General features: G+C 45.9%; 4 protein-coding genes across 6 annotated transcripts; 1 reads left to right on the forward strand and 3 right to left on the reverse strand.

Annotated features, from left to right (window-relative positions):
* Nucleotides 1-956: 956 nt before the first annotated feature.
* CASQ2 (calsequestrin 2) lies at nt 957-35866 on the forward strand. Its single transcript, XM_068181973.1, has 11 exons — nt 957-1999; nt 16068-16152; nt 17568-17668; nt 19818-19929; nt 21305-21378; nt 21871-22001; nt 26594-26639; nt 29360-29414; nt 30056-30156; nt 30536-30610; nt 34299-35866. Exons 1-11 carry the CDS (start codon nt 1766-1768, stop codon nt 34506-34508), a joined length of 1224 nt encoding a protein of 407 aa, XP_068038074.1. The 5' UTR covers nt 957-1765; the 3' UTR covers nt 34509-35866.
* An 8415-nt stretch (nt 35867-44281) lies between these two features.
* Nucleotides 44282-89998, reverse strand: VANGL1 (VANGL planar cell polarity protein 1). Its single transcript, XM_068181975.1, has 8 exons — nt 89862-89998; nt 81747-82038; nt 79896-80022; nt 76096-76703; nt 56866-56999; nt 53448-53580; nt 51240-51474; nt 44282-50013 (listed from the first exon to the last, which is right to left on the reverse strand). The coding sequence occupies exons 2-8, from the start codon at nt 81827-81829 to the stop codon at nt 49753-49755; spliced, it is 1581 nt and encodes a 526-aa protein (XP_068038076.1). The 5' UTR covers nt 81830-82038; nt 89862-89998; the 3' UTR covers nt 44282-49752.
* Nucleotides 89999-93533: 3535 nt separating this feature from the next.
* On the reverse strand, nt 93534-105845 carry LOC137468566 (chromodomain-helicase-DNA-binding protein 1-like). Its single transcript, XM_068180387.1, is given in 13 exon segments — nt 93534-97108; nt 97814-97922; nt 98157-98271; nt 98528-98557; nt 98559-98599; nt 99330-99428; nt 100450-100658; nt 101271-101434; nt 101803-101948; nt 103265-103430; nt 104528-104681; nt 105108-105303; nt 105830-105845. Coding segments are annotated over 13 exon segments (1524 nt in total). The 3' UTR covers nt 93534-97029.
* An 834-nt stretch (nt 105846-106679) lies between these two features.
* On the reverse strand, nt 106680-110603 carry LOC137469343 (NEDD4-binding protein 2-like 2). 3 transcript variants are annotated; one of them, XM_068181976.1, is made up of 3 exons: nt 110448-110599; nt 109313-109397; nt 106680-108128 (listed from the first exon to the last, which is right to left on the reverse strand). In XM_068181976.1, the coding sequence occupies exons 2-3, from the start codon at nt 109313-109315 to the stop codon at nt 106695-106697; spliced, it is 1437 nt and encodes a 478-aa protein (XP_068038077.1). In that variant the 5' UTR covers nt 109316-109397; nt 110448-110599; the 3' UTR covers nt 106680-106694. The 3 variants fall into 3 exon arrangements, with proteins under 3 accessions (XP_068038077.1, XP_068038079.1, XP_068038078.1); XM_068181978.1 differs by lacking the exon at nt 109313-109397 and having other exon boundaries at nt 110448-110603; XM_068181977.1 differs by lacking the exon at nt 110448-110599 and having other exon boundaries at nt 109309-109332.
* Nucleotides 110604-118231: the final 7628 nt, after the last annotated feature.

The following is a 118231-nucleotide window of genomic DNA, read 5'->3' on the forward strand; positions in this document are numbered from 1 at the left end:
CCCAGGAAAGTGTTCTAGTCACCATCCCTCTGCGTATTTAAAATACATGTAGATGTGATGCTTAGGGATATGGTTTAGTGGTGGACTTGGCAGTGTTTGATTAATGGCTGGACTCAATGGTCTTCAGAGTCCTTTACAACCTAAATGATTCTATGATTCTGTAATTGCTAAGGAATGCTTACCTTTTGCTCTCATTGTTGAAATAATCCCAGACATACAATTAAATGGAAACAACTGCATTAAGAAGGGATGTTGTCTCTTCCCTGGTGTGGATGGAGCAAAGCTGTGATGGAGCAGCATGCAAGGAAAACACCTGATAAGGCCACTTGTCTGCACATCACTTTGGCAGGGGGAAGGGAGCCATGCCCCCTGTCAAGCTCTTCTCTGCCAGCCCTTCAGCAGGCCTTTTCCAGTGGATCCATGCCAGCCCCAGGGCTGGCTTGTGGCCAGCTGGCCTGTCTCCACCTGCCTGTTGCTGCCAGTCATGGGTCAGAGGTGACACCGTGGTCAGAGGAGGGGAAGAGCTGAGGGGCTGTGCCTCTGAACTGCTCTCCCCCAGCAGTGCTGTGCAGGTGATACAGCAAAGCAGCAGCTGGTGCTCGGCTCCCACAGAAGAAGGAACTGGCCACCATCCCTGGGACATGAAGGAGGAATATGCAGGACAGCTTGCTGGGAAATGCAAGAGGGTTGTGTGAAAAACCCGCTCCAGTCCAACAGACAGGTCCAGAAAGGGTGGCTGGCAGTGATGGTGCCATCTGACCATCCTCTTAAGGAGAGCCCTGCCTCCTGCCCCAAGACACTGGTTTGGGCACATGCCTCCCACCATCAGCCCCCTTAGCACGATAAGGTTTAACCACTCTCCAGCAATGTATGCAGCATGGGAACGGCTGTGAAAATGGGAGGCTGCAACATAAGCTGCCCTCTCCTTTTGGATTACAGGTCCAAGGGCCAGCAATTCTCCTGCTGTCCCACAAGCAGAGAATGTGATTCAGAAAGCACCTTAAATGTCAGCTAGCAGCTCCAAATGGTGCTCCAGGCAGGAGAAAGAAGTCCCAGGAGTGTCCACCTCCTTTGCTGCTGAGGAAACAGGACATTTCCTCTAGTGGTGCAGATGAGGCTCTGAAACTGTTTAACCTGAGATCTGTTATCAAAAGCTTAATCACTGTGATGCCCAAAGGGATATAAAGAGAGATAACCTTATTATAAGTTGCAGTAAATACCTTCTATTTTTGTCAATTCCTAGTAGGACAGCCTGTGCCTTGGTTCCCTGTGCAAGTGAAGTCTGCCCCTTCTCAGACCTTGCCTGCATATTCCCAGGACTGACATCTCCCACTCCCTCCCTCTTGCCCACTCCCTCTCTTCTCTCAGATGATGCAGAGTGCCAGCAAGTCCCTCAATGGTGTCATATCTGTCCTTTTTATTCATTGCAGGGTTTATTTTTAGCCTGAAACAACTGCTTCCTAAAAATGGAGTTCCTAATGACACGGGAGCTGGACACAGCTATGTAAGGTATCCAGGGCTTGGCCTGACAGTTTCTCCCGTCTGTCTCTCTCTTTGTTGTGAGTACAGGACAGCAAAAAGTTTGCTGCTCCCCACCAGTCTTGTAGTGTTTAGACTCAACACTAGGAAAGTAACGAGAGAATCTTAGAGAAACTAAGAGAAACTTAGTTCAAACTTCACCTGGAGTCTTTGATCTCCCTGTCTTCTCAAATTAAGAAAGAGGGGGACATTTACCCACCCTTTGCTGCACTCCAAGGGTGCCCCTATGAAGGCAATTTGCTGGATCCTGGCAGGTTTTTACCTGCTTTTCAGCTGCAAGGCAGAAGAGGGACTGAACTTCCCTACTTACGATGGAAAAGACCGAGTGATCGACCTCAACGAGAAGAATTACAAGCAGGCACTGAAGAAGTATGACATGCTCTGCCTGCTCTTCCATGAGCCTGTGAGCTCTGACAAGGTCTCCCAGAAGCAGTTCCAGATGACAGAGATGGTCCTGGAGGTAAGTGCCGCTGCATGTCCCAGGCGGGGTCAGTACCACAGCACTGCTCAGAGTCATGGAGAGGAGCCACAGGACAGGAGAGTCAAATGGTCTCATTCAGGGGAGGATGGGCATCCAAAAGATTGTTTAGTTGGATTTCAGTTAGCCCCTGCCTGAATTCTGCAAAGCCCAGGAAAAAGCCTCTTTTGTGCTCTTCTCAGTTTGCTGGGAAATAGCTTTTCTGGATTGTCTGTCAGAAGCTCAGGCAATAGCAAGTAACCTTGCGAACCTCAGAAACATGAACTCAGCTCAGCTTTCCCAAATCTCAGCACCTGAATCCATAGCTGGAAATTTTTTGATCCTTTCTCATTCTGTGCAAGCCAGTATCCCACTTGTATTCTGGATTGAGTCCTATTTTTTATCCCACTAGGAGCAGTCAGCCAAGAAACCTTATCAAGCTGTGCAGCAAATGGGTGTCCTAGCTCCCCATCTCAAAAGCTCCCTGCTGGTGCAGCATTAAATCCCTTTTTGTTTTTCTGACACTTGGTTGCCTGTTTGGAATCAGTCTATAGCTGCTTGTTAATGCAATCATTCTCTTCTGTGATGGAAAAAGAATGTTGTTAATTCTTTTGTGAACGAATGATTCATTAATCCTCAGTAAAATAAATCATGGTAAAAGTGACAGTGTAGATTTGTAGCATTCTTTCTTGTATTTTAGCTGTAATCTAGGGAATCATACAGCTGAAAGCCTCGATTGTTAGGTGCATGTTTCTTACCAGGAGCTTGCAAATATTCCCTCTTAACTAAAAGACATATTTGAAAAGAAAGTGAATTCAGAATTGCAGAAGAAACACTTCAGCTTTATTTATCAGATCCAGAGGGAAAATGCATTGCACTCCTGAGAGTGTAGGAAATGTGAATAAGAAAATATGCTTGTTGAGGATAGAACCCAAAAAAGTTCAGTGTCAAGTTCAAGGTCTGCTGACCTCCTCAGCAAGCCTGATGACTACCAGGAAGAAAGATCCAAAAACTAACCAGATTTTACTCACCTGTCAGGCAATGGTTACTTTCTGCAGGTGAGTGATCAAATAACATTTGGCAAAGAAAAAAGCAATGCTTGAACTCCAGCTGAAATTAGTAGTGTTGGTAGTATAATGAAGAAAGGAAGAAAGATCCAAAAACTAACCAGATTTTACTCACCTGTCAGGCAATGGTTACTTTCTGCAGGTGAGTGATCAAATAACATTTGGCAAAGAAAAAAGCAATGCTTGAACTCCAGCTGAAATTAGTAGTGTTGGTAGTATAATGACGTTGTCGTTTAATAGGATAGCTATTTTGTGCTTGATAGGTGTCAAACAGTTACTAGGTACATATTTATAGAAACCTGACAGAAGTATGTCCCATCCCTGGAAATGTTCAAGGCCACATTGAATGGAATACTGGGCAACCTGGCATAGTGGAAAGTATCCCTGTCCATGGCAATGGCTTTGAACTAGATTATCTTTAAGATCCCTTCCAACAAGGCCATTCCATGTTTCCATGATTCTATGGTCTGATGTCCACCATCAGTTTGAGTCCTCATGACACCATTACCCATGCTATCAAGGGTGTGACAGCAATACAATCTGGCCTTAAGCTTTTATTTTTCAGGGTTGGATTCAGCCATGAGTACATTAGCTTAGGATTCTGGTGATTTATTTGGTTTCCAATTGCTCTCTGCTATGGACTTCTTATGTGACCTTGAGAAAGAGACTGAGGGTTAGACCTGCAGCAGACTTTACATAATTGTAGTGCTCCAGTCCCCTAGTGCTCAGGTTCCGGCTAACGGTGCCACACATCAACTGGCACTTGTGGCTTTGACCTCAAAATTTCCAAAGCACTTGCAGTGCTGATTCAGTGCATGTATCACAGTTTCAGAACAGTCCCTCCCCTGGACTGGGAACTGCAGCAGTAGCAATCTGACAGCCCAAGCACAAGAGAAATCTGCAGACTGAGCACTTCTTTGCTTCTGTCACCCAGAGGGAATCAGAAGGGGAGAGGGTCTCAGAATGCAACAGAAAAGATATGTTCTGCAGAGGACATAGGCCAGCATGGTGCTACATTCCCAATTTCTGTACTAATTCAGCCATGGGAGGACTCTGAAAGGAGTGGGCAAACCAGGTTGTAATCTGCTCCTTCTTGTGAGAGCATTCAACTCCCTCAGCTCAAGCCATAATATGTTGTACCATTGGGGGTCACTCTTAATTTTCCCTGTCAGAGCTCATTCAGCTGCTGGACTTCACTGCATGTTCACCAGCACAGGGAGAAGGAAAGAAATGTCTGCAGTGGCTCCTTGACTGAGATGTGGAGCTATTTGCCTGTGAGATGAACTGCCTGGGATCATTATTCCTGGAAGCAGTCAGCTGCTGAATCCAGCTCTCTTGTAATTTGAGCAAGTCTTAGAGTAGTGAGCTGCTCTGTAGGCACAGGAGCAGTGACAGGGCTCTCCTTCCAGCCAAACCTGAGAAAAGTTCACTCAGGAAGGTTTTACATATCTAATTTCAGTAGAGGGATCAGAACTTTGAGTGCTGAAGGTCCTTTACACCTGAAATGAAGTATCTAAGAGGTAAATACTCCAGCCCTCACTATTCCCTGCCAGGTGTCTTGGGAGGTTCCCAGAACAGGGTGCTGCCTGTGATAAGATGCTCCTTTCTAGAGCACCTCATGTTTTTCCATCTGACTTTACTGACAGTTTTCCTGCTGTTTCACATTGAGACATGCTGCTTTCACAGCCTGGCAATACAGTGTGTCTTTAGCCCCCTTTCATATAATGTCATCAGTCTCCATCCTTAGGAATAAAAGTGAGACTCCATCCAACACACAGGCAGGTGTGGAGCAAAGCAAAGGTCTGAGCTGGTGGTTAAGGGTTGTTACATCAGATTGTATCAGGGACATGCATGGGTGGGCACATGGGCTTAAAGAATTTAAGTCCAATAGTCCACCCTTTCTGCTTCTCTCACATGTGCCTTATAAGAAATGTACAATTCCAAAGATCAAAGACATGAAGAATTACCTTAGACACCAAAGAAAAGAGCAAGAGAGATCCACCATGGCTTCCTTGAAATATGTAGCTCATCAGGAACAAGCTGACACGGTCCTCTCCCAGGAGTGAAGAACACATAAGGCTCTCTCTTAACTGGGTCCTTAATGAAATTCCATGGAGGCTGAGCTCATATGGCAACATTTCCTTCTTTCAGGGCACTTCAGCCTTTTCCCTTCCAAGTCTTTGCTCTTCACAAAACTTGCAATAGCTTCATTATGTTTGAGATCACTGACCCCGGAAAATTTGGTTTAGAAGGGCCAATAGGTAGAAAGCTTATTAGGGAAGGCAGCTGATAGACAGGGGAGAGAGAAGAGAATCACAAGGCTCTCATTTACTTAGGAAATCAAACTGACAACATGATAGCACATAAGAAAGTTAAGCATTCATTTAAGGACTTTACTAAACCATAACTATGTACAGCAGACCAAGAAGTGATATGATAAGAAAAATGTCCTTCCCAAGAAAGAAGAGAAGCATGTAGGACTGACTGGCACTGTCGAAAGCTGAGGATGTACACCCACTGTCACCAGAAAAGGGATGATGTCATCAAGCTGATATTGCACTTGGCACAGCACAGGGGGAATTCAGCTCCATGTATCCAGGTGTACTGGATCAACAAACCCCACGCAGCACAGGGTCACTTTCCAGTTTAGAAGGGGAATGAAGGTGATGAGCATTATGAAGCAGTCCTAACAGCTCTTACCACCTACACTGCTGGGTGCCACCTGGTGACAACAGGCTCCGGGGACAACTGAACCCCTCTGGGAGCAAAAGCAGCTTCTTTGGACCATCATTAGTTCATGACAACAGCTCCACTCCAGGGGTGGCAGTGCCAGCCCCTCAGGTCCAGATTGGAAAGATGGGGTCTGTTAGGTTGGTCTGTCAGGAAAAATAGCCAAAGGACTGATTTGAGATGCCTACTGCTTTCCGGCTAGGATGGAAAAGAACTGGGGAAGGATTGTTCTAAGACAACCCTGGGCAGAGAGATCATGAGCACAGGCTGTTTCACAGCTCAGGTTCCTTTCCTTTGTGTACCTTTCTCCTATGAGTCCACTCTGCACCACTAGCTACTGGAAAGCACCTGCACCTTGAGTAGGGAAAAGCCTCCGTACAGGGCAATGGGGAGTTTGATCCAAGTAGTCCCAGAGATAACAGTAGCCATTCCTACCCTGTGGTGATGTTTGCAAGAACTCTGCACGCTCCATGAGGTGAGCACAGTGAAGAAGACAAAACAGCCAAGCAATCACAATGATTGTTTAACACACAAGTAAAAGAAAAAGCTACTTGTCCTAAATGGTCTTGACTTTAATGAAGAAGGGTTAAGAGAGGAAAAGATCAAAGCAGTGAAGCTGAGAAATACCTGTTGTGCTTTTCTTCTCATCTCTATCTCTTCTACCATATTTCACCCTGTCTCCTACCATCACTTCTAAGACCTTCTCACTTCTCATTTCTGAATGTCCTAAATAGGGAGTTTTGCCTTCCAGTGGGCCAGCCCCTGTTTCTAGGAATCATGTAGCAAGAATAAATGAGCATTAGTTTTAGGAGCTTTCCTTTTGCACTTGAGAAGCTCTCTCCAGCAGCTGAGGGGTTCTCACTATCATAGCAGGCTGCCTGTGATGCACTCTGGTATCCTCTTTCTGCTGAAACTCCCTCAGTCCCAGCTCCCCTGCCATTCTTCCCTTGCCATCTGTGTGCATGTGTAATATCCTTAAAAAAGAGAGGCTCATTAAGCCCAGATATTTTAGTCCCTTCAATGCAACAGATGCCCCTGGACTGAAGGTTCGTGGAGAACTGCCCTAGCACAAACCAGTCTGATAAGAGGAAAGATAAGAGGGATGTGGTACTCACCTCTCCAGATGAGGTCTAGGATCAGTCCAGCCTCTAGCAATAAATGGCAGAACAAAGTGAAACTCCTAAACATATTTGGCCAATTCTGTAACACATGGAAAGACAGCCAGTATCTTTCCCTTTCACACCAACAGGGTGTGAAAGGGAAAGAGGGATTTCAAGTCCAGTAAGAGGCAAGGATTAAACTGTGTGTAAATTCTACCTTCTAATTAATTTATTTCCAAGTACTGAAACTACTGCAGCTTCCAAGTCAGGATGGAAAAAGTAGTACAGGATCAGCTGGTTTGGGGGTAGTTTCACTCATATGGTCTTGAACTCTCTTGAGAGCAGATAGTCCCATAGGAGTTCAGAGCCATATAATACATACCAAAAAGTCTCTCTCTGCATTTGATATAACACAGAATAAAGTTTTACCAGTTTAGGTCTGTATACTTTATCCCAAAAATCCATAACGAGGAGATGAGATTCTACTTTATCCTCATCTCTAAGCATATAAACATAAAATCTTAAAAAGATATAAAATATCAGTAAAAATAGAAATATAAGCCCAAGCCCTTTCTTTAAGCACCCTTTTCTGTTCGTTTCTCAATCTCAGATTTCAGACATTTTCTTTGAAAATGGCCATGTTTTATGGGACAGTGTTTCAACATAATTTAATGTCGAGGTATGAGTATAAATATGGATATGCAAGACATGTTCAATGAGTGTCACAGAAATTCTCAGTTCTCTGGATCCCTACAGAACAAGCCCTCAAGGTGAGAGATGAGGAACATCTGGCTGGATAGGTATGTGCAGAAGTTTACAGTGCAAGAGCCTCTAATAAAAGAGGTGTTTTGACATCTATGTCTACAAAAGAAGTGCTTCCACTACAGCTAAGTTAATGTAAAAATAAGGAAGGGAGGAAGGAAAAGAAAAGGGAAAAGTGTGCATTGATTACTTCCCCTTTGAGGCCATGTAAGTAGGTCTCAACTCATCAACAGCCAGCAGAGTACTGATTTTTAGCAGTAGCACCCAGGGGGATTTGACTCACTGACATGCCAGTCACAAAAACAGGTTACAGAAAGCTCCCTGTTTCACAGATGAGCACATTGACATCTAGATACAACTGTGTGCCTTGATCTTTCTGTGTAAGTGTGGCCAAAATAATTTCCAAGGCTGAATTACCTATTATTGAAATGCTTCTTTCTTTGAAGTCCTTCTGTCAGTTCCAAGTAGTGACTTAGGACTGACTGCATGAGTAGCATCTCTCCTAAGACTGCACTTTCACAGCCATAACTGTGCTTTGAAAGGTACATTTCTCATCTGCTAAATTATGACTGGGGAGGGGATTGTACCAACCTGAGTTCTTCTGACACTGACACGAGCAGAAATCAGCTGTAATCCCAGGATCTAAAGAATGCAAATGTCTTCTGGAGACATGGCAGACCCTTGTGAGCTTGGGTTGCTTTGCTGGCAGAGTATAAGGCCAAGTCTGCTCAGGTTTTGTGGCCTTTCTTGGCCTTGAAGTGTAGAGCTCTTATCACAGTCCAGCTGTTGCAGACAACTTCTGTAGATGTGATAGAATCATGGAATATTTAGATTGGAAAACACCTCTAAGATCATCAAGTCCAACCCTTAACCCAGCACAGCCCACCACTAAACCATATCTCTGAGTGCCACATCTACATGACTTCTAAATACTTCCAGGCATGGTGACTCCACCACTTTCCAGAGCAGCCGTCCCAGGGCTTGACCACCCTTTCAATGAAGGAATTTTCCCTAATATCCAATCTAAACTTCCCCTGGTGCAATTTGAGGCCATTTCTATGCAAGACCTTGAGCTGCATGGAGACTCAAATTTCAGAGCCACTCCTCCCTTCAGAAATGCAATTGAAGAAAAATGTGGCAAAGTCCATCCTCCTTGGTCTTGCCATCCTGCCATGCTAATCAGGTTCCCCTAAAAGTGCTAGCAAGAATTCCCAGTGTCTTTGTGCTGGTCTGGTTCTCAGGAGGCAGGGTCTCACTTTTGTATCATGAAATGCCTTTCATACAAATGCAAACTGGTTTGGATTTGAATGGATTTTAGAGATTAGTCCCAACTCTCCTGCCATAGGCAGGGACACATTCCACTAAATGAGGTGTGACTTCCTCTTCAGGGTGGATCATCACACCATGTTGCTCAGAGGCCCCTCCAGCCTGGCCTTGAACACTTCCAGGGATGGGGCATCCATGTTCCATTGTCTCACCAGGCTCACAATGGAGAATTTTTTCTTGGCCTTATCCTGAGTGAGGGGCCCAAGAAGGGCTAGCTTGAGCTCACACTCACCTACTCAGAGGGCATGTGTGGTGTTAGTAGTTAGCATTTCAAGTTCCCTGCCCTGGACCCTGACATTTTGCAGGAGCTGACCACAGGCTGGGGCAGCTGTTGCTCAGTGAGGCAGACTGGGTAGGGGTGGCCATGCCATGCTCGCCCACCCTGACCTTACTCCAGAGCCTGGTCTGCCAGTGCCCTTCATCTAAAACCAAACTAATCAAAGCCCATGACTCCTGAACTTAATTTGTAGGAAGAATGGAAAGGGGATATGATAATTCTTTTTAAACACCTGGGAGGGAGAAGAGCTATTTCAGCGCAAGCCTAAGGACAAATGGGCTATGAATAAAACAAGTCTGGAACTACAAAGCCCCTAATCACCAGAGGAGGAAGGGAAGAAAAGTCCAATGAGTTTTAAATGGACACTGACTGTTGTGTGACAGAGACTGAATGACATGATTCTGAGTCTGATGACCAAAGATATCCTTTTGCAGCCTCTGTCCCTAAATAACAGGCAATCAGGCATGAAATCCATGGCCTAGGAAAGAACTGCAAGAACTTAGCAAGGTCCAAGTTCTCCTTTCCTTTTTTTTTTCCCTTTGCACATTGGGATTTACCTACATACATGAGGAAAAAAAAAAACCAAAAAAAAAAAAACACTTGCCCAAGGAAATGGAGCGAGCAGCAACCAAGAACTCAATTCCCAGGCAGTCGCTCCTCCCCTCCCCGGCACCCCGGAGGGTCAGCGCTCCCTCCCGAGCGGTGCTGATGGTGCTCATTCCTGTGTGCTCTTTGACACAGCTCCGATGAAGGCCATCTGCTGTACATGATATGTTCTTTTTCTGGGAACCCTGTCCGGCCCTGGCAGGAGACACTGCCATCAGCTAGCAGACCTCTGACACCTCGAACCCAGTGCAAGGAGGGGGGTGTATATTTAAAGCTTTCTTCAGTTCTTATTTCTCTCTGCTCACTCTTTGGGGAAAAGGTCTTTCTTGTCTCAAGGACCACTCTGATCCCCCAGGGCTCTGCCTCGCTGATCCTTCCTGTGTATGCGGGATGGGAGCTCCCAGCTCTTGCCCGCAGCATCCTGGACTCTCTGGGATTTCAGAGGTGCTGGCTTACACTCACTTGGGTCAGAAACTGGAGAAATCTGACTTGTTCCTGAGAGCCAGAGGTATAGGAATGACATGGGCATGTGTAGGTGAACGGGCTTAATACCAAGCATGCCTCCCTCCTCCAGCACCCACTAAAAGCACCCAGCTTTCTGCCCTGCATGGGCTTCACAGCAACATCCAGCCTTCAATTTCAAATCAGCTTTTCTGAGGCCAGAAGGAGAACCAGGGAGCAACAGCCTCACTTGTGACAAGGACAGCCCCCAAACTACACTGTCAGTCTCTGTTTTGGGAAGGGCAGCTTAGCGGGGTGGCCCCTGCCCAGTCCCAGATGCCCGGGGCAGCACACACACACACACAGACAGACACACAGACACACGTCCTCGTTCGCCCTTGACATGCAGGTTGCACAGCTGAGTTGCCAAAACATCTGCGATGTCGTGCCAGCAGGGAGCGGCTGGGAGCAGTGGCAGGTGGCCCCTGTGCCCATGGGTGCTCGGTGGCACGGGCACCAGCCTCGGTTAGCTCGCGGCTGGGGAGGCTGTGCTTTGGCTTGCAGCTGGCTAAAATTAGGGATGCCAGGAGCAGATAAAAATACAGCCCTAGCTATGTGAAACCTTTAGAGAGGCAGCCAGAGAGCACGCTGCCGTATGTCTGACCCCACTGAGCGGCTGCACAACAATTAAAGCTCCAGGGCAGCATTTTTGAAGCATTACCTGTGAAAGCCAGCTCTGAGGGAGTGACCTTTACGTGTTCCATATCTGGGGACTTGCCTTTTAGTCCAAGGAGTAGTGATCCCTAGGAGGGGAGGTTCAGCTTCTCCAAGCAGCTCAGGTGGTGGAAAAGTGTAGTAAGGTGGGACCAACATACTCTCCTTCAGTCCCCGCTGCCAGCAAAGTGACTTTTCTACTGGCAGCTGCTCTGGCCCTTCTCTTTGATCACCACAGTGCTTCAGGACAGCCTGAACTATGGAAAAGCCTAAGATATTACTAGTGTGGTATGTAAGGGGGTGCTAGTGGGGACATCACAGCATTAGGAAGGAGAAATAATGGCCTCTGTTTTCAAAGAAACTGCCCAATTTCTCAAAAAGAGTAGCCAACTATAGCGTGTAGGTGGGAGTCCTGCATAAGGATTCAAAACTTCTGGGGGAATACACTAAAAACTTGCCATTTCCTCCTGCTGTTTCTGAAAATAAAAACCTAACATTTTGGGATATAAAATCATCATCATTTCATCAACCAGGTTCTGACCATCAGCATCAACTGCAGCATTAAAGAGAGTAGGAGAGAAGCAGCAGAGGGGTGTAGATTCCTTGAAGGACATTTTCTCATCGTTTCCTGTTGCTCTTCTCCCTGCATTGCTGGAGTTTTGTTCTTTCTCCGCTGCTAAATAGCAAAACAGAAAGCTCCCCATGGTTAAGAGAAGTGTACTCATGATGGCTTTCAGAGACACCCAAATGCCCCCAGCCCGTCCTCCCAAGCATGAGCAGCTGAGGAAGATGAGCCTTACTGTCTGTGGGAGCTCTGGGCAGGTGCTAGAGAAGTGGGAAGAAAATCCAGAATGCCATAATGTCACTTCACAATGAAAACTGACCATGCTGAAGCAGCCACCCCTCCCACTCCCATTTTAACCCTCTCTGAGGGATTTTTGTCTGCCATTTAGCAGCCAAACTGACAAGTGCAAGGTTTAGCAGAATCAGTGCTGCCTGCAGCTGGAATAGGAGCATGGTCAGGCAGACAGTGACATTTCTGCTGCTGTATAACCTAGAATTTCAGAATGACCCTGTGGGACTGCTTAAATCTCCCAAAACTTCCCAGCATCACAGCTAGGCTCAGGTACAGTGGGAGTAAAGGTGAGATGTTGGGCAGGGAGCTGTGCCTTTCCATATCCATTATTCTGAGTGCCTGTGACTGCTGACACCATCCAGGATGAGAGGATTCTTGCATACTTGGTAGTACTCAAGCTTCACTTTGGGCTGGACCTCCCACACATCCCAGAGGGCCATTCACCCCCTCACACTCACCCAAACTCAAGTGTGGTTATTACCTGAGGGATATGGGAGAAAGGAGTAGTGCTGCCAAACTCACATCTCTGCTGCATAGGACACAGCTTGGGATTCTATGGGTAGAAAGTATGCAGTGCAAAGACTTCATGAACATGAGGATAAGGCTGCAAAATGTGCATGGGACATGAACTTACAGCCTACTGGGCTCTTTGCTCATGCTCTCAGCCAACTCTGCCAGCCCAAAGCTCCTGCTCTACCTCAGGGACTGCAGGATCTGTTATGTCCAGTTCTTCCAGGGCAGTTTCTACCCTCCATGTCTCCGTGCAGCTGTTGAAGCTAAATTACGTGCTGTAGAGATAGAGGTTGACACAAAGGCAAGGGCTCTGGCTGGCCAAGACTTCGAGCAATATGAATTTAAAAGCAGGAGGAGGAGGAGGGGCTGTGCTCTTAGATTACAGATGCCTCTGTCCCAAGGTCCTGAGCCAAGAGGATTGTCAAGATTAGAAACATTATCTGCATTCAAATCCCACTAGCATTATGGAATCAGAAAATACTGTAAGGGGATATATAAATGCTTGATACTGTAATGAGTAGGGGGAAATCAGCCAAACTGCTGTGCCTCTGGCATGCTCCATATTTTGCTGCCTTTTGGGGTTCAAATATAGGTGTGGGAATGTGTTGTCACCTATGCACGGGTTAGACTCACCTGCTGCAGTGAAAAGCAAAGAAAGCAAGGCTAGGAGCAATGCCCAGCCCCTGCATAGCTTGCACTTGCAAAAGCCACCATAAACACCCTGCAAAGTCTCCCGCCTCCAGGCTCTGCCACAGTGGGAAGGGCTCCCGAAAGTCTCATGTTGCACAAAGACCTCCCTGCTGTGAGACCCTGCTCTGGAGAGAAGCTCAGGCTGTACTGTTCTCCTCATTGTCTCCCTGGCATGAAGGTCCCTGCAGAGGAGGCAGGCTGCCCACTGAGCTCCCAGCTCTGCCCCCTCAGCCACACTCACACACCATACACAAGCACTCTCCTATATGCCCAAACTGTTGCACATCTCTGGGCATGAGCCTTGTCAGAGGAACACTTCCAAACACTCACACCCACCATACATACACCTCCAGGAGACAGTCTTGCTAGACACAGTCACACAAGCCCTGCCACACAAACAGGAACACCTCCAGCATTACTGAGACCATTTTTGACTACTGAGCATTCCCACAGTCTCACACAAAGAGGCTTTCATCACATCACCCACATTTTCTTGACATTCTTACTCTTTTCCAGCAAGCCTCCATGCTCACAGCTACAGAACTGCACCCACACCCCTCTGAAGAGCTACCTTGTGTGTGCTGCATGCTGACATACACGACTCCTGCTCAATGCCTCCTCTCTTGCACACATCCCTGCTCACATCCAACCACTTGTCTGTAGCAGGTGTTGCAGCTTTTCTGCATATTTCTGATCTTCAAACACTCACAAGAAACCCTAACCATCTCCTGTGTGCAGGAGTCAAGAACTATTGGGCTTAAACTGCCCTGACTGTGTCTGGCACATGGCTGACATAACTGTGACTAAATCAAGTATGGACTGGACTGGACATGACTGAACAAGTCTTCTTCCCTTGCCCATTCTGTGTTTTCCTCTGTTCACAGAGCAGCCAGAGCCTCAAGTGGTGATTCTTGGGAACCTCTTGCTGGTGTGCACAACCACCAACAAGCAGGGACGTGCTGACAATGTCCCAGAAAGCTGATGATCCTACAGGCTCCATCCTTTTGTCCAGTCAGGGCAGATCCCCATAGCGGGAAACAGAAAATCTCTTCTCGTAGCACCACTCACTTGCAGATGTCTAGAGAGCTCACGAGAGGCGTCCATCTCTCGTTGCAAATACGGGGCTCCAGCTGCTCTTGGGTGCTCTAAGGTGGCCTGGGCCACCCCACACCAGTGCTTTATCAGCCTAATCAATGGATGTGCAAACACAAACTAGTGCTCTGCCCCTTTCAGGCAGTGTCCACTGTAAGCACTAGCCCTGAATCTTCATTTCAAAGCACTGGCAAAGAGCAGGGAAAGAGCACTGACACCCTGTGTAACACAGGCACCCCTTTTGCCTCCCATGGTGGCATTTGCCCCTAAAGACAACAGGGCAGGTGGCTTCAGGGGGATCAAGGTTGCAGCAATGCTGTGGTGGTCGGTGGAGTCTTTTTCCTCCTGGAGGGCTTCGGGACAGCCCTGAAGATGTGTAATTGGTGGGAGAAAACAACTACATTCTCCATCTCTCCCGTTTGCTCAAGCAAGGTCCCTGAGCCCTGATCACCAGGGTGCCTGCCACCATCCCCCAGAATTTCAGGGACAGGCTGACAGCACAGGGAGCTGGCTGGCCCCATGACACCCCGTTGTACAGACGAGGTGGCAGCCCCCACCACTTTTGCTCCCCAATGCCTCTAATCACTGCTCACTCTCACAGAGGCCTGGCACAGGCAGAAGCTATTTATAGCAGGGGAGCCAAGGGACGACGTGGCCACGGTGGCAGCGCCGCTGGGTGACATTCAAACTGGCTTTGAGTCTGGGGAAGGGAGCCAAAATGAGCCGGGGCAGGGGGGGAGCTTCCTCATAAATCAACCCACCATCTCTCTGGCCATGGCTTTCTTTTGCCCCCCTCCAGCCTCCTGTTGCCAAGCACTGACAGCTGTGCCCTAATAGGGACATTCCTGCCCCAGAGGCTCCTGACCCCTCATCTCCATCATCCCCCGCCATCCGGCAGGGCTGGGAGGAGGAACAGCAAGAAGACCATCAGCATCAGAAGCATTTGTGCAGCAGGAAGGGAGAGGGAGGAGGAGAAGGCTCTCACAGCTGCTTGCTGCTTCTCAGAGCATCATTACTACCTTCTAGGGTCTCTAGTATGCTTGTGCTGGGGCTGTCAGTCATCCAGTGCATAACTGGATCCATTTACCAGGGTCAGTGCATCTCTGGGAGCCAATTTGGAATTCACAGGGTCTCACCCGGGGTCGCTCTCACCACCAGCCCCTTGCAGAGTGTCTCTCCTTTCCTCACATATCTATTTTCACAAAACAGGCAGGAACTTGATATCTTCAAGAGGCCCCTTCATCAAAGATAGTGGGAACAGGGTGCAGCGGTTTTGCAAAGCTGTGAGAAGGTGAACATGAGAATGGCTGGGCTTAGATGCATTTCTTTAGTAAAAACAGGGGACCAGGATCTGGGGGCTTACTGAAGGAGGCATGACTTCAAGCACTTCATAGGAAAAGGAGCCTGCTTTGGCCACCCCACCACATGCATGAAGAAAACATGATGCTGCAGAGTCCTGCACACACTGCTGCCTGGCACCATGCACTTCCAGAGTTAAAATGTCCATGGTGCCCACATCACACACCCTGCAGGAGGCCACCAAGGCACCACAGAGGAAAGGCCACCTGTGTTGGTGGCACAGGACTTCCTTCCAGCCACCACCCTGCTTTGGTGTTCCCAGTTCATTCAGGAGACCTCTCCTGAGGCCACTGTCAAACAGCACACAGTAGTGCCAGCAAACTCCCTGCTGCAACACAATGGGAAGAAACCCAACCCTTGTGACCTCTGGGTTATCTCAGCAGAGAGGCAGCATGTGACACATCCCACCCACTGGTGCTGTTCAACAGCAGAATATGGGTCACTTGTGTCTGTCATGTCGTGCTAGCAGGGCATGATGCCCTTTAGCTACCCTGTGGTGTTAACACTACTATGTTGGGCTCTCTGCTTCCTCCCACAGCTGGCAGCTCAGGTCCTGGAGCCCAGGAGCATTGGCTTTGGGATGGTGGACTCCAAGAAGGATGCCAAGCTTGCCAAAAAGTTAGGTGAGTCCCAGGTCTGACATCTCTGGAATAGTTTGGAGAGACTCTGGGAGTGATGTGCCTATGGGAGTCCCATAGAGGACAGCCAAATCCTTGTTACCAGGATGGGGAGGATGATGGTGGCACTTGCACACTGACCACCTGCCCATCCCAAGAGGGGCAGGATCAGGGGCGGGGGTGAGGATGAGAGAGACAAGCCAAGACCCTTCCAGACAAACCAAACCACACCAAACCAAGTGAAAGTCAATTCATGCTGTAATGATGACAGGGTGTAAGTTCACAGCTTTCTGTGCAGAAATAGTAAATAGGTGCCATGCAGTAATTTCCTGCTCTTCCTACACAGAGACAGGACCGACACAGCAATGCAGAATCAGAACATAGGGGGAAAACACTTAGCCCCCCAAACGTCATCAGCTCCATGACCCAGTGACCCCTGTCAACAGCTGGGGCAGCCGCAGCCTTGCAGTGGTTTGGCAGTCAGGTGCCAATCACTCTGGCTTGTTCCCCAGACTGAAAGAGGAAATCTGCTCTAAAGGTGGAAGGGTGATGCATTGCCCACCCCTGGACACAGCTGCCTTCCCGGGGAAGCTCCCTTCATATTTTAGCCCACAAAGCAATACAGAAATACTGTGTCACATTAATACAACAGTACACAAATATACCACTAAACCTAAGGTTGAAGCATACTGGACTGTAATTTTCTTTCCTAAATTGGAGGCTGTGAGTGCTAATGGGAGCTAAACTAAAGACAAGAGCTTCTGCCTCTCCAAGAAGGAACAAACTACCAACCTCCTTGGCCAGTGGTACCCTGCCATCCTGCATTGCAGGAGACCAATGCTGTTGATTTTGGAGCCTCCAACAAGGTTCTGTGGCACTCAGTCCTCAGTCCAGTGACAGAGCATTGAAATCTGTCACCCTGCGGACTGTGGTATCCCTGTCATTGGTTTCTAACCCTTTTGCCAAGGCCAGCTAAACCTCAGACAGTTTGAAGCTCACTTTCAGGTCACTGGCTGCGCTCACATAGTTCAGCCTTCTCTGGACAGTGAGCATAACCCGAATCAAAATCCAATTTCCATATAGTGACAGGTTGTTAAAATCTGAGCTGCCAGTTAGAGCCCAGTATTTACTGCAAGATAGACAGCCAAGCTAAAACAAGTTTCTGGTGCAGAATTTTTCCAGCTGAGACCAAACTGTGACCTGAATGAAAAGTTTAACATTTGGGAAGAAATTAGCACCAGTTCTGGCTGAAGTCTGGGCCCTGTGTCATTACTCAGGTTGTTTCTAACTAGACCAACACAGCAAACTGGCAATTGCATTTTTCCAGGAGGAATTGCTGGGATAACAAGCAAGACACTCTGCACTAAACATGTTTTTAACAACATGTTAACCACTTACTGTTTCCTCTCTTCTTCTTTCAGGCTTGCTTGAAGAGGGAAGTCTCTATGTCTTTAAGGACGAGCGGTTGGTTGAATTTGATGGGGAACTGTCTGCAGATGTCTTGGTGGAATTCCTCTTGGATGTAAGAACAGATAAGCTCAGGGCTAGATAAAACCTCTCAGAGAAGACCCTGCAAATACTTAGTTTGCTAAAAAAACAAGTGTACCTTTGAAATTTCATCCCTGTTTGCTATTCACTGGTAGAGATGGCATTTGGCATCTTCCCCAATACCTGTCTGACCATGAGTTCCCAGGAAAGGTGGTACCCTTATATACCACTAAATACTTTATATCTTACAGACAACCTCCCCTCTTTCCTATATAGAGTATTTGAATGGAAATCAGCTACAATCCTTATAACTGACTGCTGTTCACCCACCTCAGTTAGCAATCTTGTGTGAAAACACTTCGTCATTTGCATAATCTTTCATGCTTTTTCTTTCTTTTTTTTTTTTTTTAGAAAAGAGCTATTTTCAAAAAAACGAATATCCAAGAAGTAGGGTTCTCATAGAGCAACTAAAAAGAGCTCAGTGCATTGAAAAAGGCTTATGTTGCAAAATATTTGCCCATCTCTAGACACAAGCAACATAGCAACTCTTCAGTGAACTTGCCAAATTGCACTGCCACGAGTGAGAGATCAGGTTCCTAGAACTAAACAGTCCAGGGTCATTTTGTGCATGGGCACAATGATGTACTCACCTTTGTGCCTAAATGCAAAGGTGAGGCTGAATCCCACATGTACGTGTTGCACTTCTCTTTATTTACGTTTTATTCCTAGGAGAGGCAACAAAACCCATGGTCTTTGCTTTTTAAATGAAGACATTTTGGAGTGGCTTGACTTTCCTTTTAAGTGAGGCTTTCTTTGTAAGTGGCCATGCAATAATGCAGATAAGGGAGGTAAGGTGATCAGCAGAGCTGGCAGGGTTTGTTTCCCAGGGTGACAGGTTGCCTACATGGTCACCTGTGGTTCAGGACTGCTGGTGAGGAGAGGCATGGCCGGGGAATTAAAACAGATCCCTAGGACTTCAGCTCTCCCATGACAATGTCTGTGGCTGTGTGCACCGGGTATTGTGACCAAAACACATGCAAGTGGCTTCAGGGACTTATGGGCCTTACCTATAAGGGCCACAGGCAGGCCAGAGCTTTGCCATGACCCTGCAGCAGTGGGATCCCAGGTTCCCATGGCTCAGGCCACTATGGCAGCAGGAAATTGTACATGCTGCTGCGGGCACAGCAAAGGCACAGCCTCACACCGGAGCATCACTCTCAGGGATGCTGTAAGGCACTAAATGAGATTTTGCCTGCTATGCCATGCAGTGTGTCACTGAAAAATCATGTACTGTGAAAAAAGAAAGAGAGCAAGGATTTCCGATTTTGTGTTTTCCACTCAGAAAAGAAAATACCTGGCAAAGCAAGAAAATAAAACCCGACATATCTGTGGTGCCTTGGCAGCCTCATCTGAAAAGTAAAAGAAACCCTGAGGTTCTCTACTCCTCTGTAGGCAGTGGCTTGCCTGTTTTTTTTTCTTCTAGTGAAAACACACTTGATTTATACCACTATTGCTGGGCAAAATAATCAGACTGAACCTTTTCACCAGCAGTGACTAGTTCAGAAAAAAGAAACAAAGTTTGGATCAATGACCGTCTAAAGTGCCAGACAGGTCTTGCAACTTCCTCATTAACATTGTGATGTGTGCAGGACCAAAGAATAGGTTTAAACTACTTTGCACAGGAGGAGGACCACCCAGGAAAATTCACATCCGGACTTTCTACTGCTCCAAACCACTGTTTGGCTACTCTCTATGCTGGTCTTTGCAATGACCTCTTCCAGCAAATGACACTTGAAAAAAAAATATAGATTTAGATACACAGGTATCATTCACAGATGTTCACAATGATCATACCAGCTCCTTTCAACTTGGCCTCCTTAAAGCCAGCTGCAACTGCTACTCCTTATCCCTCATCAAAGTAGGTCCCTCAGCATTCATTTGGGTTACCCAGTCCTCTATCAGCCTCCCTCTCGATGCTTCCACCTCTGCAGTGAACATCTCCCTTGAAGGTGACCCGCTTCTCTCAGCTCCTCACATTAAGGCAGAGAGCACTAAGCAGGGTTTCCAACAGCAGAGAAATTGGGTGACCTCTTTCTCCCTGCTTAGGCTGCTTGTGACACACCCTACCAGGCATAGGTTGGTGCTGCAAATCACTGCGTTACCACATGCATTTGTCATGGCAGTTGCTAGAAGACCCCGTGGAGGTCATAAACAGCAAGCTGGAGCTTCAGGCCTTCGACCAGATCGACGACGAAATCAAACTCATCGGCTACTTCAAGGGAGAAGACTCAGAACGTAAGATAAACGTGTTCCTCATGGGCCTTGGAGCCTGCCTGGGAGCTCTAGGGGATGGGCACTGGTTGTTCTGTATGAACATTAAGGGTTGTGTGGTATATGGCAGCCTGTGACAGTGAAAACTGCTGGAGGATGAGTGCATTTGCAGGCAAATTTCTGCTGGTCTAATGCATGAGCCCAGTCCTACACCAACACCTTCTGCAAGGTATCTGCTGACAAGAGAAAAGGACCATAATCCAGCGGCTCCTGCAGTAAAGTGAGTTTACCTCACCCAAAAATCAGCTGAGGTTACAGTTGCACTGAGAGAGCAACTAAAAACAGCAAAATACCCCTTCTTGTGAGCAATGAGTCCAAAGGATCAAAGAAGGAAGGAGGGAAGGGAAAAGAAAGGGGGACACACATTAAATACTATACCGTGGCAAACGCACAGCAGCAGTAAGCAGGGCCCTTGGGGGCAGCCTGGCAGAGGCACTGACCTGTTCCTCCTTGCTGAGCCCCAAGACTGGGTAGAGGCTGATCCCATGCCCTGCGGGATGTGCAGCTCAGGGCCATTCTGGGCAAACCCAACTTTCACAAGCCTAGAAAAATCCTCACGTGAGAATCTCCCTGTCAAGCCCTGCAGTCTCATCTGCCAGCCCCAAGTGCTCTCCCTGCTATCTGGGCAGTTCTGGCAGTGTGCACCTCATGCGAGCATGTCCTGCCTTTAGCAGAAGGACAGGTATTCCTAGGTAAACAAGCCACATATCGCCACGTCTGCAGTGCAACAGCCCACCCACCTCTCCCTTCATCTTTCTCAAACTGGGCTGCAGGGCAGCTTGGGCGGGGCTGTGACCCTAACACTGTTCAGTAATAAGTACTTGGAAGAAAGGTGGGAAATGCCTGTTGTAAAATCCCCTGCCAGGCTGAGAGCATCTTTCCTGAACCCTGAGGCTCAGGAGGACCTGGTAGCAGTTACAGTAAAAACGTACCTGGTTCCTGCCCCATCCTCCTGCAGCAGGAGAAGCCTGCCTGATCACACTTGGTGACTGTTTAGGGAGTGGCAGCAATCCCTACTGCTGGAGCAACTCCATGTATTTCCCAGGCTGAACTGCCCCTGGACCTGCTTCACAGAGCTGCTGATTTCAGCCCCAGTTAAGTGTGACATGCTGGGTTCTGCAGCTTTCCTGAACACTGTGGGACTGCACAGCACATTTGGTTGCTGCACATGAAATCATCCTTCTTTGTAAACCCCAGAAGAGTGAAAGAAACATTGGGCAATCATCTGATGGAGTTTGCAGTAATTCGTATTTGTTCTTCCCCCAATACCTTCTGGGCTGATCAGAGTGTGGCCAGCTGTCTTTGAAATATCTTCTTCATTCCCCTTTTCTCCTTCCAGATTTCAAGGCATTTGAAGAAGCTGCTGAACATTTCCAGCCCTACGTCAAGTTCTTTGCCACCTTTGACAAAGGGGTAAGCCTCCACACATCTTCATGGTAGCTCACATATGCCACCACCTGTTTGCTGAGAGCTCAGGATGTTTCCAGATCTATTGTCTGGTTTCAGCTTCTCATTTTCAGCATTCCTGGATTTTGTGGTGTTGGTGTCTGCATTGATATTTTGGCCCTGTTCCAAGACAAAAGGCAATTTCTGCAGCATGAAGCAGCATGGAGGCAATTTCTGCAGGACCTGGAGGCAGGTCCTGATGTGGGTTTGGAACCCAGCCCCTCTAGGTCAGCAGGCCCTGGGCTGTGGCTTTGCTCTGCCCCACTGCTTGACACCAGTAGTGTAGGGGGCATCGGTGGGTTTTTAAACAAGGAGAGATCCATTCTATTTTGTGGGCCACCCCTAGGAGCGCATGCTCTGGGAGAAGCACCTTGATCTCAGCTCTGCCAGCAGCAAAGACTCTGGGTAGGCAAAGAGGCACATCAAGATCTCTCACCTGTGACTTCTGCACTGCAACAGGTTGCCAAGAAGCTAGGCCTAAAGATGAATGAGGTGGACTTCTATGAACCCTTTATGGATGAGCCTGTTCATATCCCTGATAAGCCTTACTCAGAAGAGGAGCTGGTTGATTTTGTGAGAGAGCACAGAAGGTATGTAGCATACAGGATGCTCCTGGTCATCAATTTCCCACAATTGTGACCTTGCCTCTCTAGGGCATTGCTCTCAAAAAACATTAGGATGATGACCACTTTTGATGATTTTCTGACCCAGGCTTGAAATTGTGAAATTGCTGGTTTTTTCCTACTCCCAGAGGTGCAAGTATCTGTGCAGCAGCCATAGTTCACCACCAGGGAGCTGGGATAACACAGCTTCCCTCCTCCTGCTCTTCCTCCTCCTCACTCTAAAAGCAGTAAGGCTGGAAGGCAGTGGAGAGTGAAATCCTTGCCCTAATTGCCCATGCTTTTAATTTAGGTCTGTACAGAAGATGACCCTCTCCAAGGCCTCTCAAGCCAAATCTAAATCCTGTCCAATCTCCTTCTTCCTGAAAGCAGATTTACTAACGGGTGTATTCCTCTCCTGATGTCAGATATATCTGGAGGCAGTCTCTGAGCTCAGACCAAGCTCAGAGGAGCCACAATGGACTAAGAGGCTCCTGCTGACTGTAGGCACAGAGAAGAAGCCACAGCTGTTATGGCCCATGTGGGAATGATGCTGAGCACCTACAGTGCTTGATCAACTCAGCAGGAGCTGTGGATGCTCGTGCTTTTTGCAATCAAGTTTATTGCACAGTTGCTTAGGGACTCAGCTACAAAAAGAGTCTGGAAGTCACTGGAGAGGCTGATCTTGTGTAAAAACACAGGGTTAAGTATAGGGGCACAACTATCCAGAGGTGTTGTATTTTTATACCCTTAGAAACACCTCTCAGGAGAGTGACACAGGCTACCTGCTGCTCCTACAACTGCACTTCTCAGCAGACAATCAAGGGGCCAGATGAGTTGGAGAAAAGCAGGGCCATCTATATAGAGGGGGAATGTCAAATCAGGCTCAGCTGGAGGTCTACATTGATACAAACAGGAGATCATCTCCAGAATCTGAGACTCACCAGAAACAGTTCTCTGCTTTTTCTGAAATATGAAGGGCTCCTCTATCTTCCATGTACCCACAATTCACTTTGCTGACTTTCTAGGCTTCTTGGCCTTAGTCCTTGCCATTTTCTTTTCCCCAAGCTCTTTCTGTCAAGCAGCAGCAGCATCAGAAGGCTGATTAAACAAAGCCATCTAATTTCTATCTTAATAAGGCAAACTCTTCACCAGCACAAACTTGCAGTGGATTTTCCCCAAGTCTTAGATATTTCAGGATGTTTTGTGGTGCTTGGTAGAAGCAAGGGGGTGGGCATGTATTTTGCAAGTGCCAAAGCTCAGAAAATAATTAAAAGGAGTCCATAAAACAATCTGTCTGAAATCCCAAACCTGCCAAGGTGCTGCCATGGCAGGGGAAGAAGCCTGGAGTGACAGCAATATGTTCCCAGTAGTTCATGCTGAGCTTCTCAGAGCAGAAGTGCTTCATCCTGCCTTGCCACCAGTAAAGGACCTAAAGCCACAGGCTGGAATTAGTCAGACATGGAGATGATCTGTAGATTAAAATGGAGCAACCTCAGCAGGTGCCATGTGCTGGTTCCCCATAGAGAGCTCAGCTGGGCAACTGCAGGCTGTGGTGGGAAAGTTCATCCTCTCCACAGAAGAAAGTCAGGAAGCTGGTGCTCAGCACCGTGGGGTGACCTGTCCAAGGCTGCAGATATGGGTGTCCATCTGAGCATGGTGGTCACTGCCACTCCAAGGTCTCAGCCAAGATTTCACTCTCAGTTGCACAAATACAAATTACATGGTGCAGTCCTTGGGGCTGATACCTCTTTCACATGCAAAAATGCTGGGGTTGGACCCCCACTTCTCTGAAGCTGTGGTGCAGCCATATGGGGGCTGAATTCTGTTCTCTCTTACTCACCCAAACCCCAGTTGCTTCACTCCTCCAGCGCAGGGCAGTATCCAGAGTCAACACAACAATCAGTACACGTGGGTGTGGCCAGATCCTTCCCACTGAGTTTCCTTTCTCCAAGAGCTTCCCCCAGAGAACAGCTAGGGAAAGTGTCTTAAAAGCCAAGTACAAGTATGCCTAAATACATAATATGCATTCACCTGATTTAATCTCTAGTTTTGGATCATCAACAATGAAAGGACTTGCTGGTTCAAAAACTCTATCCCTGATCTTGTGTTTAGTGGCTATTTCTTCAATTTCTATAGCTGTTTTTACCATATTTCTGTTTTAATGCTGAATGTACCAAATTGTAATGAGTTCAGCAGCTCAAATATGCATTGTATCAAGAGACCATTCTTATTTGTTTTGTTTATACCTGCTACCTAATAATTTCTCTGGGCACCTACTAACTCTTTCTTAAATGGAACAATGATTAATACTTAAGGTAGGGAGAGAATCACAGAATATTCTGAGTTGGAAGGGACCCACAAGGATCATCGAGTCCAACTCTTTAAGTGAATGGCCTGTGCAGGGATCAAATCTGCATCCTTGACATTATTAGAGCCTTGGCCGTGTTCTAAGCTATTCACATTTTCATTACCATTCCCATTTTTTAGAATACCTGCCAAAACCCTCTTCAGTCATCTCTGTCACAAGATAAAGAATTCTTATCTATTTAATCTTCATCAAAGAGAGGTCCTTCCATACCTTCACTCACCACTCCCACACTTCCAGGTGCCTTTTTCAGTTGTTCATATCATTTCTGGGATGACCAGAACTGCACATAACTTCACTGTGGAGGCTCACAGTGTAGCTGTCCACTGCCATAATGGTGTGGCAGTTTTACTCCAAAAAAAAAAAAGTTTTACTCCTTGGCCATTTCCCAACTGTTTGCAACCTTCTTTTGGCCTTTTTCCTTTGGAGCTGATTCTTTCTCAATTTGTGACACCTGGGCCCCTTTCCTGAGAGGCAAAAATTAATTACAACTAATTTAGAACCAATTGCTGCACCTGTACAATCAGGCTTGGTTTTCTGCAAGTGTGTTACTTGCTATATGTCTGTCTATCATGCAGACATTCAAGTCTCAGGAGATCTTCTGTATCAACTCATAGTCAGGCCTTTGTTGGTTGCCGAAGAATTGGATATGATAGGCAAATGCTGCCATATTCCTATTTCCCATCTTTTTCAGAATATGTGAGGATATGTTATGCATATGATCATGCCAAAGAATATGCTATGAATCTTAATTGGTAAATTCCCTCTGTCATGAAAACTGACCATTCATTTCCACCTTTCAATGTTATTAATCCACAGGAGATTCTCCTCCTCTGATCTAACTGGAACTCACTTCTATGGTTCCTCAGGTCCTTCAGGACCCTCTAAAAAATGTTCCCTTGTTTCCATTGCTCTCATTGGAGAGCAATGTTCATTGTTTCCATTGCCTCATTGTGAGGCAAACTGAAGTGACAGGTTACACATCTCACTTATTCCACCTGTTTCTGCCAACATGCTACCACTCCTACCAATCTGTTCTAAAACCTCACAGACTGACACTTCTCTTTGCAGCAGGTCCTGGGGCAGGTCAGCCAGGGAGACCTGCTCTGCTGAGGGATCCTCTCCAAACAGCTGATACCACAGCAAGCAGATGTGCAAAGGATGATTTCTGTTTGTCTTCTATGGCTTTGTGTTCCTTGGGTGCCTCTCTAACACCACAGTCAACTCTCAGCCTGCCAGGCTTCCTGCTACAGATGTGTCTGAAAATTAATCTTTTTTTCCTTTATGAACTACTTCTCAAAAAAAATTGCTTTGACCAGAATAGGGTTTAGATTTTCTTGTCAGTGGTTGTTAGGATCCAAATTTTCTTCCCAGAGTTAATTCTGTCTTCTTTGCTTCAGCAGAGGTGCAAAAGATTTCTGTTCTGAAATTATGCTGGGGTGAAACCAGGAGAAAGAGGGGACAGAGCCCATTAGGAATGTCCCAGAGACTCCAAAAAAAAAAAAAAAAAAAAAAAAGTGAATGTGGTTTCATGATCTCAGCACAGACAGAATTGTCATCGTAGGCCTCCAGCTGGGTAATAATTAGCATTGACTCCATGATTCCAGAAGGCTGATCAATTGCTTTATTCTACTATACTATACTAATTAAGAAACTCATCATCCTTCCAGACAGTCCGATACAGACAGACCAGACCGGTCCTTGAAATCCAAACTCCATCGCCAGTGGCCAATTAGGAAATCACCCTTTAATAAACAAATCTCCATAATACATTCCACATGTGCACAATAACAGGTGCATCAAGTGAGGATAAGAATTGTTTCTCATTCTTTTCTCTGATCTTCTCACAGCCTTCCCCAGGACAACGCCTGGGAAAGTTGTGCCTGCTCCTCTCTGTGGAGAGAGCTGTGGCAGCACAGAACAGTCTGCCTTGTGTGGGACTAATGCATCAGCACATCCCAGCACAGAGAGGTGTCTCATCTTCCCAAGCAGAAATAGTGGCTGCAGTGACTTCAGTGGGGCCATGGGCAGGGTTTTATCACCAAAAATAAAAGCATAAATTGACCTACAGTGCCCCCATTTTTGCATTCAAAATGTGGTGGCTGGCTCTAGCTACCAGCCAAATGTGCCATGGTGATCTTTCCCATGATGCTGACAGTGTCATATCTGACAGTGCTGGATATGTCCTCAAAGAACATTTCTGTCTTCCTTTCAGGGCCACCTTGAGGAAGCTGCGCCCAGAGGACATGTTTGAGACGTGGGTGAGCACATGTGGTGGGAACCATCGTGTCCCCTGCCAGCTTCCAACAAGAAACTGATGCTCTGCCTGGGCAAAACATAACCTTTCCTTCCTTGCAAAGCTACTCTCTCTCTTCTGGGGAAAAGGGAAAGCCTTGTCTGCGCTGCCTAGTGCCTCAGTTCAAACAGGGTGCTCAAAGGCTTGCGCAGCAGCGATGGAGAGCTGGGCTGGCTCCTGCTTGCTTCACAGAAGGAAGAGGGAAGGCTAAGCAGTGTGCCTGGCAGGTGTGGGGCCTGTGTAGTGATCCTGATCAAGGATGCTCCATCTCAGCTAGGTGCTGAGGACACCAGAGCTGCTGGTGGGGTGATTTCTGTGGCCTGCTCACTGGGTGAGCTATGGAGATTGTGCAGATGTCTCATGGAAACTCACAATCATAGGCTGGTTTGGGTTCAAAGGGACCTTAAAGATCATCTGGTTTCAATCCCCTGCTGTGGCAGGGACACCTTCCACTAGACCAGGTTGCTCAAAGCCCCATCCAACCTGACCCTGCACACTTCCAGGGACTGAAGCATTCAACACTTCTCTGGACAACCTGTTCTCGTGCCTCACTACCCTCATAGTAAGGAATTGCTTCCTAACACCCAGTCTAAGTCTACCCTCTTTCAGTTTAAATCCATTCTCCCCCATCTTGTCACTCACTACATGTCCTGGTAAAAGTCCCAGAGCAGTTGAACAATTCAAAATGGAAGTGAAGGCAGGCAGTACAGTTAATTATACAGATTTCAAAGCAGATCGTGCATTGACTGCACTTCTCACAGTGCAAACAAGATGCAAATCAGCAACTGTGAAGAATTAACCAGGATTTTGTCCCCTATCACGCACAGAGGACTCTCGGGGTCTGCACGGGTGGGGAAGAGAAAGGTGAAAATGACAGAAAAATTGTGTATAACAAATGATCCCTTCACTGTGAGTGAATATGGTGTTGAAAGCTAGTCAGGGGCTCTCAAGTGCCAGAGGAATGCTGAAAAACAAAGCTGAACAGGTGCTTTACAGACACTAAGGAAGATGCAGTCATTCTTCCAAAGACTTGACACATTTATAACAGCATTTAGATGTCCCCTTCTTGGCTGTGTAACATGAAACGCCACGGGACTCCAAAGTGGCAAAAACCTTGGGAGTCTTTAATACAGCAAGGCAAGAGGTAATAAAACTGAACCAGGAGTTATGAGTCACTTAGGCACAATAGCTTTTCATTTTGTTTTGAAATACAGATTCTGTATAGAAGACAGCTTCCAAGATCCACCAAAGCCCCTCCAAGGTTTTTAAAGGCGCTTCAGTGAGACCCAAATTACACGTGCAGTGGTTCACTTTCATACGGAGCATATTCTAAAATAGCCTCATGAAAAGTGTGAATTCCCAACGGTGGGATGCTTGCTCAACCAGCAGCCTGGGAATACAGAGCTTGCCTCTGCTACAAGCAGTGGGCTCATAACTACAGAAGACAGGGGGCTGGATTCTGATCTCACTGCCAGTTCACAACATCCTCACTGCCTTCACGGGAGTTAGTCCAGTTTTGTTTGCTGCCTTGTAGGCCAGAATAGAGCTGCATTATATCAGTAGATACATGTAATTATATATGGCATATAGATATATACTTTTTATTTTGCTGTCTGACAATGCTGCTGGTGAATATGAAGAAAAAGCAACAGTGTAAATTTTGCCAGCTGTAAGTGGTCTGAATCCCAATAAATCTGCCTGGAATGTCCCAGTGAAAACATATTCCCTGAAGATGTCCACAAAGGCTGAGCATCCGCTATTGTTTTTAAAGATAATGTTTTCCACTTAATCTTTCAGGGTTTTTTTCCCTTTCACTATTTGATAGTGGCTTTGTCACCTCTGGTCTCAGAAGGGAAAAGAAATTAGCATTTAGATGGGAATTTTTTCTTGCATTAAAACCAATTGAAATAGAAACTGGGACCGACAGCGGGTGAGGAAGGCAAAACCGATCCATGGGATAATTCAGAAATGACATTCATAGCAGGCAGATGATGAACTGGCCAGCAGATCCATTGGCCTTTGCCAATACCATTACTCACGTGTTTCAGGGAGAAAAGTAATCCATGAGGCTGTAATTTCTGTCCTCCCCTCATTGGAGCCCTGAAATGAGCCCCCCACTCAATTTTCCTCACTGCTCACAGAGACTGTCACATAAAGCAGAGACCCTTCACCTTCAAATAGGGGCCCAAATGAGCCACCTTGCCTCTCATATTGTGAGAAAACCTCCTTTGCTGGCCCCGAAGGAGCATGTTTTGGAGCTGAGCATGGTGGCAGATATTTGTTTCCTTGCAAACCATCCCCTGGGAGCTGAAAATTAATGAGGGTAAGTGGCATCAGGCATGAAGGGGGAGCCTCTATTCTCATCCTAGAGAGTCCTTGACCTTTTCTGCAGAGAAGCTTTTGCCTCACATCATCAGCAGCTCCCTTTCCATTGCCATAATGGTGTCCACCTAATTTTTATCTGAAGAGTTTCAGCAACACTACCTAAACTACCCTCTTCAGCACTAAATCCCTTCATGAGTCAACCTCACATCAGCTTCCATTTCTGGTTTCTCAGTGGGGCTCTAGGCAAGCCTCCCTTTGTAATTGTCCTTTTTGAAGGCATATCACTGCTCCTATCTCCAGCAACCACCCAGACTCTGTCCTCCCTTCCTGGCCCATCAGTAATAGTTGTGTTGTTTCCAGGAGGATGACATGGAGGGTATTCACATTGTAGCCTTTGCTGAAGAAGATGACCCAGGTAGGAGCCCATTTTCTTCCTTGTGTGATTCTCCATCCTTCAACAAAGTGTATTTTCATATGCTTTGGTTGTGTTGTAAAAACCTACTGGTGTTTATGCTAGCAGGTGTGCAAGCCAGGACTCAAATTTTGGATAGAAATGGATGATTGCCTGGGGAAAAAAAACATCATTCCCTCCGCCCCAGTACCAGAATTCGCTCCCTAACTCTGCATCCATCTTGCTGTGCAGCTCTGGGAGAGTGCTGAGGGCTGGGTGTGGGATAGGCATGTGGGAAACACAAAGCCACCAACTCCTGAAAAGCCGTGGCATCGGCGCTTCTCAGAGCCATCAGCAAATCGGAAAGCTTTGGCCTCTTGGGGGCTCAGTTTCTCCTCACCACAAGAAAATAGTGACATTGTTCCACTCCACGGAAGGATTATGGGGCTTAATTCATGTGTAACTAATTTAAATACCCAAGGAGGATGCTTGAAATTAAAAGCCTTATTATCAAAAGAAAGCGCTGGGAGACAGCATTTTAATGAGAACTATAAACAACTCCTGTGTGCATAGGGGAGCCAGGGAAGCTGGAAACCCCAGAAGCAAAAAAAAAAAAGTGCCTGTGCATTTGCAGGAGAGTTGCAGTGGTTCATATATCATTTCAGATGGTTTTGAGTTCCTGGAAATCCTGAAGCAGGTTGCCAGGGACAACACCGATAATCCCGACCTGAGCATTGTCTGGATTGACCCTGACGACTTTCCTTTGGTGAGTGGCAGAGGCTCTTTGCCTTTCTTGGTTTAACTCATGGACGGGATGGGCATGAGGGGGTGTGTGGGGGTGTGCATGTGCACACGTGAGTGCAGGAATTGCCCCAGGGAATCTGGGATAGGGAAGGATGGGAAACTGGACCACAGGCCATCCCCTGAAAGCTGCTTGTTTGGGTCTGCCTCCCAAGAAGGCGTTGTCTTGGGAACACCTCTGGATTTGGCACTTTCCTTTGCCATGTGTGGCAGCCCAAGCTTGTCTCTCCTCTCTCTCTTGCACACACGGATGCACATTCCTCACTCCCCAGCCCAGCTCACTGAACTAATGCAATGGGGCCTTGCAAACACCCCTGACTGAGCCTTGTGTCTCACTCCTGCAGCTCATCACTTACTGGGAGAAGACCTTCAAGATCGACCTGTTCAGACCACAGATCGGGGTGGTGAACGTCACGGACGTGAGTAGCACGTGCCCAGAAAATCCAGTGATCCCAAAATTAGGGTGCTGGAAAGGTTGGGTCCTGAGGGACACTGGAATCAGTGGGATTTCCACTGCTAAGTGCAGGTAGAACAGGGAAAAAAATATGAAGACCTCACCCTTCCCACATGCCACAGGGTTTGTAACACCGCTGATGTCAGGCTTCAGGGCTTTAGTCAGGGTGTGTTTCTGCTGCCAAATCACACACAAACCACATCTGCTAGGGACAGTATCAGCCTCTGTGGCCTGGGATTCAGGGCTTTGCCCAGTTTTGGTTTCAAGGTCTTGCATTTCCACCCCAATTCACAGCACGCACCTTTGTCCATTCCCTGCTCTGACAGCTTGGGTGGCTTTGTGGAGAAAAAGTGTGTGTAGGGGGAAAAGAAAGCCATGCTTAGGGGAGGAGAAGAGGAGTAAAAGGAGGTTGTTATTTTCTACAGAAGCAAAAGGGCACAGCTTGAGTGTAGGAGGGAAAGATTTTCCCCAGCAGATGACAGGGAGAAACTGCACAGCTTGAAAAAAGCTAAATAAATACACAGCTTTAACAGAAGTACAGCATAAACTGGTAATCAAGGGATCCTCCTGCCATAAGGAGAGTACACTGGGGCTCATCCAGGCCCTCCTCCCCTTCAGCCACTGCTGTGCAGGTACTGCTGGTGGGATTTGGGTGGGAAGAGGAGACCTGCCTGCCCCACACCTGGTGGCAGTGAAGGTTTCCTCACCATCCCACAAGCAGCAGCTGCAGAGGGAGACCTGCAGGGGCAGGTGCTACTTTGGCACAGCTGAGGGAGCAACAGCACCCACATCACCCACAGCTGTGCTATTGGATACAGCAGCTAGTGTTTTCACTGTGATTGCCTTCAAGCCAGAAAGCCATGGGACTGATCTCGAGTTGCCCATACACTGTGAGCTTTTAAGGCAGGTGGGAGAGGGACCCATCTGACCCTCACCATTAGAGATCTCAGGAGAGCTGCTGAGTGCAATGAAACAGCCCTGACACAGAGAGAAACCATTCTTTCCTCTTTCTGACAATAACGGTCCAGATGATCAGAGAGCCCGTAATGCAGCATGCTCCTGCCTAAACTATTACCTTACTTTATTTTTAATGTTTAAGTGCTGGCTGTTTGTTTTAGTCTCTTTAAAATGAACCTGTGTGAGTATGTGTCTCTGGAAGCAGAAATCTCTCCACCACAGAAGTGTTTGTAAATTGGTGCTTGACTTCATGTTTGAAATTTGAGTCCTAAGTGAACTTGATATTTCATCAGAAGAGAGCAGAGAGGGACTTAAATTTGGGACAAATGTGTGAGGCAGGGTGCTGGTTTGGCTCAACAGTGACCTTGCTTCCAGCCTCCACATCCTCTCTCCTGTATTGCCTCAGAAGAAGAGGGTTAGCAAGGGTGTACTGGATGGTTGTGCCTCCCGTTACAACAGATGCTGCAAGGCTGTAACACGGGAGACGTGGCGGGGAAGGCAAAGCAATGGTGTCGTGAGGAAAGCAGAGCCCCTGCATCTTGTTCATCACACTGAGGCAGTTGAGAGGCTGACTTGGGAGTCAGGGAGTAGTTTCAGCCCTGGCTGCATGTGAGCTTTTTGCCTGTAATAGAGCAGTACTCCACCAGACCATGGGGCAGACACCTAGAGAGTGAAGACCCAGTGAGTTAATGCTTCTTAGCAGAATTGTTAAGGGAGAGACAAAAGGAAAAAGGGCCAAAATAGCACCTGTCACTTAAGACCATGAGAGAAATGAATGGACAAGCCAGAAAGAGAGCCCAAGTCTTCCAGTCTTATGCCCCTAATACTAGCCTTGAATTCAGTATCTCCTTTCATTATATTTACTGTGACTGGTCATGTTTAAGTCACATCAAAGCTACATTAAACAGCAATCAATAGAAGTTCATGGAAATAGGATTATCAGTGGCATGAGACTAATATAGAAAGCAGAATTAGGTAAGAACATATATGCCTTATTATTCAGCAGTCACCAAGAAACCTGTAAAAACTCATGCATTATCTGGCCTTGATATTGTAAATGTTTCAGGTTGTTGATTACAGTATTTGCAGGTTTTATCTCATTCCTCTTAAGTCCTTTTTTTATTTCTCAAGAGAGATTTAAGAAAGTTCTAGGTTGGCAGGTGATATCTAAAACAAACATTGAGCTCATTTTGTTATTTCAGTGTTACACAGGTACAAAGTGGGACTTACACAACAGAGTGAAAATAAACACTGCTGTTGGCTTCAGTGAACATAACCCTTGTGACCCCATCACTTCTGTAAAAACTTGCCAATGCAAACACCAGAGCTCCCAGCAGCCCCAACTGGCTCATCACATTGTGGTGACTGTGGCTCAGGACTAGGGCCATGATGCCCTGCAAAATATCACTGCTTTATTTGCACAGCACCTTCTTGAGGTGAAATGGAGCCACTCCTCTTCCCATTATTTAAAAGTGTCACTTTTTTCCACACATATACAGTCCTGAGGTTAGGGACATTAACATTTGAGGGAAGCAAGGACTGCATGCCTCTCCAGGGTTCTTTTTTATTGCAGTTTTGGTGATTTAGGAGGAAAATATTGTATGGGAGACACAACTTTCCTTGAGCAGAAATTGGTCTGGCTTTTTAGCAAGCCATAAATCAAAGAGAATTAAATACCACAGACAGGGAAAGAAGTTGGATGCATTTGCAAAATCTGGTAGTTGTCTTCTGATGTGTGAAGTTGCTTCTGCAACATCAAATGCTGAATGAGATAGCCTCACAGCACGTCTGCAAAACAGGAGGCTGATTCTGTTTTATGGAGGGGAGGCAGTGAACAGAAAGGGGCTTATCCAGGCATTTATCCAAGGAAACTATAGCAAAGCAGAGAGCAAAACTTTCATTTCCAGACCTCAGAGACCAAATAATCTTGCTGTCCCTGGGTAACAGTCACAAATTTGTTGTTGTATTCTTACTGAATTCTCCCATCCCTTTTGGATTATGGAAATAATGCAGACAGCTGGAGGGAAAGAGCAGGGGTACCTGCAGTCCAGGGCATTGGTGTTTCTCACGACTCTTCAGCTGAGATCCGTGGTGTGCATGGGAGAATGGCTGAGATGATCTAAGGGAAGGGTATTCCAAGAGCAGGAACCATTATCACACATGGAGAGTCCAGAGCAAGGTCCTGAGGCAAAGGTGATTGTAAAAGAGGCTGGGGAGAAAGAGTGCTGACAGGGGGTTGTGAAGGCTCCAAGGAAGAGGTCCCAGAAGGATTCTGGACGGAAGGAGGGAACCACTGTGATGTCCTGCAAACTGGGGTGATGCAGCAGGTGCTGGCAGAGGTCTCTTTGATATCTCTTTACGTAGACTTGGAGTTTACAGAGCCGTCCATATAGGGTGGGGAATGCATCAGGTGGGCTCCTGCTCACAGGTTTAGGCAGCAGGCACACATCTCATCAGGGCACACAGCACCACACACTCCCATAAACCTGGTCAGACACAGCAGCACTCCATGGGGAAGTGGGGATCCCAATGCATGGGCAGAGAGATGCTCTGGCTGAGCCTGCCCACAGGCTGTAGAAAGAGGGAGCCAGTGCCCTGCATCCCAGCCTGCTCCAGCCCTCACCCCGCCAATAGCTGTGTCCTGCCTTTTCCCCGTGTCCCTGAGGGCAGCTAACCCCTCATCACTGTCCCCACAGGCTGACAGCGTCTGGATGGACATCAGAGACGATGACGACCTGCCCACAGCCGAGGAGCTGGAGGACTGGATAGAGGATGTGCTTTCTGGGAAGATAAATACCGAAGATGATGACGACGATGAAGATGATGATGACGATGATGACGATGACGATGATGATGATGACGATGATGACGACGACGACGACGATGATGACGATGATGACGACTAACTGTGACTTTGTGCAGTATGACTTGTGGGGCCCGAGAGCCCAGGCCCTGTGGCAGGTCCCTCCATTGGAAGACCTATGTTTGAGCGTCAGCAAGAACCGCTGCTCCTCTTTTTCCCCCGGCCCTGCTCCCCCTGCCCTTGCCCTTGCCGGGACCCCCTCGCCTGATTCCCAGCGGTGCTGAGCCACCGGGACTGCCCCTGCGGAGGGCAGCACCTGCAGGCACCCAGCACCGCTGCAAATCATGCCTCTTTAGTAAGGACAGTAGGAATCTGCAGGGAATCTGCCCCGAGTGTCCCAGGGCAGGAGAAAAGTGCCTGCCTGCTTGCTGCCAGAGGGACACAGGGAGCCAGTTTGTATTTTCTGTGTTCATCAGCCCAGCACTTAACATCCAAAGACCAAATCTCACTTCAAGACATAGGGAAAACCCTAACTGTAAAGTTTAGCCCTTTTATTAAACACAATGCCCTTTGCAGCTACTCTGCCAAGACCACTCAATCCTGCAAGTTGTGCTGCGGGAGTCCGTAGCTACTCCCTAATATGCCAAGAGCCAGAAAAATGCTTTGGGAGGGGAGGGAGGTTTTAGGGATGCTATTAAAGTTTTCAGTGATTCCACGTAACGACAGGATATTCTTGTCTGGCAGTGCAATGCAAAACCAAACACCGGGTCCCCTGTCTGAACCTTTTTCTTCTTGAAAGCTCAGGCCACAGCTGGAGTCAGTGCAGGGGCCTGATATGAGACACAAAGCTCATGAGTTCCTGAACTGCTGGACAGGCTGGTCCAGCTCAGAGCCCAGTGTGAGTCCAAACCACTGAAGATCATGGCACTGAGCCAAACCAATGGAAACATCCACAGGGGCCACCCTGAAGCGCTCCTATTCCCCATGACCTTCCAGCTTTTGCTGACTCTTCACCCAAACCCCTTGTAGCATCTTTTCCATGATCGAGATGTCAGGAGGGAACAGATCCATCCAAACATATTAGATAGTGGATGAGTTGCATTGGGGTGTGAGCAGCGGAGGAATTCAAGCTGTTTGGCTTTTGAGTATTTAGTTGCACAGTTACTCCCTGCCTAGAGACTCAGATATCCCATGTGAGAAGCCTCTTTTGACTGCAGGCTGAGAAGGAGTTCAGGGTACCAGTCAAGGGGGTCACTCACAAAGTCAAGGGTCTGTCCCACGGTCCTGGTGAGTGCAGCACCATCCATGTGCAGGTCACTGTGGCAGCATTAGGTCTCCCTGCTTTCTCATGCTGGCAGATTTCAATTGTCTTAGCTTCTTATGTTTGGCAATAGTGCAATGAATGGAGAGAGTTCAGAGATGGTGTTATCTTTATAAATACATTTATAAAGATGTTCTCCAGTTGTTCAGAGTTGCTAGCATAGGTAGTGTACACATCTCCTCTCTTGCTACAAACAAAAAACATTGTTCTGACCATCCTTATACTGGCATAGGACAAAGGTACGTGATGTGAGGGGAAATAACAGTGTGAGGGACAGAATCAGAGTTACACAAATGTGAATCAGCCTGATGAGAAACAAGGTTTACACACTATATATTTCCTTTATCAGACAAACCGCAAAGCAAGATTTTATAGATTTTTTTTTCCTGCCTGTTGATCAGTTTCTTTTACTCCCTCTCTCTACATTAGCTGAAATAGAAATTTGAAACTACTGGTATAAAAAAGCTGAAGTATTGATATGTTCCCATGTGTGCCATATCCCCTTGCTGGAAAATACCAGTATGAACAACACATAGCTGGATTTCTCTCTGTCTCTATGCACTTGAATGAATACTGTGCTAACATAGTAGATGACTGTAGGCCAAGTTAGCTCCTGGCTGAGCATCAAACCCTCAACATGTGCTTTTCACATACAGATTGTTAGAAGAAGAGACAAGGCAAGAAAGCCCCCAGGTCAACCATTTGCTCTTCCATGCTTCCTTATGGTTGCCTAGAAGATGAACCAAGTTTGTTTAGGGAGAACAATCAACTGCTTGCACTGGGATGATAAAAACTTTCAAAAGTCTTGAAATTCAGTATGCTCTCAGTATGGAGGTCTCCTCCTCTCTTCCACTCACACCCTACTCTCTGCAGGTTGACAGAGTGCCCAGCACTCTCCTTCTGCTTTTTCCTCAAGGTTTGCTGGAGGATCCCAGCTCAGGGAGGGAGCGAGCAGGACTCAAAGTATCATTCACCCACACTGGTAAGGAGCAAGAAGAGGCAGAAGTAGCCCTCTGGTAGTCTCCTGGTCTGTGATTAAAGGACAATTACTGAGAAAATAACTAGCTTATCTTTACCTTTGGGCTATTCCCAGGAACAAAACATGCACATACCCTGCATAAGGTAACAGCCTGCACTGGCCATGTGCCTCCTCATCAGTCACTCCAAACACAAAGAATAATGAAAAGTTCCTCTACTGCCTTTCCATACTGGCACAATCTCCAGACGTACCGAGTGCCAGAGTGCTTTCTGTGTGCTCCTCTCCCACTGTGGATGCCCCTCTGTTCTGAAGCGCCCCACTCGAGATGCTCTGAGAGGTACAGATTACCCAGGCAGAGCGGGTAGACCCTGCAGACAGCACTAGGGACTTGTTCAAAGCGCACAGGTGTTTCACAGGCTCTTGAACACATCAATGCAACAGACCTCTAGGGGGGAAAAGAAATAAATAACGTAGAAGTGTAGAGGCTGAACTCATACTGGGGAGTGGTGCCAGTGGTTTATGGAAAGTTTCCCTTGAGTTATGCAGGGAAAGAGCTAATCCGACAGCTGCCACTCCTTCATAGTGCCAGGGATGAGGCTGCCCTTTCTCTGTTCTCTCAGTCTGCCATTACAGTTCTCAGCATTGTCTTTGCCCACAAACAGGAACTGTTTGTCACCAGCTTTCAGGGCAATCACGCAAAAAGTTAGGAAAGCTTTGCCACAGAGGAAGGATTGCAGCAATGAGGATGGGTGGGCAGCAAAGCTTTTCCCATTTAACTATAACACCTTGTCTGCCCCAAGATCCTAATGACCAAACAGCTGAAGGACACAATGGCCCTTGTGAAGGAGAGGGCAGCTTGAATTTGAGTATTTTGCTTGCAGGGACATGTAAGACAGTGTTATGGTGATGACACACACAGGACCCCAGACCCAGGTGCTCCTAGGCTCCACTGGTCACAAGTGGGAACACCTGGCATTTGAAAGGCAGTGGTGGCCCTGAGGAGCAAAGCCAGCCTAACCCTACCCACTATACACTGAGAAGAAACAGGCAGCACATTTGGATGAGGAACCTGCAAAAAACCCCTTTATTAAAAAAATACAAATTTGTGTACATGGGCAGCTCTGAGTGCTTAACAAGCACGTCTCTCTTCACAAATAGTTCTTTTAGTCCAGCATGTTAGCTAGACACATTAAACAGGTCTTTATACAGATAAAGACAGAAATTGTATTTTGCCCTCATCCAACCACAAGTGCTTCAAGCTGATCAGTTTCTTCAAAGAATCATTCAATCATTTTGGTTGGAGAAGACACCTAAGATCATTGAGTGTGACCATTAGCCCACCACCGTCAAGTTAATACCCAAAGTACTCCAAAACCTTGTCTTATCTCTCCCCAGTGACAGTGAAGATCCTCCTAACATGTTATATGTGGCAAGAACACCAAGTTGTGCAGCACCTCCTCCCAGTCCCCAGACACAGGGCTGGAGGGTTTCGACTGGGGTGCTGTACCACAGCACAGCCTGTGCTGCTTATAGGCAACCATCAAGGGGGAAGGAAACCCATCAAGAGCAGCACACTGCAGCATGGAGGATAAAGTTTCTGCCTTTGCAGCAGTTGCTGATGTAGAGGCTCTGTGAACCCAAAAGTGCGCAACCATTTGGGAAACAGCTGCAGGAGGAAAGGACAAGGGAAGCACTCTGGAAATCGCAGATTACTCCATGTTTTCAGGGTCAGCAGTTTTTGTGATATTTCTGAGGAGTGATGAGTCTCCTGTCTCCCTTGGGAAAAGAACGGCCTCCTAGTGAAACCAGAGATCTCAGCTGCTTCCCGTCCCAGAATGAAGCTGTTCAGCCAGACACCAACATGAACACAGAGCTGAGGACACCGGCTGCTTCTCCATGTCTGTCTGCACATCATACCTAAAGAAATGATGGATTCATTACAGAGACCAAACACAAAACATTGCCTTTTATTCCCTGGAAAATAATTAATTAGACAGGAACATATCACTTCCCAGCTGCCACTGACTTACAGTCTTGTGAAAAGAGGCCAAGATTGCATCTGGATTCCTCTCCACTGCAGCAAAGCTTTGGCTTTGAGGAAGCCCCACATGCAGCCAATTGCACACCGATGCCTGGACTTGGGGGACTGAAGAGAAGGATGGGAAAAAGGCAAGAAGCATCCCAGCCCTCTGAGGCAAAGCTCACTGCCTCCTGGCTGCTTTCACACCCCAGGTACTTCCATGCCACGCAGTGCAAGACCAGCTGCTAGAAATTGGAAAGAGCAGAGCACAGCAGGACAGATAACTGACCTCAGCAATGAGGCTGTGCCAGCAGGACTGTGTCCTGCCTGGGACCCAAGACTCTGGGTCAACCCACTGCACTGCAGCATCCCCTGCCTTCTCCCCACTCCCTTGTACCACTGACCTCTAGCAAGGCAGCCCTTGGCTGGTCAGTACCCCTGGGGGACAGCCGTGGGATGACTCTCACTCCTCTTTGGCAGAAGATGACATCTCATGACAATGGGGACTATGGGGTGGGGCCCAGGGCAGAGTCTTGGCCCAGCTCCCAGAATACTCCACCAGGCTTAAAAGGTGCTAAGCTGTTTAAAGGAAAAAAAAAAAAAAAAAAAAAAAAAAAAAGGCTAGAGCTTCCTCGCAGCTTGAAGACCCATTTCAGGAATCAGATTACAAACTGCCTTTGGGATGGAAGCAAAGATCCTTCCGGTGCTTGCTCCCTGCTTTCTCTTGCCAAGGCCCTGTGATAAAGGGGATCAGCAAAGCACTCAAAGGACATTGTCCCTTAATGCTATGGAAAACAAGAAAACAGCTTTTTCACCTTCTTTTCATGCCTCTTGACATACTATTCTTCTGACTGAATTTGTTTTCTCTCTCCATTTCTATGTAGCCCCTCTTCCTTCCTTCTTTGTTCTCAACCCACCCCCACAGCATATGGTACTGTGGGTCACTGAAGGACAGAGCCCTTCCCTGCCCCTACTGTCCCTTCCCCAGCTCAGGGAGACAGCAGCCTCCCTCACAGCACTGCCACAAACCTGTGCTGGACCCCCACAGCTGTGAACATGAGGAGGGACATTTCCTTTCTGAGGAGAAAGATGTCTGGACAAGGCTGTCACTGGCTTTTATTGTGAGGACAGATGAGACATGCTCAGGGAAAAGCCATTTCACCAGCCTGGGTAAAAGCAGCAGAATTTTTTAGACCTCTTTTCCTGCTGTCCCAAAATCTAGAAGAGGAATCACCACCCTGCAACCGAGCCCTGATTGGTGTCACTGTGGGAAGAGACCAGTAACACCCAGTGCCACCAGCAATCACACCGCCACAGCATCTGAGCAGAAGACAAGTGTCATGGCTTCACATACAAGAAATAAGCCTTGAGGGTTAAACGAGCTGAGTTTGCTGGAGGGGGTATCCCAAATTTAACAGCAGCCAGAGACTACCAGTGGCTGCCCTGAGTGAGCCCTCCCTTGGTCGTGGGTGGTAAATCACCTAAATAGCCATGGGCAGCCTCATGTGCTTTTGATTTGGAGAAAGCCCAGCTTGAATCAGGTCCCTCCCTCAGTAACACAGTTGAAAAATAAAGTGATGTTTGACCAGAGAGCAGCCCTGAAATTTGCCTGGTGTCGGATTTTGATTTTTGCTTTAAAATTCAATTCAACATTCAAAGTCCTGCTCCTTCTAGTGACAAAGAGAGAGGTTATTGAGCAACAAAAGTAGCTAAATGTTTGGGGAACATTTTAGTCCCCACAAGATGAAGTTGCTGAAGGAATTTGCACAGCTTCCCACAGTCTAGTTACTGAATTACTAAACCAGTTTCTCACAACCACTTGCAAAGCAAAATTATAATCAACTCTAGGATCTGGTATTATGAGTACTCAAGAATGAGCTTTTATAAATTAGAAGCTAAAAGGTTTGCAGATCTGCTTCACATCTGTGGCCCCGATATAATCAGCTCCTTCTTGTTCCCTCTTCCAAAGCATGCCCACAGCATCTGACTTGTGCTGAGAGAGGTCCAAAGGGCCATACCATTCTGAATGTCTCTTAAAATTTTCAAAGAGGTTGAATCAAATGTGTTTTGTCAAACACATCTCCCTTCTCCCCATGCATCCACTTTTCATTTGTGCTACCTTTTTAAATAATAAGGAAAAAAAAAAGGAAAAAAAGACAAGCAAGACTAGATGTTTAGGCATTTGTAAACCTGATTCTTGCCTTTGGAAGAGACTTTAAATGTTTCAATTTACAGAGTAGCTTCATGCCTAGAGCAATTTGTGGTGTCTCAGGTTTTTTTTTAAATCTTTGTGCCTTCATGTTCCTAAGCATGCTGGAGGGAAAACCCACACCCTAATCTCCAAGGTCTCTTCCACTGACTTCACATTGCCTTGTGTTACTGTCTCTCTTGAGGCTTTGCTTCTTGCTCCATATTTTGACACATAAGCAAGGTGGATGCAGTGAGCTACCTCAAATGCACATCCACAAGGGAAAAGTTTTCTTCCTCCTTCCTCTCTAAGCTGTATTTAGTGCTGCCCACGCAGAGCCCAAAGAGTGATGGTTCCCTCTGTCCTGGCTGAGGTCTCTGCAGCAAACACCTGTTCTTCTGCAGGCAGCACCCTCGGGCTTTGGGAGGCCAGCAAGCAGCAGTGCCACTGTGGGAGGGCTCCTGGGGGCCCCAGGCTGTTCACATTAACTGAGCTGGAACCAGAGCAAGCCCCAAGTCCTGTACAGACGTCTTAATTCAGGTCCCCAGATTCTGGAGGAAGAGAAGATTAGCGCGGGACTTTGGAATAGGCCAGCAGTTTTGCAATATGCCCCAACCTGAACACAGACTAAAATGTGAGCAGGAGTCAGGGGGGAAAAACCCAAACACCCCACAACCTTTTACATGTTCATTACGGAGAGGGACAGGGAGATGGGAACAAACAGGAAAACAGCTTTCTTCCCATTTACGGTACTCCCCACTTTCCTTGCACCATGTCAGCACAAACTAGCACACCAGCTCACAGCAGCTGTAAAACTTGTTACAGATTTTCAAAGCAACTCGGGTAACCTTGTTCACAGCTAATGATTTATGCATATGCCATCACCCCACTACACCTCCCTGCTTCTGCAGACACGCTGTGCTCAGTGCTCTCTTTTCTCTCAGCACCTCCTGACCCAGCAGTCCATGGATGCACATGTGAAAAGGGAATGGATGTCTTTGCCCCAGTGGATTATCTGTCAGTACCGGAAAGGACTGTAACCTAAACCCATCCCCTTCCCGATCCAACATAAACTCAGGAGTGCTGTTGAAAGCCAAATCAAAGCGCTCTGCTTAGCCAACTCCCAGTATACCTTCCTTTCCTGGACACTGTTGTGAGACACCATGTCCTGTTGAGAGATCCCCTTCCCTCGCACCTACCCCACCTGTTCCAAGCTCCAGGACGCCTTGGAAGCCCTTGAGTTCAACCCGTCCTGTACTTCCCAGGAGTCGAGACCTGGAGCTGAGACAGCAGAGCCAGTTCATTGCAGCAGAGGTGCTTAGGAGTTTGAAGTCCCCCAACCTCCACAGCCAGATGTCTCACTGAACTATTAATTTAGCTAACAATATCACATGGTGAGGTGCTGCTAGTGCTTCAAGCAAGGCTCTGGAGCCAGTTGCTGAAGGTGACAAATCTCTTTCCCCATTTGTTATGTCCTGACTGCATGTGGCCCCTTTTCCCCACAGATTCCTACTTCATTCCCCCAGCTGATGTTTTCTCAGTGTTCACAGTTGTGAGGCCTGGTCCCATCACCTACCAGAACCAATCAATCTTCATGTGAATTAAGCCACAGCTCAGCCACCAAATACCCACAGCACTGGTTGGTGCTGTGCTGCCTCAGGGCAGCCAGTGTCTTATGCCCATATGGTCAAGAAGGGCACTGCAGGAGAGGCATCTCCTCCTCAAGTCCAGTATGTCCCTCAGGCAAAAGGTGCTTACCTCTGGTTCAGGATGCCAGGTCCCTCCAAGGTTTTGGTTTTTTCAATCCCCTTTCTGTCGGAGATTTGGGTCTGAAATACGTAACCCAACGTTGCACCTGAGGCTCCATCACACCTCAAAGGTCTGTGCAACTTCAGTGAAAAGACTTGACCAAACCAGATCAGCTCCCTCAGCTCTAATTTCTGCTGAGCTACATATCACAGTCCTTTATGATTCAGGTATGTGAGCTCTGGGTGAAGGCCAAGGGAACTAGTCCCTCTAGCAAAGCCTGTTCCGTCCATCAGCTTCCACAGCAGGACAGAAAGCACCACGACTGGCAGCAGTCAGGTGTTGATTTGGTATCAGCACTATCCCAGAAATGAAACAGATCATGCTGAACTCACATGTAAAGACACAGCTCTCAAGGCTAAGAGCCTGGAATGAGGCTGACAAGCCCAGTATCTTGTTTATGCCAAATTCCTGATGCTTACACCTTCCCATGACACACCTGTGGCCGACTCCCACAGCGTCTTTCCCTCCATGGCTCCAGTCCAACAAGTCAGGTCTTCCTCTGATGGGCAGGAGGGCACCAGCAAGGGCTGCAGCCTCATTTCAGGCTCTGCAGGGTGGCAGCAGTGCTCTTCCTTTTCCCTGGCCACCTCTGAGAGCTGACCTGCAAACAGTGCAGGGCTGGGCACTGCCAAAGCACCAGTGGGATGAGAGGGACAGATCAAAAGCAAAGATCAAGGGAGGGCAGGAGGCAGAACAGAGCACACCCCCATCCCACCCTTCCTGCTTCCTCCCAGGCCTTAGTACAGCTCTCTCTAGCCCAAATACAAGCAGAGATTTACCCATGTGGCTGTTTCTCTCCACAGGCATTTATGTCTGTGCTGCTTATCTTCACAACTGCTGCACTCTTTTTTCACTGAACAGCAGCATCCTGTGGATTTTTCCAGCAGCTGAAGCCACCAAGTAAGATCTCCTGGGCTGGCCTGAAGAGAGTGGTCACCAAAGAACATCTAGACAAAAAAAAACTGCTCCCACATTTCCTTGGGCACAGCTGCTCAATCTTTCTGAACTCTTGGTGTGCTGGAGATGGAAACTGATGGTGGGGAAAGCCACACCCAGAGATGCTGTTAAGGTGAGATTCCCTACACCTTTTTTTAGCAGAGCACAGGCTTGCATCCACACAAACAAGGAGCACTGGCTTTTCTGCCTCTCACCACTCCTCCTCCCCACCAGAGCCAAATAAGAAACTCAGCAATAAATCCTGCACTTCATAATTTGTGTGCAAACTATGAGAACACAGGAGGCAGAAAAACCTGTTCCCACTCCAGTCATGCCCCACCACCACCTCACTTCCCCAGCTGCATTTGCTCCCCCATCATTTGAGATTTCAGGTGTTCAAAGCAGTCACTTACCAGTCTTCCTTCAGGAGTGATAAATGAGTTTGCATTTTACTGTGGCAGGGCAGACCAGAAATGCCTAGAAATGAGGGTGACAAAAAGACAGCCTCAAAAAAGCTAAACCACATGTTTGCAGGGCCCCTCCTGCCCACATCTAAGGAATGCTTGAAGACCAGAAGAGCTTTTTTGTCTGAAAGGGTAAGAGAAAGGAGTGGGACAATCAAATCTGGTTTCAGTTTATTTCCAGAATTTTACTGTACAAAATATGCAAAGTGTAAAACGGTTTTATGTTTCAGTTTAAAAAACAACAAAACCCCATCCAGCTATAACTTAAGAGAACCCAGCTTGGAACAGAACAATTTACAAGGCTAAACCCACAGTGCATTAATGTCACAGACACCAGGAATTTGCTTACTTAAGTTCACTATTAGAAAAGAACGGAAAGACCATGTACCACTGCAGTTACAGTCACATGTGCAAAGAAGAGAAAAAAAGAAAGAAATGCTGGTTAGTGTCTATCAATTAGAAAACCTTGGCAAAACCCTTCTTACTATACACAGTGTGTGTAGAAAAAGTATTACACAGTGATACAGGAGGGTGAGGGAAGGGCATTTTGCTCCCACCCCCTTCCCCAAGACACAATAATGCTGAATCAAAGAAACAGGCACAGGAGAGTGTAAGATTCCTTCACAGTTATGCCTGTTCAGGTAGTGGCCACAGCACCTCCCCCCTGTGCACACAGGAGATACCCCAAGCATCGTCAGTGCTGGTGAGAGGTGCCGGGGAAGCAGCCAGAGGGAAGGAAGGATCCCCTCCCTCCCTCCCTGCGCAGAGCACACCCAGGGCAGGGCTGGCTGCCTGCTGCCCACAGGGCTCCGTGTGCAGCAGGGATAAAACAATGCAGTCTGCTGGAGGGACGCTGAGGGGCAGGTAATGCCAGCTGTCCCTCTGGCATGGCGGGGACCCCGCTGGGGACTGGCCCAGAGCGATCCGCAGCGCTCACAGCTGTCAGAAACGGCAAGTTTTGGTCATCGTCGATGGGAGGCAGCAGCCTGGATGCAGGAGGATGCACATTCCTGTAGGAGACGTCATGGCCCAAAGCCAGCTCTTTCAAAACAGAAATTTGGGGAGTTTCCTTTTTCTTGTTTGTTTTCTAAAACCAGCTCAATTCCAAGAGCACTTCCTTCTTAAGGACAGTTGAAACACCGAGCCACTAAGTCTGGCTTGAGGCTTTAAACACATATGATGTGCACACCAGAGAGGGAAAAGCACACAGACACACACAAGCTGAGTGAGAAAACTCCTGCACACACACCTCGTGAGCAGCTCTCACATGGCTGGGCAGCACTGAGCCCAAGTGAGGAGCTAGCCTGGGACCAACTACAACACTGTTGCAGAAGACTGCAAGACTTTTGTTTACCCTTTGAAAAGGGCAGAATTAAAAGTTTTGGTGAGCAAGATGAAATTGGCTTGAATAGGTTTCCATGTTTAGCAAGTCATGGATCTCTTCAGTTTCTTCAGCAGCAAGTGTTGGAAGCAAGCACATCTCAAACAAGACCTTTCAAAGTTACTTATGTGGGGCAGGACCAGCTCCAGATATTCCTTCCCTACAGCTTTTGGCTGAACTCAGCTACAGCAGATTCCCAAGGCATTGCACAGAGAGCCCCATCCCAAAGGAAAGGGTTTGGAGGCTTCATAAGGGTTGGGATTTGTTCAGATCTCCAAACTTGAGCCTTACTGTGCACTGCCTCCAAGCTTCCAAGTGCAGCCTCAACACTTCCCAGCCTTGCAGATATGCTATGGATGGGAGTGCTGCAATGCTTACACTTCAAAGAGTGCTGCCTGCTCAGCTTCCAGGTGCAGGGAAAGGACACTGAGACCCCGGGCAGCCTCACAGCGTCTGCACCCATGGCTGAAGTCATACGGCCGTGAGAGGCCAACAGATGTGACACCACCACCTACCCATGCCCAGTTACAGGACTGGCAAAGTATTAAGAGCAGTATATGCCTCTGCACTCCTGGAAGCTGCAAGAAATTCAAATATTTAAATTTATAGCCAGGAAAGAGAAAGCCGGCCTTCATGGAAACCCACAGCCATTTCCATCTGCTCTAGAACACTTGAAAGTCCCAGCTGCATCTGGTTTTGCAAGATCTCAGCATGGCTTTGGATTTAGGCTGTAACAAATCTGAGAGCAAAAACCCCAAAGCCTTTAAAGTATCTGAGCAGCATACTTGAGTTGCAGGAAACGTGCCAACATGGAAGAGAGGAGTGGGGGCACCACCACTCCTGGCTGGGCAGCACAGCACCCTATCAAATGGTTCAGCTACCAGTGAAGGACATCCAGTGCAAGGATTATCTCCAAGGGGGACACTGACCACTCTGTCATCAACAGGGCTATCTTAAAAAAACACTTGAATTTTAATAAACCCCCCCCACAATTCCCAACAAGGTACAAACACCCAGACTGGGAGAGAGGAAGGAAAATATGTGCAAGGAGACAGTGCAGGATAGGAGAGGCATTCAGAGGAACAGCCTGCACTTGGCTAGCAAACCCTCCAAGTTGTATTTATGCTCAGCTCTTGGCAAGCACGGCAGAAGTAAGGGCTGCAGGAATTGGATCAGAGCTTCATTCCCTATGACTCCATTCTTACTCATTAGCTGGCTATAAACAGAGTTAAACAAACCAGTCCGCACTCACCGCTCAGTATTTTTTATGGAGTTTGAATTCCTACAGATGCCACAGATCCAACAGTGGATCTCAAAGCACTTGAAAGCAAATTGAGTTTAGCCTCACAACACTCCAGTGAGGTAGGTATGACAGTGGTCCCCTGATTTTGCATGGAGAAGGGAAGCAAGAGAGACCCCAAAAAAGGTCACTAAAAATACCAGAACAGGGAATATCCAGGAATCATGATTCCCCTTTCAGTCTGTCCTCACCTCTAAGCAGGCTGTATCTCTAAAGAGACCATCTGAGAGAGTCCTCTCCTTCATATTTCATCAGGCAAAGCATTCATGCTGCTGATACAGGGAAGAGCATTTAATGTAGGACTTGGCCCCTGTTGACAGTGTCCTTTTTGGCAGCAGGCAGAAAAGGCAGTGTTGAACCACAGCACAAAGTTGAAGAAGCAGGCCCAGACTGAGCACACGTTCCTCCCTCTGGTTCTCCATGTGTTAAAGGATTTAACAAAATTAAGACGTGAGTTTCCTGAGCACATATTGTCAGACAACCCCCCGCCCCCCCATCATGGAGCAGGGAAAAGGAAAGGGGAAGGAAATCCTGGGAAAGTAAAAAAGTTTTGCAGATGTGCCTGTGACAAGGTGCTCTCACATACATGGCACACCCAAGCCCTTGGCAAAGTGGTTCTTGTTCTGGCTTCACAGAAATGAGCCAACTCAGCCACAGGCAGTAGCCTCCACACAGGTATTAAGCTCTCCACAGTCTCCCAAACTACTCCCAGTCTCTCCCACCCTGCTGGTTCTACACATTATAAAAGCCAGGTGTAGGCACCTTCAGGAGAGCCAAGTGTAAGATACTGTATGTTCACCCTCCTTTTTTTTTCTTTTAAAGGAATAAACCAACATATTTTTTCAAAGTAAAACACTGCAAAGGGAACAGTCAATAAAGGAGTCCTCATACAGACTACCAGAAACCCCAATCTGCCAAAGAACCCAAACACTGAGCTTAGAGAAGGGAAAACACTACCTACTTCCCATCCTTTAAGGGCAAAGGGCATAATCCCATCATGTGCCGTGCTATCCAGTTTCTTCACTACCACATCTGGCACATTACACAGACTAAAAAGGATCCAGGAGACTACCATGTGCTTGTAAGAAAGGTGCAGGAAACTGCAGGTGTCACTTGGATGGGGAATCATCACTTTGGACCAGGGTGCTCCCTTGATCCTATGAGGACTATCCATAGGTGCTGTTGGACATGCATCTCCACTGCTGATGAAGCTGGAAGAGGGTGGACCCTCCTGCCCCGTTCCCAGCATCCCTGTTTAAGGTGGCTGCTCCCTGTGGACACCAGCCAGCCCACGCCTGCTGTGGGAAGGGCTGGGAAAGGCCAAAAGGGACAGGAGGGGCTGTCACAGCCCTCCTCAGAAGACTGTGCAGGCTGGCAATGAAAGGCACTGACTTACACACTGCTGGAACTAGGGCCTCCTTCTTTAAGACATCCATATGGAGGGCAGGCCAGATCCTGCCCGATAAGGAATATTTGCATGGCAAAAGACTGAGCAGAATAAACTGATCATTTACATTCACATGGATCTCAAGGGACCTTCAGGTAACTGCCAGCCTTGCAGCTGGCTCCAGTCACTCCATGCTCTGTGCTGGCAATCAGACTTCAGACACCGATTTAGGTGTCTGCCATTAAAAACAAACCCTCCAAACTCAGGTGACTAAAATCACACATGAAAGCTGCACTGGTGGGCAAAGGCAGACTCACAAACAAAACTGCAGCTCTCAGAAGCAGATCCCAACGCTGAGCAGAAACTCCCACAGTACAGCAAGGCCAAGAAAGGCAGGCAGATTTTCAACATTCAGGCTTTGTTTGGTATTTCTTAGCTACAGCTGAAGGCGTACGGTGGGGAAGGACTCACTGCAGTGTTTCCAAAGCACAACGGTTCTCCAAAGCAAGTGAATGGGGCAGAGGTCAGCCTTTCCCTGGCTCCTCCCCTGAAGGAGAGAAGTGTTTTTGCCCCTCTTCTCCAGACACACTTGAAGCTGGCTTGAGAGGGAGGGGCACATTCCTGCCTGCACCCCCTTCCCCTCAAAGAGGCTGTCAGACAGAGGGAGGGTCTGTGATTTATCTAAGGAGGAGCCAGCAACTTACTGACCCTGTCCCAGTGCAAATACACAGCCCTTGCAGGTGCAAAAGGAAGCAGCAGTGCCTGGAGAAACGTTCAGAAAGCCAGACAGAGGAGACAGAAAAAGGAAGCCTTGGGCCTGCCTGAGAAAGATGCTGACAAGCAGGACAGAGAGAAGCAGGAGAGAGGTAACAGGGAGCTGTGACATGAAGAACAACTTCACTAACAAGCACTGATTAAGGAAAAAAAAAAAAATATTGAAGAGCTGCAAATGGGCTGATCCAGTTCAAGACAAGCAATTTCACAGAGGGTGAAACCATCCCATTATGTCCATACAGAAGAGGCACATGGCAAGGAAGAGAAGAAGAATAAAACACAGAAGTCCCCTCACACCCCCACCCTTTGATATCCCCTCCTCCCTAAGTGAGCAGGGACTGTGGCACCGTGTGCCAGGAGATTTCTATGAGGGACAGGCGAGCAATGAGCCCTCAGGAGTAGCCACAGGTGGCAAAAGCAGAGACACAAGGGTGCAGGCGTACACGGTGTAAGGCAGTGCTCCAACAACAACTCTGACACTGCAGCCGTGCAGAGAAAGAGAGTGTGAGATTTACAGGATGCCTGGAAAGAGGGGCAAAGAAAAATATCTGTTCTGTCTCCAAGGCTGAGCTAACTGAGCCAAGTTGCCCTGTTGCCTTTTAAGATACTTCTTCCTAGATATGATATCCCAACTCCCCCCTCCCCTTTCCAAATAAAGTGCAGATGGTCAAATATTACTGGTCCATCATCTGCCAGTTTCAGTCAGCATTGGGGAAATTAAACCCAAAAGCATGATATTGAAAAAAAAAAAAAAAAAAAATCTCCCAACAACCCACCCTCAAAATCCCTTAGACTGAAGTCTCAGACTGTAAGCGAAGGACAAATTTATGAGATTTAGGGTCTATGAACTCTTCTGAGAGTTTGATGAAGGGGATTTTTTTCACATTAACAACAAGGCTGAAGTCCAAGCACTTGAGGACAAACACGATGCCGTCTTGTAAACCGCTTGTGACCGCTTCCTCGCTGACCAGCGTCCACTGCTTGGAGAACCAGCGATCCCTGTCGTACTGGAGGGTTGGGCCTGGGTTGAGGTAACGCTCCAGGAATGCCTGCCAATAGCAGGACACACGTTAGCACCAGCCCCACAACTCGCCCCGCTCTCTTCCCATTCCCAAATACAGCTCCACGAGCACGGGCTTGCCGTGCTGCAAATTGTTTTAGCTTTAACACTTCAGAAGACATCTTCTCCCCAGTCCCTCTCAGCTTTTCAGACCCAGGAGTAGACACAAACATCAGGCGATCCTCTTTCAGTCCATCCCAGCAAGTTTACAGAGTTATAGCCCTGACTTCTGCCATCAGCACAGCCATCTGGCAACAGTTTAGAAGAGCAGAGATCATTTCTCCTGTACCAGCCCCATAACGGATCCCAAAACTACAGTCCCAGACAGTCAGACAGGATAGTGGCTCTCTCCTTCAGGTCAAGCTAAGGTGGTAAACAGATGTCTCCAAGTTTTCAGCCTGAGTGTGCAAAACTGAAAACAGAATGCAAAACACCATTTGACCTTGCTTGTATTTTAACATCCCTCTGCAATCTTAATAGTAGCAGAAATCCCCTTGCATAGCTGGGCAAGGTCCCAGGTGGCTCACAGTGAGAGGGTGCTAAGCCCAATCTCTTGACAGCATTTCTGCTCTTACTGCAGTAATTCCTGGGTGAATGTCCAAGAATAACCCTTCCCTAGGACTGTCGGGTGTTCTTAGAAAGGAAGATAGAGAGTGGGAGGGGAATTGTGTAACCTATTTCCCTTATCATTCAGTCCTTCCCTGTGTCTGCAAGTCAAAAGTCACAGCCTGGGCATGAAGCAGCAAACTATGTTTGATCAAGCAGCTCATGAATTAGAAATACTGTCAGAGAGACAGAGATTTAGGCAATCATTAGCATTCCAAAATGCAGCAAGGCAGAGGGGGCAGAAAACCAAAAAAATCCTTTGCAGGTTGCCACTTGCATCATCCTTCTACCACAAACCAGCTGAGAAAACTCCTGTGACTCAAAGCCACCCTTTCAAACATTTATTAAGCACTCCCTTTGCTGAACTGGATTCAAGAACAAATACCTCATAGGCACTTTCAGAAAAAAAGACACAGAAGATGCTGCAGAGGAAATATTACTTCCCTTCAAGACCTGATGCAACCTACACTACACTGCTCAATTCACAGGGAGCAATTGTGAAAGCCTTCACTCATGTCCCTTGACAGCTTTCTGTTCTGCTTGCACACACAGATGTGCCATCCCCTTCTCCCTCCCTCCTGCAATGGCATTAGAGAATGCATTCATTACCTTTGGTGTCATGTTGTTGGTGATGCAAAAGGACAAGTGTTGCAAGATGCTCTCCATGCTGTGGTACTGCTGCTGGCGGGTGGTGCGAAGATACTTCTGCAGAGCTCTCGCCATGGAGGGGAAGATGGCCTGGGCTGCTTCTCGGGGGTCCATCATCTCTCCTGGAGCTTTCTGCTGTTCCTCTGCCTGGAGGCGTTTGATGTGAGTGAAGGCCTCTTCTACTGCAACCACCAGCCTGCAGCAAAAAAAATCAGGACAGCAAGAGTCATAACAAGAAGTAGGATGGGTCTGTGGTTAAGGCAGAGCCTGGGAGTCAGGATTTGCAAGCTTCCTATTCCCACCTGCCATCAAGTCGCTGCCTGCTACCAATTTACACAAAATGTTCTCTACTGACAGTCTGAGGGGTAGACAGCAGCTTTTCCTTCCTTGCCCAAGCTGCCCAGCATGAGGGCCATAAACCAGGATTAAGATTGTAAAGCCCTGAGCAGTGCACTTGGTTCTGCCAATGCAGCACAAACATCAGCAATGTGACTCAAACAAGACACAGCTGCCCTTGCATTTACACGTGTCTGAGTACAGTAGTCCCAGCACACAGGGCTGCAGCATGAAGCACAGGACAGGTAAGCACTTGGGGGGAGGCTGACCATGCCCCAGTGTCACCCAGGACACAGCCTGCTCCGAGACACTCTGTGCTCACAAGCTGCAGTCTGCTCCCATTTCCACCAGCTGGGTGCAGAACTCGTGCTGCCCAATGACTGCCCTGCACCCCTCCACTGAACAGCAAGGGTGAAAACACTCCTCCATCTTCATTCCTAACACTGTGGCTAAAGGCATCCTCTGCAAACCACTCCTGTGTTGGCACAGGTGAGCAAACATGAAGCCCACACCATAAAAGGGGAACAGATGTCTTACGACACTCATTACTTCGTACTGGGCTAACTTGCAAGTAAGGGGCTACACTGCAGCTAGTGAGGAAAAAACAATCATGGAAGAGCCAAACATAACTCTTTGGCCCCTTCAGACAGGACTTGTTTTATACTTAATTTCCTCTCAAGTCACCAATGACTGTCCACAGTGATCTCAATATCCAATGCATCTTAAAACTGGCGCAGCTGCCTCATCACAAGCAGAGGTACAGCATATTGCATTCAGAATGCACATGAGGAACAGCACTAGAAATCCCGACATTTGCCCATTTTGTTTAATTTGACATGGGGGAGGTGGGGGTGAAATCAGTTTTAAACTCCTGGCCTGAAACATCTGGCCTTATCTAGTGACTGATGGTTTCCCTCTGACTACGCAGTTGTTCTAACCAAACTCAGCAAGCATGGGAGATGTGCCCAAGTTAGGATGCTACACTTCACACAAGGGCAAGTTTAAGTTCCTATTGCTCTGAGTCTAGAAGAGGGCCTAAAAGACAGAGGCTGCAGAGCACAGGTCAGACTGAAGCAGGCAAGGAGGGGACATAGTGCAGCACTTTCCCAGTGAAAAAAATTGCCAAAAGAAAACTCAAAACAAGTCAGCTCCTTCCAGTTATGACACATTCCTTCCAAACACAGCTCAGTTCAGGGGAGCTTGCCCAAAAGCAACTTGCCTCAAACTGTTTGGTATGCTAACTACAGACTGCAATTAGGCTCCTGAGCAAACAGAGGCACTGTCTCGGGTCATCTCAACAAAGCATCACCTCTGCAGCCTAAGCATGACTGACAGAAGATGTATCTATATTTCAAAATAAAATGTAACTGCTTGTGGTCAAGTCTTTCCTCCTCAATTCATTGAAAGCCAGTCAAACTGTCCCTCTGACTAGCCTGCAAACACAAATATTCTCCTCACCTATGAATAAGCAACACCAAGGACTCAAATGATCCTGTCCCTGGATTACTTCAGCTGCCAAACAGGGGCATTAACGAGAATAATGGGATTTCCTACAGCAAGTAACTACAGATTTGTCAAGCACTGGACTGCTCCCTAATCCACGACACTGCATTAGCTTATCTGCCTTGTATACGCGAGCTCAACTACATGCACGTTCTGCCAATAATTCCAGCTGCAAGGTGCCACTGTCCCTTACTCATCTGTGTTTCATAAGCTCCCTCCCTGTGACTGATTTGCAGCCAGCCCTCCATGGTGGGTTGGTGTCACCCTCCAGGCTCAGCAAGCCCCACGTGGCCGAGCTTCACAGCAGCACCCGGGACAGGGTGGCTTTACCTGGCCCGGCGTTTCTTCACGCGGCGCTCGTGGTCGGCCTCCTCGTAGTAGAGCTCGTTGTGACTGGAGTCCCTGCGCCGGGCAGCGGCCGCGATCATGGCCCGGGACTGCCCCGACGCATTGTTACCTGGGCCTGCGGGGGCAAGGACGGGCACAGAGGAGACAAAGGCGGTGTCAGGGCCACAGGGCTGGGGCTGGGACAGACCAGCACCCCACGGCAGCTGTCACTGCGCTCTGGGGCTCCAGCCTTCCCAGACAACGCTATGAACCCTTCCCCAGTCCTCAGCAGCTCCAGTAGAAACCCTGCAAGGCAGCACAGGCTTAGAGAGGGCATTCTGGCACGTGGACAAGGGAAGTTAGTTGGGATGGAGGGTCTCACACAACATACACAAAGGCAGAGTGAGGTGAACATGCCAAGGATGCAACTTACCCCCCATTATGTATGCTTTCAGTTTGAAGGCAAGGGCAGCTGGAGCATATCGCATTTCAGGATCAAGACAGTGTGAGAGCACAAAAAGTGAGAAGTTGAAAAGAGGAAAGAGACAAACACAAGAACATAATGAGACATGGAGATGAATAAATGAAAGCCAAACTCCAGACAGTTATTCACAGGAAGAGGAAACAGGGTGCAGGGGACAGCAGGGTCACCTTTAGACAAAGCACAGGGTTTCCCAGAAGGGCAAATGCTGTTAGAGCAGCAGTCCCACAAAAGCGTAAGGTGGGGTCTGTATGTGTAGTAGCTTCTCATGGCACTCTGAGCATCATCTGCCATTAGAACTTCTGCTGCTCTTAACAGATTCTTAACAGGGAAGATGCAATCTGCTCTGCAACACCCAGTCAGTCCACAGAGCTGTCTACTGCAAGACCTTAACTAGTGACCTTAAAATACAGTTCTAGGTTCTTCAGCTCTCCCATGAAGCCCTCAGCTCTGGCTTTTCAGGTAGGGAAAGGAAAAAGGTTGTCCCAGAAGAGTTTACAAACTCTTCTATCCAGATAGAGGGCAGAGGTGGGTCTACCCAGAGCTAAGTAGTAGTCTAGGACTAACTCCAAGCCACGAAGAGATGATTTGTGCCAAACTTCTCTGGCCTACACCCTCAGCTGGCAGTGGTTAAGGCAAATCAATTGCATGGACACGCTCAAAATTATTCTGCTCAAGCAAAGGCAACTCTTTTTAATTTTTTTCCTAAAAAGCCCAAACCAGATTCCAAGACAGAAGCCTGAAACTCAGCAGTGGGAAGAACAAACACTCACACAAATAGCTTCTTAGGAGTCTAAACATTTCAGACTTTGTTTGACAGCCCTGAAATGGAGGATATGACTCAAGGGAGACACTAGCTCCCAAATTTGGGTTGCATCTGTAATTTGCCTCATTGACTACACCTGGCAATGAAAATCCTGGTTTTGAAGGTGAACTTCCCCACTCTGCATAAGAGAGATTACAGCAATATATTTTCCTTCCTGGCTGCTGCAGTATCAAATACAAAAGCTATCAACAACTCAGGCTGCCTTAACAGCATTACTGTCTCTTTACAAGAAAGGTATAAGAGACTGTCAGGCTGCCAGGGTAAGCTGCAGCCAGAACTACACTCTGCTTTGTAAGATGGATGGAATCTTCTTAAGGACATGCTTCTAAGCCTGAGATTCCCATGTCCACAAAGGCAGCAGCATTGCACACAGAATAGCCCCGGCAACTGGTACTGCCCCAGAAGGGGAGGCAGGAGTTTCCAGGCCCTGGCAGGCTCACAAGCTTGACACTTGGAAAGGCTGCCGGCCATATCTGCAGCTTGCTTCTGGTTCCTTCTCTTCTAAGGAAGCCTCATGAGCTAGCCTTCTGAGCCACTCACACTACCAGACCGACAGTCTTTTCTCTGAGCTCGGGAGTCACACTGAACCAGCAGGTGCTGCAGGAAAAGAGAGCATGCCAACTCCTGAAGAGATGCTGCAATGCAGGGGAAGACCAGCCAGCAATCAGAATGGCACACCCTGAAGCCAGCCTGGCAGGCTGTGGGGTCTGAATAGTGTGCAGACACCTGTGGCATCAGGAGGCCCTCACCTTCCCTACACCAGGCCTCATTGAGAGCAAGCAGCTGGAATGAATGATTTCCCCTCTAGAAAAACACAGAGCATTTCTGTTTGCATGTCTGATTGCTTCCCCTCTACGACACAATGAAACCAAGAGCAGCACTCCATCAGCAAAGGACACATGATGGGCAACCTGTCCTTCCCCCTTCCTCACTTCTCCTTTCCTCTGTCAGGATGGGAATATCTCACTGTAAGGATCTAAACCTCCAATTAATGTAATGGACTCAAGGGAGCTGCATGAGGTTGGAGAAGCCTTTAGGATATGGTTTTTGAAACTCACCAAAAATGAAAAAAAAGCCAAACAAACAAACCAAAAAGGAAAATGAGAACAAAATATTCCACACCCATAAGGCACTGAAACTTTGTTGAAAGCAAAACAATCACATCGCATGTTTTTCAATATGACAGATATTCTTCGTATTTCAGTCTCCACACCACGCACACAGAGCCACCTTGCCCAGCTATGTCCCTTCAGTCTCCTCTTCCCAGCTCTCAAAGCCTTTCAATACTAACAAATTCACGGGCAGGACATGCCTTTACCACATTCTATCAGACAACTTCAGCCATCCTTCACCATACAAGCTTTACTACTCAACTTTGACTCCTCCAAAGGAATGTGCACCTCTATAAAGGCTGCTGGGCACACCTTGCTTACCAAGCATGGCTTTCACCGATAGGGTTTAAGAATGTCAAATTATTAAGTCCAGTTTTCACTGCTTTGAGCATCCATACATCCACTCATCCATCAGCTTTTCTAAATCCCCAAAGACTAAAAACGGTTTGTAGAAGGCAAAGCTCAACGGGAATCGTTATCTGTGTTTGAATTTCCATGGCCACGGGTGAGCTAGGCTCATTTAGTGCTGAGGCTGCAGGCTGATGAGCATCACTTTCATCAGCAACTGCTGCTTATACCGTGGCTCCTCCACTTTCCTGAAGGCTGCATGTGAAAGCAGCACAATAAACGACTGGGGAACTCATTTAAGTTAAAAGTTGTGTTTATTGTACTATCACAACTAAAGAGATGACCCAAGGGTGACAAAAAGCAGAGGCTGGTTGAAACAAGCAGTGGTGCTGAAAAGTGTCAAGCCACATGACAATTAAGCCCGACCCAAAATGTGGCCATTTCACCTGGCAAAGACAAAAGCCTTATTGTGGGCTAAACACATCTGTAAAGTCATCTGGAACTGGCAAACTCAGCACTGGTAGGAAGATTTCCAGCAGGAGACAAGGACTTGGCAAAGCAAAAAGGTGAGAATGCATGCATAACAAAGCATAAAGCAAATCCAGCCCTTCCCCATCCCACCCAGTCTCAGAGACTACATTTAACCTCACCTACCATCAACATTGTAGACCTTCAGGCCAGCCATGTGCTTGGCTGCTCGGGATTTGGAGGCTGTTAACAAGGCTGGGTTGTAGACTGTGAAATCTCGGTAATAATTTTCCAGAACCACCAGTGCAGCTCGTTGGATGCTGGGTAAAGAAGAAAAAAACAAAATCAGACAAATCCCCTCAGAATGAAATAAGCTCTCTTGTTTCCATAAATATTAAATTAAAAAAAAAAAAAAAGGAAGGAAGGAAGGAAGCGATATTACTCGGAACAGAGCTGTCACACCTACAGGACCGTGCAATACACAGAACATTAATTACTCTCTCTAGGACCTGATATTTCATTTGAGATGCAAGATAAGTATCTCTGCCCTCAGTTCAATAGGAGGATGTCAGGAAATCCCTAAACAAGGGCAGCACATAAAGTGAAGCAGCACGGGAAATTACAGAACCAGAGCTCAGTGCACCTCGGCAGTACACTCCCTGTGCTGCAAAGACCTTGCTCAGGCTGAAGACCAGAACACCACAACACCACACGGGTTTTGATGGAGCCGGCCAGCCTGGATGGAGGCACCAGCTCAGGATGGATGCTTTTCCCTCTCAGTCACTGCCAGCTGCACATCCCCAGACCTCCTCCATCCCAGCACCGACCAGAGTGTGATCTCTTGAGCTTTCACAGCAAGATAAGATCGCTGCCTGAGGAGTACGGCTGCCAGAGACGGGATTACCTCAGTATTGCTTGTTAAATCCCTGGCTAGGGACAGAATGAGGAGCAGTGACACTCCCTCCATCCCTTTGAAGGGATGCCTCTACATAAAATGATGACACATGGGAGCAAAACAAACACACGCGCCAGCAGCAGGAAAGGCTCAACCCAGAGGTATCTTCCTTTGCGATCATTTTGACAACGGAGAGAGATGTCTGTAGGCACTGTTACCAACAAACAGGGCAGCACTTCAAAACAAGCCCGAGCTCTGGTGTTTAAAAATGCGGGAATAGGACACAGCTCTCTCCATGCTGCTCTGGCTCTGTGCCTCAGCGTGGCACCGGCACTCTCAGCACAAATCACCGAGATCACCCATTCAGAGGGAGTTTGCCAAGGACCCACACTAAAAATAATTTTTCTGCGTTCAAAATTGATGCGTAACTGCCAACACATTTGTTGCCAGTTAATTTGAAAAGTCACACTTACCAACAAGGCCTCTCCAAAGGAAAGCAAAAAAGTATTCTCACACATGTTACAACACAGGAAGAAAACATTACAAGGACGGTAACGTGGGAAAATAAGACATTAACAAATTAAGCCCTAAATTCAGTGCTCGGCACTACCACAGATTCCACGTGTGTTCCCGGAGGAGCAATTTAAATTTTCCTGTGCTTTGTGTTAATACTAAACTTCTGCATCACACCCAAGTCATTTAAAAACACACACGCCCCACCATCCTCACTCTACAGATGCCACACTCCCACTGATCAGCGAATTAAGCAAAGACGCCAGCCCATTCAAGAGATTCTGAGAAAGAAGAACAAACCCAGACTTGTTCACTGAATAGCTTCATCAGTCAGTATTATGGCACATCACAATTCATTTGCTGTGTACCCCTGAGACTTTGAGATGATGAATTTAGCTTTTGAAGCAAATTCCATCCTTAGGATTGTTTGGAGGGATCCAGCTAGAGCATCTTAAAGAAGCTTTACTTTTCAGGTGCCATTCCTTCATATTTCCTCACCTTACATTTGGTAAAAGCAACTCCACTAAAGCACTCAGCTTCTGATTTGTGATAAAGAGCCACAAGTTAACTAAGGAAACAATTTTTCTTTGATAAAGTAGTACAGACTGACCCCCTGACAGACTCATGTAGATGCTGACACAGAACAGGTGAAAACCATTTTATTTCTCCCTGTGATGCTTCTGATTTCTACTGTGAATTTGCTGCAGCCTATAAATAAAATTTCATAAAAGTAATCATGTGGCAGCAGCACATATTCCCCCTTCTGACTGCATTCAAACATGATAAAGTTTTTCCATCTCTGCTTCCCAGGAAGATAAAATTCCATAGTTTCATCACAAAACACAATGTAATGTACACTGTACTCATTTCAAACAGCACTGGAACTTCCATCCCAGCAGTGGGAAATGTTTGGGAGCTCCACTGACCAAACTACTCTATTAGGACAAAACACAATGCATCCACAACAGAGAATAATTTATTTTCATACAGACACATTTTCCCCACCGACAGCATTATCATCAGGACGCCAGCTTTCCCCACCTAACATCCCTTCCATCCCCTCACTAAATAACCTTCCCCAGCAATTCATTGGCACGGGAACTCAAAATCCAAACACAACAAAGCTTTTACACTGCAGCAAGCAACGATTATTGCCCTGAAAATTAAAGCCCAGGTATTTGTTGCTGATGCAAATCCAGTACAGGCTCAATCCCACACACGAGATACCCCAGTAACACAGAGGAGTCTGCTCTCTGGAAGAGAAATGCAATAAACATCAGTTTCCTGAATTTCTACCAGCCCATTTCTGTCTCCCATGTAGTCCACCCTAAGCGTGGCAGGTTAGGAAGACAGCTTCAACTACAACTCTTCAAATTCTCTGTTACAGGAAAAAAAAAAAAACAAGTAGAATTAGAAACTGCAGACAAGGAAATTAAAAGGGTCACAATGATTTGCAAAAGCAAGGAAAAGGCTGAATCAGAGCCTCCTGGGCTGTGTTGCTCAACCTCTTCACCCACATCAAGGGGAAGCCTCACCCTGCCCGGCGCAGGACAGCCAGCCCTGCCCCACACGGCTGCTGCAAAGCAACAAGAACCTGTGCCCCGACCCGGCACAGCACCCCGGGCACGGCCAACACCACACGCCAGCAGGAGGACAACCAGCCGCAGGCATGGCAGCACCCAGAGCAGCCCTGGCCTTCCCATGCAGGGCAGACCCTGTGCTGCCCTGCGAGCAAGGTGAAGCGGCCGCAGGAAGCCGCCTCTCCAGCGGCTGTGGAAACTGGCGGCCTTCCTGGAGGCCACGTCTGGAGAGGCCACGTCTGGAGAGGCGGCTTCCTTGCCGCGCTGTCTCGGGAAGAGTTCAGCACCATGTCGGCCACTGCATTCATTCACCTCGCGTTTCGGCGAGCTGGGCCGAGGCCTGCCTTTTGTTCAGAGCTTTGAAAGAATGGGGAGGGGCAGGAAGAGAACGAACAGAAAGTTTTGATATTTAATCGCCCGTATGAAAGAGGTCAGAGTGAGGATTGTTCTCTCGTCCCACCGAGAGGGTCTGGCAGCCCAGCATATTTCAGGCATTGTAGCAAACTACCAGAACGCAGAAAAAGCGTATCACAGAAACACAGAAATCATCACAGAAAGACTTGGGTTGGAAGGGACCTTAAAGATCATCTAGTTCTATCTCCACCCCCGCCATGGGCAGAGTACAAAAATCAGGACACAAAATGTATTTCCATGGAACAGTTCAGATTCAAAACTTACGGCACAAGAGGAAAACGTCTTGCACAACCCAGCAGCCTGCTGTAAACACAGTTTTCCTCACAGGCAGTGCCAGTGAGGCTCTAGGCTTTGTTGCTCTGCATTTTGTGCAGCTGGAGGGTTGCTTGTTTCCAACGATTAGTTTCACTGCCCTGGAGAAGGCCATGTCACAGCATGCTGCCAGGAGGGAAAGCAAACAAGCAGACCCAGCAGAAGCACACAGTACCCCAGTGGCATTTGGCAGCAGAGAAACGCAGAGCCCTTTACTAACAGTAATGAATTAACTTTTACAGGGCATCCAAGGAAGTGGAGGAGGGGACTATGTGACACAAAGGTAGCAACTGTATTTTTCTCTTAAAAGGGTAAGTCAGAAGCAGTTTTGCTGAGTACTTGCTGCTACAAAAGATTAGAGTATTTGTAGTCTTGCCATACTCTGCGCCTCAGAGGCCACTCAGTATTTGCCTTCTGTGACACAACTACACCAACACTGAAATTGGCTTTTCTTAGTGTATTTCTAGGAAAACAGGCCAGTACTATACTGAAGCAAAGCACAAGGAAAGAAGCCTGTTTAGATCATCAAAATACTGGCTTTGGGGTTTGAGTTTTATGAAGTGGTGGAAAGAGCTGGTGAAAATAAAAAATAAGGAGTGAAAAAAAGATTTAAAATTGAAGCCACACCTCTATGCACCTGTCACTCACATGGTTTTAGCAGTTTTGTGCTTTCCTGCTAAGCTAGAAATGTAGCCTGTCATGGTACTACACCAAACATCAGCAGACACTGAGAATCATCAGTGGCAGAGGAGTGCCCCACACTTTTGCAACAGATCTATGTACACATCCAGAAAGCTGAGCTGTTCTACCACAGCATTCTTGCTATGGATGCAGATCTTGCAGCATCAGGGTTTAGAGTGAACCACACACCCCTAAAATACACAGGGATAGTCAGGTTTGATGACTGCTGTGCTAATTGAGCACTGAGGAAGCCTGGGGTTATTTAATCAAATGGTTCCCAGCACAGACTCCTCTCCTCCAAACAACATTTTTCAACATTCCTCAAAACAGGCACAGTATCAAAACAAGCCAAGGTCTCTGGGCACATTAAACACTTGCCACAGCCAATTGGGAAGTCTGGCACCTCAAAGAAAAACTAAGAAAAGATTCCACAACACAGCCTTCCAAGGAGAGCCAGCTTTGCCTTACCAGATGTCTCCAGCCTACAATTGCACCAAACTTGCCTACTGCAAGAGATACTGAGGTCTCCTGGGACACTGAGCTGCCCATCCACAGCACTTTGTAGTCTCTAGCAGTGCTGTCAGCTCACACCCAACAGACTCAGAGGACTGCTCTGCCTTCCCTGCTGTACAATCACATCTCCCTCCCAGAAAACTCCCTTTTTTTCCTTTCTCATACACTTTTGCCAGAGTACAGAGCTAGGGCTCAGGTTCCTGATCCTTCACTGTGTTGGAGGAAAGTCAACAGAATGAGAAATAAAACTGGAAATAGACAATTAAAATCAAAATGCTTCTCACACCAGTATCCCTGCTGAAGATGATTACAGAAGGGATTGCCACTATCCTCTATGCAGACTTGCCTCCCTGCTCTGCCTGTCATAGCTACAGGGGAGGCCAGCACAGGTTGCCCAGACAGGTGACCCTGGGTAGCAGTGCCACACCAGGAGCCATGAGCTGGCAAGATGCAACGGATTTGGTACTCTTTGTCCTTCCCAAGCAACACCTTGGAGTAAGGCTCCCAAGAAGACCAAGGTCATGCAGAAGCACTCTGTAGTGCTGGCAGAAGTACAAATGCCTCGGCTAGTTTTGTCCTCTCCAGTAAATGGAGCCAGAGTCAGATCTCAGCAGAGATGCCACACAATAATGCCAAGACAAGGAACTTCTCCAGCAGCTGTGGCCAAACAAGCAGAGCAGAAAAATGCCTTTTGATCATTGTAACTACAAGAGCATTTCAGTTTGGTACAGTCAAGAGAACAGGACTGCAGCTCCTAGGAAAAGGAAAACCACATTTTCTTGTCAGACAACCACAACTGAGATCTCCACTTGGCTAAGGCAGGCAAGCACAATCCTCGCCCTCCCTGGAACAGGCACTGGGCAACCAGGACACAGCAGATTTGTTTTAGATACCAAACTTCTGGCATTTGGTGAGGTAGGGAAAATAATTTGCAAGGTCAAATCTTTATCAGGGAAGGGAAGGAACCTCATCATAGTAGCAGATTGTCAGCCTGATGGCAGCAGAGCTGCTGCCCCCAAGGAAGTGAACATCCATCCGTTAATGGTGTAATTTATATGGAACCCAAACACACATCAGGTTTGCCCCAGTTTTGCAGTGACCCATCTCTATATTTTCTCTCCCCTTACAGCCTTTTTTAACAATATGGAAGGAAAAGGACAGGAATTTAAAGTGTGTCCCCATCTATTCCAACACTGGACATCTGAACAACACATGACTGCTGTAAATTTGAGGAAAGCACCGGTCGAGTTTCTAACCACAGATCTTCCCTTTTCTGCCCTGTGCAGTCCAAGACACGTTACTCTCCAACAGACATTATAAGTCTCATCTTTTGCAAGTCAAAAATCAGAATCAACACACCAGCTGAGCAATACAATAGTTCACTGTTGATGTAGAAAGGATTTCAACACAGAAATTTTCTGAATGAGAGAGAGAGGAGCAGAATTCATTTTCAGGTTGGGTTTTCAGTTTGTTTTCCTCAAACCTCAAAAGCAGCCTAGTCAAAACCCTCAAGTACAGGTGAAAAAGAAAAAGATCCCTGCAAGTCTACTACTAACTTTGCTGTTACATTTGAATGTTTTTGTTTTGAAGAGAAGGTGTGAGTATTTTTAAAAACTAGGATTTTACAGGAAGGTATGACCAAACTTGAGGGCTGGGAGGAAATCAACTCCTTTACCTCATGCAAACCAAACAAGCTACTTACTTAAGCCTTCCTGAGGAATCCTATAAAGGCACTCCCAGGCCAGCACTAAAAAGATGCTGCTATAGAACTACACAACACGAAGTTTTAACCAGCAGCTATAAAACCCCAGTAAACCCAATGGCATACTCCCACTGCAGTTCTCCTTCTGAGAAACTTCCAAACCTTTTACCTCAGGAAGTTAACTGGTCTTTAGGGTACCAGCACACAGCCTGAATGTTTTCCCCAGTCACCTTTATTGGCAGAACCTCAAAACTAGATGAATGCTTTCCCAACAGCTGCATTGCCCTTCCTTCCACTTCCAACAGCTGAAGTTGGCAGCTAGCATAACAGACTAGGAAAAAACCCCAGAACACTATTGGTACTATGTAGTGAGGAGGAGGAGGAAGAGGAGAGCACAGTCCTCTCACTCAAGGAGTGGTCTAGAAGGTCCAATAATATGATTTGCCAGGAAAGAACAATCACTGTGTTGAGGTCAGATGCTGTGACAGCGCCACACTTCTCTTCCTCAGTAACACCGTGAACATCTCGTTTCACAGTATGCAGTGCCAAGGGATACAAAGAACATAAGGACACTTGTTACCTCCAACACCATATTCAACAGACAGAAAATGAAATAAGCTGTAAAAGTCCAACCTGAGTTTTAGAAACAATGGAGGTTCTGGAGCACCAGAAGAGCTTCCTATGGAAGGCAGAGGACTCTCTTTGGAAAAAAAACAAGATTTAATCCCTTGCTGAGACTAAGTTTCTTGCCAGGTTCCCTGAATACAATTCTAGGAAGTTTTATTGCAACAGGTCAGCCTAGGTAACTGGAAAGGTTCCCTCCCAGCCCCTCACAGAACAGCAAAGGGAGTTTAACACGCGGCAAAGCCACGTGGCCCCAGTTGCCTCAGCTCACCCACAGCGATGGATGTGTGAGTGTACAACAAGAGCAGCTTCAGGAGCTGCATCTGAAAGAGCAGCTTGTGAAAGCCTGAACATGTGGTGCAACAAACTTCTCCCTCTGAAGGCTGAGGAACCCAGATGCCAGGATAGCAGGCTCCAAAGCAAACTGCCCACATCCTCTTAAGCCAAGACCACCTCTCCAAGGGGGGCAGCGTGTGTGCGGAGCTGCTGTCAAGCACCTACCGTGCAGATACCTAGCAGAACCATTAAATCCAAATGGCATAGCTCATGGATTAGCCAGGGCACGACAGCATCTTTCAGGCACTCACAGCTTGGGCTGCATTTCAGCCAGTTCCTCAGACACCAATAACCACATGCAGATGCCCCAAGAGCTCTCAAACTAGACACCCACTTCCCTTTGATGCCATACAACACATTCAAACATGCGAAGGCACTACCTTCTCATCAAACAGAAAGAGAACACTTGCTCCAGGGCCTCCTGCAACAAGAAACATGAGAGGCAAAGGAGCTGCCTGTGCCCTGCCATGTATCTGCCATGTCCCAGACACCTGCAGTGACCAAAACAACACCTGGTCAGACATCCACACCTCAAGCCCCACCCAGCACCCTCAGGAGCCACCAGTAGTTTAACCGGACCTGGACAGCAGCAGCTACCGGACCCAGGAGCTAGAGCTCTGAAAGGGGTCTTCCCAAGGGCACTGCTAGCACACCAAATATTTGTCTCCATGATATGGTTTTGCCAGGTGGCAGGGGTATCGTGCAGGGAGCTAATGAGAGTACTATCTTGCTTATTCATGAGAAAAAAAAAAACCCGCAAGCAAACCACCAGCTACTGCCTGCTCACACTAAAGTAAAGCCAAAACTGTAAAAGGCCCTCTTCATCTATTGAGCAAATGGGCAGTTTGGGAAGGAAAGCAGTGAGAGAAGAACACAAAGGAACAACTTAAGTGAAAAGGTGATGGGAAGAAGCTGCTGCTGAGCCTTCCCCACAAACCTGCACAGCTTGGTAGACACAGGCACCCCAGAAATACACGGGTCTTGACAAAGAAGGGACAAGTTGGCTTCCCCAGACACTGTGGGTGTTGCATCCAGCTAACAGACTTGTCCACACCCAATTCGACATAGACCAATGACCAATTTGAGAGAGTCAGGGACACTTGAAGTCAATCTTACAGTTAACATCTGCACAGCTAAGCAGATTATTGAGGCCAATGAGCCCTTTCGAAGGAGACCTGCATGACTCAAGATAATAATTTACAAAGTCCAGTCTCACAGCCAGAGATATCACTATAAACCAAATCCACTGAAGTAAGCTGCCATCCATTTGTGCACCATGTCCAGCTCTGAATCTTCAAGGACATGACCAGAGGTGCTCCAGACCAATCCCTCGTGCTTGGGCCAAGGCTGGTCTTCTGTAGGTCAGATGGACTGGGGAGGAGAAGTAAGGACTTGGAGGTTCTCCTTTCCCCAAGGCTCAGCAGAGGAGCAAATGTGCAGACAGAGCTGTGCCCCACCAAGGAGGGCTCCTGCAGACTGCAGGAATCTATGGGGCCTGATGGGATTCATGCAATACTCCTCGAAGAGCTGATTGATGTCATCACAAAGCCTCTCTTGAGGATTTTTGAGCAGTCATTGTCCTGATTTTCAAGAAAGGCAAGAAGGAGGATCCCAGATACTACAGGCCTATCAGTGTCACTTCAGTGCCTGGTAAAGTGATGAACATTATTCTGGGAGGTATTGAAAAACACCTGAAAGTGTGATGACAACACAGTCATCACTCACAGCCAGCACAGCTTCATGAGAGGAAAGTCCTGCTTATCAAACCTCCTTTCCTTTCATGACAAGGTAACCCAGCTACTTGATCAAGGGAAGCCAACTGATGTAACTTTTTTGGATTTCAGTAAAGCTTTTGATACTGTCTCTCATAGGATCCTACTGGACAAGATGTCCAGCATTCAGCTGGATAAACACATCATGGGTGAGCAGCTGGGTCAGGCACAAAGGGTTACAGTCAATGGTGTGACATCAGACTGGTGACCTGTCACTAGTGGGGTTCTACGGGCTCCATCCTCAGCCCTGTGCTCTTCAAAATCTTCATAAATGCCTTGGACACAGGACTAGAAGGGATACTAAGCAATCCTGCAGATGATAAGCTGGGAGGAACAGCTGATGCCCCTGAAGGCAGGGAGGCTCTGCAGAGAGACCTGGGCAAATACCAAACACGTGAAGTTCAACAAGGGAAAGGGACAGATTCTGCACGTAGGATGGGGCAATTCTGGATGTATAGACAGACTGGGAAATGAGATGCTGGACAGCAATGCCACAGAAAGGGACGTGGGGGTCCTGGCCAATGACAAGCTGAATGTCAGTCTGCGGCCATGAGAGAATTCTAGCCTTCATCTTTCCCTCAGCTCCACCAAACTTTTCCTCTGCCACCACAAGCCTTTGGAACCATTAAACACCACAAGGGTAGTTAAGAAGACTGCAGAAATTAGGCTGAGCAAAATAATCCAAGTAGAAAAATACACACACAAACTGCAAAGCTACATGGATAGATAACAGAGATATAAATTACCAGTTCCCCAATTCCACCACTGCATTGCTGTGCAACTAGACAATATTTCTTTGGGAGGGGTGAGGAAGGATCAGGCTGCTGACAGGATTTTTTTCTGCAGCAGCATTAGCTTAAGAAGTGATGCGGAACTATGATCAAACATTTATGTAATTGAGGGTGTACCGAGTACTTCTGAGGGAGGTGTAACCTCTTTCAAAAGCTTCTACACTCTTCAGGTTGTATTTAGGATTTAGAGAGTTTCAAACAATTCAGGGGGACAGAACAATACCAAGGTGTGCTCTACCTTCTGAATACAGGAGTTAGGAGCAAGATCACAAGCTTACCCTGCATGCAAAGGTGAGTTGAGACAGGCACTCAATGCAGACACAAAGGATGAAATACCAGACACCCCCAAGCCCTGAGCTACAGAGCACCCTTCAGCTTCCAGCTCAAGCCTGTGTCCTGCTCAAGCACCCAGGAACCCTGGAGAAGTTGGGAACATATGGGACCTGGATTACCAATCAGTTCCTGGGAGCAGCGTAATCCACGACAGTGATGCATTTCCTCTTCCCAGCATACACACATGCTATGCCTCTGATTAATCTGAGCCTCAAATGAAAAAAAAGTATATGCAGGAACTGGCAGGTATGGCAAGAAGATTGTAAGAGTCTGCATTTACACGAGATAATTTAAAGCCACTGTTCATGCTTCAAATAAGGCCAGTCTTTAGCCAAGGAATTCTTCAAGCTACATGAATAGTGATGAAGTAACTAAGGGTGGGGCTTTTTGTTAGTAGTTTTTTTTTGAGGGTGGGAGAAGGGGTTAGCTGCTGATTTAGGGTGTTTCTTTCAAAGCTAACAAGTACTGCTTTAATTCCAAGGAAATAACAAAGGGTTCAAAGCTTCTACTGGCAGTGAAACTCCAGTGCTGTAATAGGACTTTACATTTAGATTTAGATGCTGCAGCCATGAAACATCTGCATTCAGCTCTTGATCCTACAGCTGCCTGGTTGGATGCTCTCACAGGAAAGAGGACCATCTCTTCTTTGACTCCCAGGTGGGGATGGGGATGGCAGGACTTTGAATGAAGCTGTCTTTTGAGTCAATAGAGCGGCTTTAACTTGTTCTAGGGTTCCTCTCAAAACACCTGGGAATGTTGTTCTTCTGCATGCCGACACAGACAGGCCTGAAGAGGCAGCATCCATGTTAGCCACTAGCAGACCTCTGCACACAGAAAGGTATCAGCTCTCAAACTACAGCCCAGTCTTCCATGCACAGCATCCCTCACAAAGCTCCACCCCAGCAAGCTTTGCATAAGCAAGAGCCACCTGATTTTATAACCAGCACTCAGCAACCCTATGAACAACACTGGGGCCACAGGGACATGACCTGCAGCTCCAAGCTGAGAGAAAAAAATCCAGCCCCAGCAAGGATGCAGATAACCCTCTACCAGGACTAGAGGAAGGCAAGCCAGAGTCAGCAGCCTGAAACTACAGCCAAGGTCCTTACTGCCATGCCAGGAATCTGTTTTTCTGTCAGCCAGGGAATAGCTCTCCCCACATTGTCAGCTGATGTCCCCACTTGACCTACACTGAACAAAAAGAAATTTAAGCACTGAAGTTCATTTAAGCATGTACTGGAGGGGAAATCAAGTTTTAAGTGAAAATATTGCCCTCCATTTTACAGCCATTAATATATAATTAAAACAAAATTCTATTACTACCACATAGCTTCCTATTAACTTTTCCTTACTTCTTCAGGGCAGAGTCAGGAATTAGTTTCCATATTTATTGGACTTTACTTGTGCTGTATGAGAACTGTAAATTCGCAGTTCCTTGTCCTCTTAGCAAAACCTGAGCCTCCTCTTTTCCCCCAAAGAACACACAGCTCACTTCTTTGCAGAATACTTGTATTTCATCACGTACCACAAGAAACAGACCGTCAAAGGTTGAGGGGGTGGCATTTTTTTTTGCAGCATTTGAAGATAAAAGTATCTTCATGGCCACAAAATTTGTTCGGCAGCTTAGGGAGGCCATCTGTGTCTGTGGGTGGTACACAGGCACTTCAGAGGGCACAGACAGCAGTGGAACAGAAATTCCACGACAAACCCCCTAAGTACAGGGTAGGCTGGAGCGCATACCGTTCTTGGACTTCTGGGCAGTGTTGGTTTTGAAAGATAAACCAACAAGAAAGGAAATCCCTGCAGATGAACCCAATGGCATTTCCTCCACACCGTCTCTTTCAGAAAGACAGCAGCTCCTCACCAGGGAGCAAGTAACACTGTACGGGCCATGTGGGTTAATAATTGACAGCGGGCACGTCACCTGCAAGCAGGCTTGTAAACTTTTAAAGTATTAAGTATTCCAAAAATGCAAGACTGCTCTAGGGTATAACGATCAGCCTGCACCACTTGCCCTTGCTGCCTGGTGCATCTGCAGGAGCACAAATAAGACTGGTAGCTGGCATGGTGTCTGGTGCACTCAGCTCACGCTCCTCCGGGTGACAAGGAGAGGAGAGATGGTGTGTGCAGAGGGTGCTGAGGGCGATCAGGGATCAAGATCAAGGAAGGGAGGAGAGAAGGGTAGAAAGATGTGGGCACTTCAGCTCCCCCAGCTCTCTCTCCTTAATCAAAAGGAGGAGCAGTTCCATATGAAACCCATACGTAAAGCACACCCTCCATGGCTTCAGAGACAGATTTTACCACATCAGAAACTCCCAGACAAGTTGTGCATGTTGTAAATACTTACAGTCCATCCTAGACTTCCCCTCACCTCTAATGAGGAGTACCTGGCCTTCCTGGAGCTTGCTGTTCACTTCTGTCACAAACAAGCAGCCTCTTAATGAGGTGTTGCTCTGACCCATGTCATAAGTCCTAGCTGAACTTTGCTGGCAACGCACCCCTTGCACAACCAAACAGACCCTTGTAAAACAGAACAAGGCACCATTCCCATAACTCATCTGGAACATCAAAGAAGACTGCTCCCTACTCAGCAGGGAACAGCATTTTTTTTTTCCCCAGAGGCTACTGGAAAATTTCCTTCTGCAATTCCAAGGGTACCCTCCTGGCCAGAGCAATCATGTCTCTGCAGCACCATCCTCTAGAGTTGAGGCAGCAGACACAGAGGGGGAAAGTATGGCCTGTGACTAAAAATGGTTAAGAATGTGACTGAAAAGCTCTTCCTATATAGGGCATTATCAGTTCATCCACAAGTCAGAGCTTTCTTTCCTATTCCATGACTACTTCATGGCATGGGGTGTTTGAAAGGTGCTAATGCTCAACTGCCCACTGTGAACGAGGTTCAGCACCGTCAGGACTGGGAGCATGGAAAAGCAGCCCAGATGAGCTGCAAGAAGTTGCAGAGATGGTGAGTTGCAAAGAGGTGGTTGTAAACGCAATTTTGTCAAGTGCTGCTGGAGAGACACTGGGTGTGGAGGGGGTCACAAGTCTGACACCTCTCAGTGCCAAAGAAGCTGCTCTGGAAGAGACCCCTCAGTTTCCCCAGGAGCTTCACACTTGCAGATGCAATTAACACCCATTTAGCCGCCTATCCCAGAACTTCTTGGGAGGGGAAACTGATCAATGCTTGTGCTCATTCCGTTTGGTGATGGGTAGGAGAAAATCACACAAATGGGCACCAGGACACCTGTACAGTTTTCAGGACAGGGAAAATGTATTCAAGAACAAGGCTAATTTCACACAGGCCAGAGGCTCCAGCAACAGAGCTGGTCTGCAAAGTCTGTGTAACATGCTGTTCTAGCAAGTTCCTGCAATCAAAGCAGCAGGACAGTTAATAATATGTTTTGCTACAGAGCAAGGTAAAAACTCATCAGCTCAATCTGTTTCATCAGCGTGCATCATTACAGAAGATGGTGAGGTTGAAGAAACCCCAAGGAGAAAGGAGGGTCAGTGTAATTCCTCAGTCCCTGGGAACACAGAACAAACAAACTGCACACAGGGAAGAAGGAAAAGACTGGAGTGTCTCCAGCAGGATTTAGCTCGGCAAGTAGAACACTGCACTATGCTGCACCAATGCTTGTCCTGCAGTCCCTTCTGACTGCCCTATTGGAAACAGAAATATCCCTGAAATGTATGTGTGGGCTCAGTCCTTCAACAGAAACCAACAAGATTTCAGCAGCTCTTGCTCAGGGAAGAGATCAACTTCCTAAACCCACGGTTACAACCATGCTAGAAACCAAGGTGTCTATATTGCATGGAAGCTTTCCTTTTGAGGAGTAAGAAGATTGTAGAACAGCATAAGTATCGACATAACTCCAGACAAGTTGACAAGACTCAAGACAAGACTCCAGTTCAACAGCTGACCTCGTGCTCTTCATTACCACCCTTGATATGGGGAGGTATACTTGAGCAACAAGATCAGATGTCAAGGCTTACAAATGCAGGCTGGAATATGGAGAAGCCTATTCCCACTCCTTAGCCCTCCACACACTCCCTCAGTCGCGAACCAAGAACCAGTGGCACCGAGGAATGCCTGACAAGAGAGCACTCATCAGATTAATCAGTAAATACTGACAACCTAGAGATCAGCTTTATAAGCAACAGGTCCAACAAACACCCAAAGCAGCTGGGAGGCAGACTGAATGTGATCCCCTTCCACAGAACATGTCTGCACCTCCTTTCTTTTGTGAGCATGTGTAAGCCACCAGGTCTCTCAGTAAGGTATTGATAATTTCTGCAGGGAAGGTACTGGGTTTTCAGAGACAGGTACTTGTTTTGAGGAAGCAGCTGTTACCCTTATTTTTAAACCACAGTTTAATTTCATTTTTAAACCACAGTTCAGCAAACACCCATGCAAATGGCGATGGCTAACAGGGATACGAGGAATGTTCAAGTACACTTTTACCATACAGAACTGCTGTTTCTGAGTACCAAACTTCTCTTAATTAGATTGACAAGAGAACACTGACCGGCTCACAGCCATCTGCAAAACTTGCACCCTGATTCCAAAGGTGTCACAGGCTTCCCTACCAGCTTTCTAGCCACCTTCATAAAGGCAAGCCCACACCAGAAAGGACAATGTCCTGGTTTTCTCCAGGACTGCATTAATTTTCTTCCAAGTAAACTGATGTTTGGGTTATTACTAAGCACTGCTTACTCTAAGTCAAGGACTTTTCATTTTCTCATGCTCTGCCATTCAGTGACGAGTTGCACAAGAAGCTGGGAGGGAGCACAGCCAGGACAGCTGACCCAAACTGGCCAAGGGGATATTCCATACCACAGAACATCATGCTCAGTGTATCAACTGAGGACAGCTGGCCAGGAGCCACCAGTCACTGCCTGGGAATGGGCTGGGCATCAGTCAATGGGAGAAGAGCAACTGCATTGAGCATCACTTGCCTTCTTTGGGTTTTATTTCCCTCTCTCTCCCCTCTTCATTACAATTACTATTATCAATGTTATAATAATTAGTACTATATTTTACATTAATTAAAATATTAAACTGTTCTCATCTCAACCCACAGATTTTACCTTTTTTCTGATTCTCATCCCCATCCTACAGAGCGAGGTGTGAGTGAGGGGCTGCATGGTACTCACCTGCCAGCTGGGGTAAACCATGACACACAGAAAAGAAGACTGAAACTCCAACACCTTTAAACAGCCCAACACAAGATAAACTATCACAGCTCTGCTCCTCATATACCTGCTGCAAGGACGAGCAAAAGGGAGGAGAAGGACCCACTCTCAAACATTTCTAAGAAACCAAGACTAACTACACTGCAGCCCAGCATTCAGTCTATGTGAAAGATCAGTAATTACCACGTGTATTACGAGACATTCATTTTCTTGAGCTGTCTAGACTAGCAAAGCTCTAGGGTGGGAAAGAGTATACACTGGATAGGAAGGCAATATGGTTAGCACCCTAACTACAGGAGAGGAGGGGTTTCTCCAGCAAGATCCTTCCTACACAGTTTCTGAGCCATAAAGACAGTACTGAACTCCAGATGACAAGTGTCATCAGCATCCTATTTATAGGGAAAAACCGAAGCTGCAAATCCAAGCCTCCACTCGCAAAAGTATTAGCCTTCCAACTGAAAAGTCATCTACTGTTGTGCTCCCCCACCTTTGCTTCCCTTTCTTGTTGCTTTCAAAGTCTCACCACCATTCCCAGCCAACTTCCTACAATTTCCCAGGCTTGACCTTGCCTGCATCTCTGCTGCTCCCTGCTCTTTATCCACACGTACCACCAGAAAGCATTTGCCCTGTGTGGCAACCCTTCCTACCAGGAGCAGCAGAGCAGTAAGTGAGCTGAGACTTGGCACCACACTCATCAAGACTCCTATTTAATTTTTACCTCCCCCCTCCAAGCTCCTGAATCAATGCCAAAGGGAACGTTCATTTTGGCAGTCAAGTCTCCCAGAAGAAAAGTTATAGCCAAAGTGCTGGGGGTGGGACCAAGGCAGCCTATTAATAGGCTGATTATAATATGAATTTGGGGAACTAGTCCCAGATATGCTTACCCTCCTGGACCTAGGGCTCTCAGGGGTGGAGTGGAATACCTAACTCAGCACTTTCAACTTCTTTACTGCATCTGGAGCCAAGAAGGGTGGAAAATCCTGTCTGTACCCTGCCTCGCAAAAACATGGTTTGCCAGAAGGGTGGCTGAGCTATTGTTTTCTTCCCTTCTCCCCCAGAAAGCAAGCTGTTCTCATACTTACAAAGCAGCTCCCTCTGCCTCACCAGAGAAGACCTGGAATTGGAAAGCTTCCATCTTGGATTAAAAAGGGTGATATTCAACAATTTTGCTGAGAAGAAAAAAACTCAGAACTACTCAAAGAAGCAACACTGAACAACACAAGATGTCTCAAGTCCCTTCTCACCACCAGTTTCTCCAGAGCACACTAGACTGATGAGGAAGACAGACTCCATGGATTGTTTGTCATCAAAACTTTTAAGATATTTGAGAGCATAAAGAATCAAAAGGTTTTGATTTCGGGAGACAGCCAGATTGATACACCTGTAAAAGCAAGCTGCTTTCTTCCAGGTGGCAGCTCAAAACCTCCCCAAGACCCCTTTAAAAGTGTTAGGATGAGGAAAGCATGCATGGTGGCAAAAATAGTCCAAAGGCAGCAGCTATTGATACATAGCTACTCCATCATAATTAGAACTACCTCTCCAGCACACCCACAAGGCTGCTTCTCCAACCTTCCTGAAATCCAGACTGTCCTTACATGTCTTCACATTCTCCCATCAACAGACCTCCCACTCCAGCCTCATGCCTCAGCCAGAGAAACAGGGGCAGAAGGCAGCACCTTGTGACCCTGACCTACATTCCATCAACAAGCATGACAAGACCTTAATGGAAACTCTGCAAAATTATGGTGTGAATATGATCATGATTTTTTTTTCATGATTCACAAACATGTCACAATCCTAAGCCCTTAGAAGCTGAAGGAGATATTAAACTACATTCACTTTTTATGCAGTTTGTTACACTGGAGCCACAATCTTTATCAAGATCAAGACCTCTAACACACAGAGAGGACAAACTCTTCTTTAGCTGTGAGACACCCAGCCCCTGATCAAACCCACAGCTTTACCTGTGTAGCAGTAAATATGGAAAGACACACAGGTTTCAAAACACATGCAATACAGATTATGCTCATCTGCCAAACAAAGGAAAAAGCAACACTAGTTTAGCATTATCGGACACACTCGATGAGTCTCTTCTGTAACACAAGACACTGGAGCATCCATGTGCTACATGGCTTGCATTCAATATACCAAACAAAACTGAAATCAGCTTGCCAACAATAGAGAAGTTACAACTTTTCCTACATCTCAGATTTTATCCTAAGTTTCACAACTCTTTGCTGCCTTAGCATCACCCAAGACATTTCAAACCCTGCTGCAAAGAAAGAGTTGGAGAAATCACTGCTTCTAACACATGCACTATTAAATATTCAGGCCTTGATTCTCAAGTAAATTCTTTGCCTCCAATGGCAAGCTAGACATGCAGACTTTGGCAGGTGTAGGATCTCAATTCCTCTAAACACAAACTCACAATCTACCACCAAGCAAACACTCTCAAACCAAAACTGCTGTGTGTGTGTGTATGGGTAAATACAGACACATACCAAAGTTTCTCTGCAGAATTCACTTACGATTGAACTGCCTCATCACACCTCAAGGCACAATACTGTAGCACAGGGAAACTCGGGCAGTCATCTTTCCATCTCTTTCATCATATAGGTTATGCTGGATCACTGACCACAGGGCAGTTAAGCTCAAAAAATCTGATTTCACAAGAAAACCAACAGATTTTTGAAATCCTGAAAGAGACATTTTATTAAGTCAATCAGTGCACTTCCAAGGGCTCTCCCCTTCACATTTTACAGAGAAGGAAAACAAAGCAGAGTCCAGATCTACTTCACCCAACAGGCCTCGAGTTCTTTACCCAGGAGAAAACTCCTGGACTTCAGCTTCAGCCACTAAATCTGCTTCAAAGCAATTCCACTGCTAAGCTAATGGCTGCAGGAGACTGCTCCTACATCCACTTAAATCAGCAGATGCTAATCTCTTCATCTGCCTCAGACACACATGCCATTGGGGTCTGGACAGGATAAGCTGAACAGATGTTTAAGTGCACATTCAGCCTAGGGAATCATCTCCAGAGCTCAGCTGCTAGCTTCACAGAACACAGGAACTAAGGGATTTCTGGAGAGCTTTGCAGGACACAGGAACTAAGGCAATTCAGACACCTGTCCTTTTTTGTACCGTTGCTGAAGGAAGCACTAATGCCAGCAGAAGGGTGGAAGCAGCATGCTTGTCTTACCTATGGCTCCCAAATACTCCCAGATACATCCAACCCAGCAAACTAATCCATACCTAATGGCAAAAAGAGCATCATGGCATAAAACCTTCAGCTCCTGCCACATGGCCTGGCCTGCTGTCAGGAGTCTCTGAGCAGTTATGCTCTGCACAGCCTGAAGGGCTGCTCCCAAAGCAGTGCCTGGTCCCTACAATCAAAATGCACAAGCAAGCCCCAACTACACAAGGAGAGCTCTCCACTTTCCTCCAGTAAGGAGACAGGGAAAGAAGTGCAGACAATGATTTTAAAGATCTCATCAGGCTATTGAACATCCCAAAGTTATGACATCAGCTTTTTTTCATTTACTGAAATGCACAGGACTCCTCTGAGGCAGGTATAGCCTCTCCCACACTCAGAGAGGGGACAGAGAGATTCAGTTTGGTAACTCCGGAGGAACTCTGGAATTCTTCTGGGAGAAGATTCAGGAACCAGGAACAACACAGACTCAAATGCAGCTGACGCTTCACGCCACAGCAGAGCCACACGTATCTACACCAGCAGACTCCAAGGCCTTGCACCTACCTCAGGTGTCCCAAGCTGTAGTATCGCGACTCTCCGTCCGTGGAGCGAACCACCTTGACGGTGAACATGGGCTGCAGCTGCCGCAGCTCCAGCAGCACAATGGCCAAGTAGTGGATGAAGAGCAGGGCATCCACCAGAGACACTGCATACTGCACTATCCCTTGGTAGTTGGTGTCCTTCGAGTCCAAGATGCGAACGCCGTAAAAAAGCCAGTAGGAAAACACAAAGAGGAATATGAGGACCAGCAGAAGGGCCCGAAACACAAACACCCTCGGTAGGTCTGCCTTGGGTTGGCGGAAGAAAAGAGCCCAGGTCCCGATCAGGAGAATGAGGAGTTTAAACGCCACGGAGATGAACAGTCCCTCACACACAGTACCACACGGCTCCAGATCATCTCGCCACAGGATCTGGGGTAACAGAATGAAGGCAATGGGGGTAAGGAAGACTAGGAGTCCAAGAACAGCTGCCACTGTTAAGCCCAGGTAACGTTTGCAGTCCAACCCAACGCTGTCTTCCAGATCCTTACTGATCCGGGCAATGTCCTCCTGGGAAATACTGTGCTCAGAGGTGCCTGTGATTGCCGTCGTGGTCTCACCCCAGTTGTCATCCTGAAGGAAGAAGAGATACATAGAAATAACATTGAAACAATCAGGCTATTCCTTCCAGATGTTCTATTTTTCTTGCCTGGAAAGACTGCTATGATAGCCTTAAGTTCCAGAAAAAACATACAGCAAAAGCAACACCTTAAACATAGTGAATAATCAACCCTGACAATTAGTAAAGGTTTGGAAACAACAGCAACTTGTCCAAACCGGTGACTGTAAACATCAGGTGCTAAAAGCCCTAACTTCAGAGCAGGTAGCTCAGCTTGCTGTGCCACTCACTGTACCCACAGAGGTTCTTCTTCCAGCACATTTAACGAGTTACATGACATAAGTCTTGGAAACTGTAGTAATCACCAGTTCCCATGTCCAGGGCAAGGACTAGTATTCTTCCAGCCCACAAATTCTGCAGTGCAACTGCACCACAAAAGCACCTGGAAGGGAAATTTTCATTTCAGCGTTTCAAGCCAGTTGTTGTTACACAATCAAAAACATGTTCACACATTATTTTTCCATCCGTAACAGAAGCAACCACACCTCCAGCAAGTTCCTCCACTTCATTGTCTTTTATTCTCCTCTACAGTAGCACTGCCCTCAGTAGCTGACAATCTAATAAAGTTTAGTTAAACCAACGCATTACAGGTGATCACAGAGGATATTTCCAGGTATGGGGCTTTTAAGTTTAAAGAACCCTTGACTGCCAAGTAGCTCTGGTATTACAATCCAGGCCATTGTCAGAAGCCACTTACAAAGAGTAAGTGACCTGAAATACAGTCACCATGCTGGCAAGTTTCAGATTACATTACATGTTCTGAAAGTCTCATTTCTTCCCTAGCCAACATCAGACAATGTCTGCATTGGTTCTCCCATGCTACAATGCCTCCAATTACTTCTTCCAGGTGCCGGCACAGCCAAAGAGCTACACTGACATGTATGGATTTGACTCACAGCTGCTGCTGGAGTGACTCATGCACATGGAGGCTCATGATGCTTCCCACAAATGCATGCCAAAGAGTGGCAACCCATGTGGCTCTGCTGCTTGGCACCTGGCACCTTTGTAGCCACAATGCTCATTCAGAAGCACATTTTTGCTTTTCTTCCTAAGACTATCTTCCTGCACTCTGTGTCATTAATAGGATTTACAACTTCCCTCAGACTTCTCCAACTGCACATGCTGACCAAAACAACTTATTTGAAAGAGACAGGCATAATTTTAAACCTTTATTCACTTCTTTTTAAGAGCTAGAGGAAAGAGTCTTTGGGAAAGGACTAGACTGAAGCAGCACAACTACTTGGACCAACTCCCAACTCCATGGATTTAACTTCTAATGCACTCCAAGACATGAATACCTCCCATGCCTAGAGCAGTACGGTTTTGAGACAGACCAACCACAAACAGTCAGCATCTTGAATTAATATGAGGGTTTTTTTGAGTCACTTTTCACCAAAGCAGAGGCCCCGGAAGAGATCTGCATTGTAGTATGTCCTGAAATGCAGCATATTCCTGCCACATTGTACTCTTTAACAGCACCTCTGCAATTCAAGCATTTCAACTATTTTATGTTTATGCATTAAGTAGTTCTGCATAGTTTCCTCCATTTGATGAGCTGCAAAATTGTGCAGAAAAGAGAAGGGACAGGAACACCAGGGCAGTTTAAGGCTATGTCCCAGAAGACAACTGGCAACCCTAGTCACAGTTTAGCCCTTGCAAGTATTGCCACTTGAAAAAGTGGACTACAGCCTATTGCAAAAAAATGTGCTTTTATATGGAACCACAGACTCAGAAAATGCTTGGGGTTGAAAGGGACTTTAAAGATTATCCAGTTCCAACCCTCCTGCCATGGGCAGGGTCATCTTCCACTAGACCAGGTTGCTCTAAGCCCCATGTAACCCAGCCTTGGAACATTTCCAGGGATGGGCATCCACAACTTCTCTGCCTCTCCAGTGCCTCACCACCCTCACAGCAAATAATTTCTTCCTAATATCCAATCTACACCTACCCCCTTTCAGTTTAAAGCCATTCCCCCTTGTCCTATCACTACATGCCCTTGTAAAAAGTCCCTCTCTGGCTCTCTTGTAGACTCCTTTCAGATACTGAAAGGCCACAAAACAAGGTCACCTCAGAGCCTTCTCTTCTCCAGGCTGAAAAACTCCACCTGTCTCAGCCTTTCCTCACAGGAGAGGATATATGAGGCTAAATCTCTAGTGGTACACGGTTGTTGGACATGAGGACACTCTGCTCCCTAGGAGAAAAGTCTGGCTCACACATCAACTTATTTAGCTTTGGCTTTAATCGAGGAGGTCTGCATGAAAACAAGGACTTATGAATTCACCAGCACCTTTAGAACTATTTGAAATAACAGCTGGGACTCATGAAAACAAGAAACTGATTACAAAATACCAAATTACAGGACATGAAATGAGCACACCCCTAGGTACACGAATACTGTTACAAATACCACCACACACAGTTTGGCTGGAAACTGCACACTGATTTGTTTTTTTGGTTTTTTTTTTTTTTTTTTTGTAAAGGCAGAAGTGGAGCCCCACAGCTAAGGATTAACAAACCCCAAATCCAGCCCAGGAGGTACTGAAGCATCCTGTATTCTAGGTCTTGCAGCACCAGCCATTCTTTGAAAATGAATATGCACCTTTACATCACCTGCTAGAGCAGAGCACTGGATCCATCCCAGGTACAATCCAAATGCAGCATTATTCTAGTTTTTACCGAACCCATTGTTAATGTACTAGCTTTCTCTGAATCCACCCTCCTTCACATCTATTTCACACTAGTTTCACATTTCTTGATTTCTTTCCCTAATGGAATCCTGGTTCTAATGCATTTTACAAGATTACCTAGAGCAAATCCTGGTTAAAAGCTGAAATACACATACAGCTGAAAAGGTTGACCTGAATAATGCACAGTGAGATGATGGAAACAGATGTTTATATAGAGCTTGGCAGATGACACTCTGGAGAGAGTCAAAGTAGTGCCCAAGGAGTTGTCAGAAATAACACCCTCGGAGCAAGACAGAAGTGACTGAGACCTTGGCTGTATGCACGAGCAAAGGGTACCCGTAAGCCATGATTCTTTACTAAACAGCATGCAAGGAATTCTTTCTTCCTACTCATGAGCCAGCAAGCCACATGCTCTGTCCCACAACACACACTCCACGTTTGTTTTCACACCCTCCTTACCTGGCCCTCCTCTGCTCGAGAGGCGTCATTCCCGAGCAGCGGCTCCGCAGGAGGTGTCTGGATAGTGACGGACTTCTCAGACCGACTGCCATCTTTGCTTCGGGGAGATTTGTGTCTGTCCCGGCTCCTTTTTCAAACATAGGAGGAGAACAATACCACCAGTTACTCTATGGAGCAGGGCCTGAAATGTGCTGCACCTCTACCTGCAACAGGTGCCCCAAGTATTAGATCAGCCAAGTTTGTCCTTCACTTGATCAACATAGACTCAGGCTGCGATAAAACAAGTTCTGGAGGAGGTAGAAAGGGACTTTGCCCAGACAAGGTGACAGCCTGGAGGTTGGGACAGACCACCCCCTCAGTGATAGCAGAGGGGAGGACAGGGATCCATGCTCACCACCTCACGTTCTCTTAAAACCCCTTCCATCCGTGCTGTGCTTAAAATGAAAGCCTGCATGCTCCAAACAACTGGCAGTGCCATTTGGAATTTACCGGTCTACACAGTTCTCACAAGCAAGTGTCTTGCAGGGACATGCCTAGTTAACACAAGGAATTAATCAATAGAGCTTTAGTTCCTGCAAAGCAGAGTCTTGTCATCTCTGACCTTAACACCGTAGGACAATTGGTGAAGTTTATTTCCACTGGTTAATAACCTCAAGTTAACCTCTCACAAAGAAAGCAGGAACATCAAGCGTACAAGGCCAGTCTTTATTTCCAGAGCACCCTTGCAGACCTCACAGCTTCTCATCTGAGAAAGTCTCAAGATGAATTAAGCCCTACCAATCTGCTCACCAATGCTTTCCTCCCCATTCCCACGTGGACAGGAAAGCAGCCTTTGCACTGGAAACCCTCAGGGACTGGCTTAACCCTCATGAGTATCCCAGCTCTGCCTCTCTCTTGAAATTACCAAAGCCCAAAGGTTTCATGGGATGACACTTTTTCCAGTTGAAAGGCTCTAGGATTTTTATGTTGTTTTTGGAACTCTGAAGGCATCTTTCCACACAGCATTCTAAGTTTAAAAGGGCAATCTCTATTGCGGGTTGGATGCTAAAGAAGGGAAAAAAGGCAAGCAAGACATGTTTTACTCAATAACTGGGCTGTGAGCAAAGAGACTTCATGGAAGAATTCTTTTTCCAACCACACAGGGTAATTGCTTCCGAATTGCAAAATTATTTTGGACCAGCTCAGTAATAAGTTGCAAACAGTAAGTGGCACATATTTTACATGTAAAACTAAGTATAATGTAGGGAAAAAAAAAGAAAAGGAAACGTTTCCAAATAATCAGAATTTTCAGAGCAGATGGGTTTTCAGGCTGTTGAACTACCACAACAGAGAGGACTTGCTATTCAAGTTCAGAACAGCCTGACTTCTAATCCAATCAACGCTGATAAAGGACTTGTTGCCGACTCAAGTACCACTCAAATTCTATTTAAAAAAACTCAACACACCATTAACAGAGTAGGCTGGAGGAGGGTGGGGAGAGGCAGGAAACCTTATTATTACAGAATAAAGAAATGGCATCAGAAGACAACTAGCAATTATCAGTTTAGAAAGTTTAACATGTCTTATCCCCAGATCCTGTACTCACCCCTCCCCTTTAAGAGGGAAGTTAGGTGATCTTTTCTTTCTGCTGGCACTATCCCAATCTTTTTGGCAACACATAATCCCAGCATGCATCCAACAGGCTGAATATCACTGAATTAGCAGCTTCAAGTCTCCTCACTGTGTTCCCCATGAGGACTTTCCATGTTCAGAGACGTGGGTCCACTGATTTTATCCTGGCTTCCAGTTTTTTTCCCATAGGACATACCCTAACTTAGAGCAGTAAGTAATTAAAAACAAACATTTCCTTACCCTTGTCTGTGAGCTTTTTTGGAGTGACCTGAGTAGTGGGAGTATCCCGAATATGTTGATTCTGTATCCATTGCAGCAGACATCGGGTCTGCACAGAAGGGGCACAGATTTTATTTAGAAGATGAGTTCCTGGTGCTCCTGAGGTGGAGTCCGTGGTAAAAGTGCTTTCCCGGGTACTCTTTGCTTCCCAGTCATCGGTGAGATCTGGTCCTCAGAGACTGAGTGAACTTCACTTAAAAGGAACCTGATCAGAGGGGAGGGGAGGGAGGGTGCTTGGCTTCTCACGATTGACCTAAGAAACGAGAAACAGGCATGGAAATGCACTCTAAGCAAAGCAAGACATCATCCCTGTTGCAAGAATTCCCTCACTCTAGCCACATATCACACTCATCAAGCCTGTCCTGGTCAGCCTCTCCTTCCGATCTAGTGACATATATGCATTTGAAGAGCTTTAAATGGATTCAGGGCATCTGTTTTGCAGAGTTTGGCCCATTCATCCAAAAATCTGGAAGAGACTGTCTAGGTCACCTGGTAGGGACAAGGACTTGGAGAAGGGACAGCAGCCTTACATACCAAAATTCACCCACAGAAAAATGACCAGGCTTGGCTTTGACACCACATCTTTTCTACTGTGAGACACGCAGCCCAAATAACCCCAGATTCAGAACAGCAGCATTATAGCCTATTTACAAAGGGTGGGGGTGAGTGCAACTTCCCTAGGAGAAATGCTGGACAGAATCAGCCCACCATGTCTGAACTTGCTTTGTTTTCATAACTGCAAGGTGTGCCCATTATACAGGCATTAGTTCCTATACGATCAATGGCACTGTGAACACCTCCCTCTCCTTTGTAACCTTTGCCTCCAGAAGCTAATTCCGGCCTCGAAGAACTCAATTTTATAAAAAAATCATCTCTATATATACACATACTAATAACACTGGGGAGAGTTGATTAGAGATCACATCTAGCTTATATGGGCCAACGCTTCTTACAATGTACTTCCATTTGGAACAGCAGCTGAAGTCACATCTGTAAAGGGCAGAAGAGGGTCATGCTTTTTGGAGAAGGAGCAGGGCAACATTAGGACAATCCCCAACAGTAACATGTCAAAATCCCTGAGCCCTGTGGGAAGGAAGGGTAGACATCATCCCTAGGTGAGCAGAGAAATGGAAAGGAGGGGAGTTAATCACCAGTTTGGGGAAACACAAGTAAATAGGGAAGAGGAAGAGAGAAGGGTGGCAGCTATGGACAGAGGTACCTTGGCACAGCCCAGCACTCCTCTGGCATACAGGAGCACTCTCACATGCCTTCTGCCTAGGCAACTGCTGCCTCCAGCCAACACAGGACTAGAGCCATGCCATGCTTCCAGAGTGGGCAAAAGAGCACTTTAAAATTAAATTAGATCCCTCTGTCATTTTCTGCTCACAGCAGTTTCTGAAGCTGTTAGCAATAAAACAGGCAACCACTGCTTTCATCCCTCTCCTTTCCCAAAGACAAAGGGACAACAACAGAAATCCTGTTTTGGCCAACTATTCTTGCCAGCCATAAGATTCCTCCACTAATACCTCCACAGAAGTTCACAGCAGAGTGCTCTACCACATGCAAGCAGTGCCAAAGAAGGAAGCCTCTCCCCCACAGGGTTCCTTGGCTGGCGGTGCAATCTGCAACAAAGTAAAGCAACACCCCCACTGCATCCAGAGCTGCAGGTATTTGCACAACACTTGGGCTTTCCAGGGCTCTTGGAAAGCAGAAAGGCGCGGGGACCTTTTGTGTGCAGGATTCCCAAGCTCTAAGGGCATATTGTGCCTCAGAGAATATGGAAAGGACGAATAAGGATGGGACCATAAGGCCCGGTTTCAGGAGAAAAGGAACGAGGATGGATTTAAATTCAGTAAAACAAAATCAAGGCATAGCATAGTTTGGAAAATGGCATCATTACTGTAACAAGAATAAAAATCCCCCAGCCTAGGATGTGATGTTAACACTCGTTAACTCCCCAGATTTGCACACAGCCTCTATCTTACTGCTCCAGCAATAGGCTGTGACTCATTAAAGCTGATTTTTACCTCTACTGTCCTGCTAGGCAACCACAGAAAAATCCTTTCTCTGTGTTTGTCTTAGTCTGATAAATGGGGGTGAGGCCACGACCCCCCTACGTTCAAAAAGCACTATGAGGAGATGGCTACACAGGACTTTTACAGTCATTAGGCACCACAGACCAGAAACACTCTCAGCTGAAGAAAAGGTGACAAGTTATCGTAGTCTTAAACCACTGTTTGTGATGTTACTGGAGTCCCTTTGAGAACAATCATTACCTTCACAGATACATATCACTGCATTACAGGAATAGGAAAAGCAAGGAGAGCTGCTGGCATACATCAGTAAGGTTTACGTATTTTTCCTAGCCCTCTAGGAAAGTATAAACTCTCACCCTTTTCCTCTAACCACATAAAAGAATTTTCCCTCAAATCCCAGGTAAAACAGAGCTGAGGCAGGGACCGGGTACAGAGCTCCTCTTTTGACCCCTCTCACCCCATCAGCACAGGATCATACTTCTCTGGAGGCCTCTGGGAACATTTCTGCAGGTAGAGGCTGCTGTGGAAATGCACAGGCTGCCTGAGCAGGTACCATGAATAAGCAGTGCCCATTTGATGGTGAGTGAAGTACGGCAGTGCTTGGGCACCAGGCAGAAAAGACCAACACAAGAACATCAGGGCAGGCTGGATCACGCCAACTTTTCTTTTCTGAGTAAGCAAGAGCAACAGTTTTGACACAGCTCTGTGAAAAGTCAACAAGGCGGCCCCCAAAAACCATCAAGTCTCCTGGATCACCGTCAAAAGCCGTAATCTTAGAGGTATTTTCCAACCTAAATGATTCTACTATGAACTCATGGACTCTGCATCTCGTTGCCCCAACTGCAGGATACACCAGTAGCTAAATAGATCTTCCTGTCGAGGCACTCACAGGCCAGTCAGGAACAAAATACATCTGCCCAATCTCAGCTGCAAAAAGCAGAAGACCACTGGCTTTGCCTGGCATCCAACTGAGACTGATTGTCAAGAAGGCTTCCTAGATTTGTCCAACAGAGGGTAGCCTGGATTGCTAGATAGACACCACTCCCAGCCAAGGAGGGAGCAGTCCAAACAGTCCAAGGAGCACAGTCCAGACACACACTCCTTATAGCCATGCCAAGCCAGTTACCCACCTCCTGCTCTATTTCATAGCAGGAAGGCAAGGCAGCCTTATACCACAAAAGCTTCTGAAGTTGCTGTGGAAGAGGTAAGGAAGGGACCAAAAGACAATTAACAAGCTAAACTACATCTCTGGGTTGAAGCTCTTCCAATGGCACAGACATAAGTCAACCCTGGATTAGCCACCACCCCAAGAGTGCCCACTACCAGAGCCTGACGAGACCTAGAGAAGACAAGCGGTACATGTGTCCTTCATAACACAGTCATATCCAAACTAAGCACAGTCTTTACACACCTGCACTACTAAATCACTGTTAATGATGATTCCTACCCTACCCCTCTGGGCAAGAACAACTGTTCTGCTTAAAGCAGCAGCCCCATCATTTGGGGCCTCATCCCTTCACAAAAGAGTGTGAATTCAGAGTTCAATGTAGCCAATCGAAATGGCTTCACAAAAGATCATTACATCTTGCAGGACTCTGCTGAAGGCACGGTCTGTTTGCAGAGCTTCTGGCCCTGCATGAAACAAAGCTCTGCTGGCCTGAGGGTACAGTTGCACTGTATTTCAGCGTTGACAAGAAAGCTGGTGTAAGTAGCTTCCACCTCCGCACCACGGTTCACCACTCTTGGTTGTGTCAACACAATTCTCAGCAAGCAAACAGCACTGCTGGAAAACAAAACAAAAAATCCCTTTTCGCCCCCCGCCACGCTTTTGTCTTGGATCCTTACCGTGACCTAGTTCACAGCACCGCTCAAAACATCAAAACCAACATCAGGGTGAATAGCAGCACAAGCGAACAGCTAGAGGGGAGATGGGAATGCCTCCTTTGCTCTACCACGACAGTTGTATAAACTGTACACCCAGAACTTTGCTCCCAGTAGGGCCAGCACTCTCACTTTGCCTCTCCCTTACTCGCCGATGACAGAAAGAAGCCAAATACTAGATAGAAAACAATGTCAGGGCACCTCAAAGTAAATTTTGGGACCCTGTGCTGGCAAGGAGGACTGCCGCACCCTGCAAGACGGTGAAGAAATGTAGTTACCCTGAATACCACAGAGATCACTGTAATTACAGTTTCTACACAGCTACACAATTCATTGTAACTCTCTCTTTTCATACACTCATAAATCTCAGAAAGAGTTCTTTTGAATTGCTTTTTTCCACAGTGGAAGCCCAATCCTATTTCCAATGAAGTTTGCTTTGTGATTGTCTTCAAGGGAGAGCAGTTTGGCTCCCAGCCCAAGAGAAATTTAAAAGAGCAAGTTACATCTTTAAATCAAAGAGGGCAAATGCAAACAACAGCTCCCTTTTACATCCCATGCTTTCCCAATGGATTTTCCCCGTGAAGTTGAGGCAAATAACTCCAGAGCAGCTCCTCTTTGAAATCTTTGCACAGTTTCAATCTTGCTCTGTTTAAAACTTGCAATCAATTAGAGTTGGCTTACCAGTCAGTTCATGAAGTTGTATGTATTTGGAAGTGCCATCTGGAGAGTAAGCAGCCACAAGTGTCCGTGAGGATGTGCACACAATTCAGCTCCAAACGCCATCAGCCTCACTTGTTAAACAGCACCAGCTGTCTGTGGGGTAATGGATGCCCACGAGCTATTGCACTGAGAAATCTATTTTTTTTTCCTTCAACTAGTGAAACGAAGAGCTTTGCAAATCAAACACACCGAACCTCAAGCACTGAGGGTTCAAAAGCAAAAACAATTAAGACGGCTAAGCAGTGAGGAAGCTTTTCCAACTCTGGCATTGGCTTGGCTGCACAGTACTGCTGCAGCACATTCCCATTATTCACTTCAGGAAAATGAGAAATTGCGTAACTTCGACTGCAGACATAGTAAGACCTATGAGCAATGCCACAGGAACCTCTTGCTTTTGAATTTCCTGAGCAGGTCCCAGTCCAGCAACTTGATCTGTAAGCACCTAAGCTCATCCATGCCATCTACTCACAGAGCCAAGACTTCCAGTTTTAACGGACAATAAGCTTTGGGAAACAAGGTTTTTCTAAAATATTTTGGGTTTTTTGCATGTCATTAAATAAGGTCAATTTTGGCCTTCGGTATATATATAACTAAACCAGGGTTTAACTCTGTGGTGGAGGCTCTTGACTTGCAAGCCCTTCGTTCTAAAAAAAGCCATTTAGTAGTTGGCAAATTCAAGCCCTCTAGCAACAGGTTCTCTTTTCTTTTGCTTATCAGAGGGTCCTCAGAAAGATTTCACAGATCCCCTTGAATTTCCAGCCCAAAAGCTGAAAACCATTAGTCCATGACATGGACATTTCAGAAAGAAAAGCCACTTGGTTTATTGACACAATCTACTGTTTAATCAGAGCATACAACAACACAGGTCTGAAAACACAGCAACTGACTAGAGAAATACCCAGGCAAAACCACCGCTCAGGTGATTGGAGTTTCCAAGCAGTAACCCCCAGCCTCTTGTTCCCCTGTTACACAGCTGGAAGCTCTCTCTGTGAAGCACTTCCTGGAGGATGTCCTTTGCCCGCTCCAAGAGCCACACCTGTGCTGTCCAAGTTTCTGAAGCACAATGAGCATTTGAGACTACCATGCAAACTACACCTCAGTGCCATCCTGTCAGACTAGTGAAAGCTTGTCCTTCCTCACTCATGGGTCTGTTCCGTACTGTAAGACCTTCCAATGCTCCTCTTAACCCCAGAGCCATGCAAAGTGGCACAAGGTATTGTGGCCTCAACCTCAGGACACCAGAGGCACTGGGACTGTGCATAGGAATACAGTCTTCCATATTGACATTTAAAACAAAACAAATGGGAAAAAGAGTCTCACAAAACACTGCTGACTGCCTATTCCAGCAGACAGCACCTGTACCTCATTTTCAGTATTTGCTTTTAGCCATAGCACTTAGATACTGAGTTAGCATTAAAAGGTATGGACTGCAAAAGGTTTCTCTACTGTAAGAGCACCCCCATCTTTAAGACACTTCATATCTGCCAACATTTTTTATTTAAATTTAGAACAAAAAAGAAGTCTACAGACCCTGAGAAAATCCCCAGGACACAGCACAGTGGGACTCCACAGAATGGAGTCTCTCTATATCTCTCTCACGTTCAAATCTGTACAAGTTCAATGTCATTCTATCCTTGCAAGGAGAGAGGGCAAAGGTGTTGACCCCTGAGGAAATAACCATTGATTTTTAATTTGACCCAAGTCAGAAAATTCTGACATACAGGCCAATGAGAAATTAAAAGAAGTACTAAGATAGTTTTTATACGGGTTCATTTTCTTCTTCCAAGAGATGGTACCAGACATGGAGAAACATGAGCTTACTGTTTCCCACCAGCAGAACTGGACATCACAGCTCTCCACTCAGGTCCGCCTCTCAGGTCCCCACACAGCAGCACAAGCCCTGCAGCAGCAAAGGCACGTTTCTGATACCATCCTTTGCTTTGGTTGCAAGAGGTGGCAGGGGGGTAAGGAAGGCAGGCTACAACACCACAACATGCAGTTCTGTTAGTACAACTGCAGTAATTTGGTGGTGTTGTCCTAGTACTGTATCCCAGTCTCACAATGACAGGAAGCCCTCTCCAGGTGCACATATTCATCCGACAACAGCCACCAGGAACAACTGCCACTACTAACCAAAACCAAAAGGCCAGAAGCAACCACTGGGAGCTGCTGGTGAATGGCTGGGAGCAGTTAGATATTTGCCTGGCTGGTTACAGTATAGCCTGGGATTATTCCAGAATTTGAGCTACAGGGAACATTTTTAAAGGAGGCTTTCTACAAGACACTATTCATATTTATTTTTCAAAATTAACAACTCTGTGTTGTGATCACAGAGCCAACATTAACCTCATAGCTGTGGCCAGCTAAATAGCCAAACCCCAGTGGGGGAAAAGAGCCAAGCATGGTCAAAACAAAGCTTTTCAAAGGTAGCAAAGCACTGCTGAAGCGCCCTTCTCCACAACTCTCCTCCTTGAAGTCAGGCTGAGCTCACAGGCAATGATATCACAGAACATACTTCATAACATCCTAATTTGCACTTCCAGCCAGCGTGACTCCATTTCTTAACTCTTTATAGCTGCACAGATCTTGCGGGCAGTTCATTACTGACATACCTAGGGTCAAAAAAATCCCACCGCTACAAACAGCCACAGAATCACCCACCTGCCTCCTAGGATCGAAAACGCTGCCATCAAGTCACTTATGCTTTCACTGACTTTGCAATTCAAAGACTGCAACCCTTGGCATAAGAGAGTTAGTTCACCACCTTGACAACCTTCTGAATAAAAAACCAAACCGCCTGTTATTTTGCAGCAGCTCTCCTTCTCGTCAGTTCTGCTCTCCCTCCCGTGCTGCCCAGCGGGATGAGCCCAAACACAGAGCAGTTTGTTTTACACGGCGTGGGCAGGCAAGGCACCATCAGCAGAGCATTCACACCAACGCGAGCGTCTCGCACGAACAGCGCACGGGCTCCTTGCAAGGCGAGGTTCGGCAGCAGAGCGCTGCTCGCCGTGCGGGGCTGCGCCCACGGCCCTCGCCGGCACCGAGCGGCTTCTCCCGGGATGCCGAGATCGCGGACCCGCAGCCCCAGCAGCCTCACGGCGGGCAGGCTGAGCCCCGGCCGGCAGGAGGGAGGCCACCGCCCGCCTTCCACCTCCGTCCGGGCACGGGAACCAGCGCGCAGCCCGGAAAGCGCCGGGCAGGGCAGCGGGACGCGGCGGGCTGGCCCCGCGGCGGGCACCGCCGGGGCTCTCAGCCGCACCGCCCGGCCGAGCACGGACCTGCGGCCAGGCGCGGGAGCCGGAGGCTGCCACACCGCCGCTCCCGCCGCCCCAGCACCAGGGTCCCGGCGGCGGGAGGGCGTGGTGGGGGCGGCGGCGGCATCGCCCCCCCGCAGCGCGGCCGGCCCCGCGCAGACAGACGGACAGATGGACGGACTCACCTCCCTCCCGCGGCCGTCCCATGCTGCTGCCCGACCCTCCGCCACCGCGCTGCTCCCCGCCACCTTCCCCGGCGGCGGCCGCCGTCGCTGCTGCTGCTTTCCGCTTCCTGTGCCCGGCACCGCCCCGCACTCCGTCCCTCCCCCGCCGGAGCCACCGCCCCCGGGCGAGGCTCGCCTGCCCGGGAAGCGGCGGCCCTCACGGTCGCTGAGACTCCAGCGCCTAAATGCCCCCGGAGCAGGGCCCTGTTGCAGGCGCACCTGGTGGGGCTGTGCGGCGGGACCCGCTACTCAGCCCCCGAGGCCTGATTTGACTCTTGAACCTCTCCCCGTAGTTCAGCCTCCTCTGCGCCTCGGGCGTACACACGCTCCTTCACATCTCCTGCCGCTGCTTTCTGCATCGCCGCCCCCCTTGCTCCCGGTGCCCAGCCCATGAGCCCCGCAGCTCTTCCCAAGGCTCTGCAGCCCTCTTCCAGCCAGCCGTACTCCTCGCCTGTCCTATGCCGTCACCTTCTCCTCCAGGAGAAAGATCAGTCCCTTGGAGCTATCCCATCCCAGACTACGGTGGCCTTGGGTTTCTTCCGAGGCTAAGTGTATTGCCAGGCACTCTTATGCCTCGCTTTCGGGACGGCTTGGTCTGTTCTCCACCCAAAGCCTGCAGCTGCAGCGCCCTTTGCCCCTGGTCACAAGAGGACTGCCATGAGGAAGCACCTCCTGCCGCACAGGGAGAAGGGCCTGGTCTGCCTGAAGCCTGCCCTGGGCACCAAATTCCTGGCACCACTTACTCTGGGCGGGTGGGAAAAAAACAGGAGAGTCCTATGTTAGCACAGGTCACTTTTTCTACATGTAAAATGTTGGTCCTATTCAATTTCACCTTTGGTTTGCCTTACCCTTTAAAAATATTTACGTTTTCGGAACATACAATGGGCTAGCAACTGGGAATGTATGAAGAAAATCTAGACCTCCTAGATTCCAGTCCTGCACTTTGAACTGCTCAGGAATGACCCAGGCCACAAATGGAACAAATGAAGGAGAAACTGAAGTTATTCCTATTAGATACTGTATGTTTTGCATTATTGTGGCTTCTGTAGATGACATCTTTTATTTTTCCCCTCCACTTCACCTTCCCTGCCTTTTTCCAAAATAATGCCACAGTTTTATTTGTGGTGCTTGCCCCCTACTCAACACCCATAGCCCATGGAATAACTTCACAATGAAACAGTCAACCAGGAATGACAAGAAACCTTTCCATATCACTCTGATTTGGTAGTTACATTACCTCCTATTTTGCATGGCATACATGCTTACCCAAGCCTGTGACTGACTGGAAGAGTCTGATATCAACTGATAGGCTCCATCTTGTTTTATGCATCAACACGTGTCTAAACTTGCCCAAGGCCTGAGAACTCTGCTGCATTCCAGGGACTGTCTTTGCCTTGAAAAGCATCTGACGCCCTGCTGAAAGCCTGCCTCAGTCTCACTGCCTGATGAGGGCTCTCCACAGCTCTTGGGCTTGCTCATTTTGTCACATTTCGCCCTGCTCAGAGGTGGGTAAAATATGACAAAAACCAACAGGCTTGAGCTTAAGCAGGACACCCATCTGGGGCAGGGGAGAGACTTGGTCCAAGGAGCAAGGTTTTACCTATGCCGTGTGGAGGAGATACTGCCCTGCCTGAAAGGCTACAGAAACTCAGAGGAAAACATCAACAAGGGAAAGAGGCTTTTACCAAAGGTCTTTAACTAGACACCTTTGAAAGCAACAAAAAAACTCTGCTAAACCTATTTCTTTTCCTACCATGTTGCCCCAGCAGCTGCTCAAGAAGATTTAGAGGATTTCTCAATACTCATTTCATGGTTTAGAGCAGCAGGACTTGTTGCAGTACCCCACAGAAAGGAGATTGCTAGGGATGTATACAAACCTCAGTGAGGACCAGCACCCATTCCCTGCCCAGACCTGTTAGACCCAGCTGTGAAGCCCCTCACACCTAACTAGGTCAAGGTGTTACACAGAAGACTGGCAAAGGAGGAATACACTGAAGATGGGCTCAGGGGCAGATTCTGATATTGTTACATGCTTATCTCTCATCATCTGTTTAAACCTCTGAGACATGAGGAAATGTTTTGTATGAGTCAAGCTACCGGTGTAGTAGGGTCATAGTTCAGAAATTTGTGAAATGCTCTGCTCCTGTACACTACTGAATAGGTAAAATTAGAGTTGATTAGGGTTTTCTTTAAGGTACCTGAATTGATCTTACAGATTCACAGGAGAATTGTTTCAGCTCAAACAGACCTCTGGAGGTCCAGTCTTTCCAGTCAGAACAGGGTCAACTAAAGCAGGTTGCTCGGGGCTGTGCCAGGCAGGGTTTTGAACATCTCCAAAGACAAGCTCCCTGGGCAACCTGTTCCAGTGTTTAACACATGCATAGTAAAAGTGGGGTTTTTCTCACATTTAAATGTAATTTCATGCATCTCAGTTTGCACCTGTTCCCTCTTTTCCTTTCACTAGGTCCCACTGAGAAGAGTCTGCCTCCACTTTTTTACTCCCTTCCAACTGATATTTATACATTTTGATACACATTTACACACATCAACTCCACTCTGAAACCTGCTCTCAAAGCTAAAAAATCCCAGCTCCTGGTGTGTCAGATGTGCCAATCCCTGAATCATATCAGTGGACTCCAGTATGTCCATGTCAAACAAAATTGGTCTCTGGTCCAGAGTGTGCTTATAATGCAAGACACTTTCACTGTTCCATTCTCCTCTGCTTTGATCTTTTCCTGTTCTTGCTGGAGCACTGGCCAGGAGATGTTTTAGGAAGGATTTATAAGTGGTCAAGTATTTGGTCTGGCCCTGCTTTATGGCATGATCTTAGATGCATACACAGATAGGTGAGGAGCTAGGGCACTCATATGAAGCCAGGCCCAAACTGTTTCATGAAGTAGCACACAAGTAAGTGATATGATTTCAGATTCTTCATCCCTTTCTACAGCAGACTTGAGATCATTTTATGAGACCATAAATACCTTTGATTTGTTCCAAAGTTGTCTCTCTTCTATGGAAAAAAAAAGCAATCCTTATCACGTGAATGTCAATACTGCAGCCTCAAATTCACTGGAAGCAGCAGAGAAAGGCTAATAGATGTCCTGCACTTAGCAAGTTAATTAAGTAATTATTTTCTGCTTAAGTCACCAAAACCCAAGCCTTTTTCAGATTTTACAAAAGGCAACTTCTGTCTTTCCTTAACTCTCTGTTGATTTGCTTTTTTCAATAGCAACATGATTAGCATTCTCATTTCATACAGCTACTTCAAGGAGCTGTTTCTATCCTTAGCTTTGAAGAAACACACAGGAAAATGTTACAAGTGCAAGCGGGAACATTCTCTTCCTGCCTGAAACATGAGGATCCAGACAGTTCCTGTCTTCATCACATTTTCTGAAGGGTCTACATGCCTTCCCACCAATGCAGTACCATCTGACCAGGGCAAAGATGGGTGGATGGTGTAGTCCAACATGAAATACACACACTTGCAGGAAATCCAAAATGATACAGAGAAGAGTTTTCTAGAGAAGACACTTGTATGTCATTCTATTAATCCATCTACTGCATTCCTCAGGCTTGGACTTTTAACTGTGAAAAGCATGAGTTGGACAGAAAACCAGGGAGAGATGAGGCACGTTCTGGAATGCAGACATTATCCTTTCTTATGGCAAATCCTTTAAGGTTTTGAATCATTCTGTCTTACACTTTGATTTGCTGATCACAGTACATGAGCAACCTGCTACTCACTAAAATCACCTGAAAAAAGGTCTACATTCTCTCTTCCAGGATCATATACTGTAAAATTGTGCAAGTTTTCACATAACTTGACATATATGTTACACTTTTAAGTCATCTCTCAGCTCAAAAGTTTGGTTTTCTTTTCCCCCAGGACCGTGGCTTCACTTATTTTTAAATTAATCAATCTCCTTAACCTTATTTTTTTTTATTGAATATTTTTGTGGGTCAGATTCTGCTCTGTTTGGAGATACACACATATGATATTTTTGTTAAGATACTGAGGTTGAATTCAGTGTAGATTTTTTTCCATCACCTTGGAAACCATTCTTCTTCTTTCCTCAAAACCCAGACTCCACCTTCCCCAACACACCGTGACATACCCAGATAATTTTTGTTCCTGACAAAATCACGTCTACATATGTCTATAAAACCTGATTGATTTCTGAGCTTGGTATTGCTTTTACTACTTCCTGAATAGAAGGGAAAGATCATTCTCAAGTTACAGGCCACTAAAGAGAAAATTTGTGTGCATAATGTCCTGAGACTCAGGCAGTGCTTTGTCAAGAAACACAAGCATGAGCTGAGCCAGCACAAGTATAAATGTCACTCTGAATTACAGCCTGCTTTTATATAGCATCAGCTGGAGCCTCCAGCACGGGGTGCAGAGTTTTTTCCTGAGACTGGATGTCACTTCGTAGGTCCTATCTGATGAAACTGCTCATACTGCCAATCTGAGCTGTGCATGATCGAGCTCTCAGCCACTGACCTCACTCCAGCAGCTTACATCGAAAGTTTAAGTAAACGTGCAGTAATAGAAATGCACATGGTGCCACTTTTCAGCTCTTCTGGTGCAAAAAAATCTTGTTTGTAAGAAGAGAGAGAGAGAGGGGCCAGAGGGACATGACTACAAAAGAACACCTTCCTTCCCTTTTGGGGTGGTTGCTATTTAGAAAGGGAAAATGCATAGTACTGCGCAGCTAAAGAAACAGCATGATACATTTGTTTTGTATAGCAACTTGTATAAACGCTGCTGAGCCCTTTATGGAATTAATTATCTGAAATACATGATTTCTGCCCAAATAAAGAGAAATGGTGGTGGGTAGCAATACTAGAAAAACTTGACTTGGCTGAGTTTCTGCAAAACCCAGCTCAGGACTAAGTTAAAATCTCACTTCCATTTCAAAGCAGACAGAGGTAGAGCTTTTCTTTGGGTTCAGCAGATTTAAAGAATACTGAAGAACATTGTTTAAAAAAAAAGTAAGCAAAAAAAGCAAAAAACCCACAATGAAGTCCCCATACTCCAGAAACATTTCCTAAGTATATTTAAAGGGAACAAAATAAGGTAGATTTCATCTGTACAGTTGAAAAGGACAAGAGAGGACAAGAACCTGATTTATTTACTTGCCCCTGAGTTAGAGGGCTAGAATCTTTAACATTCCATGCCTTTTCCTCTGTGTTACAGGTACCTCTCAGCTCCCTGTGGACCTTAAGGGCTAAGAGACAGTAACAGTCAGCACTCCTCTCCCTTGCAACTCTAGTCAATCATAGCAGGGTAGGGGGCACAGGACAGAGGCTGGAACAAAGGAAAGCATGAGGCCTCAAAAAGGAATGGCTGGCCATAGTGGGGGCAGACACACTACTTCAGTCTGTTCTGGGGGACCCAGCCACAGGACAAATCCTCTGTTCATGTGCAGCTGGTGGTCAGAGAACCCTTTGGTGTGCGTGAAGCTGAGGACAAGACTGCATGCACTGGAATACTTGGGAACTAAAGCTTTTAACAAAGGGCAATAAACATGCAGGAAAAAGAAGAGGTGGAGGAACAGAGCCTTGAGTCTGCAGACTGAAATTATGTGTTCAGTCAAGCTGCCAAAGAAAAAAGCATAACTGGTGTTTTAATTCTGGGAAAGAGGGAGCGTTTTTTCCAGGCTGGAGAAGCACTGTGAGCTGCTGCAGCTGATTAACAGTGCCACCAGCAGGCCTGCTGGAAGAGGGCCAGTTTGAGAGACTGGGGGAAAAAAGGTACATCCACTCACCACCTCTCACCCCTCCAAGCCCTCACAGTCGGACTCTGATCCTGCAGGCACTTTGCCAAATGCAGAGGGGGCTGTTCCTGGGAACAGCTGCAAGAAAGGTCTTACCCACAGAGGTGCTGTGCAGCACTGGCTGCCCTCAGCTCCAGCAGGTCAAAGGAGGTAACAAATCCCATGGGCTTGTTTGGTACAGCCAAGAGTGAAGGACAGAGTATCCAGCTCAGGAGGGCTTCTCCTCGAGTGGAGCACACCAGTCAGCATGAGCCATGGCAGGCCTGGAATTATTAAATAACCAGATGGTGCCACAGGGGCAGTGTAAACGCAGCCAGTGAGATGTATGTTGGCAATGAGACATTTAGGGACATACTTTCCACTGCTTGTGGGGTGATTGCCTATTGGAAGATGAACTTCAAATTCAATTAAGTTTGCCACCTCACAGTCTCTCTGGTCACAGCACTTATTAGGAGAGCTACTAATTGCCTGGTTGTACAAAAAGACCCTAAAAATACATTGGCTAATAATAGTGTCAACAGTGTGAAAAACAGGAAAGTTCTCTTGTAGTAGAGCAAAGCCAACATCAAAAACTCTGCCCCAAAAAGTGAATCAAAGGGTCATGGAGCCTTTCACACATTTTTTTTAGACAGCAGTAAGGAACCAGTTTTGCCCTACAGCTGCAACAAAAAGCTGTAATGAAGTAAGAGTTGTGGGAGAAGGAAAGGTATCATTTATAGTCAGTCTCAAATTTTGGCAGCCTTGCACACCTTCACCAAGGATTCTGGTCAGCATTTTGCTAGACTATAACCACATGATTAGGTAGCTAAATTTTATATTTGAACAAATGCAAGTCAAATGGATTTCTGAGAAATGAGAAGAGTATAAACAATTTATCCTGTCTGGTTATCATACAGCTGTCAGGTTTCTTTCTGCTGAGCTATATGTGGACATGTAGACTAAATGCCAGGTAACCACTAAAAAGCTGATTGAAAAGAGGTATAGCGAGATAAGGTATGAAATTTGAGAGGGAGTGAGGGGGCAGGGAAATACAGCTAAATGATACTGTATTCCAAGCCCTAACAATAACTTCATGTAAGGGATAACAATGGACTGTCAGTTAAAAGTTTAATTTTCCATCTCCGAAAGAGATCTGAGATTGAGCCAAGATCCTTCCTCTTTGGATGCTGAAGCCAGAGAGAGTCTCATTCCACTCCAGAGCCATGGACAACTTGCAAATGTTGGGGCCAGTCACAGCAGAGAGGTACAGGTGTGAATAATAGCTGTGCAACCCATGTTTCTGACATGAATGCACAGGGACTGCCTGAGTGATGGTCATTTTTGTGCATGTTCTTGGTGAAATTACTTCATCTTCATGGCTTTGAGACTGTTGTTGAAAATAAATATGGCTGTGAAGCAGAAGAAGAACCTTTATTCCTAGAGAAGTAGTATCTAATAAAATGTCAAGGAAATGCTGTCAGATGTCAACAAGTACCAGACGACATGTCCACTAACAGATTTACCAAGGAAGAGAGCCAGAATGCTCTGAATACTTTTGTCTTTGTTTCAGGTTCTCGGTTTCACGGAATTGCTGACAGCGTCAGTATAGCAAATGCATGTCTTCCAAAAGAAGTGACAAAACAGAGCCTCCTTGTAAACCTGCTTCCTTTTGTGGAAGGTGAAAGCCTTCCTAAGCCTGTCCTAACACACCAACTTTCATCATGTTCAGCCAAGGAAGCAGGCTATCACCTGTTTGGAACATTGTAATGTTTTTTTATTTTCTCACTTCTGCTGCTTTCTGAGTCACTTCCATTAATCTGAAATTCCAGTCATGTCCCCCACAGATGTGGCATATACAGGTAAGTCCATGCTGTCAACAGGAGACTAGCACCTGGCTCTAACAAATCCTGACAGGCATGCTGAATCACACTCATCTGTCATTATCACCCAAAATGCTAAGTCTTCAGTGTGAAATGAGTACCTGGATGCCGTCAGAAATGCTGGATGCTGACAGCAAAGTGAGAGAAACCAGTTTTTTTAGCTGGACTGTGGCATCTGTGCCTTGCCTTACTTCCTTGCTTTGCATTTACCAAGATATTTACAGGATCATTTCAGTACTAGATGGTGAACAGAATGAGGCACACTCCAAAAGGATACATAAGAGTGGGCACACCCCGAGCTGCCAGGTGCTTTCGGATGAGGTGCTCGGTGCCGTACCAGTTGAAGCCTTTTGTTGCATACCCAATCCGTGGAAGATGCACTGTTGCTGAGGAGGGAACAGAGTGCACACTCTTCAGCAGAAGATACGCATACAGAAAGCAATCTAGAAAAAGACTTCAAGCTACCCAACAGATAACAGAAGAAATACTTTTGAGCAGCCTATCTGCAATGGAGATCTCACTTTACTTCAGAAAAAAAACAAGAGAGGTAGAAACTGGTCATCATCTTTAGGAGCAACCACACATGTATGGATTTGCTGTTCTACTGCACAGACACTTACCATTCCTTTTCTTGGCTGCTAAATAAATCTTCTTCAGGCCCTTTTCCAAAGCTGACAGTTTAATGCCAGACAAGTTGTTGGACCGATCCCGGTGCTGAGCTACAATCAAGGCCAGCTAAGGAGAAAACACAAAAAAATGTAATAAAATCCATATACAGTACTAAGAGACACAGTGACAGTGCTGGAAAACTGCATTACTAACTTTTACCTTTAATAAATTAAGACAAGAACTCATTTTCTCTAATATTTAACTGCAACTTAGCCATGTTCAGTAATCAGTGCCATTATTGTGAAAAAGACATAAGGTTCATTTCACACAGCTTCAAAAACATACGGATAGAGCAAAACAGGAAAGAGCTTCTCATTCTCACCAAATCTTGTCCTTTTTTCCTGGATTTTTTTATCATCAATAGGGAATAGCAGGGTTCCTCCTAACTCCAGGTCTGTCCAGAAAAAAGAACAGGAAAACAATAAAAAAATCAGTCCTGAAGAGTAAACAAGCAGTCAATGAAGCAGTGACTTCACTGTCAAATTCTGTATTATTCTCTGAGACTGTATCTCCTTATGATGGTTTCAGCAGTCAGATCCTTTGCCCAAGGAAGCAAGACAAACATCTTCCCCTGAGCCACACATTCAAACACACATATCCCAACTAAAGACAACAAAAGGAAAGAGAGACACTGAAATGAGAAGAAAGCATCTCCCAGGAAATTAGAAAGATCTAGCAAGATGTTCATTCCTAGCCAGCTGCAGGTATCTCAAAACTGTTAATATATGATCAGGAAAAGATTAGTGCTTCGAGGGAAGCAAAGGCTCAGCTGAATGGTGCCTGAGGTGGTTTCATCCTTCTTGAAAGCACTTTCAGAGAAGATGCAGTGCTCTGTCTTATTTAGTGAAAAACATTCTGTGAATAATGTAGTTTAGAGCTTTTCCCCCTTTTTAATGACTTGCAGGATGAATTGGAATGATCAACCCCTATTCAGAGTTCTAACACTCCAAACAAGCCAAGTCAAAGCACCTGCTGAAGTACTACTTTCAGATCTAGGGATGCACATATCCAGAGAAAGAGTAAAACATGAGTATCGAGGTATCCAGGTACCTCACTCCTGCAGTGTCAGTGGGGTTTTACCTCTTTCAAGTATCTTAGCCTCAGGTCATATTTTCATCTCTTACCTTTCATCTTTCCTGCCATCTCATATATTTTCCTTGGCTGATCAGAACGAGCCTCTAGAGCAGTGAATAAACCACCCCTTCCCCAGCGGCCAGAGTCATCTAGAATAAAATAACAAGTTAGATTCTTTTCAGAAGTGACATTGAGACCACCCCTGCAGGAAAGGCACCTGCTCTGTACACAGGCAATGAATGATTATCAAAACCAGATATGGGAACTACATACAAACTTAAGTCAACCACTATTTAAGGGACTATCCTAAAGGATAAACCTCAGCCCTGGAGAAAAACTAACTTATCACAGTTTTCTGAAAAACAACGCAGAAAAATTCCTCACTGTCCACCAAGAATGCTGAAACAAGCACTTACCATAGCACTGAGCATATAAACCTAACAGTATCCTCACATACATACATATAGGTACACAGAGCATGCATGTAGTATTTGGTGCCTTGGGCTTCCCACACCAGGTGTTTGATATTTGCAGTCTTTCACTTCTGCTTGGCATTTGCACTTCAAACATGAGCCTTCATGCACAGTGTAGCATAAGCCAAAGCAGATGATGACGATTTGCTGTAGCCCTGGACAGAGAGCACCTCGAACACTGCTTCAGGAGGAGCTCCATAATGTGACTATCTCCCTCAGCTACAGTGTCTTAAAAGAGGGCCTTAACTTAGGAGACTAGCCTAGAGCCTCAGTACTGTCAGTGTTGAGAGACAACCACCAAGAAACTCTGACCTCAGCCTCTGGAAGTCTGTCTCTCTCTACTGACCAGAAAAAGAAGATGAATTTTAGTATCTCAGTTTGATTCCTACAGCTTCCACAGGATAAACAGGAACTGTCATAATTTAGCCACAGATATAAAATTTCAAGACCTACAGGCACCTTTGAAGAGGTTTGCCCATAAATCCAGAGCAGGCATGCAAGGACCCTTGCACACCTTGCTAGTACTTCTGTGGGTTATACATGCTGGAGTAGAGGCTGTATTGCCTCTGCACCACTTTAGATTAAGTCAGACTCAAATCCAAATTATTTCAGAATTAGAAACTATTAAACCATTAGAGACAATTCAGCTCCCTTGTTCACCCCACCCAACAATACTCCTGTTGTTCACAAGTCCCACCTAGGCAATGGACAATGATGGCATCTTCCTCTCCTGCTTGGGGGTGGGTTACATCTCCCATGACGTATTTAATATAGTTCTGGCCTCCATCTTTGTAATCTAAATCCACATTCCACCCCAACTCATCCTCCTCAAACTCTTCCTCGGAGCCACTTTCCTCTGAAGGAAGGCAGGTAGATGTGTAATGATTGGCCTCCCACCAGGCCATCCTGAAACCAAGAGAAGAGGATGTTCAATGAAAATCAAAGGTGGGGGCACACAGCTTGGTTTAAATCATTGCAGTGAAACACAGGAGACCTAGACCTGCATTCCCTCTGCTCCCTCCCCATTTCAGGCCAGAACAACAATTACCAAAGTTCTTATTTATAATATTAAGAGCCACATGCCAATGTGATAAGCCAATTGCAGGCACGGAAAAAGTGAGCACATAGCAAAGGGCAAGGAGCTACTTGGAGTGGTGAAAAGGAAGAATATCTGGGAAACAAGAAGGAGAAAGTTAAGACGTGCCAGAGAATCACAGATGTCAGACCAATTTGTAGGGGCCAGCTGTGACACTTCAGAAAGCTTCTCCCACTCACTCATTGATTGTACAGTCAGACATGGAGTTCTTATTCAGGCCATCCTCTATGAATTAAAGTAGAGGTAAAATCAGGCAGGGTATACAGGAGGAAAGAACCTTGCTAGGGACTCAAGCCATTTTTCCACCTTCACATCCCCATGTTATGCAGTTTGAGCACATTACTTCCATCAATCAGACACATTCCAAGAGTACAGTGCAACAGACATTGATTTACAAGTAGTAGATGCAATACAAACCATACTTTTTCTTGTGTTCTGCCTCTGCTTTTGCTGCCTTCTTTTCCTCCATGAGCCTTGCTCTCTTTGCTGCTGCTTCTTGGCGCTTCTTCCTCCGAGCCTCCAGCTCCTCTTCACTCAGCAAGTGCTTCCTCCTGGCTGACTGTTCCCGAAGGCCTGTGAGAAGGGCCTGGAGAAAGAAAGAGGTATCACAGAAACAAACTGCTCATCTTAAAGCCATGCCTGATGCCTTCCTTAACCTACATTCCTTTCCCACTTGTTAACTTGTTCACAAGTCTTAATCATCAGAACTCAATTGTCACATAATACGTGGTTTTGTGACCTGAGTTTATAGAAGTGCCCTCTACAGCGTATCTCAGATCTGCTAGCAGAACTGTTGAATTGTCAAGCCCTGATTCCAGAGCCAGCTTTAGTACACTGACATCCAAATCTTTTAACATGCCTTCTGCAAGCTGTAGGTAAAGAGAGAGAACTGCCAAGTTTCATTTTCCACAAGCAAATGAAAGAACATCATGTTCCTTGTCACATCTGCCTTACGTTTGCTTTGTTCCGGAGAGCTCTCCCTTCCTTACTGGTTTCTTCAATCAGTGCTTTCTGAAGATCCAAAAGCTGATCAAATGCTTTTTTGTCTTCTCTGCTGGGTTCTTTTGAATAATCTTTGCCTTCATACACGTACATGTGATCTTTAAAAAATAATTTAAAAGTGTGAAAAGGAACTGAAACCTACTAACACCCAAAATGTACAGTGAGATCAAAAAAAAATCTGGCTCTTCTGTGACACTGTTCTACCCTCAGCAGAGAAAGATCTTCACTCTCACAACTTTTTGGTATGACCAGAGTCAGTATCATGTAGAAATGAGAGAATCAAGATTTCCTTCCTCTGACAAAAGCTTTTAATTTAAGATAATTTAACATGTTTGGTTTGGCAAGGAAGCGTTCTTCCTATTTCATTTAATTAATTATTTTAAATTGTGGTTCCACTGCTGTTCTCTTTGGTCATTCCATCTCTGCCAGTGGAGAATTCCTTCAGCTCTGCTATGTAATTACAGGCAGCTCTTGAAAAGGGACAGCAAATTTTTGCTTTTGACTTCCCAAATGAAATGAAAGTACAGAACTCTGGCAGCCCAGGGTTGCTGCTCACCACGTGAGTTATTTTCCCTATACCTATTACGCAGTGTGGTACCACTGCCCCTCTTTTAAGTCATCACCAGAAAATACCACTCTTTGCTGACTCTCAGCAAATAATTACTCATTGCTGGCAAGTGCTGCTGGATGGACAGTTACTATCCTGCAGAGCCATATTTCAGCTTCAGTCACAAATCTATATTTAAGTGCTACTGTGTACCCAGACAAAAATTCAGTCTTTCTCTGGGAAAGAAGGCACTGGAAGAGGGAAGTATCTTTAGAATTTATTTTCATGTAGTACAGGGCTAAGAAAAACTAACCACAACTGGGTGACATTTGGGCTGGAAAGCAGAGTTTTGAAAACAGAATAAGTTTGTTTTAGTTCTATAGACACCATGACTCTGCATTTCTTACCTCACCTTTTGGATTTTCATAGCCAATAATCCTTTATTTGGAGATAAAAAATGAAACACCTGCTACACAGCTTTTCCTTAACTTACTCTATCTCCAAAACTGTAGATCTATCTTAATGGTTCTCTGTGGGAAAAACAGTAGCTACAATATGACTATTTCCCCATTTCTCAGGAATCTCCATCTGAGGTACTAAAATATGAAAAGGAATTCAACTGCCAGTCATCAAAACTGGGCAAGTATTGTTAACATTATCTTACAAACAGGCAAATAAGGACAGAAAAAAGAACAAAAATACCAATAAAGATTCAGAAATAAAGTTTGTAGATGGGCAACAAACAAAATTCAAGTAACTTAATTACAATTCTGCTTTTCTTCTTCTTTCCTGAGAAATGCCACCCCTGCCTGGGAAGCCTTCTTTACCAGCACTCAAGTAACACAGCTATTTAGATTCTTAACTTACTCTCTGTATCCTCCTCTTCATTCTCTTCCTTTTGGGGCAGCACAGTGTCCATTATCCACTGCCCTCCTTTTGTCTCTCCAAGGATGTTTTCCAGCTCCACATCCTGTACAGTACTTCCCTCAGAGGACAGCAATTTATCCAGGCCAAATTTCAAGATTTCACTCAGCTTTAACAAAGAGAAGGGGAAGTTCAGTATTATTATCCTCTAATTCCATGTCAATCCCAGTGTCTCAAGCTTCTCAAGCTTAAATGCAAAGGATGTATGAGTGGTGGAACCTAAGCTTTAAGGCTGCCTGTCAAAATACTTGTTCTTTAACATGCCCCATTCTCCCTACACCTGATGGGACAAGCCCCAACAACATTTCCCCCTAATCATAACTCATCCAGACTTGAACAGTTGTTTTTCTTCAGGGCTAAATGACAAAATAGCACTATACTGAATGCATTCAAGCAGCTTTCTTCATAGTCAGAAAGGCCAGGCTTGCTTTTGCCCTCAACTCGTTTAAAACAAAAGACTAAATACCATAAAAATCCAGGGGGAGAAAAATATCAGCATGGAATTTCCTATGGGCTCAGTTCCACTTCTCTTACAGAAACTTTAATTGCTGAGATACATACAAACAGGGCTGGGAGGGCAGGCAGAGGGGGAAAGGATACACTAAAACCAAACCTCTCCTAGGTTTAGCTGCACACAGGGGATATATTCCCTTAAATGTCACTTCACTTGATGTTTTGAAGCCAAGTTCTCAACACAAACCTCAGCTTTCAGGTCAGAATTATAAATCATGCCCTGACTCCTGAGACACTGTATTTGCCAAGAGGCCAAAAGAAGGTTGACCGAGTTTCAGACTAACAACCAAAAGCTGACTAGGTTATCACCTGACTTCTTATCAGCTCTGTTTGTGAGAGAAAAGCACCAGAGACAGATCAGTTTGAGAAACAATGAGTCCAGCTTCCACTTCTTATAATTTCCACTAATTAGAATTAAAAAACAAGTAAGACAAAGAGAGGTTCTGTCTTCCCCTCTTCTCCAAGACAACACACCCTTTTTCCACAATGAACGCACTTCAAAATTGCAAAAACTGTCTTCAAACATCAGATGCTGTCTGGACCTGGGATGTTGTTTTTGTTCCTACATACAAAAGCTGTCACGTCAATGCACAACTGTTTGCAGGGGTTCCAATCCAATGTAAACACAGAAACATTCTGGGACATTTCTAAGGTGGTTACTGGAGTCAAATTGAGGATACAACTCTGGTTTACCTGTAACTCTGCTGTTCCCTGAGGCTTGGGCGCTCCCAGAGCAAACTGCCCCCCTTCAACAATGGCATTGGTCAGCCGCAGCTTCGAGGCAGCTCTTCGGTAGATTATTTCTTCAACTGTATCTCGCCCAATCAAACGGATAATTTTTACAGGCCTTGGAGAGTGTAAGAAAATTCTTATTACTTACTTAGTTTTGAGGTGCACTAAGGTATTTACTATCCCCCCACCCACTCCTTTGGTAAGTAAAGAAGGTAAGAACAAAATGCAAAAATAATCAGCACTAATGTGATGCTGATACAATTCTGCTTGACACAGGAGAAATGCTCACTGCAAAAGTGCGGGCAAACCTCCACCCTCCATCTCCTACTCCAAATTTACAAAGTTACCACCCTGGATACATGACAAGGACAAGATTGTATGAGGCTGCAGTTGGAAAAGGAAGAAACAAAATCCTCTCTGCTCCCCTTTGATCTTCAATCTATCCTCATACTTTAACCTTCCATTGCCTATGGAAGGGGAAAGTAATACTGAGAGGCCAAGAGAGTCAGCAACCAAACCAACAAGTAGTGACATTTCTCACTTGTGCTGCCCAATCCGGTGAGCTCTTGCTATTGCTTGCAAGTCATTTTGTGGGTTAAAATCACTATCAGTAAATATAACTGTATCTGCTGCTGTCAGATTCATGCCAACTCCACCTACAAACAAAAGAAGGTCATAAAATATGTCACCAACAGAAAATAAAGAAGCTAGAGAATTTATGCAAAGTTCTGTCAGATCTGATCAACTGTATCTAATCCAATCCATCTCTCAAATCCAAATCTAAGTCTCATAAGGATCTAGACAGATGGGTAAGCCTTCCATTTCCAGCTTCCAGCTGCCTGCAACAGTCCAAAAAAGAAGCTGTACAATGCAATATAATCAAAAAACACAGGGTGTGAGTGAACCAATGCAAAAGGGACTGATTGTCAAGACTGATGAATATAGACATAATTCTTTTGCTGGCAGGCAGATTATCCCTGCAAGGACTGGCTTCCCTGAAGCCCCAAGGGACTGCCCAAGTCATGACTTGGCTGCAGCACAGAACCAGCTGTAAATACACCACTGAAACAGTGGAAAACACCAAGCCAAACCATACAATAACCAGAGCCCAGGTGTTTATAAGACTTAAAGGTTTTGAGGTTAGTCCTTAGGCTCTCATGAAATAAAATGATTGAAAAAAAAAAACCATTTAATTTTAAAATTTAAAATATCTCTACTGTGACCACATTGTGTAGTTAAAGAGGGGAAAGCCTACTGCCTTACATTTCCCCCAGCTCATGACAAGACACCTTCCCTGTAATCAGAATATCCCTGCAAGTGGAGACAGCCATGCACCTGAATATCTGTCCACAATATATAAACAATAGCAATACTGTTAGCACACCTGCTCCCAGCTGAATACAAGATACTTTAGGTCACACATAGCAGTGTGCAGTAAAAAACAACCCTAAGTCTGGCTGGCATGGGAGGGAGAGCTCAGGCACCATGGTGACAGACATACATACTCCTGACACACATCCAGCATTAGGGTCTTCCTTTCACAATCCTTGTGTGCTCCTCCCTGTGCACTGTGGTGCAGGCTCATCAAGACAAGTCTAACCAGAAGCCCAAAGGAAGACCTGGTTTCAGTTTGATGTCTGAGACCAAGCAGTGTGGATTCCTCCTCTGGAGACAAGCAGAAGCCTGGCTCTGTGCTTGTTTGAATAGAGAGACAGGGAGGTTTGAAACTGTGTAGAAGACACAGATCTGCCTAGGGAGCAAAGAGGGGAAGCAGCACAGATGGCAGTCCCATGGAGGTCTCTGCAGCCTTGGGACAGTAGAAGACTCTTGTTTCAATCTGTCTGCCAGCTAAAGAGCACGTCCACGTTCAGCAAACTTGAGAAGCAATTCCACCAGCTTACTTAAAGGAAGTCTGTTCCTCCCTGGAGTCTGATGCTTGCAGAAATAAAATGGTAGTGAGATTCCTTAAGCTCAAATTAAACTACTATTAAAGTACAAATGACAGCTTTAAACTACTGCATTTTAAGAGTCTAATTTACAAACTAAGAAGTTTCCTTGGTGCTTACAGATATATTTAAATTCTTAAAAAATTTTACTAGAATGAACTTCTCAAGCTTTAAGTCTTCACTTACCAAGAAAGTGTTGACTTCCCTGAACCTGGTAGGCCTCTTAAGATTACAAGCAATTTCTGTGAACAACTGAATTTTTCTTCAGATAACTGCAATGAAGAGAAGTTGTGCATTCCTTCTGTACTGTCAGCTTTTGGATAGTTCCAACACTCTTCTCTGGTTTCACAGAAACCATTACTTTGGGGTCCATTCTGATCATTATTCCCATTCCTGAAGACCTGAGTAGTATGGATGTCAGTATGACCAGAATAGTGAGTGTTTTGATCAAGCAACGGACCATGACTGTTGATATCAGTATTTCCACAGTAACTTTCATAAGGAAGTTCCCCATTCTGACAAGGGGGAACATTTGGGATTCGTGGTGAGAGATCAAATATCTGAAAATGGGATTGATGGTTGAATCTAGAAGGAAAAGGTCCCTGAGATTTTTTGAAAGATGCTCTAGTCTGCCAAGCAGGTCTGAATTCAGGCACTGAGCAGTTCCCAGTATCTATTTGGCCATTAAACGTACTTTCCATTTTCCAGCCACCTGCTTCCACAACTAACTGCTGCTCATTGTTTGTTTTCTGACTGTTGTGTTCCTCCAAAGAACACTGTCCATTCTCGTAAAATAGGTGTGGACTGCCAAAAAGTACAGGTTGATAATTCTCTTGTGAGCTCTGACTAGAGTTAAATGGAGAATGCTGCTCCTCAGAAATTTCAGTTTCTTTTTCCTGAGCATTAGTATCTAAATTTTCTTTTTCCAGCTGGTGAATTTCTTTATAGAACTGATCCAGCTGATCATCTATTTCTGGTACAGTGGCAGAAACAGCCTGCATCTTCTTCGCCTCCTTTCTTTTACATCTGTTTTCATGTAATTCATTTTCATCTCCTCCAGTGTTCCTACATTCATTGCAACTGCCAGATTTGTCCTGCTTATTACTTTTGGCAGGCTTGTAAATTGGTCCTATAAAATCTTTGCTTGTAAAAAAGTCTTCATCTGATTGATTTCTATTTACTGAGAATGATGCACTGCTTTTTTCAACACTATCTTCACCAGCATTATTTGTAATAAAAGGGTCCTTCTCATCTTGAACTTTTGAGTCATTCACTGATGTAAATGGAGGATTTATAGTCTGCACAGATTCTAAATCCATTGGCTGACTAAGCACTGGATTACTGTCTGGGAGAACTTCACTCAAGGATCCCAAGACACCAGTAGGTATTTTCTCTTGCTTCTGCATGCCACGTTGTCCTTGGTTATCTAAGGCACACGTAGGTATCCAAACATTTGATTTTCTCTCAACATCCACTTTTTTCTGAGTACCTTTGTTATCATCACCAGGGAGTTTCTCAGAAGCCCCTTCTGTTGATTTCATTCTTTTAGAATATGGTTCAATTCCGATTTCGTCCAGACACTCCAAGAGACTTACTGTATTTTCAGCATGAAGCATCTTAGAAAAAAAGAATGAATATATTATCAGCATGCACATTTTTAAAGTAAAGAATAAAAAAGCTGAAGTTACTCAGGCCTATGACATCACACTTTCCATGGTCACAACTGGAATGTACTCAACCAGAAGAAAAACAGATATCACCTACCACAAGTATGGTTTAAACTAGACTGCTACATTACTTATTGCTCATCTTTAGTAAAAAAATACGTTAGTGCCGTATCAGTCGAGCAGTCACATTTTATGATACTCCTTAAATAATTTACAAATCATGCGACTATATAAATAATATATAATATATATAATATATATAAATAATTTACAAATGCGACTATTTGAAAAATTAATTACATCAACAATATCTGACCGATATTACTACTGTTCCCTACTAGATGTTATTCTGCCAGGTGTTTGAAATCTCTTTTAAAGATAAGCATATGCCAATTTCCAATGCACAAACTGATGCCTGACATCACTACTAATATGACCAACAAAAATGCAAATACTTCAACCAAGAGGGCTGTTTTCTATGACACGAACCAAACTCAACCAACTCATTTAACACCAATCAAACAGGTGCTGGGTGGCATTTGTAATTTAGAACTAGTCATGTAAGACTTAAAATCAAAGCTGCAATCTGTTATTATGGTTTTGGTTTTGGAACTACTAAAGACTTTTATTAGGGACCAAGATCACTTGCTTGCATGTCTTCTAAAATTAAAAACACACACACACACACAAAAAATCCCTGTCCCAAAGAGACTGCATTCTAAGAACTACACCACTAAGTTCTAGACAGGTTCAGAGACAAGCTATTACAAAGCAAGATGGCACTAACCACTATGACATGCCATCTATTGGTCTGAATTTCTTGGATTTTGAAGTCTACAGAGTATGCAATACAGCGCAAACGCTTCCCCTCCAAATAAATGCAGTTTCAAACACAAAAGAACATCATTCTCCTACTGGAAGGTTTATTCTACTGTTTTCTGAAACATTTAGACTCTCCATGACTAAATATTACCAAGTGTCACATGCCGTTCACCCTGGACAAGAAAAATTTTTCTTTATCTGAAAAGGATCTGTAGGTAGTATTATGGGAAGATTTGTAAGTAACCATTATCCAACATGTTCACTTGCAAAACTGAGAAGAAAAGGTGTACTCTAGGCACTTTCTCACCTACCATCCAAAGGAAGAGGAACCTGCCATTCTCAATCTCAAACTGGCTAAAACAAGGAGATATGACACTCCACACTTGACTTTAGTACCTGGAAGAAAGCATTACTGTCAGAAGGGGAAGAAACATGGGCATGCAAGTCTCTCTCTTCCTCAGAACTGATACCATGTTCTCGCCTCAAGATTTATGTGTTGTATGCATACCTCCAGCTTCTTCGCTCTTCATTTTTGTGCATTAGAAAGCAAGTATGACATTACTACTAATCACTGACTAATCATTGAGTCTATCCCCATCTATTTCCTCTGCCTCCACTCAAAAACAGTATTGGGTTAAAAAAAAGTTACTTTATTAGCTTCTATGTCCTCATCTTCTGGGATGGTGTTTAAGCAGACCCCATTTCCTGATGTGGAATTAAAACAGCAAACATGTGAACACTTGCTGCATGACAAGACCTCCACTGACAAAAAATGCTGCTCTGTGACTGTCCCACATAGGAATATCCTTTCTTGCTAATCTCTGACACACTTTCCCTCACTAACCTTGGAGAGAGTGAAGCTGCATGCAAAAGCGCATCTGCCTGCGTCCTTGGCGAGGACAGAGCAAGTATGCTCAAGGAAAATGCAGTCTCTCTGACACTCTCATCTCTTGAATGGGGCAAGTTCAGGTCTATATAATTTCTACAAAGAATTGGCTGTAAGCATTGAACCTGAGCCAGCACACGGGGATGCCAGACCTATATACCACTTTAATTGACCTGTAAAACATGCAGAAGATTCAATCAACTAACTAACTCAAGGCCTTGAACTCCACCTGTATAATACCTTTCCTAAACGGAAAAACAAGGCCTATTTGGCAGTACCTACAGACGGGGGAACTGGCTGGCTTTGCTTGCACGGCGGTCACGAGGCGCACAGCCCAGCGCCCCTCACACGGCGCAGGACACACGTGGGAGCCGGGAGAAGCAGGCGCGGCTCCCACACCGGGCTGGCAGCGGCGTGTCCGAGGCCAAGGCGCAGCCGCCGGCCTCACGGCTCGGGGAGGTGTATCAGCCGCCCCGTCCCTCCTTTCCCCACGGTGCAAAGCCCACTCCTCTCCCCCACGCACAAACACTTCCCTCAGCGCGGCGCCCACGTCAAACAACCTCGGCAGCCGCCGGCTGCTACGCGCTGACACCGCCATCCCCACGCTGCCCCTTCCCCGCCTGGTGGCGGCACAGGCTGGCGGCAGCAGAGCTGGTGGCGGAGGAGAAGCGGCTTCCCTTCGCGTCCCGGCCGAGCAGCAGCCAACGCAGCCACACGCGGGGGAGGACACGAACCTCAAGGCAGCGGCTCCCGGCCGCGGGAGGAGCAGCGGCTCCGGCCCCCCCCCACACTCCCAAAATGGCGCCGCCTCCCGCTGCCCCCTCACCCCGCGCGTGGCGCCGTGGGGGCGGAGCGCTCCCCCCCACGCCGCGCGCTCTGCCTGGCGGGAAGAGCCGGTGCCAGCGCCGGGGCCGGGATTTTTCCTGGTTCGCCTGCCTTCGGGGCGTTTGCTTTAGGTGTCATTCTGCTCTTTGTCACGGAACATGAACAGAGTTCCGGTGAGGATTGTCCCTAGTGTAAAAGCCGCCCAAGTTTCTTAGACGTGTGTTGTACTTAACGTGGATTTGCAACTTTCCCTCCTGCATGTATAAAGTAAGATTTTAATATGATGTAACTACTTTTTTTTCCCCCAAATCTTGTGATACTATGCAATCCAAGCCACATTTTTTTTCCTAAAAAAATCCCTCATTCTTGTAGTTCCCCAAATTTCATTAGCGCACACGAGCTCCAGTAGCGATGTGCCCATTCCAAACACCTGCAACGTTTATTCTTTCACATCACCCAAATGGATTATGAAGGTTTTAAAGTATATGATTTATAAAGTCACTGAAATTAGTCTATTTGCTATAAATGGTACAAAGAGAACTGGTCAAATCCACTTGGCCAGGCATTCCTTCCGGTTAACCCTGCAACCAAAGCATAGTCTCCTTTCCTGTGCCAGGTGATGGCCTCGTGCTTTTGGAAGGTATGGACGTATCTCTAGCAGCATTTTAATCTAGATCAGAAGTGAGCTGTTGAAGTGAATCTCCCAGTTTTCCACTATTTTTCATCTGTAGTCATAATTAAATGCTTCCCTACACAGGCTAAGTTGCGCAACACCCAAGCTAACCATTAAGAGAAAGTAAGAGTGCTGCACATAGATATTTTGAAGGTAATATCTGGAGATCAGTGCTCTCAAGCATTCATGTTGTGTGTGTAGTAATTGTCTCAGATGCATTTAATTTGGGGAGCTCTCCCATTACTTGTACCTAATTAAATAAGCCACATGTTACAACTGGCAGTACCCTAATGTCATTTTTTCAACCTCATTGAGTATAATGAAATAGACTTTTCCTGACGATCCTGTTACAGCTGCTACAGCTCCTACGTGTGAATCATGTAGCACATGGGAAGACTCTTGCTTGAGAAAAAGCTGCAAATAATTCCCCCATATTTCTTCTCCTGCACTAGAGCATTAAAAAAGTTCCATTGGAAGCATTGTTAGGAGAAGCTGATAGGGTAGGAAAAAGCAGTATCCGAGAGGTCGAAAACTGTAACAGTGAAAATATTTACAAAGAAGCATTAATAGATCACATTTTTTTCTTTGTTTTCAGAGGAGTCTGAATTTTAAAATTTTATTTTCACATACATTTATAAAGTTACTCAATGCTACCATGTACCACTACTAAGTGTCACCCAAACCACGCTTCCTGTAACATGCATCTATGATTGTGGTGGAAGTGTCTCACAGAGGTAAAAAATCTTAGAGTGAGGTAGTGTTATTGCATAGATAACAAGATATCAAAAATTATCTGTTCCTGTGTTCCTAGACATTTATTACATCACCTTCATATTAGTTGATGAATTGTAGGCTTTAACTGATCTAAGAGAAGAGTGAAAGGAAAATTTTCCACCTTATGTAATCAGATTTTGATTCAGTTTTCTAAGTGACTTGTAAGTTTAAGTTTATTTGAAACTTACAGATCACATCAATTTATATGCATATGGGAAATAAGTAATGTTCTTTTTTTTTTTTTTTAAGTGTTTTGATGTTACAGAACTTGAGTATTTGAACTTGCAAATGGAGCATCTTCTCCGAGTAGTTTTTGCATTTGATTTCCTACATTACAAAGGGAAGATGGCAACTGACCACTTTGGAGGATCATCCTGATTCATTTATGGTTCACTGGTACAGTTGATGCTTTAAATGCAATGCAGAGATCTCTGATACTTGTACCAAACGAAGTTGTTCACTGCTTTCTTCTGCATGGGCCCGGTTTCAGGTTCAGTAGGAAAAAATACATTAAGATGCAATTTCAACTTGCAGGTAAACCACACTAAAATTAACCTATTGCCAGAGAAAGTGCTTCTGCTACTCTTTCCCACCCATGGTGTTGCCTAATTGCTGTCCTGCCTCCTCTAAACTGGTGGCTTTTGTTCTTGTTTGAGAACTGGGTATTTTTAATATAAACATCATACTATTCTTTTGTGTATGGAAAGGTTTCCATTAAATTTGCTTCCAGAAACATTTTAGATAAAATTTTCCAAAATAACTCAGCATAAAGAAGGTAGCTGGCATAAAAAATATTAATGCAGAAAATGAAATATTTGTTAGTGAAACAATAAATGCCTTTGTTATGCCTTTTAATAGAAAAGATCAAGCAAATTTAAGATAGACAGAATGATGAGACTCCATCCGTTATTAAAAGGGGAAAAAAATTAAAATTATCCAATGGGCACTACTTGAGATTGACTTTTTTGTTTAAGGGTTAATATGAAATGATACCTCAATCCTCTAGATCATGTGATCTGGTTATCAGACTTAACATATCAGGGTGCTCTTTCTTCTTCTAATAACACTTAAATATAGCATCTATTTGAGTTCAAGAGGACGAGTTACAGACTTAGGTTTAATCATGCCTCTTTCTAAATGGCCTTGGGTCATAGATTGTCTTGTCACTTCACTAAATCTTGTTTGAAAAAGTGAGGCTTCAAGATGATTTAAGAAATACTGTTGCGTAATTCTTTGACTTTAAATCGAACTATCTCAGGAGAAATTCTGGTGAACTTTAAGAGAACTGGTTTACTCAACAAACCAGGAATGTTGCTTGCCAAATTGTTTTTCAGAAGCTTTTATATGACAAAGAGGAATTCTGATATGCAAATGTCACATCAAAGTTTCAGTGGTAAAAATACAGTAAGAGCTTTTTGCTTATTAATTTCCACAGTTGCAAACTTCAACTTGAAAATTAACTTAAGAAGTAGAGTTTTGATGAAGTTATGTATTTTTACAAATAAAAAAAAAATTCCAGGTAGCCTGCTGATTATGTGAGATAGGAGTATTATTTTATATATTCAACAGATTGTAGCAAGTGATGTTTACATCGTGGCTAGATTAGTATTTCTTTTGACTATGATATATCTACTTTGTAATTTAAATGTTGTTCTTTGATTCCCTTCTGGTACTGGATGAATCCTTTTGGAGATAAAAATAGTGGGGCAAGAATAAAAGTAACACCTAGTTAGTTTATTTTGGAGGTTCTTGAAACCTTTAATTTAATGATTATTACCTGAAATCTGCACGATACATAGATTTTTTTCTTGACAGTAAGGCACATGTTCTGTGATTTAGGTCTCAAGTGCTACAGCAAAACAGGACTAAAAGAATGGAAGAGATTTAACTTTTAAGACGGAGTGCTCTAGACAATATAACAACTGCTGGCCCACAACAAAGCTGAGATTTTGGGTTGTGAAAGCCAGCCAAGGAAACAGGATTCCTAACAATTCATGTCTTTCAAAGCAGAGCATGGGGAGTTTCTAGGAAGCTGACATTCAAGGTGAAGGTCCAGTCACTGCTTAGTCTTCGGGAGGCTCTAAATAGCATCTCTGATTTACATAAAAATGAAGGAGACTGAGTGTAATGTCTTCAGTGCACTGAAATTCAATGGGACATTAAAGTAAGTAGCTTTAAACAGAGGGCAGACAGTGGAATGGTAAAAGCAAAAAGTGTGAGTAGAAGAAAGAAAGCACCAGATATAGCAACTAAAAAATACTCAGCATTTTACGGAAGACAATATATTCAAGTGTTTAATACTTAATATACTAATGTTTAAGCAAGAGGAAAAAAGTTATCAAACACTACGAAAGTTTAGTGCTACGTGCTTTAATAGGTCATTTAATCTTAATGGTGTCCCAGTGTGGCTATTAGTTATTGAATGAAGAAAGCAGATAAGTAGGTGGAGTGAAAGAGTTTCTGCAGTCCTCACCCTGAAGAATAACATCACATCCTCGTATCTTCTCTAGTTTAATTCTTGTTGGTTTTTGTTTGGTTTGGTTTGGTTGTTTTTGTGAAATTCCATATAGTACTTAATGACTCTTGTCTTCCTATTAGAAAACAGCCACAAGACAGGCACAAATAAGTATTTCTGGTAGAATCAGACTTGTTAGCACTAAGATGAAAGTGGTACTTTTAAACTTCAGAATTTATATTGCACATATATTGAAGCTAATAGATTCTGAGGATCACTGTCTTATTCAGCTGTTTGATTTCTGTTTACAAGGAGATAGTGTTGGAAACAGCGCACACACAGACAGTAAGAGTCTAAAAATTCCAGTAATCTAAAGTCACTGTTTCCATGTGGCTTCCTTGTAAATTACTTAAGAGACATATGAGATACTAAAATTAGTTGCAAAGTTAACTCATCATGTTCATAATATTATCAGCTATTTAGTTGAAGAGGAACACCAATAAATGAAGAAATTTTTCTTTCTCTGAGACAAATCAGTACACCTGCAAGAAGAAATCCTCCCTCCTATATGTCAAATGCTCCTTCCAGTGTGAAGGGCTCAGTATATAAATTACATATATTTAATCTGAATTGTTTTGCTAGTAAAATACTTTTAATGCAATTGTTTTAGAGTCACGATTAAAAGAGAAACAAAGGGGAGTGTTTTATCTATGCTGGAAACAAACGTATCATTTTCACAAACCTGATATTACCTTGACAGTTGTTCATACTTACACTGAAAGGCCAATGCCATAGAAGAGTATGATCACAGCGCCAATGGATAATGTGTTGGGAAAGGGCCAGTGTAGTTTCTGTGAAGGGAGATAGTGACACAATCACAGAATTCCAGCAGGTTTGTGAGTCAGGAAGTGCATGGACAAGGACAAACTAGGGAACATACTTGTATTTTTAAAAAGCATTTGTGCAGCTTTCGTACTAAAAGTTGTCAAACAAAATTGTCATGGAATTGAAGTAAATGTCCTATGCTGAGTTGGAAATATGGTTGAAGGATGGAAGCAGAGAGTACGTTTGGTTACTTTTCAGGTGGAGAAAAGTCAGCAAATCTCTCTTCCAGAAATGTTTGGGCTTACTTATGTTGTTTCATGCAACAATATTTGATTTTCATTAATGACCCAAAAAAGGGAATGCACACAGAATGATACTTGTAGGATGTTAAACTCTTTCAGGTAATCAGATGCTGTGCTGGTGTAAAGAACTTCAGAAGGCCTCACAAAAGGGGGTGGGTAAAAAGATAGGCTTTGAGAACTGGATCAGTGTAAGGTAAAGCATAGAATCACCTGTCAAACATGGAAGTCTATGTTCATGAAATCTTGAAGTTGCTGATGTCAGCTTTCTGAAATCTTTGGCTGAAACTGCAACAGCAACAAAAAAAAAAACCCAAAAAACCCAAACCCTAAACAACAGAGATGTAAGGTGTCATCAGGAATAATATTGAGAGCAAGACAAAAGGCAGTTTGCTGCTCTGACGGAAATCTCAATGTACTCCTATCTTGAGTTCAGTGCACAGTTCTGGTCTGCAAGAACACAACAATTTTAAAGAATGAATTGAGAAAGATAACTAAAATGATTAAATGGGAGAGATTATCAATCTGATAAAGTAGGGACTAAAAGGCCCTTGTCACTGCAGTCTTCTGTTTTCACACAATGTTTTTCCAGAGAGAAGGCTGTGAGAAGAATACTGCTGTGTAAGGGTGTTCTTTGACTATGTTCATCATTGCCAGTCAAACACTGAGATATGGAAAGTGTCTTCAGCACACACAGTCTGGAGCATAAGTCCTTTGGGGAACAACTGAAGGAGTGGGGTTGTTTAGTCTGGGCAAAAGGAGGCTGTGGGTTCTTATTGCACTCTATAACTGCCTGAAAGGGGGTTATAGTAAAGAGGTGATTATTCTCTTCTTCCAAGTAACAAGTATCAGGAAAAGTGGAAATGGCTTCAAGTTGTGCCAGGTTTAGGAGGTTTAGGATATTAGGAAAAATTTCGTCACTGAAAGGGTGATCAAGCACTGGAACAGGCTGTCCAGGGAAGTGGTGGTGTGAGCATCCCTAGAGGTATTTAGAAGACATGTAAATGTGGCACTTGGGGGCATAGTTTAGTGGTGGACTCAGCAGTGCTGAGTCAGTGGTTGGGCAAAAAAATCTTAAAGGTGTTCTTCAACCTTAAATGTTTCTGTGATTCTGTGTAAAATATGTGGTCTTGGAAGTTTTGTGGCACTGACATTCCTTATATGTCTTACTGCAAGCAAAATATTTATTTTGCACAAATATTTTTAATCTTTCTCAAGTATACTGTTTCTGTAAGTAACACAACTTACCTACACTTCCAGGAGGTGGCAAATCGCCTAAAATTTAGCAAGCCTGCTTAGAGTCACCAGTTCCATGAGAGATGCAACATTTCTCGTGGGGAAGGCCGAGCCTGCCCTCGGGACACAGCCAGGGCTGGCACCGCTTGCACCGTGCAGCTCTTTCCGGGTGGGCCCGCATGGAAAAGGGAGTGGGAGCGTGTTGCCCCCTCGCGTAGGCAGAGCGTTGGTTCCCGGCAGTTTCCACGGCGGTTCCAGAGCGCGGGTGAGCGCAGCGGTGGCGGACGGGCTCCCTCCGCAGGGCCGCGCGCGTCACTGCGGAGCCGAGACGCGGTGGGAAAAGGACGACTCGAGAGCCGCCTCTCAATTGTCGAATCCCAAAATCGTGAAGGGTCTCGGTGCAGGCAAGAAACATGGGCGGAGCGTGCCTAGACGGGTCCCGTTATTCAGCTCCCTGTCCTGCTCCGAGGAGCGTCCGCCGCTCCTGGCGTCCTGGTCAGGCGCTGGAAGTGGTGGTGCTGTGACCTGCTCCATCAGAAAAATGGAGCAAAACGGAGGATCTAAGCGCCCTGGTTGCTTTCACAGTCATACGCTGGGTTTTGCAATTTCAATAGCAGTGTTAAGAGAGTTCAAAAAGTGTTTCAGTTTTCTGCTGCTTTGTAACAGACATCTGCAAGTTCTCCACTGGGAAAGGATGTGTTCCTCAACCTAACGCTTTATACTCGGTGAGCTCAGATAGACAGCAATGGGAGAATTGAGGGCAAATTATTCAACCTGCATCAAAAAGTTATATCTTGACTCCAGGTTCAGGATCCTTCCCAATACAAAATTGTCAGACAACCTTCTGCTCTTCTTTTATGTCTCTACTTTTTTTTTTTTTTTTTTTTTTTTCTTTCCTGGAAGGAGTGGACCAAATGTACGTCACTGGGAAAAAACAAACAAACAAACAAACAAACAAACAAAAACTAAAAAACACACACAAAAAAAACCCAACAAACAAGGGGAGCTTTGGGGCTTGAAAAGTGATTTGTATGTAATAGTTCTGGTTGGGCTGACGTAGTCTGTATAAGACAATGAGGTAGTTTAGCACTGAATAAAGAGAAGGCATGCTGGGTACGATGTACTAGGAAGTTCCGAAAGCTTGAGGGGTCCTTCTGAGAGATTTAAACCACTAGTTATAATGTATTGGCTAACAGTCTGTCAAAGTGTGGTTTTCACACTAGACAAAGCTGTGTGTATATTTCAGAAGGTCTATTA

The sequence above is a fragment of the Anomalospiza imberbis genome, chromosome 2 (assembly GCF_031753505.1).
Source record: "Anomalospiza imberbis isolate Cuckoo-Finch-1a 21T00152 chromosome 2, ASM3175350v1, whole genome shotgun sequence".
NCBI classification, from domain to species: domain Eukaryota; kingdom Metazoa; phylum Chordata; class Aves; order Passeriformes; family Viduidae; genus Anomalospiza; species Anomalospiza imberbis.

Bases quoted from the DNA above. Each gene is read 5' to 3' on its own strand.
- CASQ2 (XM_068181973.1), top strand. From the start codon at position 1,766: ATGAAGGCAATTTGCTGGATCCTGGCAGGTTTTTACCTGCTTTTCAGC. The intron at 16,153-17,567 runs GTGAGTCCCAGG...TTCTTCTTTCAG, and splicing joins CAAGCTTGCCAAAAAGTTAG to GCTTGCTTGAAGAGGGAAGT. The intron at 22,002-26,593 runs GTATGTAGCATA...TCTTCCTTTCAG, and splicing joins TTTGTGAGAGAGCACAGAAG to GGCCACCTTGAGGAAGCTGC.
- VANGL1 (XM_068181975.1), bottom strand. From the start codon at position 81,829: ATGTCTGCTGCAATGGATACAGAATCAACATATTCGGGATACTCCCAC. The intron at 80,023-81,746 runs GTAAGGAAATGT...TGTTTGAAAAAG, and splicing joins AAAAAAGCTCACAGACAAGG to GAGCCGGGACAGACACAAAT. The intron at 57,000-76,095 runs GTAGGTGCAAGG...TTCTTTACCCAG, and splicing joins TACAGCTTGGGACACCTGAG to CATCCAACGAGCTGCACTGG.